Source organism: Scatophagus argus, chromosome 14, assembly GCF_020382885.2.
Source record: "Scatophagus argus isolate fScaArg1 chromosome 14, fScaArg1.pri, whole genome shotgun sequence".
NCBI lineage: Eukaryota > Metazoa > Chordata > Actinopteri > Scatophagidae > Scatophagus > Scatophagus argus.
The window spans coordinates 15,130,687-15,274,865 of NC_058506.1; the positions used below are offsets into that span (position 1 = coordinate 15,130,687).

The 144,179-nt window shown below is 39.9% G+C and overlaps 7 protein-coding genes across 14 annotated transcripts in view; 4 read left to right on the forward strand and 3 right to left on the reverse strand.

Annotated features, from left to right (window-relative positions):
• Positions 1–3,391, reverse strand: part of drd1b (dopamine receptor D1b) — a 9,272-nt gene extending 5,881 nt beyond the window's left edge. For 2 of the 5 annotated variants that reach the window (XM_046411281.1, XM_046411282.1), the window contains exons 1-2: positions 3,312–3,370; positions 1,860–1,906 (exon numbers count right to left, since the gene is read on the reverse strand). The gene's annotated coding sequence lies outside the window, so the exon portion shown is untranslated. Of the gene's footprint in view, positions 133–1,859; positions 1,907–3,311 lie in introns of those variants that run through there. The other 3 variants (XM_046411284.1, XM_046411283.1, XM_046411285.1) reach the window with 3 other exon arrangements.
• Positions 3,392–15,476: 12,085 nt separating this feature from the next.
• On the forward strand, positions 15,477–35,606 carry rad50 (RAD50 homolog, double strand break repair protein). Its single transcript, XM_046411034.1, has 28 exons — positions 15,477–15,567; positions 16,764–16,901; positions 17,073–17,156; positions 17,270–17,421; positions 17,540–17,725; positions 17,869–18,073; positions 18,587–18,715; positions 19,670–19,835; positions 20,059–20,117; positions 20,335–20,469; positions 20,848–21,054; positions 21,212–21,394; positions 21,645–21,802; positions 21,893–22,068; positions 22,745–22,982; positions 24,534–24,723; positions 24,885–25,011; positions 25,835–26,028; positions 26,271–26,381; positions 26,819–26,911; positions 27,116–27,229; positions 27,567–27,694; positions 27,812–27,913; positions 28,147–28,269; positions 33,522–33,607; positions 33,720–33,859; positions 33,998–34,131; positions 34,901–35,606. The coding sequence occupies exons 2-28, from the start codon at positions 16,773–16,775 to the stop codon at positions 35,085–35,087; spliced, it is 3,936 nt and encodes a 1,311-aa protein (XP_046266990.1). The 5' UTR covers positions 15,477–15,567; positions 16,764–16,772; the 3' UTR covers positions 35,088–35,606.
• Positions 35,607–50,090: 14,484 nt separating this feature from the next.
• Positions 50,091–51,521, reverse strand: pou4f3 (POU class 4 homeobox 3). Its single transcript, XM_046411288.1, has 2 exons — positions 51,402–51,521; positions 50,091–51,026 (listed from the first exon to the last, which is right to left on the reverse strand). The coding sequence occupies exons 1-2, from the start codon at positions 51,519–51,521 to the stop codon at positions 50,091–50,093; spliced, it is 1,056 nt and encodes a 351-aa protein (XP_046267244.1).
• A 3,176-nt stretch (positions 51,522–54,697) lies between these two features.
• rbm27 (RNA binding motif protein 27) lies at positions 54,698–72,882 on the reverse strand. Of its 3 annotated transcripts, none has more exons than XM_046410155.1 (21): positions 72,619–72,882; positions 70,978–71,096; positions 69,745–69,872; positions 69,541–69,620; positions 68,296–68,513; positions 67,551–67,865; positions 66,659–66,760; positions 65,444–65,623; positions 64,356–64,511; positions 64,065–64,218; positions 63,149–63,302; positions 62,552–62,785; positions 62,312–62,443; positions 61,783–61,908; positions 61,549–61,623; positions 61,260–61,442; positions 61,052–61,156; positions 59,239–59,466; positions 59,031–59,114; positions 58,803–58,922; positions 54,698–57,561 (listed from the first exon to the last, which is right to left on the reverse strand). In XM_046410155.1, exons 1-21 carry the CDS (start codon positions 72,675–72,677, stop codon positions 57,460–57,462), a joined length of 3,054 nt encoding a protein of 1,017 aa, XP_046266111.1. In that variant the 5' UTR covers positions 72,678–72,882; the 3' UTR covers positions 54,698–57,459. The 3 variants fall into 3 exon arrangements, with proteins under 3 accessions (XP_046266111.1, XP_046266110.1, XP_046266108.1); XM_046410154.1 differs by having other exon boundaries at positions 64,365–64,511; positions 66,659–66,886; XM_046410152.1 differs by having other exon boundaries at positions 66,659–66,886.
• A 146-nt stretch (positions 72,883–73,028) lies between these two features.
• On the forward strand, positions 73,029–92,857 carry LOC124070333 (leucine--tRNA ligase, cytoplasmic-like). The gene is made up of 32 exons (XM_046410151.1): positions 73,029–73,179; positions 73,489–73,610; positions 74,103–74,190; positions 74,344–74,424; positions 74,706–74,843; positions 75,014–75,175; positions 75,388–75,500; positions 75,855–75,918; positions 76,617–76,705; positions 76,832–77,057; positions 77,305–77,392; positions 78,226–78,302; positions 78,573–78,626; positions 78,715–78,855; positions 79,225–79,302; positions 79,424–79,509; positions 79,815–79,880; positions 80,121–80,203; positions 81,509–81,647; positions 82,128–82,340; positions 82,738–82,795; positions 83,177–83,240; positions 84,563–84,746; positions 85,282–85,372; positions 85,614–85,754; positions 86,519–86,659; positions 88,285–88,395; positions 88,520–88,630; positions 90,066–90,170; positions 91,017–91,112; positions 91,394–91,526; positions 91,779–92,857. The coding sequence occupies exons 1-32, from the start codon at positions 73,174–73,176 to the stop codon at positions 91,982–91,984; spliced, it is 3,555 nt and encodes a 1,184-aa protein (XP_046266107.1). The 5' UTR covers positions 73,029–73,173; the 3' UTR covers positions 91,985–92,857.
• Positions 92,858–95,593: 2,736 nt separating this feature from the next.
• LOC124071122 (cornifelin homolog B-like) lies at positions 95,594–98,956 on the forward strand. Of its 2 annotated transcripts, XR_006845289.1 has the most exons (6): positions 95,598–95,637; positions 96,074–96,271; positions 96,815–97,047; positions 97,186–97,322; positions 97,612–97,797; positions 98,811–98,956. XR_006845289.1 is itself a non-coding variant. In XM_046411570.1 (5 exons), the coding sequence occupies exons 2-5, from the start codon at positions 96,246–96,248 to the stop codon at positions 97,741–97,743; spliced, it is 528 nt and encodes a 175-aa protein (XP_046267526.1). In that variant the 5' UTR covers positions 95,594–95,637; positions 96,074–96,245; the 3' UTR covers positions 97,744–98,956. The 2 variants fall into 2 exon arrangements, 1 of the variants encoding a protein (XP_046267526.1); XM_046411570.1 differs by having other exon boundaries at positions 95,594–95,637; positions 97,612–98,956.
• Positions 98,957–125,201: 26,245 nt separating this feature from the next.
• Positions 125,202–133,811, forward strand: LOC124070740 (glutaredoxin domain-containing cysteine-rich protein 2). The gene is made up of 5 exons (XM_046410927.1): positions 125,202–125,273; positions 126,117–126,300; positions 127,158–127,267; positions 130,273–130,500; positions 132,593–133,811. The coding sequence occupies exons 1-5, from the start codon at positions 125,217–125,219 to the stop codon at positions 132,764–132,766; spliced, it is 753 nt and encodes a 250-aa protein (XP_046266883.1). The 5' UTR covers positions 125,202–125,216; the 3' UTR covers positions 132,767–133,811.
• Positions 133,812–144,179: the final 10,368 nt, after the last annotated feature.

Sequence of the window (144,179 nt, forward strand, 5' to 3'; positions counted from 1 at the left end):
TGCGAGAGTGGGCCCGGCGAGAGCGAGCTGCAGCGCTGTTGCATTAACGTCACCTCAATAAACATGACTTAACAACTCGGAATTAGATTAGAGTCCCATGAGCCACGCTGCAGCAGGGAGGAAGGCCCGTGAAGTAAGAGAGACCAGGAGTGAGTTGAGATATGTATGTGTGTGTGTGTGTGTGTGTGTGCGTGCGTGTTTATATGTGTACGTATTACAGAAGCTAATGTTATCATGCCTCTAGCTGCCTGGCAGGCCTGGCCAGTTTGCATATTAACTATTTAGTGAGATGAAATTCTCAATGGATTCTGTTCCCCTGCGTCTGTGTGTGTGCGCGTGCGCATGTGTGGCTTTGTGCATCTATGACTGTGCATGTCTGTGTGTGTCTTCGTGATAAGCATGTGTGTTTGGAGATATGTACACATGTATTTGTGTGTGTGTTAGAGAGAGAGAGAGAGAGAGGGTGTGTGTGCGCGCGTGCGTGTGTGTGTGTGAGTAATGCATGTAGACAAGCCAAGTGTAAGAGGCCTGGCAGACACAACGCCCACATTTCCCTGTAGCACAGAGCCAGGGTGTGCGTGCAGCCGACAAAGTTCAAACCAAGACCACGTCACACACACACACAAACACACAGACTCGCTTGCCCACACACATGCACACACAACCAGCCATGCAGGGTAATTTATGTCTGCTCCAAAAAGCAAACAAAAAAGAACAGAATACAATACGATAGAAAACAATAGAATAGGATAGAGAGAAAGGTCGTTTTTGGATGACTTTTTGCCACATACATACATGGGTCAGATGTTTCATTTGTCATTCAGTCTTTCCGGACATGACTATATATTTGTGCCACTATCCAGTTTGCTTTCTCTGTGCTTTCCCGAAAATAAAAATGAAATTGCACCCTTTTGTTGTTTTATAAAACAAGACTAAAATCTTTAGTCAGAATGAACTGAATGCCCTTCATTTTGAGATGCAATTGAAGTGAGTAGTGAGAATCCTCTGACTCATGTCTGCTGCTTTAATTGAAATTAATGCAGCAAGTTTGCTAATGAACCATTGTCAGGAAACTTTGAGTAACTTTTCATGATGCCCAGAGTGTGCAGCAACTTGTCTGCTGACAGGAAGTTAACCAAGTGACTTTATTTGCCATCCATCTGACCCTCAGTTATTCCTGCAGGCAATACGGGGAGAAGATAACCTGAAAACTCTCTGAGAAGGTTTCAGACGGTGCCTGTATGGTACATGCTGATCTCTTTGGGGAGGAGGATAGGGGTGGGGGTGCCATCCTTTAATTTTGAAGGACTCAGCCTAAACCCAGTCCAATTTTAAAATATCACCACAAGCGGAGATTCAGCTATTCAAGCCAAAGATTTAACGCTGTCAGGGGGCCAAAATTTGCAGGAGACAACTCAAAGATTCATTTTTGGCAACTCACCACAAGTTTCCTCACACACTTGAATACTGAATGAGGTTCTGACAGCAATTATCTACACTCATATACATTTATATTAGCGTCACTATAAAGGATATCTGCTGCCAGAAGGGATGGCTGAAGCCAAGCTGCATCATTCAGCACAGCACCGTTGAAAATGGAAATTGCCATTCATGTTCTTTAAAGTGAGTTCCTTAAATTAAAAACAAGCTTGTTATAGAAAAAGTTAAGAAACTAATTAAAATATATATTCATTTCTCATTAGCTGAAGCCTACTTATCTTCTTCTACAATAAGAGTGGCAGTTACCTCAAAACAACAGCAAATACTTCACTTTCCTGTGCTGCAGATCTGACTAGAAATTCTACATTGGTCTAAGTTAGCTGTAGCATGTTGATGATACAGTTATTTACAGGACTTACCAATGGATATTTCTGGGTAAGATGGCATATACAGGATGGCAAGGAATCTATAACCAAAGTCAAGAGACAGGAGAGATTGATATTTAAAGGGTTTTTTTCTGTGTAGAACAAAAAAATCTCATTTACAGTAACCAGCAATAACAAGATATGAGTTGAAATTGATGAGATTTCTATCCAGGTGATCGTCACAAGATGACACTCTTTTTCAAGCCTGTCTACAGAATTAGATTGTTCTCTGTGAAATGGCCCCATGGAAAGAGCATTAAAAACAAGAGCTGTCAGACGCCACTGAGTCCTGCTTTTCAAATATTTCACTAGCATGTTACAGGGCATGGAACAGCTTCTGCGTGCAAAAGAGAAAGGGCCAGGGATGAAGAGGAGACTAATCCATGGCAGAGATGCCCCTCTCTCTTTTCTCCTTCCTCTTCCAAATCCTCTTTGTCAGTGCAACATCCATCCATCCATCCATCCATTAGGTCCCAGGCTGTTGTTGTAGAGCCTCTCATCACCAAACACCCAGCATGAAGAAAATTTCCTTCACTAGTCCCACCGTGCTGAGCCCCCCCACCCCCCCCACGCTTTCATGACGTTCAACAATAACAAAGAAGTTAGCCTCATTGTATGAGTCATCACATGTATCTGCTCATCTTTGTGGTGTGTGAGGGCTGTTTATGTGATAGGAGCCTATTGTTGCTTACCAAAAGGACCTAAAACTGATGTTGTCAAGCCCCTTAATTGGTGCTATGCTTGAATTCCCACTAAGCTAAAAGGATATTTATTTGCACTGGGTAAGATAATGAGAACACACAGGGAAGCATATAAAAGCAAAGAGATGACAGGCAATGATCAGAATAAAAAGGCCCTTTATCCATCAGGTCACACCATCAGCAATTCAAGTCTAATTTAAATATATGTTCAAAAACAAATTTTTAAAGTTTCTGCAGAGAGCTCAAGGCACTGCAACCAGCAAATTAAGAAAAAAAATTCACCAATCTGACAACACATTTGCACCAGTTTTTTTTACTTTGCCTGAACCATCCATGATATGCTACCTTTGGAACATGTTAAATCTCTGCAGTGTGCATATTAATGCATATACACGCATATAATGCCAAGCCCTTACGGTTTTATCCACAGCCCTCCACTGCCTGTTAAAACCCATTGTACTCCATGGCAGTTCATCTTGGGGGCATTGCGAGATAGTCCTCAATGAACTTTAGTGAAGGGAGCTAAGTGGCTAATTATTATTTACACTTACTTCTAGACCAAAACACTCAGATTTTATTTTAGTTTTCGCAAATATAGTATTGATTATATAACAGAACTGAATGTCAGAGGACTGAACCTCGATGCAGAGTCTGACAGAGAGGCAGGAAGGCAGACAGACAGAGGTCCAAACTAAGCCACTCTAAACTCTTTGAATACTTTAAACAAACTCAAAAAATTACGCACCTTCTGTAGCATGAGATCATGAAAACTGTGGTGACAAAAAGCATAGCTACCTGACAAAAGAAAAAGCAATGAACTGACAAAGAGTGACGGGGAAGATGAGGACTAGATAGACAAGATTACAAGACACAGGTGAAACACATTTGGGAGGAGCAAGCAATCGATAAACCAAAGCAAAGCTACATGAACCAGACACACAGGGGAAGTGACACTTTCAAAATAAAACAAGACACGACAAAAACCTGGAACATAATACATGGAAACAAATGACAAGACACACATGAAACACGATATGTAGACCAAAATTCAAAAGACAAAACACAACCAAAACACAAAGGTGTGACACTGAAAAAGAAAAAATGCTAATACTCATTCATTTTTTCTTACAAGGCACACAGTTTTGCCCATAATGTGCTAGCATTCTGCTAATGTATGCTCATATTGAAATTTGAATCTAGTAGAACTGTATCTAAAATGTCTGCAGAAAAAAATCAGAAAAGTTAAATTTTGCAGCTACGACTCTATAAGAACAATTAATTTAGGAGCAGGGCCCCCTATATAACCGGAAAAGTAAGAGAGTGGGAGTTCTTCCTATATTAGAGTTTCTTTGGTTTTATCTCCTTTTCTTCTTCTAATTCTCCTTTGACTCCTTCATTTCATTTCAGAGGATAAAAGATTCAGTGCAGTTGATGATATTTGGACCATCTGTCGGCAGTTTCATTTGATAAAGTACGTTTATAAAGAAGCAACCAGTCACTCAAAAGGTCAATCTCCAAATGCACACACACACACACACAGAGAGAGAGAGAGAGAGAGAGAGAGAGAGAGTCGTGTTTCCATCACTTTTGGGGACATTGCATAGACTTACAATCATTTCCTATTCCTAACCCTCATTTTAACCAAAACCCTAACCTCAACCTAACCTTAAAGCAAGTCTTCACCTTAATATTTAATGATTTACTTGCATTTTGTACCCATAAGTAAGGCGGGTCCTCACAATTGGACTGTGTAAACAGATTTATAGGCGTTCATCACCTTCTGAGTGTATTATGCATATTTACATTCCAGTAACTCCAGTTAAGATTTTTAAAATGGTCATCACAGTGCAGTAGTAAATTTTGTATTCAAACAGGCCAGTATGTTTGTTTTCATTCCAATATTAAACATCAAAATCAACTTTTTCATCTTCTAATGCAGCAGCAGGTTTGACACACACATTTTCAGTCTTGCAGTGTGATTATTCACTGCAGTGAAATTTAGTGACTTTTTTTTTTGATTTTGAATATGTCGTTTGTTGCTGTGCCACATTACAAAGTCGATTTTTGATTTGTGATTACACTGTAGAACCGTAGGAACTCTAGTTCAACCCCCTAATAGGTTGTTCTCAGGAAAGAGCAGCAAGTCTTAACTTTCAAAAGTCTGATAATATTTGAACTATTGAACTATAAACCATTTTTCGGTAATAGTCTATTTTTCGGTAAGACCAGGGACACTCTCTTGATGGCACTGCTTTGTTCAGATATTAGATGGTTGTTTCACAAGCCCAACGAAATTTAATATGATCAGCCAACCTTGAATTAAATTTTTATGTCCTTTCACATGGTTGTCTACAGCTGAGCTTTCCTTTTTGGCTGAATTATATGATTTTATTGGAACATACCTTGACACTAAATTGTTTCAATATTTTAGTTTATCTTTAATAACACTCTTCAGTCAGTCTCAGAGAGGTCCTAAGGCATAACACATGCTGGTAGAGTTCACCAGAAGATCAGCTGGGAAAGAACTTTTCTCTCTTAATCTTGCTGTGACAGCCCTCAATTTCATGGCCTTCATGGCCTTCGTCATGACTTTTAATTGCTAAAGGGAGTTAATTAATTTCTGTTTGTCACATTTTATCTATCACTGCCTCTCTTGCAATTTCTCTCACATCCACCAACACTGTGCAGTCGGATTTCATCCCATCAGACCTCTCACGAAGTATTGCATCCTTTTAATGTTGAAGGTTTTGCTGCTGAGCTTAAGTATGCACGGCTTCAAATCCGAGCCGGTGCGGTTAATATCCTGCTGTAAAATGAACACAGAAAAGTCGAACCTCACTTAACTCCAAGCTAGAGATGTTCTCCTTTCAGTGGCGTGAACATGTGTGTGTTATTTGTTATATCAGAAATAATGAAGGAGACAAGCTTGCAGTGGCATGAAACAAGACATTACACGGAAAAGGATGATGAATGAAGCATATTAACTCCCTATTTTGCTGAAACCTTCTTGACAAGCATAATATGTTTTTTTTGTTTTTGTTTTTTTTTTCCTATTAAGGATCTTGCGATGTGCCCTCCAGCTGTACAAACTGAAATGTACAAAGTGCCCCTCGGGTGGGGAGAAGAAGCCACAGGGTATAATCAGCAGGGAGAAATGGAAGGAGAAAAGGCAACATTGGGCAGTCATTTTTAAAAAAACTGTATTGGAAATGGCACAGAGTGAGAATAACTCTTCCAGAGAAGATTACCCTGGATGATAGTTTATCACACTAACAAAACAGAAGTGGCTTGTGCCATGAGGAGCTGGAAGCATATCAGAGAGAGAATAATTGCTCCATTTGAGACTTAGGACTGGTAGCAAGATGAGCAAATTGGCCTTAAAAACAAACTGATCTGCTGTTGCAGGGCCACAGTATATATTTGTATGCTGTCAAACACACACAGAGGTGAGTATCAACACACACATGCACATGGATGTATCCCACACAAAGCTGCAGGTCCCCCACACAAAGCTGCAGGTCCTGATAACATCCAAGGACGGGTGCTGAGGGGCCGTGCACATCAACTCACAGAGGTGCTGACGGACATCTTCAATACCAACGAGTCTGACTACAGGCCGGAGGTGGAACATCTGGAGGGTTGGTGCAGAGAAAACAACCTCTGCATCAACGTGAAGAAGACCAAGGAGATGATCGTGGACTTCAGAAGGGGCAGACATCTCCCCCTTCCTCCCCTGTACATCGGAGGGACAGCAGTGGAAGTGGTCTCCAGCTTCAGGTACCTGGGTGTCCACATAATGGACGACCTCACCTGGAGCAACAACACGTCCTGCCTCATCAGGAAGGCACACCGGTGCCTCTACTTCCTCAGGGGGCTGAGGCGTGCCTGACTGTGGAGCTCAGTCCTGACATCTTCTTACAGATGTGTGGTGGAGAGCGTCCTGCGCTCCTGCAACACCGTGTGGCACGGCAGCTGCTCTGCGGCAGAGAAGAAGACTCTGCAGAGGGTGGTGAAAGCTGCACAGAAGAATGTGGGACGCAGCCTATCCACAACCATGGACATTTACACCTCCAGGTGCAGAAAAAGGGCCTCTTGCATCATGAAAGCCCCCACCCACCCCTCACACAAACTGTTTGCCCCTCTCCCCTCAGGCAGAAGGCTGCGGAGCATTAAGAGCAGGACCACCAGACTGACGAACATCTTCTTCCCAGAAGCTGTGAGACTTTTGAACTCTGGAGGATCTCTGTAGCCCCAGCTGCTACCCCATCCCCACCCCACCCCACACACACAGCACCCTCCCTCTCCCTTCTCTGACCACCAACAGAAATTTTCACTACTCTTTTCTATCTATCTATCTATATATATATATTATTCTGGTTGTTCTTATATTTATACATTGTTGTTTTATATTTATTAGTTATGTATTTTGTAAGTTATTGGGCTTATACCAGGACCAGGGAAACTAATTTCGTTCCACCTCATGTTCTACATGTGTGAAATGACAATAAAGCTCCTTGAATCCTTGAAGAAAGAAAATGTAAGACATGAAATGACTTCAAAATAAGCTGACAGCTTTCGACTCGTGGATTTTGTGTGCACAGGCGAAGCTTTGATCTCACATTCAAATTCAGGTGATAGTCAACATTTGGTGAAGAAATATTTAATCCAATACATTAGACTTCTCACAACTACTATGAAGCCAGACTGAATTTCATAATTTTAGTGTTAAATCCATCTCATCCATTTGTATCAGCAGTTGTTGAGACCTTACAATATTTAGGTGAGTTTGGCATGCATTCATCCATCACAGTTTCAATGATAGTATTGTTGTTGACTCGAGGGAAGGTGGCCGGGCTCTGAAGATCAAAACATCACTCAGAAAGACATCAATACAGTTGTTTTCACCCACTGGTGTGAAAACCAGACTTTCATCAATGTTGTTGCCACTCTGACACCTGCCATCACAGCTTATCCTGGAGTAGTCTTTAATAAAGCTGTCAGCACCTGTACGCACTGTAAGATTGATAGGAATAGCAAACAAATATCATTCAAAAACAGTTGAAAAAATGCCAATAATTTGAAACGTATGTGGGATGAACTAGTACAGAGACATCATACCGTGATGAATCACGCTGGATCTTAGCAGGCTGCCAGCTGTAATCATTGTAATTACTTGAATATGTGCTCAGTTCCTGAAATATGAGAGAAATAGATTTCTTGGCCATGAAATAATGAATACGAGAGAAACAGGTGTTCATTTTATGCTAGTCTGTTGCATTAAGCATGACAAAGGGAAACATGGCAAATCATGTAGATTATCTCCAACTCCACATAGTGAGAGTCACTACAGAAAAGGATGCATTACTTGTGTCTCAGAGACTACAGCTGTAAAAAATGGTTTAATACAATGTACATTGTATCAGCACTAAATCCCAAATAAATGTGTTTGGGTTTCTGTTTATGGAATTTTGTAGAAGTTTGTTCAAAAGAAGCTGTGGAGATTTTGATCTCTCTGGGCTCTAAGTGACCTCAAAGATATGAAATGTCCCTGCGTAGAAGAATAAAGAAAAAAATAAACAGATAAAAAAGTTTTTGGCAGAAAAAAAATTAGGAATATAGATACTGGCTTTTGTTTAGCCTATATAAGATACAGATTCACCAAAAGTGCATCCTGTGCAAATTATTATTGTATAATATTATTTCTACAAAAAAAGCAATGGGATGTGTGCAACCGTGTCTGCTACACACAGCATCAATATCACTTGTATGTGTTAAAATTTATTATTAATGCGATTGGATTCTGCACCCAACACACAGACATAGAAAACATATTACAGTGTTATCAGTTTCCGTTGTGATACTGATAATAAATTAAGAAACAACAAACATACAAACATATTACAAATCACAAAGAACACGCAAGAGCCAGATAGCGCCATCACTTCTCTTGTTCATAATAATTGCTCTCTTTCTAGCAGTCAGTCTTGGGTGAATTCACTTGGCAACTTCACCTCTGCTGATTTCATGCACCAGCTCATTTTCCATCAGTGCAGGTTCCATCAAAGTGCAGTATCAAGCTTTGCAGCTGAGATGGAAGATGGAAGGAACAAGCAATTCAACGTGAGATTCCAACAATGAGCCCTGAAGCACATGTTCAATACATCAGTATTTCTGTTTACCAACCTGCACGGGCTTTATTTTATTTACAACAACTTGAAATTCAGAACAATATTCACAGAAAGCTGGGTGGTGTAAGCTGGACTGTCATTCTGTGTCATGTCGTCCTTAGACAAGATGTTACCAGTACAAAAACTATGTACAAAAACACTGAAACATGAGTAAAATCACTGAAACATGAGTTCCAGTATTTCATACAAACATCTGTTAAATTATCATTTGATCTAAGTGGTCACATGATCACATGACACATGTGAAGCATGTATGATTAATAGCAGCAGAGTTAAAATAAATTTAATAGTTCAGTTTACCCATAATTGGCACAAGGTGTATCTACAGCACTCACATTAAATCACAGAGGTGACAAATTACTTTACACATTTCACTGTATGGAATGTAAAAACTGTTGATATTTCCAAACAGATTTTAAAAGCAGACATAATTAAAAGCAGATTCATAATCCCCCTCCCCATTTCCAATTTCCCTCCCTTCTTTTCTTTGCTGGGGGATCTGGTTGCTCACTGCCATTGATGCCGTGTATCTCCTGACACCATTACACCTCAGCAGAGGGAGGCTAATTTATCTCCTATTACCAGGTCCGACACGTCCGCCCCGTCACTGGATATGTGTGCTTGTTTCTGCTTCGCTTGCTCTGCCTCTGTATGAAGTGGTCTTTCTCTGCAGCATTTGATGCCATAAAGGCTGAGAGAGCAGTGTGTGTGTGTCTGCCTGTGTTACATGCCTGTAAATTTGTTATCCCCCATGTTTTTCATTTCATTCATTCAACAAGCAATGTGTGCATTTTCATAATTATACTGACCTTTTTGTTTACAGCACATCGTCACACACTGTTACACATTAATTTGACAGAACCGTAATTCAATAAGGCGCTGAGTGTTTGCAAAATCCCTTCAATAAACTTTTTTTTTTTTTTTGTGGAGGACATGTTAACTCAGGTGTGACTGATAAAATTAACAATGGCTGCATTCATTTGCATTTAGCCGTGCGTGCCACTTCCAGGCCAGTAAAAAGGCCTTTTTCACATCATAGGAAAAACACGGGTGTGAATAATAGCATTAATGATGGCTGCATTCCATTTAGCTGTTTCAGTTCAAGGTTCATGTTATTGTGCATGCTGTCTCACTGCCACACTGTCATAGCTTATTGGGACACTTGCATTGAATGGAGACATCATTAATGCTATTAGTAACGCCTGAGCTTTTGTGAAAAAGCACCTATTGTGTATGTTGTATGCAGCTGTGTTTGGTGATAGTGCGCTGAGGCTGTCATTCAATGTCATTTTCTTTCCCAGCAGTCACCCCCGTCACCTCCACCTTTCCTGTTGTTATTAGATGAGAAGTGGAGGAAGATATTTGTAACCCCTCTGCTCTGCAGTGGTTCTGCTCTGTCTGTCTGTGTTTGTCATGAATGCTTTCTTTTGCTCTCAGAGTTTTTTTTTTATTGAAGCTATTTCTTAGAATTGTACTTGTTCAGTACCTCAAGTCTAGTCTTCGGGTATAGGACAGTCTGATCACGTACACTCAAGTGAAAATAAAACCGTCCAGTGAGCTGTATAGAGTACCACTCATTCAAGATGCTCACCCTTCCCCTTCATCATCCGAAGTGGTGAGGCCTCTTGGATAAATGGTGAAGTGTCTTCAAATAACAAGACAGCTACTGTCCAGTGTCTTGAATGAAACAATGTATCAAGAAGCTTATTTTGCCTTAAGCTGTCCAAATTTAGACAGACTTTCGAGCGGTGATGGGCTGTTCTTTGAGTCATATTTGTATTCTGTGTTATTCTCATGAGAGGCTGGTCTGATTTTTGACTGCAAATTTACAAACTGATGACAACTGACAAAGATCTATTTAAAGTTTTCACAGGCTGAAAATAATGTAAATAAAAAAGTTTCAAACTAATTTACGTTACTTAGTTATTTGAGCAAATATTTCTTATTTTATAGCATCATCTTTGGCAGTTCCCTGTATAGCCCCACAAGCCAAATCCAGTTGAGGATGTAGTTTTACCTGATAATAAGTGGTGTGTTATTCTAAGTCAAGCAAACTGTATCCTGGCTTAAGTTTAAGTTTTATATTTAGCATACTATGTGGGATGGAGCTTCAAAGCCAATAAACATATTTAAATGCAAACATTAGCAATGAGATTTGAAAGTCTGTGCATGCAAAGCAAACAGTATTGTGGCCAGTAATGAGACAGTAATAGCTATCAAGCAGGGGTTATATTCAAAATGTACTGTATGACCACAGAATGGCTTATAGACAGGCCCCTTTCACACAGTGTCATAGTGGGATAAGCACAGCTGCAGCTAATAAGATAAATAATGGCTCCATGCGATTCAGATGTGCTAATATGCAAAAGCTGACAATAGTCAGGTGTATTGTTAAGCAAATATTGATAATTGCCTCTCCTAAATCGAGTTGCAGCTGCCTATTATACAGTTTATGTGGATTGTGGATTACATTGTTATTAATGTGAAGTAGCACACATGAATTTCCACAGAGAGTGAAAGCAAAACAGACTGGCAATTGGACATGTGCAGCCACAAACAGAGAGGACACTTTAGTGACCTCATTAGTGCCACTGACAACCAGAACCTGTACATTCGTTATTTCCCTTCACCTCTTTAACCATTTCACTTACTTATATCTGCCATACTCCCTTTCTCTCCACCTTCTCACAATTGCCTGGTTGAAAATCAATAACATCCACTTGTCTCCCTGATTACAAAGTCACCAGGAGCAGAAACACACCCAAGGGCACAGAAGTAAGCATGCTAGCTTTTCTCTCTGATAAGCAGTTGCTTAGTAAGAAGTGTGTAATTGCTTTTCAGTCCAAGACAAATGCTCTTGGTTGTTGAATTGTGGATTTAACTTCATTTGGAGCCAAAGGACATTCTTGAGTTACACACATATAATTTGGATATGCTGGATATGTCAAGTGGATAGAAATTGACATGTCTGACCTCATCTGGAATAACTGGATCCTTGGTATAAGTAAATACAGTCTGTCCAAGCGAACACATCTAAAGGCAACAACACATACAACAATGATAACAACATATGCTTTAAAACAACCTCTACTCAAAAGTATCCACAGCGTTTGACTTGTGTGAATAAAAAAAATCAAAGACTTTGAAAGAAAAGCTTAAACTCTGCCTACCGTCTCACCTCTGCACAGCTGGCCATTTGCTGCTTTTTGACTACAGAACTTGAAAAGGTATAAGGTGAAGGGGTTAGCCAGGCGTCCTGTACATGTCCTTGTTGATGAAGGCCTATTCAGCTATGGACAGTCTAGATGTATCCTGTCTTTATCTTACATAATATTTAATACTGTCATTGTCATCAGTCATGTCCTTGGCTGCTTGTTTTGACCTGAACTGAGTGAATAAATGTGTAGCCATGCATGAAGACAAAGAGTAGATTTTTTTATTGAAATGCACACTGAAAGTGGCTGAAAACTGCCTGGTGTAGGCCAAGGGAATATTTTTGTTCATATTAGATGATGGGAATCAAGTGAGGTCAAAAAAAGTGTCCAAAGAAGGGAAAGATGAGTTAGAAACTTCTATTGCAGTGTTTTTGTAAAAAGCTAAGAGTATTATTTGGTTTTGTTGTTACATAAATTTATTTGAACCCTTCAGGTTGCTTTAATGAAAATATAAAAGAGGTGATTTGATCAAAAGCAATTTGCTCCTGTTCTATTTTTGTATCTTATCCTCCTAAACTGAAACCCATCAAGTGCATTTTGGAGATGACAGCCTCTGAAAGTCAAACTCATTTTGACAAGTTCTGACTGTGTGAGAGGAGATTTGCTCGAGACGTACAAGCAGCAGGACTTCAAAATCTAAAAACAAAAGGAAAAAAAGATGCTTTAGACATTCAAGTGTTTATACCTTAAAGCTCTGAGCACATCATAAAAGTGAGATGCTAAGAGATGCTAAAAATCCCAAAGTAACCATTAGTATGCTGCTTACTGTGCAGATGCTTATTGAACAGGCTTTGCAACAGAGATGCTTAAGTGAAATGCTGTGATTCTTCTTCTTCCTCTTTTTCATTGAGTTTTTTGCGTAGTTGAAAGGATATCAGACTTACTGAGCTGCACTGTAACCTAGGAAATTGATGTGAAAAAAAAAGAAAAGCAGGGCTGAGGGAATGTAGGACTGAGGGTGGCAAGGAGAGGACAAGTCACTATTCATTGGATGCTGGGGAGATGAGGGGGAAATGCTGCTTTTCAGAACTCTGTCTGTCTCTATTTTTGGCTCAGAACCATCTTAAGGCCACTGACCAAAATGGGCCCTCCTCAGAGCACTCGGTGGGATAGAAACTAAGTCCAGCAATTCACTGAATAAGAAAGGACTGTTTTGAAAACTGGTTGCTTCTGAAAAAGAAAAAAAATAATAATCACCTTGAGGGTTTATGGTTGGTTTCTTTGCTGCTGAAATGTATAATTTGTCACGACATGTACAGTTTCAATCCATCACAGAGAGCACCACCACATCAATGAGCTCTTCTTCTCCTTTCATATCAAATTGCTCTTTCAAAATGTTTTCAGCGAGCAGGCAGCACAAGGCTGATTTGCCGTCCAAACAGACCCTCGGGATTTAATAAAATGCTGGTGCAGCAATTTTTGTGATAGGAGTTTAAATGTCAAAAAACAGACAGGTCAGCAAAAGGTAAGCTTGCTTCTCTGTCTACAACTGATGGCAGCTGGTCATCAGTCTAAAACATATAATATTATAATATTATTATGTATATATATAGAGAGAAACTATATATTATATAGTAGCTTTGTGTGCTGTTTTTTTGGGGGGGAGGTCCATCTTTTCTCTCCTCTGTCCTTGCTTACTCTCCCACCATTATTTGATGATAAGCAGGAGAAAACCAGCTGTTTTCTTGTTCATCTGTGTGATTATCAAACACGCCAAGTAAACCAATTCCATTAGCCATTTAGACAGGCAGGGTGTCCGTGAGCATGTGGGATTAGGCTTTCACACTCAAACACATACACATAATAATACCCATGTACACATATACCTCCAGTGGTCCAACACAAGACACAAGGTCAGGGCATTTTTATGTCAGGACAGGATGAAAATAGAAAGAGGGCCATGAGCTGGACAGACTGAGGCACAATGAGTCAGTGGGCTGATAACACAGACAGACTGAATCAGTGGGCTGAAAGCAAAAGATGGTTTGTGGGAGTGTGTGTGTGTGTGTGTGTGTATTCTTTCAAGAGGGAGAGAACAGGAGGGGATGTGAGAGAGACGATGTTCTCAGGTTTTTAGGGGGGGTTGCTGCAGGTGGTGAACACCAGTCCTGCAGGTCCCTGTGGATGTCCGCAAACTGTTCTTCAACCCCAAACACAGGCTCAAAATAACTCGTCCCTTTATCCCAATTAGATTTACTCTCTCTCTCCCTCTCTCTCTCCCTCTCTCTCTCTCTCTCTCTCTCTCACACACACACACACACACACACATACAGTTTCCCTGCTGTCTTGTAAGTTTTATGTTCTCACTCATACCACCTATGTTTCGTTCAGTTTTGCTGAAATGTGGGAGAAGAGCTCAGGAAAAATTAAATAAAATTAAAAAGAATTTTACTTTTCTTTAGAAATGTGTTACTTCAAGAAATGTTTGCTCTATTTATTATACAACTATGTGTACATAGTTGTAGGTCATACAGTTTGTGCATCTGGGCTCATTTTCTATATAGTAAATAGGTAATATGGAAATTATGGAAATGTGTGCTAAATATATTCTGCTTACTGCTGATGTAAACAGAAAAGACATTTAATCTGCATCTAACTGAAGTACTGCAACGGTCATTAGCCTTCTACAACTGCCACAGCAAAACTTAAACACACGGAGAAGAAGAGAGAGGCTGAGGTTTGATCTGAGAGCAGCATCAGCTTTTCCACAGGGAAACACTGTCCTCTTGTGGTAAATGTTTTGAGATGAGAGACTGTCAAGAACATATAAGAATCTGCCTACTTGGATGGTAACCACTGTTTAACAAGGAGGGCAGATCTGGATTCATGTTTTTTTCATCAAACTAAAAACAAAGACACTAACACTTTAAGTGACATTCAAAGCTACAAAAATGATGATGCTGACTTGCAAATATTTTTAATGCAGTAAAGGAAGAAGCACCCATGATGAGAAAAGATTAATCTATTGTGTAATCTTTAAAGGACGAGGCTGAAAACATTCTATTATAATACTGTCCAATGCCACAACAAGACCAAGACCAAGACCAAGGTGTTTCATTTGTGCAGTGTCTAATTATATTCTGCCAATGCAAAAGCTGAAAAGAAGCATTTTAAATGTCAGAGATGTGATGTTTTCAGGGATACCATACAAGTAGGCTATTACAAGGGGATGAAGAAAAGACGATCAGAAACAGTGAAGTCGGTTGATCAGAACTGGGTGCAGTTGGTCGGTCCATAACAGAAGACAGAGGATGAGCTGACCGTTGGTCAGAGAAATGAATAACTAGACACTCTCGCAACTGAATGTTGGTGATCTTATTCATTCTAAAGATACACTTAAGGTAAGATAAACTTCATTTTGCTAGCTGAAGTTACTGCGTAAGTGAACATTCATTTCAAGTGTGGACAGCGACCGAATAATAATAACAAAAGAGCAAGATAACGGGTCGACCGGGAATTACTGTTCTATATGTTGTTATTCTATGGCCACGATCCTACTCCCGGAAGTTAGAAGTCGCAGCTTTTTACGTCACTTCACAGTCCCAACCTAACAGCGCGAAAAATACCACTTTCACATCAGAACCAACAGCACTCTGAGGTGAGTCGAATTCAAAGCATAAAGTTGCATATAAAGCATAATTGCCACTAATGAAAAATCATTTTTGCTTTATTACATGGAAGATCCTCTCGGGCAGTGACTTGCTAACTGGAAAACACAGCTACGTTGCACTTAGCTAAACTTAACGTTGTAAGCTAGCGTCATCCTGCTGAGTTGACAGGTGACTTTGAAGTTACGTTAGCTATGCGTGTTGTTATCCTCCCAAACATCCTTCCTGGGTCAACGTTACACATCCAGCCCGCATGCTGTGTGGTAAACATCACATCACTTATAACCTTAACTCTGTGTCTTACTAGATTTATTCTTTAACTTAATTTACGTTGAAATTAAAATTTCTTTACACCTGATCTCTACTTTTTGCAGCTGTGCGGTTTACGAGAAAACTAAGATGATACATTTAGTAGAGGTGATATGATGTTTAGTAGAATTAAATCAAACTTAACGTCCTGCCCTGCTGAAGGGTGGAAATAATGACTGCTTGTTCGCAAAAACATTGCTGTGCAAGTAATATACTGAAGTCTTGGCTTTGTCAGGACAGCTGGACTGCTATTTGTATAGCACAGGTCAATGAGGCAATTCAATGTGCTTTACATGAGACATAGAGACATTATGACAATATGTAAAACACAAGACAATGGTAAACACCACGCATTTGATTTTTAAATGATGAAAACAAAGTAATATAGGCAGACAGACAGATTAAAAGACAAAATTAGAATTACAGTACATCTACATTGCATTGCAAGATATAAATAAGTGGTCCCAAATTTAACTTAATAAAATAAAGTGGCAAACAGAAGAGACTTAAGCTCAGTCCTAAATGAACTGAGAGTTGAAGCTGCTTTCATACTTTTGGGAATTAGTTTTGATTCTTTACAGTAAATACATCTGTCCCAGATGATTTCAGAGGTGTAGACAGTTTAGGGCGCCACAGATCAGAAATGTATTTGGCAGGCCTGACCTAAAGGCTTGAAAGCTTCTAAGCTATAGCAATCCATGTCCAGATCCATATTCAGTGTACGGAAAGGTTGTGTTGGCTGCACCGAAAAAGAGGCAAAAGACAGAGAGTAAGAAGTGGATCATAAAAATGCAAAGTGTAGCAAACTCTGAACTTTTAAAGATAAAGGTTTAAGTCATATGTGCTCTCTCTCTCTTTCTTTTCCATTTTCTTTCAGAAAGCAAAAATGTCAAGGATAGATAAGATGAGCATCCTCGGGGTGAGGAGCTTTGGGATTGAGGATAAAGACAAGCAAGTGATCTCTTTCTTCAGTCCTCTGACTGTGCTGGTTGGACCCAATGGAGCAGGGAAGACGGTATGAGAGCATGATATGACGAGGGCAAAAATTGACAGTGAACCATAAACTGCAGAGAATGAACAGAACTGTTGACAGTTGCAAGAGTTGACTAAAATATTTCAGCATTATAGCTGCAACTCACATATATGAATTCTTCCACAGTGTGACTCTTTTCTTTTGTGTTTCCAGACTATTATTGAGTGCCTTAAGTATTCAACATCAGGAGAACTTCCTCCTGGATCTAAAGGAGGTGCTTTTGTTCATGATCCAAAGGTGAGCTCCCCTTTTTTCTGTCAATTATCTGGGAAATTATCAGATGGCCCAATATTGTCATCCATATAGTGCACTTTTACTATCTTTCTACAAGTAAATTCGTGCTGTTCCAGGATGCCCATGAGACGGATGTGCGAGCACAGATTCGACTCTTGTTCACAGATGTCAACGGCGAGAAAGTGACCATCCAACGTTCCATGTCCTGCACTCAGAAAGCAAAGAGCTACTCTTTCAAAAGCTTGGAGCAGGTCATAACAAGACTGAAGTAAGACGCAGTGTCATGTTTCTTCACTCACCTTTGTTTGAAATTGAAAAAAAAAACCAAACTGTTACTGTTACATGATCCCTTACATTAAATATGACCTCTGTCATCATTCATCCAGAGATGGGGAGAAAGTGAGCTTGCCATCAAAGTGCGGTGAACTGGATCAGGAGATGATTTCTGCACTGGGTGTTTCGAAGCCTGTGTTGAATCATGTCATCTTCTGTCACCAAGAGGAGTCTAACTGGCCACTTAGTGAGGGCAAAGCACTCAAAGAAAAGTTTGACTCCATCTTTGCTGCAACCAAGTAAAGACAACTCATTCTTACATACCTGTCTATTTTACCTCTAAATCCACAGCAAACATACACCAAAGCGAAAAATTTCCTGCATATGCGATTCAGATATTTTCATTAAAAAAAGAAATTCATCAGCTTTGTGTTTCTGCCAGGTATATCAAAGCTCTGGAGACGATGCGTCAGCTGCGTCACAAAAAGAGTCAAACGGTCTCGGAGTGTCAGGTGGAGCTGCGCTACCTGAAGCAGAACAAAGATAAAGCCCAGCAGATTAGGGAGATGGTTGCGACCAAGGAGGCTCAGCTGATGGCCTCTAAAGATACTGTCCAGCAGATAGAGAACCAGATTGAGCCACTGGAGGTTGGTTGGTGATGTGTGTTTGTGTATAGGTTCATATGCATGTTTAGAGACAAAGCCAACAGACAGTTCTGTAAGCAGTAATTTGGTTTTCAAATGCAAATTTGATATAATAAGTTTTGCCTAAATGTCTGAAAATGGACGGGCATATCTGACAAAACGAACCTGATTTGAACCTTTGTTTTCACAATAAAAGATATCGATATGTACATTGAAAAAAAGATGATATAGATATAGCTGGAACTAACTGTCCTTCAACTTCTGCCTGTAGTGAGTGATAACAAAAATTGTGATCTGCAAAGTCAGTCATCTCATCTGTTTTTCAAGCACCAGTTACAGTCCATCTACAGTCATGTTGACAGCTCTGTATATCTGAAACGAAGAGATGAAGAGAGAGTACAGCTCAGCACCTGACACTACATGATTTAGGCTAAACATGAAGTTAACCTCAAGTGTAAGCGTGTTTGAACAGCAGCACTTCTGATGTTGTTAATTATCTTTTATTATAATTTTCAGGACCAACTGACAGATATTGACATGAAACTGGTGGACGTGATGAAGCTGGACAACGACATCAAGGCTTTAGACAGCAGGAAGAAGCAGATGGAGGAGGATAACAAGGAGCTGGAGGAAACAATGGAACAGGTGAAATAAAAGCACAGAATGTATACACATCTAAACAAACATTATCTGTATAATGGAAAATAGAAAGTTTTACAGAGATACTGAATGGGAATGAGAAACACAAATGATTTGTTTCACACAAATTAAACTATTTAAAGATGGAAGGAAACAGTGTCTCAAACACCAACATCACTGCTCACCCTCCACAGACACCACTGATTGCGGAAAAAACATGTTAAAATGACAAAGAGGGTTTAAAGATAATTGAGAATTGATAGAAAAAAAGAGATGGAAAATGAAGTACATGAACATGATGAGGTTTAAAAGAGGAAACCACAGGGAGACTCCCCAGTTGCCTCTCTGTCTGAGGGTTATATGGCTAAACATCTGCTTAATAATACTCCAGACTCCAATCTCTATGAAATATCATTAACCTAAATGGGAAACTAATAGAACAGTGCAGATGGTGAATGAGGTTGTTGTCATTTCTGGAATGACAAACCACTTCATCACTGGTTTGTAGTAATGTGAATGCATGTTATGGGTCTTCTCTTCCACCTTACAGAGGCCAAGAATGTCTTTCTTCCATCTGTCCGCTGCTTCTGAGTCGTGTTTGTGTCTGTTGTTTGTTGTACGTTTGAGAGAGTGAAATTATCAGTAACTTTATTGTCGCATGATTTTTGTGAGCGACACATGCCTGACATGTAAAGTAGCAGTGATGTATTATCCTTACTATATGCAGGCATTGTTCCACGTAATGTAGATATTTGCTGTGTCTTCCATTAGATCACTTTTAAGCCTCTATTGGTACATATATATATATATATATTTATATATATATATATCTTTATAATTTTTTCTTCTTTTTTTTTTTTGCTAAAGGCCCAGAGTTAAACCTCTGACCCTGATGGTTTGTTAAGTTGTACTGGTTCAGATTCAGAGACACACTAAAACAGTGACTTGTGTACACGACAGGTGTTCCAGGGTTCAGATGAGCAGCTGCAGGAGATTTACCAGAACCACCAGAGGACAGTGAGGGAGAAGGAGCGGAGGCTGACGGACTGCCAGAAGGATCTGGAGAAAGCTGGTCGGGAGTGCCAGAGACTCAATAGAGTCAAGGCCGATCTCCTGGTGGAACAAGGTATACACCACCTGTACTCATTCCAGTGTATGCATCAGGGTAACTAATCAACCACAAAATAGCATTTTGCAGGAATTTCAAAGCCAAGTGTCATATCCAAAAGCAGAATCTGCAGTTTGTTGTGTAAAAGTAAAAAAGCTTGGATAGGTAAAAGGAAGGATGGATAGACAGGTGGATAAAGTGAGAAATTTCCTGAAGACTGTTAGCCTCTCTCTTTTCCCAGGTCGTCTGCAGTTGGAGGCTGACCGCCACTCTCAAAACATCAAGAACCGCGACACTCAGGTGAAAGAGAAGGAAAAAAGAAAAAAAGACTATGTGCACTTACTGTGCCAAAGACTGAACATTAATATGTGTGTTGAAAATTAAAGTTGGAGTAGCTTGACTGTAAATTAAACAGTTAGCCATATATCACAAAATGAAGAATGTATATACACACATATATATGTACACATCTGAAACATGGTTGATATAAGTACTCACATGCAGTACCTTTTCTCAGGTTCGCTCTTTGTCATCCTATCTGGAGATGGAGGGTTACGACCGACCGCCCTTCACAACTCTGCAACTTCAGAGCTTTCATCGTCATGTCACAGAGAGACTGGAGCGGGACAAAGAGACCATCAATCAGGTCATGGTAAGAAATACTCTATTTGATTTCTGAAAGCCGCAAAAAAGACAGTTATGTTATATTATATACCGCAGACATGATGGTTATTAGTGTTAGGGCTGATTCACTTATATTTTTAAGATCATTTAGACTTAATTAAATGTCACAGTAGAGAGCATTTGTTGTGATTCCAAATAATCACAAAATCTTGATAGAGCTTTAAAACAAATTAAATGTAGCTGAATGTCACAAACTGAATTTGCCTATCAAGACGGATAGTCGCTACAAGATATCTCATTGTCTGAATGCTGTGAGTGATGTTTGCATCCAAATGTAATTTATTGGGATTTGATCAGGATCCAGTCACCCAGCCTTAATCTTCTTCTTATTATTCTGTCCACTCAGGCAGACCTGCAGGAAAAGGAACACCAGAAGCAGCAGTCCATTGATGAAATGAGGGATAAGAAGACAGGCCTGGAGAGAACTGTGGAGTTGAAGAGAGACCAGCAGGGAAAGAAGCAGCAGGAGCTGAGGAACGTCAGGGCAGAGCTGCAGAGACTTGAGGGCTCATCTAGTCGACTGCATGAACTAGAGAGTGAATTGGCTAAAGTGGTGAGCACATACATACACACCCACAATGGGTTTCTTCTTTATCTGTTTTTTACAGGAAGTTTTTCTCTTTCAAAACCAGACATCTTGATTCACTGTAGAATTATCTCATAACAGACACCCACCTTTTATCCTGTTTTGTGGGTGTGTTCACCTTCAGGAACGTGAGCTGCAGAGTGCAGTTCAGAGCTCCAACGTGGAGGACCTGAAGGCCGAGGTCGAGGAGCTCCAGAGAGAAAAAGCTGAACTTGACCGCACACAAAGACAGCTTGACAAAGAAATGGAGATGCTCAACACACACACCACTGCACGGACGCAGATGGACATGCTGAAAAGGGAGAAGGTGAGATGTAACCTAGTTTATTGGAAGTCAACTGGTGTTAAACAATCTCCCTCACTCTGGCCTCAGACGTGAGCCTCTCTGTCTTTAATAAAACTGAGTGACCCTTTTTGATGGTAATTTAACCCCGTGTGCTCATCTCCTCTCTCTGCTTTTACTCTTTCTTTCTTCATCTTTCCCCTCCTTCCTTACCTGCTCCTGTCTTCGTTCTCTGTTGGCTCTCCTCTTATCTTTCCTCTTTTCTTTCCTTCAGATGGAGAAGGAGGATCAGGTACGTAAGATCAAGTCTCGACACAGCGAGGATCTGGTGTCATTGCTTGGCCACTTTCCCAACAAGAGAGAGCTCACAGACTGGATCTATGCCAAGTCTAAAGAAGTCAATGGCACCAGGGACAGACTTGCCAAACTCAAGTTAGTACAATTTACGTAGCTCACATACAATAACATGTGACAAAAAAGTAGTGCCAACCAGTATAATGTCATAATTTTCATTGCGCTCAGTAAGGACCTGGCATCAAGTGAGCAGAATAAAAACCACATTGCTGCTGAGTTACGGAAGAAGGAGCAGCAGTTAGCCAACGACCAAGAGAAGTTCTTCAATGTGTGTGGCAGTCAGGAACTGGAGCAGGACTTGATCAAGCTGCAAGAAGATCTGGAGAAGGTCTCCAAACAAAGAGGTGAAATTAGAAGGAGCTTCTTGGCACAAATGGTAATAGGAGGAGGAGTAGCTGTAGGAGGAGGAGTAGCTGATTTGAGATGAAATAAATTTGGAGCATTTAAAAAAAAAAAAAAAAAAAATCTCCTAAGGCCAGGGACACCTAGAGTCACCACTTGATGATAAAACAAAGAAACAAATTAGAGGTACATAAATAATAAATAATAGTAAAGAGAAGGCAAGTATGAAAATGGTAAAAGATAATGAGAAAATGAGAGTAATATATATGAAGTTTAGAGTAGAACCAGTAACTAACATGATAAAACTAAAGTCAAAAATAACGCACATGTAAAAATGGGTCTATAAATTTGACTTAAAATTGTCAGTGGGGTAACAGGGCTTGTGTCAGGAGTCCTGGGAGCAGCAACAGAAAAAGCTGGGGGCATGAGTGAGGGTGACTCAAGTGATCTGAGGGAAGAATATTTAATTTGCAGATCATTAATATATGGATTAGCAAATCCATTTACGGCCGTAGAAAACAAATACTAAGATTTGAAAGTTTGTGTTGATCTGTGTTGAGCTTGGAGTAAGGTATTGTGCAACAGATACAGGTCAATTGGAAGATAAATTTGGGCCCATTTTAATCTCATGACAAACTCATAAATTTGTTGTTTCACCTACCGACTGTGTCTTCATAGCCATGCTAGCTGGAGCCACAGCAGTGTATACCCAGTTCATCAGCCAGCTGACGGAGGAGAGAGAGCCCTGCTGCCCTGTGTGCCAGAGGACGTTCCCCTCAGAGTCTGATCTGCAGGAAGTTATCAGTGACATGCAGTCCAAACTGCGCCTGGTGCCAGACAAGCTGAAAAACACAGAGCAGGACCTGAAAAGAAAGGAGAGAAAGAAAGATGACATGGTGGCTCTCAGACCTGTCAGGTATGGAAATACCTCAAAACCTGAATGCCGTTATGCTTCATACAAAGTGCTTGTCGGCTCATTGGTGAGAATGTAAGCGTGATTTGAACCCCTCTCTCAAGCCTTTTTTTCCCATTCCTCACACAACTATTTCTGTCACTTTCAGTGAATGCAAGAAATTTGATTTGCCCTGTGGAGAAACAGGCTGAAATGTATGCTGTTCTTATGTTTATCATGTCTCGCTCTGCTCTTTGACTGCAGGCTTTTTGTCCCATATTTAGATATAGCCATTCACATTTAATGATTTCATCATCAATTGCTCTGTATGTTATTTTCACATTTAATTGATTCATCGGTTAATCTGTCAAATGTCAGCAAATACAGCAAACCCGGAGGTGAAATTAATTTTCATTTGATATTTGGCCATGATATAAAACTGAGAAGAACAGGAAACTGAAATCGAGGAATGTGTGCCATTTGTCCTCAATAAATTAATTAAATGATTGCATCATTTGAAAAACTAAATTAGATTTGCTTGTAGCCTTTGTTCTGTAGTCAAAAGGTATTAGTATATAGCCTACAGACCAAAAAATGATAATCACGTTTGCACTACCAAGAGGAAGCAGTGGGATTATGTACGGCACAAGATAAATCCAGCACACTGTGAGGAAGGTTTAGACACAGGGTTTATGAATTATTCATGATCCATACAATTTTGACCAGTAAACTAAAAGAAATCACTGAACTGGGCCTTTTTACTGTTTGTTAAAGAATAGCAGAGTGGAGCACAGGTTTTCTCAATGTATTCCACTAGATGGAGCTAAATTGTCATATGATTGAGATTGTTTCTCCGGTTCTATCTACTGGTCTTTCATGACCTGAGCAGAACCCCACAGCTGAGATAGTAGTGACCCAGCAGCCATTCCCTTTATTTTTTAAATAAAGAAATCTGGAAACATGTCAGATGATATTTAGAGCAATAAAACCCTTTGAAATTGCAGAGATCAGCTCATTCAGAAGAAACAAATTTACAAAGCATATTTATTATTCATTTAACTGATGCAACCAAAGCATATTTTAAGGGTATTGTGTACTCAAGTTAAAGCCTACCTTGTTGTTTAGTAAGCTCAAGTTAAACATATACTTCACTTGAGTGCACGTCAAATCAGTTTTCTCAAAGACGCATTTTTCTGATAAATAGTTACTTGATGCTGTAAAATGGGTTGAAACGCGTATGGGTGGGAACTCTATCCCACAGCTCAATTGGCCAGTCACTACTGCACACTTTTTTTCTTTTTTTAGACTCTTGCTCTAAATGATGTCAGCAGTGAAAGGTGGTGGTGCTCGTACCCAGGAAATCGCGGCTTAATTTTTATACAGCTGGAGTAAGCGAATATGCATCGTCCATTTTTAAATATGTCAGTGGCTGAAACGTGTGGTGAATTTCTGAGAAACCTGTTCCCTGAATAACTGCGGAGAGCCAAAGAAGGCAAAATGTTTGATGACAGCATCCAATTAAACATAATTTAGACCTTTATTCTCCACTCAAAGTATATTTTTATCCCCTCTTAGGCAATCCATTGCACAACTTGAGGAAAAGGATTTACCTGAGTTGAGAAACCGCCTGCAGTCTGTGAACAGGGAAATCGAGAGGCTGAAGGGTGATGTGGAGGAGCAGGAGACTCTGCTTGCTACCCTAATGTCAGAGGAGGAAACAGCCAAGGCCTGCTTGCAGGACATATCTCTCATGGACAGATACTTGGTACCGTCCTCCTGCTTTCCTCCCACTTTCTGACCAAAACCTGAAAATCTGAGCTGTGACACTGGAAGAGCTTGGTTTGATTAAGAAACAGCACTGCAAGATATTTGAATTCCTGTGAACTGATACACACTACCTCTTTCTATATTTTTCTTTCTTACCAGATGGACCTTAAAGAAGTTGAGAGAAAAATAGCTCAACATGAAGCTAAACTCCAGGGAGTGGACCTGACCAGAACCATCCAGCAAGTCAGTCAGGAGAAACAAGAAACTCAGCACAAACTGGACACCAGTAAGTTAACATCATACATCTGCTTAGAGAAAAATTCCATTTTTAGTGTGTGGCTTACGCTGTGGTTTTGTCATTGTTGTTATTTTATTCATCTTTACTTAAATTGCTTAGGTATGAGAACAAAGGTATGAGGCAGCTTAATAATGCATTACGCAGGGCAACTGGTTTCAAACAAGTTCGCATAACCTTAGTTATCATAACCTCTAAATTTGAAATAAGAATGAAAGTGGACACACATGAAATATCCCTTCTAATCATCTTTTTCATTTGCTCTCTCTTCTCAAGTAAAAGATAATAAAAGGGGTTCAGACAATCAGGTTGAACTGATCAAAGCTAAACTTAACTAAGACAAACAAACAAACTTTAGGAAGCACACAAGCATAACACAACAATATAAAAATACTCAAGCAAAGCCAACTATTGTAAATGTTGATACTTTTTCTGCCTTCTAAACTGCCATCACTGTCTTCTTGCTATGTTGGCCCAGTAAAAAAACTCCATTTTTTTTATTTATGTTATTATTTTTCATCAGTGACTGTGTTAATGAAATTTGTTAGCAGTGACTGTTTTCTAAACTTTTGAGACGTTCAGGTGTTTCTATTGTTAAAGCCACAACTGATCTGCAACATTTTATGGTATACTTTTGAAAACATCGACGCTAAAGACCAGTTGTTAGTCCCCAGCTGTTTATGCACAGCTGCACGTTGTTGACTGCATGTCAGGACTCAGATTGAAGATACAATGAAGTTGAAGCAATTGTGAGATTTTTTTTTCTCTTTAGTCCTTGTATTTGCCTGTTTGTAACTTTTTTGTGTCCTTGCAGCCTCCAGCAAGATGGAGTTGGATCGTAAGCTGATCCAGGACCAGCAGGATCAGATTCAGATGCTGAAAGCTTCTGTGAATGAGACGAGAGCAGAGAAACTCCAGCTGAGCAGTGATATGCAGAAACAGCAGCAGCTGGAGGAGCAGTCTGTCGAGTTCACCACTGAAATACAGGCCTTAACAAGGGACATCCGGGTTGGTGTTATTGTTTTTGTTGACGTAATCTTTTACGATGCTGATGTAGAGGCACTTGTAAATTATTGTTCATACTCTAGACTTGTTAATGAGAATGCAGTGCACATTTTGCACATTATATTTGGTCTGTTTCATTATTTTTTGTGTGTGGGGGGGTGTTTCTGTATATGGTGAGAAAAGAAAGCCTGTGCTTTATTAAAATTCTGTGTTTTCCCTTTTCTTCTTGCTTCGTGAATAACCAGGAAGCAAAGGAACAGCTGTCCCCTTTGTCTGTTGCTCTGGAGAAGCTGCAGCAGGAGAAACAGGAGCTGGTGGAGCGCAAGAGGCAGAGACAGGAAGAGGGGCAGGAGAAGGTAGACACATTCTCAGCTTTATCATCCTTTCAAGCTGTCATTTTTTTCACATGGGAATCCTTGTTATGTTCTTCCTTATTTGGTGCTGGTCTCTTTATTTTTGTTTGGATGGCAACAGCTGAAGGTCAACCTTTTCTGTGCTTCCTGTTCCTTTACAAATGAACCACTGAATATATTTAAAGGTGATACATTAATATTCTTCAGTGAGTCAGCACTCAAAAAATACTCTTGACAGTTGGTGCAATAGTCAAAACACTGAACAACTAAATAAGTCCCAGTTCCTGAAATAACAGGAGTATATAATGTAAAGGTATATTGTCTCAAAAACACCCACAAAAAAGGTAAGGATCGCGCAAGGGAAGCTTTAAACTTCTTCTGCTACATATCTGCTACATAATCTTAATCTAGTCACTGTTCTAACATTTTGTCACTGACAGATCAATGCCATTAAAGAGAGAGCGAAGGGGATCACCAACTTGGAAAGAGAAATCACAAAATACATTGATGACGGCAAAGACGAATACAAAGAGGTAAGTTTGCCACGATCACACTTGATACACCTGTCTTCCACATTCCTCCATGGGTCATTTTGTGATTGACATTATATGCATGTGGTTATTGTAAAAGTTAAAACAATGTTGACTTCATTCAGTCTGAAACTCTAGCTTTCCTTTTGTTTTTCCATAACTCATCATTGGCTTGCAATTGTGTTTTTTTGTCTGTTGTTGCTGCAGCAAAAAGAGTCTGAGCTTCAAGAAACAAACACTCATCTCCATGAGGCTGAGAAGAATAAAGAGAAGATCAACAAGGAGATGGGAAACATCCGTCAGGACATAGACACTCAAAAGGTACAGTTCCCCGACTCATTATTGTCTTCTTCTTCTTAAAGAAAATTGTAACTTCAATCCACCATTGTATTAGTTATCTCAGTCATCTATTTTAACTGTTGATGGAGCATTTTACATACCAATATTTTGACCATTTACTTGTGGACTTTATCAGATTTTGTCCCTGAACTCCTATCCTCCACTATTATTCTTTGTATCTTGTTTTCATTTGCCATCACAGTATACATGTAAGCTGTGAGCTGCTGGATCCACTAGGGACAGAGCCCTCAAGTGGTAAAACTCTTTCTGTTAGTACTTAACAAGAAATTTTAAAAATTTTAACATTTTTACTTGTTAGGTCCAGGAGCGCTGGTTGCAGGACAACCTGACCTTGAGGAAACGTGTTGTGGAATTGAAGGAAGTGGTGGCTAAGCGTGAGGCTCTTCTGAGAGACATGGGCAGCATGCAAGTCTCACAGCTCCGCCAGTAAGAGCACGACATAGTTATCAATCGTGTGTATGATCAGTAAGTAATAAAAGGCAACCGAACTGCACCGAAGAAGTCGCCCCAATCTTTTCACCGCTGCTGTCTTTGATTGTCCAGAGAACAACGTAAAGTGGAACGCATGTTGGAAGACTTCAAGAAGAATCGCAGTATTGCACTGGGTCGTCAAACAGGCTTTGAAGATGAGATACTGCATCACAAGTGAGATATGCAAAGCTCTGTCTGAGGCTAACCTGTATAGTGCTGAACAAAATAAATATTTCCCTTTAACATTTTCCTCAGTTAATCATTGAAGAACAGAAACATGGTTAATGGTTTCGCTTGTTTGTGCACAGCCCTTTGGTTGTCTTAGTATTGATCACTACTGATGAATTCTGCTTTATATAATTTTGTTGGTTTGAATTTAACTTTCTCTTTGAATTGATTGCTTGTAGAAAAGAGCTGCGAGAAGATCAGTATGACAAAGCTGATGAGCGCTACAGAAACAAGATGATCACAATGAGGACCACAGAACTGGTCATTAAGGACCTGGATCTCTACTACAAGGCTCTTGATCAGTAAGTGCTGCCCTGACATGTACATACACTCATACTTATTGCAGGTGTTAACCTCAAACTATTTCTCAGTCCAGTTTAAGGTTCAGGGTTTCAGAAGTTGCATTGGACCATAGGTATTAAAGTTGTTGGGTTTTTTTTTTATTGTTTGTTTGTTTTAATGTTGTTTTCTTGGCTGAACTAACAAACACAAATAATTTACAATGTAGTCAATTAAGGCGGATTGAAATCAGTTCCCGCTGATATTCCTTATAATTATATCACAATAATATCTTCTGGTTATGGTGGCACTTGTAGAACCAAATGTCACAGATGCTTGCTCAGCCTGCCAGATACTCACCTGAAAGCTTTAAAATCAGTTCCTCCAATTGCAGACACGTATAAATAGGAAGAACACAACACAATAATTGTTTATAGAAAAAAATTAAAAGAAAACACAACAATACTTAACAAAAATACACTAATCCATTCAGCATTTGTTTATTATAATTTTATTTTATTTTTTTAAGAAAGAGGCTTAGTGCTTACAAGTAGATAGTAGCTTTGGTAAGACATAGTTTCAATTTTAGTGTTTCCTTTGTCTAACCGTTTATGGTAGTTTTCTTGACGTGAGACATCCGGCCAATTTGTACCTTATCGTGCCTTTTGAGGTTTATAGGTTATTAGTTAGTAGGTAACTGTGTCATGCTGTGAATTTGAATAGTCATGTCAGTTCTTGTAATTCTTCCAGGCGTTAGTAGCAAAAAGTTCTACACTCAAGTGTTTCACCCACTTATGGTGGTGGTGGTGGTGGTGGTGGAGCAACACTGTCACCTGCCAGTAAGCGATTCTGGGTCTGAACCTGTGGATCAGCTGGGGCCTTTCTGCTGGGGCCTTTCTGTGTGGAATTTGGATGTTCTTTTTGCTTGTTGATATATTTAAAAGACATCATATTACTGAAGCAGAGCTGTCAGAGTTAGTATCAAATCAGTGGTGACTTGTGTCAATCAGATGTCATCACATTTATTAAAAACAAAACAAAACAAAAAAAAACCTAGTGAGACATGTCTCACCAATGGTTTGTCATTATTGGCATAATTGGCCAAGTAGGCAGCCGGGATTAATAAATATAATAGCACTTTTGAATGTTGTGAATATTACCATTAGAATATCACTGCATGATGTCCGGTAACTTTTCTTTAACTTAGCCAGTATCTTGTTTAACACTACTGCATTAATGAGACTGTGTTGCAATGCTTTTATGTATAAATGAACACCATGCAATCAGCGGATTTCATCGTTCCTAACCTGTCAGATGGTTGTTACAGGAGCTCAGTTGAATGCAGTAGTTGAGTGTTGAATTAAATGAAGGCTATTGAAAGTGCAAGCGATGAAATGGAATCATTTAAGTATACAGTATTCATGTGATATCATATTCACTGATACAGCTCCTTCCTCATTAAAGAAACCCTGTAAAATAGCTGTTTTTAACTGCAACCAAAGGTCATTTTTGGTTTTGTTGACATTCTTTTCCCACTGTCTGTTGTAGTGCATTACTCATAAACAAATTCATTCACAGCAATCAAAGGAGAGCAGTGACGTCCTTTGTGGTAAAGGGACCACATGGGCAAAGTCTATGCAGTAAGACACGTCACCAGTTTGAAGTTTCCCTTATCATTTTCACCACAGCGTACTAGAATGTGTGTGATAGATAGATATATGATGCTAAGTGTGAAGCTGTAGTGTCTGGTATCCTTCCAGTAATGTTACATGTATTCAGTTTATTATTGCACTTTAGGGTAAGGGTGCTCTGATCGAGATGTCTAGGGCTGATTGGCCAGTGCCGATGTTGTAATTAATTTAAACTGACACTGGGATGTGGTATTTTTCTCTATATACTGACATTGATCAACAGTTAGTTGATTAATTGATGAAACTATCAGGAAGTTAACTTATTCTCAGTATCAAAAGTAAAGAAAATTTTTAACAATCATGTTGGCTGTACAGTAGAGGGTACATTTTGACATTATGTGCCTGTGGAAATGTTGCATGGAAATAATTCCACCCCACTGATATGCAAGTCATCAAGAACAAGACTTCATCTTTGTTTCCTAGAAACATGCCTATGCTACTGTCATTGCCATCATTGTAATGTGGCACCAGTTTGACAGTCGTAGTGCTGATTTTGGTGATAAAAATATGCAGATAATTGGAAAATTATCAGCAGAATAGCAAAGCACAATAATGCATATCTTAAAATGCTGCAAAACAGGGGTGTCAATTTCAAAACAACTTTAAACAGTTTGATTTAAAATAAAGACCCTTTGCATTGAGTCTGCACAGAGAAAACAAATCAAAGTCACTGTTTTTTTTTTTCTTTCTTTTATGGATGAGTCTGACAGTCTGACACTTACTGAGGATGAAAGGCCTAATTTCCTCAGTAAGGAAGTGTGAGCTCACCGTGACAGATACCATCTCAGAAGAAAGCAGAAGCATCATTTACCCATGTGCGTGGGTTAGGCATAAGGCATCAGTGTTCACTGTTATCAAGATTGAATGCAGGCCTCAGCAAGCTTTCAGCAGCTCATGCAGCCCGATCGCAGTTTCTATCTGAATAAACAGAAAAACATTTTAATGGTGAGATGTTTTGATTTTGGGTTGTATATGAAACCTTGTCACTCACTCTGCAACAAATTGTTGTGTGTGCATAACAGGTCCAAACCATGAAGACAAGGCTGTGACTGTCAAGTACCTATAACCTCTGTTTTGTTTTGTAATATAACTTTGAGTCTAGACAGATTCTGTGAGTGTGTCCATTGTTATTGTTTCGTTGTTTGTTTATTTTTAGTTGACAGTGCACATTAATCTCCACTGGAATTTTAAAAACATCAATAAATACTTTCAACCGTGACTCCAAAAACATATAAAAACAACATGCAGTGATTGGCAGATCCTTTTAAACCCATATTCAATTGAATACAGTAAAGCTGAAACTGATAACTTAATTATTTTTGTAAATATACACTTGTTCTGAATTTGATGTCTGCAGTACGTTCCAAAAACAGTTGGGACAGGAGCATGTTTACCTTTGCATTATATCACCTTTTACTTCACTTTCTAAGCAAACTGCTTAGAAAGTGAGATTCCTTCCCTTTCTTGCAATGGGAAAATGGAGGATGCTGGATCAGCCATGTCAAATTTCATCATTCAACTGAAAAAGCACCAGACGGTTAAATCACTTGGTAATAAGACCGTTTAATTAAGCGCCTATGCACTGTTAATACACATGTTTAGCTCCACGTGAGCTATCTGACGTTAGCTTGCTACTAGCTTTGTAGCTAAGGAGGTTAACTTGATTATATTGCCGGTTACTGAACATTTTGAAAAGATGAATGAGTGTTTGTTTGTTTGTTTGCTTGCCACACTAAAGTGCTGTCTGTGGTTTTCCCTCTTGGGCATCTTCTTGCTCTTTCATTCACTTTTGTTTCCCATTTTTCTATATGACTCACTCTTGTCAAATTGATGGATACCTGGCAATTCGGTTGTGAGCTCTTTCTCTTGCCTGCTGGCGCATGTAGAGCTACCTTTTCCCCTACTCTGCTACTTCCCGACAGTTCAGTGTATAACCTTTGTGTCTACTTTCTCTTTCTGTTAATGCTTCTCATCTTTCATAACTTTGAGGCAAATCATAAATATTCTGAAGTGCTGCTTAGCTGGTGCACATATGGAGTTCTGTGATAAGTCATTACACATGACACAGTGGCTGGGTGTAATTTCATACTGCATTGCAATAGCTAGGTTAAAGTAATCATTTATCAACAAATCGATCTGTTTTGATCTGAGCAGACCAGATTGCATGCAGCAGATTATAGAGCGCTCATTACAACCATAAGAGACTTGAAACTTTGACTTGTGCTGCAACTGTTTTTGTGCAGGATAAACAGTAGAAATAAAAATAATAAATATTCTTGTTACAAAGTCTAATATACTAGTGATTGTGATGCCAACAAGACTCTTTCTGTGGGAATTTTGGCCCATTCGTGCAGTAGAGCATTTGCGAGGTCAGGCACTAATGTTGCACAAAATAAGCCTGGCTTGCCATCTCCGTTAAAGTTCATCCCAAAGGTATTGGATGGGGTTGAGGTCAGGACTCTGTGAGGGCCAGTGAAGTTCTTCTGCGCCAAACTCATCCAACCATGTCTTTATGGAGCTTGTGTTGTGCACTGGGGCACAATCATGCTGGAATAGAAAAGGACAGTACCATGAAGAGTTGTGTCTGGATACTTTTTGTCTATATAGTGCATTTTAATTGGCCACCACAGTGTCTAAACTTTGTTTTACTATCCCTAAACAACTCTTTATCGGCCTCATTAGAAATATGCTGTGTCTCAAATATAAAAGCACTCTATTCTTCTAACTTGCAATAGGAAGGCATAAACCATAACTTTTCTCTGTTGCAGGAACAGTTATGATAAAGTTGGTCAGATGGATGGATAAGGGCCGCACTCGTCTCTCTGTCTTTTCTTCCTTTCTGTATGGTTTGTCAGTTCACACAGCACATATGGTCTTCGGAAGAAGCTCTGTTGGTAATACTGTGGAGTTTGCAAAACCACATCAGAGTTTCTCATTAGTTTGCGAGATCATAGACAAACATTTTCTTGGTATGCCGGAAAGCAACATCCAGTTGGCTGCCTTCATATCTTTTATAACACCGTGTATCTTTGTCATGTATCAATATTGCATGGATTTGGAAGCTTTTGCTATCATTTTACAGCCAAAGAAAATAATTTTAAAAATATTTTCTCGTTGAAAGTCAGTCAAACCATATGCACTTAAGCAAGAGTACACTTGTGGTACTTACATTTGTTTCAGTTTTTGGTCAGATAATATCCCTTTATGCACTTCTACTGTGCACAATGTGTTGCAGCCTACATTCGTTGACCTAGCCTAGAGTTAAATCTATATGTATCGGTATGCCCTAGTGTACCAGATATTTCACTGTATTGCACCAAAGACACAAAAGCCGGGTATGGTAGATATACATAAACAAGTATAGACAAAGGAGGCGCTTGCTAGCCATTTAGGACCCAATGTGGAATGACTCATAGAACATTTTATACGTTCAAAAATGTTTCTATCATTTAATTTACAATTTGACATTTATAATTCAAGCACTGTTTCAAGTTTCTCACCAGATTGTCAAGATGGAAATGTGACACTTTGGGATATAATGTATCTAGTCCATTATTGGGTTTATTGCTTTTTGTTTTCCTCAGAACCATCATGAAATTCCACAGCATGAAGATGGATGAGATCAACAAGATTATCAGAGACCTGTGGCGCAGCACCTACAGGGGTCAAGGTGCAGCTCACGTTTAAAAAAACAATATACATATATATATGTTATTTCTGTGTACATATTTTTTCTTCCATTATTTCCCCCTCACTCTGTATTTCATCCCCCCCCTCTTCAGATATTGAGTATGTGGAGATCAGATCTGATGTGGATGAAAACTTGTCTGCTGGAAGGCGGAGGGTTTACAACTACAGAGTAGTTATGGTGAAAGGAGACACAGCTTTGGATATGAGAGGACGCTGCAGTGCCGGTCAGAAGGTACCAGTATTAGCACATATATTACATGAAACTCTGGCTTGTGTGTTATTTTCCACCGAATCAGGATGCAGCCATACAAAATCCAGAAGTTTTTTTTTTTTTTTTTTTTTTTTTCCAAATGTACCCATGCACATGTAGGTATTGGCATCCCTGATCATCCGTCTGGCCCTGGCTGAGACCTTCTGTCTGAACTGTGGTATCCTGGCCCTGGATGAACCCACCACCAACCTGGACCGAGACAACATTGAGTCCCTTGCGCACGCCCTTGTAGAGTCAGTACACACACAAAATCTTTTTTTTTTTTTTTTACCTCTATACATGTTAGGACCTTTGTTTATGTGATGTATTACCCAACTCCTAACCTTGATTTACCATGATACCTGTATGACATAACCCAAACTCTATAATAATAAATGTAGCCTCAAACCACATCTTTAATCTCCAGACAAATGGACCTAAATGTGCTTATTCTAATAGTATCAGAATGTCTTAAGTAAGGTCAAAGTTACTCAGTAAGGTCCTCACAAGGATACAAGCATGTCTCTAATAAGCCTCTTCACACAAGTCTGTAGCCTCGCTTTCATTTTCAGGCCATGATTAGACTGACTAAAGCTCTGCACTAGAAAAATGCAAACGGCTGCTTTGATTTGCCGTAGATACCGATGAGGCAACTACTCGGTGAAAAGTTTTAAAACTCCAGCATTATCTATAAGCCACATTAAAGGTGCACGCAGGCCCAGTGCAGAGTGCTTCGACAAAAGCTGAGCTTTCTGCACAAGCCAGCATCTTCTGTAGCAGCCTTTGTGTCTTGTTGAAATGAATGAGGACCTAAAAGGTTTTGAGTGATGTTGTTAGTCTGAACCCAGATTACATGATATGCCAGACGCTAAACATATAAACTACATTCCCAGAACTGCTGGAGTTGGAGTGAATGCTTTCCCTGTTGCATTACTCAGCAAACATCATCTAACTTATCTTACTGCAGTCTGAACTCCATGAGTTTGATGCACTCCTTTATCTCTTCTCACTCGCTCTCCCCAGAATCATTAAGAGTCGCTCTCGCCAGCGTAACTTCCAGCTGCTGGTCATCACTCACGATGAGGACTTTGTGGAGCTGCTGGGACGGTCCAGCTACATCGAGCATTTCTACCGCATCCGTAAAAACCAGGACCAGAACTCTGAGATCACAAAGTGCAGCATAAGTTCCCTCTCCTCCTATCTCCACTGAGAAGACAAATGACTATTCAAACTCTTTTGGCTTCTTGTATTCATTCCAGTTGGTTGAAGTCAATGTTCAGTTGATTTAGTTTAAAAGCAGTAATAATACAATATTTCAGGGTGATGTTAATCCACTTTAAAGTCAATCCTTCTGTTAACCGGTTGGACAGTAAACTGACAAATATTCGTAATGCAACACAGCCTTATTTTATTTAGCACATCAACACAAACGTCAGTCAGTGTTCTGTTCTTTGATATGCTCAGACGCGTACTGTGTTGGTAATCTTCCTTAAAATAACCTCAACTTGATTTGTACTCTACACATCTTACATATTACACGTGCCTACAAAAATTCCATAAATCGAGTGCTTCCCAAATGTACCCTGGGATCTGTCTCTTGTTTAAAAGGTTCTTTGGATGAACTGGTTGGCCAAAAACATTGTAAGACAAAGAAATTTGGGGCAAAACTGCATTTTGCAATTAAATTTTCATGTTTTGAACATTTTGTCATTAAAGTTCTTGTGGCTGATATTTCTGTACTGCCCCTCTTTTCACTGAAGATTATTTTTTTCATTTGTATGACAACTATACAAGTATTGATAGGGTAGACATCAAGATTTGGTTCGAGGAAACAAAGCTCAGTTTTGGTGAAATTGCTCATCAACCACAAATCTTATCTCTCAAACACTGCACACATGCATTCTTTTTTTTCTTTTTTTTTTTTTTTTGCTAATCAGGGGAAAAACGTGGAAAGGGTGTGAGCAAAGCAGTATAAATCTTGTGTTCTCAGGCTGGAGTTCAGAGCAAGTCTCAGGCTGACAATTGAGCGATCAGTTCAAGGGTTTCTTCAGAATAGCCTCTTCCACAACCAATAAAAGCTTGTACCATGAAGATGAGCATGCTGGTATCCGGTGTGGTGCTGGTGCTGGTGCTGCTGGTTGGTCCAGATGCTGCCAGTCCTGTTCATCGTGAGTTTGACGGAAATCTGAACTCTGCATTTGATAACGCTGACAAATACAATAATTCTCTTGCTCAGGTAAGAACTCGTCTGATAAGCACAACTGTGCTTGTTAACTTTTGTCTATTGGTGCACCATCTTGATAAATTCTTGTATTTAATTTGTCTAATGTTCTGCAGGATTACTTTGTGGAAGATGTGTCACATCTGGCTCAGGGCATACACAAGTGTGAGGTGAGAAGAGTGTTATGTCTGAATCACTGCTTCGCTGATGTTTGGCTAATGCATTCATTTTGTAGTTGTACAATAAGGCTACTATTTACTATTTTTATTAGTCTTGTATTTTTCTCTCTTGTATTTTCTGCAATCTGTTTATTTTGAAAGATTAATATGGTCTTGCTTTTGGTCCATACAGGACAAATTCTTCTGCAAAGTGCATGATATCCTGAAAAATCACTTTGACAAAAGGAAGGAGGAAGTCCATATTGTGAGGAACTTGAAAATCTATCTTGATCACCAAAAGGTAAGTAGTCCCAAAGACATTGCACACTAACCAAGAATACCACACACACACACACTGTGTTTTTGCATGCAGAGCAATTTAGAGGATCTGTAATGAAAGGTACTGCTCTGAACCTATGTGATTTTTCATTGTTCAGGCAAACTGTACGGAGCTGATGAAGAACATGACAAATACAGGACTCAAAAAACCCATACCTGATCTTCTGGGATGCCTCAAGCACTGTATCCGAGTGAGGAACCTAAATATTACTGGTAGCAGCCACTGAATGCCTCCCAGATCTGCGACCCAACTCTCATTGGATCAATTGAGTCCTTGAGTATTTTTCTTTCCTAAAGAGTTTTAAATTTTCACATTTTCAGAAATATTCACAGTGACAAATAATTATTGGCTATGAGGGATTGTATTTTATGGTTTGTTGTGTAACAGGTGAAAAATTGTTTTTCTTTGTGTTATGTTGTTTTTATCTAGGAGTGATTACAAAGTTGATTTGTATTGAGCTATTTTCAGAGCAAATTAATATCAGCAGCCCCTTCGAATGATGCACAGCTGGCACAGGTCGATACTACAAACAACAACACATTGTTAGAAATAATCATTTAATTTAGTTGTTAATCAGTTCATCGGTCACTGCAGCAACTTGACACACAAGCTGGGCTCTGGTCTGGGCTCCGGTCTGGGCTCCGGTCTGGGCTCCAGTCTGGGCTCCAGTCTGGGCTCCGGTCTGAGCTCAGGCCTGTGCTCTTGTCTGGGCTCAAACAGCTTTTCAAGTAGAAAATAAAACAAAGTTGTGACCAGGTCTGTGCACTATTAAATACACCTGTTTATTTATTTTTTTTTTCATTGTACTTAACATAAGTTAATAAATTAAGGCTGTTACTTATTTGAATGACATATTTATTGTAATCCTGTAATACAGAATTGAGTTATGTGTTTACATAAATAAATAAGTCTTGTTATCCATGAGTAGAGCATGTATGGAGATGCTTTGTGATGTATTGCATGCTTATCACGACTTCATCAAGACACTTTTAATTCTTGTTTATTTAGTTCATTTTTATCTACTGGGTTGATTTTTGATGACATTATTCTTTCTGACAAGTCATGTTTTCCCATCCAGTCTTTCTAACATATTTACTACGCCTTAAGCTCTTGCAATATAAAAGACTTAAAATGTGTTGAGTCACATTAAAACTTCAAATTATTTTGTTTTGACCTGTATTTATAGTCCCAAAGTCAGTTTATTTTCATATTTTGTGTGTGCTGAGAATTAACATTTTTTATATTTCTTTCCTTTTCATTTCTTCACATACATCATACTTTACAGCAATGACCCCACTGTGTACTCAGATGCATTAAAACGTATTTGGTACTCTCAGTTTTACCTAGTTTTCTACTTATTTCAGTATGGACTGAAGTGTTTGTAAAACATTGCAAAAATGAAAATATGAATTTTTTTAACTACTACTACTACTACTACTACTACTATTTTCTTTAAACATGATTGCAAAGCAAAGAACTTTTCATTCAGAGGTTTTAGTGTTTTGAGTGGAAAGAGCTCCAGTATTTCAAATGTCTGTCTGATAATGCCATGGCCAAATTTAAGGAAGCAGTTCCGTCGATTCTTAGTACAATACCCAGGCTCAATGTGTCAGGGGACTCATGCACTACCCCTAGTTGCCATGACATTGATAACGTTGATAGCATTGCAGGCTCATTGCACAGCACGCTTAACCTAATTGCGCCTCTATCTAAAAAGAATATAACTAGAAGAAACTCTGCTCCATGGTATACCCAGGAAACACACGAGTTAAAGCAAAGGTCATGACACATGGAGAAGAAATGGCGTTCAACAAAAAAGGATGAATTCTATCATTCCTGGCAAGATAGTCTAAAAACATACAGGGCAGCACTCTGTACTGCCAGAGCCAGTTATTACTCATCACTCATAGAAGAAAATAAGAACAACCCCAGGTTTTTATTCAGCACTGTAGCCAGGCTGACCCAGTGTCATAACTCTATCGAGCAATCCATTCCTCCACATCTCAGTAGCAGTGATTTCAGGAACTTCTTTAATGAAAAAAATTGTAACCATTAGAGATAACGTTCAAGACCTTCTAGCATCACCTACCACAAATTTGTCTGTCAATGCAGCCGCATTGGCGATAACCACTAAGTCAGAAACGTACCTGGACTGATTTCTTCATATCAGCCCACAACAATTGGCTTCTATCGTTTCCTCCTCTAAATCCACAACCTGTCTCTTAGATCCAAGTCCTACTGGGTTACTTAAGGAAGTGTTCCCTTTACTTGGCACCTCCTAGCTAGACGTTTTTAATTTGTCCCTGACGTCAGGCTGTGTCCCACAGACTTTTAAAGTTGCTGTAGTCAAACCCTGCTATAAAAAGCCCACTCTTGATCTATAGGCCTATCTCCAACCTGGTCTTCATTTCAAAAATTTTGGAGAAAGTCATCACCAGTCAGCTGTGCAAGTATCTCCATAATAACAGTCTATTTGAAGTCTTTCAGTCAGGTTTTAGGGAGCATCACAGCACAGAGACCGCACTGGTAAAAGTCACCAACGACCTGTTAATGGCCTCTGATCAGGGCTGTGTTTCAGTACTCGTCCTTCTGGATCTAAGTGCTGCATTTGATACTGTTCAACACCAGATTCCTTTACAGAGACTAGAAAATCAATTTGGTATAAATGGTTGGTAATCAAATTGGTATAAATGGAACTGTTTTAAGCTGGTTCAAGTCCTACCTATCAGACAGACATCACTTTGTACATGTAAATCACAACTTGTCCATGCACACTAAGGTTAACCATGGTGTTCCACAAGGTTCTGTGCTTGGGCTGATCCTATTCACACTTCCGGAGCATGTTGCTGGATCCAGAATCTCCCACCCGGCCCTTCTGAGGCCTGGTACCGCTGCTGGATCCTGAGACCTCTATGGCCCTGCCTATTGCACTGATAGTGCCGCTGGATCCAGAACCATCTTCATGGCCCTGCCTGGATCCTGGTTCTCTCCATCCTCCCTGTTTCTCCTCTCTCCCTCTCCTTTTTCTCTCTTTCTCCCCCTCTCCTCTCCTACTCAGTGTGGGATTTTGCCCTGGGACCTGTTTCTCTGTGATTGTTTACAGACCTGTAAAGTGTCTTGAGATAACTCTGTTGTGAATTGGCACTTTAAATAAAATTGAATTGAACTGAATTAAATTACTGCATGAATGGGAAAACATTCCCACAGAAATACTACAAAATCTTGTGTAAAGCTTACCCAGGAGAGTGGAAGCTGTTGCAGCTGCAGTGGTGTCATTAAAGTCCCTGTTGGTGTAAAAGTGATGTGTCCCAATACTTTTGTCTATATAGTTTATGGAAACCCATGACCGAAAGAGTTATATACCAATCAGCCACAACAGTAAAACAGCTGACAGGAAGGTGAACTGAATAAAATTAATCATCTGTTGCAATACAATGTTCTGCGGGGAAACTTTGGGTTCCATAAACCCCATCACATTTCGATAACAGCTCAAGAATGACTCGGACCACAACAATGTCCTGCAGACTCCCCAGATTCCTACCTGATCGAGAATCTGTGGGAACCACCAGAATAATCCACTAATCCCCACTCATCCAAGAGGAAATCTACAGACTAGTGGTCAGTCCCACATATTGTAAAATGATGAACTATTAATTGCACTGTTTCCACAAACTTCTTTATATAACAATGTCTTCCATAACTCTCATAAACATTGCACTTTAGGGCCAATAATTGAGATAGAAAGGTGTTTTATGCCAAAAAATGGCAATTAATACTAAAATTTGTCAGATCAATTGTTCTGATATTATTGTTGGTCAAACCTGCCAGTTTCTTTGTAAACTCCCACTGTTACGTCACTAAATTACTCATAAAATACTGTGGCTGTCATCTCTGACTTTGTAGTTCCTCTGGAGATTGTCAGTAAGCGATTGCTCTTTAGATTGGTTTTGTAAGTCAGATCTTATCTTAAGCCATACTCTGACAGTATTGTGTTGGTAATGAATGGAAAAAGTGTAGCTTTTGCGTGGGCCAAGTGAATATAAATCAAGTTTTCTCGGCCAAGACCTCAGAACAAGCTGAGCAATCAATTCAAGGGCTTCTTGAAACAGCTTCTATGATGATGGTGAGGATGCTTCTGTTGTTATCTGCTGTGGCTGCGGTGCTGTTCTGTCCAGCTGTTGCCACTGCTCGTCATATTCCTGAGCCTGATGTTATTCGGCTAAGCCTAAACATGATATTTAACCTGACTGAAGAATGTAAGGCATTTCACACTAAGGTAAGAATCCATCTGATCATCTCAACTGTTTCTTTTGTTCATAATCTTTTAAAAACATACCCAAAACAGAACCTATTGGAAATGCTAATTGAACATATTATTCCATCATGTGCTGCAGGAATTCTTTGTAGAGGACCTATCGCATCTGGCTGAAGGAAGGAACAAATGTAAAGTAAGGAGACTGTTATGATTTTTGAAATGTTGGTTCAAGGAAATGTACCTGCTGCAGTTTTAAACTAACACTGGTCTTTCATACTTGGGATGCACAATTGTGAACATAGCCAGGGTTTGAATTCAGTTATTAATTATTGTTATTATCTTAAATTTTCTGATCTGCAGCTAAGTAAAACACCAAACAAGGTAACTGCAGGGTAATTACGGTATGATAACATTTTCTCCCACAGAAGGTACAGAAAAAAGGGTTATTTTACCCAATGACCTGCTTTGTGTAGTTTGTTTTAGTGATAAAATAAAATATGGCCATTTTGGTCAACTGCAATATAGTCATAATATTGATGTATCCTTAAACCTTGTGCTGGTAGGGGGGTTTAAATTATTATTAAAACACATATATAAGCAACATCACGTGGGTTGTCACCAACTTGGCTCTGAATAATAAGGCTGGCGCATTCTTCTGTAGTCATTTTGGGTTTTGCTGAGATTATGCAGAAGTAATACTGCCAATAAAGTTGATTCTTCTTCTGGAGGTTTCAGTTGTATGTGTTTTTGATATAGAGCCTTTGTCTGGTTTATTTTTTAAAAGCTAATATATTCTTGATTATGTTCCATGCAGGATCAGTTCTTCTGCAAAGTGCACAATATCTTGCAAAACCATGAAGGCTTCTGCAAAAAAGAGCACCAGGAGGAGCTCGTGAGAACCCTGCAGGTTTATAATCGGCGCAGAAATGTAAGAACTGGCTTCTTCTGACGAATGTGGCAGTAATCTGTGATAAAGTGTAGAGTCCCACGCTCTTTCATTTTAGACAGGCAAAAACAAAGTAATTGTGAAGGCAGAGTGAAGGTCTGACCTGATTTCTTGTCTTTCAGGTGCAGTGTGAAAGGACATTACAGGGAGTCACAGCTAGTGGTTACCAGACTGAATCATCCACATTTTTGGACTATGTGAAGCGCTGTGTCCGAAACAGGAACATGAACAAAAAATAGGAGCCCCTGAATACCACCAAGAATGTGACATTTGAGTTCTGACATGGATGTTGTTGTGGTCTGATCTGAATGATATCCAATAACACCTGCTTGTCTTTTTTACTTTTTTACTGTATTTAATATAATTTAATGAGATATGGTGTTAAATTTATTTGAATGACATTTACTCAAATCATATTATACAGCACTGATATGCAGCTTTAAGATGTTTACAGAAAAAATTAATATTATTGTTCATGGATGAAATTGCTTTGTGCCTTGTGTAATTCTAATAAAATTTTACAGAAATGTACCCGACTAAACCTTTATGTTTCTAGATTTCTAACAACAATTTGCTTTTGTGTGGTCATGCCGTGGTATACTTACTGAACACCAACGGGCAAAATGTCAAACGATTCTTAAGATTGTGTGTGCGCTAGCTTTGCGCTGTGTATGAGTTGATCATTTACTTTTCAATCGGACCAGAGGGAGCCACCCACCAACAGTATTTCATGATTTATGCGGTTGTAGAAATAGCAACGTAGAAACGTTTAGGTGCTCAAATGATTGGTCAAATATTAATGATTCTGTAAATCATTCAGCCCCCAAAGAACTTCTGAAGAACCCTGTTTTTGTGGAGTGCACTCAACCAATCGGTGCAACCCAGAAATGCATTTGTGTAGATGCTCTCTGCCTGGTTGTGGTGAGCTGCTTCCCTGACTGAGTGCAGGAGTTCTCTGAGAGAAACATTTTTCACCACTCTTTTCCCCCTTGCCTTGGACAATGTACCCGTCACTCAGTGACTTGATGCAATGTGAGAGCTTTGGGGAGGCTCGCTCTCGGTGGTGGTTGGGTCTCAATGTGGCGTTCAGCTGTGTGTGTGTGTCGCTACTGAACCGTGACTCTCTCATTACTAAATAAAGAGAATCACTCTCCTTTTCAACAGGGCTTTTTATAGAACTGCTGGAATATTCCTATACTTTGTATAACCAGCCCTCTCGTGCTTTTCTTGAAGGACTTCAAAGGACAAATAAACTCTCTGATCAGTTTAACATTGAGTAATGAGACCGTTAATTTATGCATATAAACTGATACACAGTGGGGGTTTTTTTAAAATAAAAGTCGCATTGCAGTGAAATAAAATAATAATAAAATAATTTCTATAACCCAATAAAAGTGATTTTTGAAAATATATGCTTAGTCTGAATTTGATGCCAGCAACATGTTTCAGACAAGTTGGTACAGGGTCAATTAAAGGTATCTGCATTACCAGTATTATCACAAGCGCTCAGTAAAACTTAAAATACAAATCAATTGGTTTAGATCTGTCACCATGGCTACCAATCCAAACTCCATGCAGGAAATGTTTGCAAGTATGCAGATGAGTTTGAATCACCCAAAGGCGACATAACCTGACCTGTTTTTCAACAGTATCACACCAGCTTTGTTCTCCTACCTGAGCTGATGGGATCCAGCAGTTATCACACTTCCAAAAGCAGAATGCTTGTTTACCAGCCACGTGTTAATATCTCTTTAAGTGTGTAAAAGGCAAAGCCTGATCAGGGTTATCATTCGTATTTAAAGTTGCTTGATAAATATCATTTTGTTATGTTCTTCCCCTTGATGAGTACGCACACAGACATACATGCTCAGCACTGGCTGCCTCTGCTCTCTGCTGCTTCTTTATTGTGTTCCTGGTCGATTAGCCTCGGGGCTGTCTTCAGGGCCTGGGGGCCTGTGGGAGCAGATAGGGTGGGGTGGGGTGAGTGGCTGCATCTGCCAGGGGACCTCCTTCAGGGGCCCCACTGTGGCCTGGCTCAGTTTTCACTTCTGTCTTCAAAAGCTCAGCCCCGTGGAGAGAGACGGGGAGAGAAGAGAGGACGGTGTTGCTGCCATTGTTATTTTCCTGTGAGCCTTCAGTTTGTATTCGGGTCTGAGGTGGTGGAGTGTGTCAACATCGAACTGCTTTTCATTTACTCGTTCACATGTTTTTCACCCTCAAAGTGGTCAGAAATTGCAATACTACACAGTACAATCCATAGATATGTTTCCAACCAATGTTGTGAGTATCCTTTTTTTCATCATATTAAGGGATGTTTTTGTTTTTTGGTTAGCAGCCGGATTATTCTAATAAGCAGGATTTTAATAAGTTGCCCCTATTGGTCAACAAAATACGCAACATGCCTTATGTTTTCACAACCTTTACCTAATCAAAGAGGGCCTGTAAATCTTCTACAACCCGCAGTCCATCACATTTTATAAATCCTTCACCCCTGATATTGTATTTACTTTGGTAATGCATTATAAAATAATTTGTTTCCTCTGCCAGCCCATACAGGGTGCGTACAGCTTTATTGCAGAGCAGAGACATGTAACAGTGGGTGGCAGCCATACGCCAAGGCTGCATCTTTATGAAACAAAAAGCGGAAGCAGAAGCATCTCTTGGTGTGCTTTTTATATTTTTGTAAAAATTTGATTCTAATTAACAGTCTGTGTAAATGGACATGACTTTGGATTGGTCGAGCTCCCTCCTGCGCAGGATTGGCGTAGCCTTTTCGTACCTCCTTTCTTTATAGCTGAGGGTCCTGTGGGTGCTGCTGCTGTCACAGTAGTTTAGGGTCAGACTGTTTGGGCCAGCAGGGATGCACTCACCTTGACAGGATCAAGTTGAAAATGAAAAGAACGAAATCCACACAGTCAGGATGACAGACAAGAGGGATTTCATCTGTTTATTTGTTTTTTTTTCTTTTTCTTTCACTCTCTCCCTTTATATGTCATTTCTTTCTGGCTTCTTCCTTTCCTTCCTTCCTTCCATCCATCTTTCCTGCCTTGTTTTATTCCTTATTTTGTTCTTCCAATTTTTCCTCTCATTTTCTTTTCTTACTTCAGTCCTTCTTTCCTTCTGCATGCCCTTTTTCTGTTGTGTGTGCCTTCGTCTTTCTTGATCTTTTCCTTTCATGTCCTGTTTCTGGCTGTAATCTCTTTCCCTCTACTGTTCTTCAACTCACGCCTCCCTCGAACAATCCTTTCCTTCTCTTCATCCCCATTTCCTCCATCTCCCTCCACTACAGCCATATTTTCTTGGAGAGGATTATAATGTTCAGCAGACTGTAGGGTGATTATATCTTCATATACTCCAATCTGAGTTTGTGTGCAGACCTGCACCCGACCAGCTAAGTGCTTTGTAGAAGTAAAAGAAAAAAAAAATCACGCCACAGTGAGTTATTTCTGGCTGGGTTAATCTTATTTCTCTGGGCACTTTGATAATGGAGAAGACTTGAATAATGAATGGGGTGTATAATACTGTTCTTCAGGCTCGCTGAATGAATTAAACAAGTGCCTATAAGTGAGTTTCTGTGAGCATCTCTAATATAGCACCCATCCTTTGTCCTCTCAACTCCACTCTCTTATTCTGTTTTTTTTTTATTATTATTATTATTACTATTTTAATTCAAGCAAAAATAAACATTTCAGCAGTGAGGAAAATACTGGAGTGAAATGATCGAACGCTATTAATATATGCTGAAACACGGACCACACAAGCTATCATGGCTGTAGGAAGGACTTTGCTCTCTCTCTCTCTCTTTCTCCCTGTACTCACATCTCTTTGTGTGTGTGTGTGTGTGTGCATATCTCAATAGTCTGCATAATGCATGCCGTGTTAGTTAGTCAGACAGCTTGACCTCACACACCGACTATGAGACTCCAAATGTGTCTCTGTCGCAGAAGTTCACTGGTCTCTTTGCAGAAATATCAATGTTCATGTCAAGAGGTATGACGTATATGACCAAGAAGTGTGTTTTTTTTAACTTGTGAATCATTCATAATGTTTATTTGATAATCCTTAAGTAAAAGCGACATGGGCCAAGGTTTTGCTTCAGAGTCACTTAATTCAGGAAGCAGTGAAGAACAGTCAAAAATCCTATAATTTATTGAAAGCAATCAGCAGTTGTAGGCCAGTTGCTTTTAATAGCCACGCTGTTTTCCTTATTTCCTTTTCATTCAATTATATGTATCAATTGTATATTTATTTGATTTAAATAATTTAGAAAATAGTGAGAAGTTCAGTTTTCTGTCCGTGGACCAAAATGAATAATTAACTGACTAATTGTTTCACTATGTTACCGCTATGTGACACCATTGTACCGATCTGTCCTGTTTGCCCAAATCCATCATAACATCCTCAGAAGAAGAACTCGAACTCATCACCTATGTAAAAATAATGCCACTTTAAAACCTCTCTGTTACAAATAGAAGTTTTGCATTCAGTTTTGTACTTAAGTTGAATGAAAAGGATTAGTGTCAGAGTTATTATACAGAGGAATGTTACTCATGCAGTAACTGTGAGCAGAGTTTTAACGTTGCAGCTGGCCCAGATGGAGCTTAACTTTTCATTTTTTGGAGATTAAGGTGGTTTAATTTAGTGTATGACAAAATATTTAGTTTTATATGCTTACTGGAAGATTTTAAGTCTTAATCTGATAAGTAACAAGTAAAATGGAGTGTTCCCTTTAAATTTTGCACAGCGGAATTATGCTTCATTATATAACACTAAAGTGAATGTGATTAGTGGTTTGCCACCACTTACATTGAGCCTCAATAAGCGTCCTGTTGGCCTGAGTAGAATAATGTGGATTCACACACTGAAAAGTGTAGAGAGCAGAGAAGGGAACAGGAGCTAAAGAAAGGCAGCATCTCCTGCTATTCTTTTTAAAAGACATCCATCACCCCCCCTGGCCTCAGGTTTCCAGAGAGTAACACAATCTCACCGTGTGTGACCGTGTGTGTGTGTGTGTGTGTGTGTGTGTGTGTGTGTGTGTGTGTGTGTGTGTGCAGACCTCTCCAGTGTGTCAGTGCTGAGCTGGTTTGGCTTCTGATCATAATAGAAGGTGACTAATAGAGAGCGCAGAGGTAGCTGCCTCCCTTCACTCTGGTCACATTTGTTGCTACTGGCGCTGGATGAATTATTGAGTTCAGGGTGTTTGGGGCTCCCACCCCTCCCTTTGCATTCCCTCACTCTGCTCCCAAGGATGACAGCCACCACCTTGTGTGTGTGTGTGTGTGTGAGAGAGAGAGAGAGAGAGAGAGAGAGAAAGAGAGGGAGGATGGAGGATGTGTATATCCTATGTATGTGCAGGAATACGTCAGCAATTAGACGGAGCCTCATTCTGTCAAAAATCGTCTTCCCCGCATGAAAACATCTCAAGCAAACACACACACCTCGATGTGTCTTGCATCCCTCCTCTCTTTATTTCAGTGGGTGGATTTTTACTATTCATCTCTTTATTTAACGCTTACTTTCAGCAACCCCAGTCTCACCTCTTTAGCTCTTAAACTCTGCCTATTCCCGTTTAAAAAAAAAAATACCAAATCTAAATGTATTTGCATAATTGCACTCCAAACGAGTTTTTCTTATCAAATATAACGCTCAAATTGGCCCAACGCACCTCTGTCATCGCATGAGAAAACGCAATATACCTTTGAGCTGCTGCTGAATAATTGAAGTGGCCTCAGTCGCCACATGCCGCCGACGCTCACCAGGCCTCAGCTCGGCTTACCACACGGCCGGTGCGTTATGATATCAGTTCGGGGTTTTACAAAGTTCAATTATTCACACGGCCACGCTCCGTTTGTAACCCTACATTTACGTCAGGAACACTTTATTCAACACAAACATGTGGGCCATTTGAGGGCCTGATCCTTATCGTTCTTAGCATGTAAAGATATTTCTAGATAAACGAGTTCTGATAATAATAATAATAATAATTTTAAAAATTGGGACACACTTTTCTGAAGGATCCTATCAATTAACAGTTGCATTTTCATCTTCCCTTCCCCCTTATAAACAAAAAAAAAAAAAACATATTTAACGCCATAAATTACAGACTGGCATTAATCACCTCTCAGCTTCAAAGAGAATATTAATAGGCCTAAGAGCCACAAACGTTTCCGTGTAATTGCAATGTATTGATCCTCTGGCTGACAACAACCCGCCGACAGTCTCACTGGGAAAATCACACACCCGCAGGCCATGTTGACTGTGGGAGGAATCCGGTGGAAGCTTATTATTATTATTATTATTATTGGGTCCATTATTTTTATATATTTTTTTAAAGAAATATTTGGTTAATATTGTGAGAAAGGGGGCATAAGCTGTGCGCGCATATTAAAGTGGACAATAAGAATTATGAGGAGTGTAATTTCAGCCACATGAATAAAAAAGGGCCCAGGGTGCACAGTTTAAAGCAATAAAGAGTAACATTTTAATTTCAACTATAATAATAATAACAGCATGACTTAACTTAAATAGCCTACATAATAAAAGAGATGTTAGTGAAATTGTGCCCAATATCCGTTGAAATAATAAAAAAAAATTCAAAATACTCACTTATTTAAACTTAAAAATGAACACACACTTTGACTTTCCCTCCTTTCCTCGGTTAACCTGTTGTGTCTCCAGTTCGTCTCTCCCCGGAGTTCCCAGTCAGACCTCTGCTCCCAGCTCCTCCACATTACTTCATTTTATACCAATATATATAATTAATATTGCATCTTCGTTACTTAATAATTTCGAGCCCCACGCACGACATAACCCAGCGACATGAGGGCATCCATAATTAAAAACCTGCACTAATTATAGAGAGGAAAGGGGCCATTAGCGGCGTGTAGAGGACGCGCATCCTGCGCTCCGCGGTGTGAAAATTACTGTGAAAATGGAGGCCCTTTTATTTTCCGCGGTGCTTATATCATGTACGACAATACATATTTAATCCCAGCAGAGCTTTGGGGGTTCATAAATAAAACACTCGAGCGCGTTCCTATAAAACAAACAAACAGGTTTTGTTTTGTTTTTTTTTATCGCCCATTGAATGGATAGGAAATCAAATTTGTTAATTCACAATCTCAAGTAAAAAAACTTCGTTTTTAAGTCTATACTTCCTTTTTTAGTCTATAGGTTTTTGTTAGTTAGTGTTAAATGTACAGGCCTTGATTACTAAAATAAGTCAAAATAAAGTCACTGCTTCAGAGACTTTTTTTTTTTTTTTTTTTTTTTTTTAGAAAATAACCAATAATTTATTAAGTTTAAACTTCACACATGTTTTTCAAGTGAAATCAAGAGTGAGGAAAAAAAAATGAACAGGTTACTTAAATTAGGTGATGTATGCCTATCTGGGCTATATAATAAATTAAATAAATATACAGGCCAGCACACCTGTAATGCTCCAAAACATGTTCACATCAAAATACTAAAATATAGCAGCAGCCAAAGCCACACGGATGTGCCTCATATATGACGGTGTCATTCTCATTTCTAAATAATGCAAGATAAACAGACTCGGTGTGTGTCATACCTTGTGAAAGTATTACGGTGTAACTGTTCATATTTGTGCGTTAAATGACTGTCACAAGGTTCACTAAGAGGGCAAGTTCGTTAGCAAAAGAAAGAAAGAAAGAAATTGTGATTTTTGGAAAGGTGATTTTCGACTCCCTCGTTACTGAACTCACATTAGTTCATAGATAACCTTAAAAAATCAAGAAGTGAAAACACATTTTAAGATATGATGGTGTACTTCAGCATGTGAGCCAGTGATGTGGAGGATAAACTCTGATCTCAACCGACAGTACAAAAAAAACCTAAAATCACTTATCTTTTCACTCATTTCTTTCACTTCAACAGTTCATAAATATCGTATCCAAGCTCCATTTTGTGCTTTCAAAAAAAAAAAAAAAAAAAAGTGAGTTAATATCCCTGAATGTGACAAGCTGTCAGGGCGGGAAAAGTTCATACTTAGTGTGTGCAAGATACACGATCAACAACATCAAAACCAACCTCCTCACAGATCTGTTAACAATCAGTAAAGTCCCATATTCATGACGAGATGGAACAAAAAAAAAAGAAAAGTGCAACAGCGAAGAGTGAGTGACACGAAATGAAAAATGCAAGTCTTTTTGGAGATAATCCCAGATGAGACGTGAAGACCTGCTGATAAATCCCTGTTAGTTAGGCTACTTAGGCTATTATTAATCACTCGATCAAAAATGTAGTAGGCTATTTTATTCATGATGTGTGAAACTCAGTGCACCGCAGAGTATTTCATTCGTTTCTGTTTTTGTCGCTGGTTGCAAAACCACACTCGAACCACATTCTTTTTCAGGTCCAGTTTTTCAGCGATTGCCGCGATTTTTTCCGAGGATGGCCGAGGCTGGATGGCAAAGTAAGCCTCCAAAGAGCGCTTCTCCGGCGCGGCGATGGAGGTGCGCTTTCTTTTCCTCTCGTTCCCGTTGAAAAGGTCCGGCTTGCTGCTTTTCTCCCGGTACGCAGCCTCTGCCTCCTCTAACCAGGCCTGGAGAACCGGCTTGAGCGCTATCATGTTGTTGTGGGACAAGGTGAGGGACTCGAACCTGCAAATGGTGCTTTGGCTCAAAGACCCCACTCCCGGGATCTTGAGGTTGGCCAGCGCAGACCCAACGTCTGCCTGGGTCACTCCGAGTTTGATCCTCCTTTGCTTGAAGCGCTCGGCGAAGGCTTCCAGCTCCCTGGGATCCGACTCCACGTCGTTGACGCACGCCATCCCGCCGTGCACTGACAGAGAATGAGGGTGGGCCATGGTGGCCATCGCCTGGTGCAGCTGCCCCATGGTCTGCAGATGGTGGTGAGGGTGCTGGTGGTGGTGCGCCGGCGTGTTCATCCCGGGAGGCTCCGGAGCACCCATCCCGGTCACGGCCAGGCTGGAGGAGAGGTGATCCAGGAGGTCCCCGGCCTCCAGGGTCTGTCCAAGGTGGTGATGGTGATGGTGGGAAGCGATGGTGGAGGGGACGTGGGAGATGGGCACGGTGGTGGAGGAAGAAGAGGAGGCTGAGGTGCAGGGGACACTGCTCATGGTATGATAAGTCACGTCTGGTTTGAACGGGTGACTCTTGCCGTGAGAAACAATGCTGTCAGCAGCCGCCAGAGCCTCTGCCCGTGCCAGCAGGCTCTCATCAAAGCCTCCGAATATATTGCCCTGCAGCTGCAAGCAAGAGTGCGCATACTGGAGTCAGTGGGGAATTCTGTCAGGCAGCTCTCAGGATCTAAAAAACATTTTCCAAAGGCAAGCTGCGCCGAGGAGAGGAGAGAACCCTCCTCAAAGCGCAGGTCATAAAAATTAATATGAAAGCAAGAGCATTGCTTGAATAGACATGTGGATGAGAGGGAGGAAGAGGAGGGAGAGGTGGGGGGCTGGGAGGGGGAGAGGGGAATACAGACAGAGGAGAGAGAGGGAGATAGCGGATAGAACAAAGTCCTGTCAAATCAACTTTACAGACATTTCCAGTGTGATATTTTTCCCCCTCCTCTCCCACAGTAATACTCCACAGCCATTCTCTCCCCCACGACCTGAACGTACCTGCGGGGCGGGCAGACAGACTCTGCGCATGCCCTCCGAGCCTGAGTGCAGGCCGGGATACTTGGGCTCGTGCAAAGCCGGGTGCATGGAGAAATGCTGCTTGCCGTTCATGGTCATCATCCTCCTCCCTGCAAGCACCTCGCAAGCAGTGTGGCCCCTGACATGAAAGCCGGGGAGCGGACAGCTACAGAGCTCCTCTGCTCTCCTTCAACAGAATGAGCTGTTAACGTTGGCAGCGCCTCCCGGCGTCCTCCCCCCCCAACCCCCACCACCCTTCTTCCTCCCCACCTCCTCCTCTTCTTTCAGCCTCCCTCCTCCTCCTCTTCTTCCCTCCCTCCCTCCCTCTCTCCCACCTGCTCCCCTGCTCAACTTACAAGTTGCAAAATGTAGTCCCGTGTGCGCAAGCGTCGAACAAAACCCAACCAAAATCACAACAATATTCCAATAAAACGTTTGTCACTGATGAGCTCGTTGTCGTTACTTCACGCTGTATTTATTTATTTTTTTTAATTTTGCTGACTCTCCTGTAGCATTCTTACATAAGTTTGTTTATTATCGCATCAGTCTCTGTGCTTGAAACGAGTGGAGCTGCAGGTTAACACTCAGGATGTGTTAAAAATGTCGACAATGGCCTACTACGTACAGAACGGGAAGGCTTTGTGCGACCAGCTGCATTTACACATTTATTAGACAGCACCAAAACATGAGCGTCATCCACCACACAGCGCGCCAGTCATTTCAGCACCATGGACAGCGGCTGCTCAACATCTGGACGGATGAGTTCAGTAAAACGTGAAAAGACCGACCCAGCAGCGGCTTCAGGAGGCCTGCGGGTTGCTGACCAGCTGACCCGAGGGGCCTGATTCTTCCTCCCCTCCCATGTGAACGCCCAATCCAGACTTCTCATGTGGCCGCGTGGTTTAAAGTCATGGCCGGGTCCTGGAAAGAGGAGCCAGGCGGGCAGAGGCGGACTGATGACACAGAGGGTCCATCCGATCCTGCTCTCTGGTTCCCCAGACCCTGAATAATTCAGCAACACGGTGGCAGGCATCCATTACCACGTTGGCATGTTCTTATTCATTACACAGATTAAAACAGCCAAGGTCTTCTTTTTTCTCGCCGTGGAAAACCTGTTGCAGGGCGAGTGAGCCAAACTTTAAGAGCTGCATGTAGCCTAAGTCCGGCTTCTTGCACGGGGAGAGAAAACACACACACACACACAGGCCTGGACTTAGCACGGATTTGCATTGACATTACCTAACAGATAAAATACATTAAAAATGATTGAGGTGATTAATTAGTGTGAATGTTTTGATTCCTATTTTTCACGAGTGTAGACAATAAACCGCATTGGCACCAATAAAGGCAAAGTCAGTTTTTGTGTTTGCCCACAAAGGTCTCTGTATGTTAGTATGATCTGCACTGGATCTGTTTGGAAAGTGTCATGACATATCCCTAACTTATGTTGTGATTTGGCTCTACATCAATATAAATGACTTGACTAGAAACAAAGCTACACATGAGAAGCCCCCTACTGGATTTGTGAGATGTTGGTCTGGAGTCCCTTTTCTCACCCTTACATCACCCTTAGTTTTTTTCTTGATAGCTGTTCTATTGCCAGGGACATTCATAATTTAATGCCCATTGTTTACAACTCTGTCTTCTCTGTGCTTTTCACATTCTGAAGATTGCATCTGAAATGTTGCATGGAGATTGTTGTCGCACTTGTGGCCAAATGTGACAGCAGCTCATCTTCCTTTCACCCTCCCATCTAGCCTGCAAACACGCCACCAGGATGACCTGTCACAGCATTCATTTCTTCACCTGCTGCGATGAGTCATTTCGGTAAAAAAAAAAAAAAAAATAAGCAGCTTTTTTGTTTTCTGTTTCCTCTACCAATCAGAGCTGAAAACACAGATCTGTTTTACTCATTCACACTTTTTATCAGCAGCAAAAAACAAAAATGTCTTGTAATTGTGTGATGAAGTCAAAATGTGACTTAATTATCTCTGTGAAAACTGAAAATAACCTCAAGGATTTTGTCCCATTGACAAAAAAATCTAATGTTTCTCATATTTAATATTTCATTATTAAGGTGATTTTGAAATGTCAAAAAAGTTGTTTTTTAAACTCTAAAATAATTAGAACGACTTATCTTTGTAATTTCCATCCAACAGTTTCTAGTAAATTTATTGTTGTTTTCATAACTAATTCTAAGGGCAGGAATTGGCTTCCATAGAGCCCACTCCCCTCAGTACTTGTTCATTCACTTTCCAGTCACCAGGTCGCCACGGGATCCGCCAGGACCAGAGCCCTGCCAGTCAGCCCCCATTTTGAAATCCCTTCCTCTGGGGAGAGCTGAAAAAAGTCCCTGCATTAAACCAAACAGACTCTGAGTGTTTTCACTTGGCTTCCTAAAGTAAGAAACGCTCATGCATTATTCAGTGATATTTTAATATGTCGTAGTCGCTGGGTGCTGTAATTAAACTGAGCATCAGAGGTCTTTTCCTGTGATGTGGTGGGATTTGGTTGGGGGGGTGAGGTGGGGGGGGGCATGGATGCCCCTGTGAGCATCTTTGAGTAGTGAAGGGCTTATTGTCCTTCATAAGATGAACACAATGAAAGGGACTGAACTGTATTGACTCTCCTTAGATTTATCACTGTCATTAAGGCTTATAATAGCGGCCAAAAGTAACAACAATCAGGTCACCATTACATAACATTTCAAATAAATGCACAACTGCTCTAATGACACCGTTACACCTTGTAAGTTTGCCGAGTGTCTCTGTTGAACTCTCACATCACTGTAGATTAAACTGACTCTTAATATAAACTTAAGAATGAATCGGAGCACATTCTCTTTTTGTCTGTGATAAGAGGCTGCGCTATAACAGCAATAACACACTCAAGTGTGTCCTGTTACATGAAAGGCTGTTATTTTTGTATAGCAGGGTACTTTTCCGCATACTCTCTGCTTTCAGTCTAATTCAGCTAATTTTACATCCCATTTGTGCAATTTAGGGATGAATTAAGTTGGTTGTAACTTTTGACAAACATCTATAATATAATAAACCGACTATAATTTAATTCTAATGCAATGTCATACTTCAATACTTTGAAGCTTAGACGTAGAATTCAGTTTTGCTGCTGTGGTTCAATCATATGTAACCAAACGATTCCAAAATATCTGGAAAGGTCACAGCACTGATACTGAATTGTAGTACTACTTCAACTCTGTAACATCACTAAAATGTGTATACTGTATAACATGCAAAATGAAGGAGGCCACACAAAAGTTTAAGGTAATATTTTCCGGAATGCTTTTGCTTGCATTTTTTCCCCCCGTTGCCAATGTTTAATTTTTTGGGTTAATTTTCTTTCTTCAACTCATTTTTTTTTGTTGTTGTTGTCCAAGATCCAATTGAAAAATTTCATTTTCTTTTTCTTTTTTTTTTTTTAATTGTTTTACAAGCACCAAATTCCTCCATCTTTATTGGCAAAAGCAAACATGCTAGTAAATTAGAAATCCATTTTTTTTTTTACAAACAAAATACATGAAGAAAATACATCCACATCCTGCAAATATAAACAGTAACAAATCCAAAACTATTATCCAATAAACATTTTACATTTTTTTACACTGTTGTGATAGTAGCATACAGAATATAGTACAAAAAGTGGGACAGACCTTCCCTTAATCCTCACTTGTACAAGCAAGAACCCTGCCAGTATACACGTATCCTTTTAAACTGCCAGTAACCTCGTCTAAAAAACAAAATCACATGAGAAAACCATATTAAAGTACTAAGTGCTAAAGTGAAAACCTTCAGCTTTCGATCTCACACCTGAACCTCATTCTGACTTAAACAGCGATGTTGAAAGAAAAACAAACAAACAAACAAACAAAAAAAACAAAACAAGTCCAAATCAAACCATGAATTCAGGTTTTGGCGGGACAATGAGGTCACTGGCAGAAGGACTCTGAGTTATCAGTCAACAGTGAGATATGTAATCCAAACAAGAGTGCTACGGACAATGAAGGTGGGAGGAAATCACACGGTGCGTTTCAGACATTTCTGCACACTTTTAAATGTGGTACCAGTGAACGTTAGGGGACCAAGGAGATCATTTCCGTTTTCAATCCTCCGTTACTGAGTGTATTTACATGCAGGCTGAAATCTGCGCTAATATTTACACACACAACCCATATAAATGCAGATTTATGCCTGCATGTTTCAGTAAAGTAGTGCAACTGCTACAGTTATGTAACAAGTTAATGTCTCTCCTTCCGCCTGACTGGTTTTGTTACTGGATATGATCAGTTTAGCTGATTTATGATAAGCGAACATCAAACAACACTTCATCAGGCCGCACGTAAACATAGTTATTCATTTCAGAGATGCAACAAAAGTAAAAACTTAAACTGTGAACACGGTCTTTTCTTGCATCGAGCACATTTCCATGTGAATCTTCAAGGACTGCTTTCCTCCCACCTTGAGGATTCTAAATTACAGTAAAGAAGGCAAAATGAAAAATAAAAATTTTGTCACGAAGGGTGCACATCGTGGTTTAGAGTGGGTTTAGAGCACTGGCTGACAATGTTCAGATGCAGGCCAAGCTGCACTAATGCACAAATAGTATTGTGTGGTGCAGTGTTTTCCACAGCTTTGAAAAGTGTTTATAAAAGAAATGTGCTACTCAGATGACAAATTTAGTGAAATAACAATGTGGACTGGTTTATCACATGCAAAATCCTTTGTGACTAAGCAGAGCTGCTAAGCACTCTTGCTAGATCTTTTCTACCCGACACAACCTCGTCATTCATTTAAAATGACAGAAAAAGAAACTCATGAGTACAACAGTAATTTCTCTTTAAAGCATTTACAAAATTTACAAAAGCAAATCACAAATCTTGTAAAAATTCAGCCATTCGCTGATTGTGTAAGGCAAAGAAATTATATATATATATTAAAATCAACTGTTTCGTCTTACATTCAAACCCCTGTCTATGGATCTCACTTATTTTTTTTATTTTTTGAGATGGGTGATCTGGCTCTTGTCCTGTTTGACTCTTTGGACAACCAGGAGGCAGAATTAAACAAGTGGAAAAACGTGATGCACTCTTCAAAAAATGTCGAACACTCGTGGATGTTTGTATTTACACAGAGTGGCATCAGACATTTAATGAGCAACAAAATAAACTTAAGTGGGAAAAATCAGAATATTTACCACAAGACTGTATGTGACATGCATGGAAACGGCAATCTGTAAACACAGTTTGGATTTTTCTATTGCACTGGTATCCTTCTGTACCTGCACTGACTCCCACCGTGGTAGAGAATCAGTGCCTTCGGGTGCTGGGCAGGAGTGGCCTCTGCTTACTGATGAATACAACATGCACAAACGAGCACGTATTCATGCCAGAAGAGAGAGCCACTGTCAAAAATATTTGGATCCTTGAAGATTTTGAGCAAACCCATACCAAAACGAGCTGTGGGCAAAGTGAAACAGGAAACTCCACCATACTGTGCCCACATAGGTACTGCACAGTGCATCTACGCTGTGGAAAAATAAATAAATATCTCTGTTAGCAACAGAGAATGTTCTATATGTGAAGGAATGGCTGTCCCTGAACTGAGGACAAGATCTTCTTAAAAAACTGGTGAGAAAAGAGCTTAAATACAGTATGTATAAAAATACCTATTCACAGTAGACACAAATGTTGTGCATTACTGATATTTATCATCTGGTAAGCACACTGAAACTTACATAGGCTTTTCTATCTATAAGAACAACTTAACATTTTTCTTTCTCAGCAAAAGTGAGATGTTTTAAATAATTGTTGAGTCGAGGGATACAAAAACCACTGGCCCTCTAAACTTCTTTTCACGTACAGTAAAGTAAAGAGTTTTTACTTTGACGAGAGTCTAAAATTACTTGAAAATACTGGGAAGGAAAAAAAAAAGTTCTGTTGTATTGATTTTGATCTGCAACTGGGTTGGGGGGGGATTAAGGACTGATTTCGCTGAAGAGCAGATAACGACGAATCACAATATCTTCACCGCCTCCAAGATCGGCTCTCGTACTCGTCATCTTCATCGTCATCTTCTTCCTCTTCCTCTTCCTCCTCCTCACCAGGCAAGTAAGAGCTGGCTTCCTTCTGTTCAAAAGGAAAAAAAAATATCCTCTTTAGCTTTGAACATTCAAATTTATGAGATTATATCATGGTTCTTCACATTGCGCTGCGCATTTACCTCACACAGCAAGGGCATTTTATTACTCATCTAGATCATTGTCTGTCGCACGTCATATGTGAGCGGATTTCCAAATTTGTACAGGTGCCGTGACTAGACACAGCTTTCGTGTGAAATAGACAGATAGATAGCCTGTCCCTGATGAGAAACAAGCCTATCTGTAGGCTGTCAAAAGAGAGCATGAACTAAATTCCTTCCTAGTTTTTCTGTTTGAGTAACGGCTGCAGACGCTGACATGCTAACGCCAGTTATCAATGGGTTCTGTGGATCCATTTTGATGTTTTGTTTTTGCTTTTTTAACTGCTACGTAAACTTACTATGGGCTCTAAACTCAATATGGACTGTCTTTGGACTAAGATTATTGTGCTGGTAACTCAAACATACAACACATGGCCGTCCAATTCTGCTGAAGTTGTCAGGACTCCGCAAATAAAATAAACCTTCGTATCATCTCCTTCTGATATTCTTTCTCATGTAAATGGCAGTAAACATAACATCTTTCAATCTGACACAGTGCCAACAAAAAGTGACCGGAAATGAAAACATTATGATTTTCACAAACCAAAAGGTTGCTGCTTTTTGGGTAATTTTCCAGCACAAAAAGAATGTGAAAACTGATGATGCTTCTCACACTACAGAAAATGTGTTTATTTCAATACTGGACTGAAATGACAGGGTTTTTTTTTTTTTTTTTTTTGAGTGGATCAGTTTTAAGTGGGAATGGCTGCACTGAGACATAACACAAAACGCTTATCAAAGACTTTTAAAAATAATACAAAGTGTATTGAAGTGACAGCACTGACCCGTAGGTCATGAAACATACTTCCCCACAAGCATGAACACATGAAAATACAGTATGAGGATTTCACCTGACACTAATGCAGTTTTACTCAAAAGGATAAGATGCTCTAAGTACTGAGAAGCTTGCCCTGATTTTCCATTGGGAGAAGAGGTGAAAAATTTAGCAGCACTGAAGAGAAATGCGCAAGTAAAATCTGTGAATATAACTAAAACTTCCCAAAAGTTTTCCCACCTAGGATTTCAAGTTGTCCTGTACATGGACTTCCTTCCTTGGTTTGTGGATGACTATACGTTGGTGATGTTAACACATGAAGCCATGTAAGATATTGAGTGTGATGTATCATACCGCATTGTCATCATCTTTTGCCTCCTCCTCCTCTGGTTCTGTTGTAACAGAGGGCGTTTTGGGCTTGTACCAAGAAATCTGAAGCACACGACCTTTAAACTTAGCTCCTTGGTTAGCTGCCTAGAAATCAAAGCAAGAGGACAAATGTAAGTTATGCTCACATCAATTAATCAGTTTTCACTGATGAAAACTGGTCAGTTTGGTCTGATTTAGGGCCACGTGACTTACATTTTCGGCTTCGCTTCGTGTCTTAAAGGTCATGACAACACTGTTGGCGTCTTGGTCACGCACATCCTCAATCTCACCAAATTTCTAAGGTTGTAAAGGGAAAAAAAAAAGACTGGTATGAATTTCAGTGTAACTGTTCAATAATCAAATTCAGTGTTAACTCCTTGATATTTAATCTTCATCTAAACAACACCAAAAAGATCCCCACCACAAAGTGTGGCCTTAGCTCTTCTTTCTCCTCCTGAGTGACCCCCAAAATAGCCAGAGCTCTGGGCCTGTGGTCAACCACCATGCGATTCATGGCCCCGCTGCGAGCCATCAACTCCCGGCTTCGGCCACGGCCGCGGCCCCCATGCATAGACCCGGGCTCCAGTGTCGCCTTCCCTCGGCCCCGACCTCGACCCGCTGGAGGCCTGATCAGACCCAAGCGAGTCGCCTAAAGGAGGACAGATCAGGAGGCTTAATATTATGAAATCACTGACTGGCTGGCTGCTGCTGCTTTACTATCAGTACACACAGAAGAATATATGAGCGCCACCTGGCTATGTTAAAAAAATCATTACGAACAGATGTGGAAAACAGATTGTGCCTTGGCGCAGCGCCATTGTGCTTTTCAAAGTGAAAACATACAAAAAATGTTATGTTAGCAAACTACAGTATTTATCATGTGTTTACAAAAAAATCTAGCACCACCAAAATTATGCAATCTTAATTTATACATTAAACAATAGGGCTCAGGAAATATATTACACTTTCCTTATCCTCAGAGCTTAAACAACCTCTACGTACTGGACTCAGCTCTTCCTCCATCACTCTCTGCCCTTCACCATTAGTTCATCACTCCTCCATTTTTAAAGTGACATCTCCTTCCATCTTAACCACTCCACAACCTTACAACCACTCTCTCCTCCATTTGTCCCTCCCTCACTTCTCCCTCTAATTGTCATCCCGCGATTTTCTTACAAGGACCGGCGGCTCAAACTTTAATGAGACGGGGCTCCATCAGTGTAGGACCCATGTCTGATTTGGCTTCGTTAGCGGCTGCTCCTCTGGGCTTGCTTAAGTGGCTGCAGCTTAATGTGCAGAAGAATAGTTCGGTTTGGACGGAAGGGAGAGGTGGTTATGCATTTTTAACAACTAAACTAATTTAGGACCCACGGGGGAGAGGGGGGAAAAACATGCCAGACAGGGTGTTGCTAACAAAAGCTATGTTCTTGTTAGGCTGATCTTGTGACACAGCCAACCTCGTCTGTGCACTGTTAGCTTTGAGGCGAGAGGAGATGTGGGCCAAGTCTGAGCTGACTAATAGACTTCTGTTGTTCTGATGAATAGTCTTAGCAAACAGACTCAGATTTCTGTACTTTTTCAGGTATCAACTCAGTTCTTGCAGAATCAGTACGATGATGTGTTGGTTAACATCCATACATTTCCAAATACATATTATCATAACATAATGAGTGTGGCAAACAACACATCTGGTGATTTTTCATCCTGCGTGATAGATTAGATTATTCATTCACAAACTGTGCATGCTTCTTTTAAAAACAATCTTATGGACATACACTGTATCTGAATCACTGTATGCAACACTACCAAGTCAAGTGAGCCCCAATGCACTGTAACACACCTGTATGCAGCACAAACTCTATTCAAACTAATGAACTAAAACTTCTGTAGTCTAGAAGACTGAATGAGACTTCTTGTAAGCAGTTGTTCTTACCAACTAGGATTGATACAACATGAGTTTGATTGGTGATGAAAATGTTGTTACGCATATACGAGGAAGTGCTGAGTAATTATATGTGGCTACAATCTTATCTGTTGACTTCCTCAAAGATATTTCTTGGTATCACATCCTCAAATTCAACCCTCAAGAAAAATGCTGATGATCCAAGTTTCTTTGTGTGTGATGTGTCTTTATAGATCCGTGTGTGGCCGTGCTAGTCATCTTCTCAGATTGTTGCTCTGTGGTTATGTACTCCATGAGTGTGTGTGTCTTTTAATGCGTGCATGCTTTTTACCTCCACTTGTAGCTGCCCCAGTTTTCTCTTGAGGTCTGTTGTATCCTCACCAGAGTTCATCTTTTTGTGTATTTCCAGCTCAGCATCCAGCAATTCTTTCTGCGCCTGGTCACATACCATGTAAAACGAGAAAACATTTTGTTGATTAAATACAGCAAGGTCCACCAGTGGCAGGGCTGTCTGCAAAAACTGAAAATCAGAAACTTACATCAGTCTTGGTCTTGGGCTGGCTGTGGTTGGATTTGGTGCTGGGCACCTGGGACACAGGGTTAGGGTTCATTTCGTTCTGCAGCTGTTCAATTTTCTCCGTGAGCTCCTTTAGAGTCTTCATGATGTTGGCCCTCTCCTCAGGTTTCATCCCCCGGTTCTTCTCCAGGCGGTTTATCAAGGCCTGGTACAGAAAGGACAAGCAGTGAGAGAGAAAAAAGTGGAAAAGGCAGTATAAACAAAGAGCTAAGATGAGAGAAAAGATGGGCTTTCTGGAAGGCCAGTCTTACCTTCTGACACTCAATCTGTGTTTTTAACATCTCCTGCTTCTTCTTTCTCATGTCCTGTTGGAGTTTTAAAGCCTCCTAAATGAAAAACAGACATTTAATAAAATACATTCAATCAGGTAGAAGAAACATTATATGCTGTTAACGAACATTTGATTTCACAATGGTGGACCCTGAGAGAAACAAATTGTTAAGCATAAGCGCTGCTCGCTGGCATGGCAGCATGAAACAACATGCCTGTTTCTTCTTGAGAACTTCTTGCGCTTCAAGGGCTTTTCCCGTTTTCCCAAGGCTTTTTGAGGACATCTTCGGGGCTGTCGAGGAGTAGGGGCTCTTCTGAGTGTTCGTCAGTGCAGGCGTCACCTAAGGCAAAGAAGACACATTTCGGTAACCGGTAACAGTTTTGGTAACAGCTGTGGACAGCTGCAACAAACCCAAGCAAGGGTACACTGAAATAATTGCCCAACTACTGGAGGGATTGTCCTGTACTGTAAAGACATTCATGGTCCTCAGAGAATAAATCTTAAATACTTTGGTGATCCTATGACTTCCTCTTCCGTGAGGTTGATGTTTTTGTGTTTCAGTAAAACACTTTGACAGCTGTTGAAATTGACTGCCATGGTATTTGGTACAGACATTCATGTTCTCCTGAAGATATTATTAATTACTTAATATTCTAATAACATGAGCTTTCGCCATTTACTTGAAAATAATATTTCAGTCAGGTCTGGCACCACCTGACACATGCGTATAAACTAAAACATACAGGAACTGTGTCTGTGTTTGGGTTCAGGTTGTCCAGCTTGGTTGTAGCTGCAGTCCCAGTTACTGCTGGCAGGCGATGCTTGGGTACAGTCTTGTTCAAAACGTAGGCGGCTGGACTGTGCTGCTTGATCCCCTGCAAAAATGAAAAAAGCAGGGGGGTAAATCTAATGAAAAGTTTCAGCAATGGGTAACAGAGATCACTACGAAAAGACAAACAACTTCAGGTTTACAACATAATAACCTTATGCATGTTGCCGTGCTGTGGCCCTGGGCTGGGTGCTGACCCAGCCACCTGGCTCCCTGAGCTCTGCTCCTGCGGCTGGAGCCCTGTGGCATTGGTGCCCGGCTCACGGTGCCAGTACACACGAATGAAGCGGTTGTTGAGGACCGCCTCTGTGCTGGATATGGCCCGTCTGGCCTCTTCATTCTTTGTGTACTGGATCAATGCCGCCTCTGGATCGCCGCCAAACACGACCTGGAGAGCATGCAGGTTACATATGTATATGATGAAACTAACTCTTCAGCAGAGCTGAACTAAAAATGAAAAGCACACTGAAAGTAGCATGACCCTTAGTCAAACAGACATATATTTATTAACATATTGTATTCTAGCAATCAGATTATATGAGATTTAAACAGGCTAAATTTACTCTGGGATGTTCTATGTGGCTTACAGCCCTGCTAGTCATTTTCCAAGTTGTGTTGAGAGCATAAAGGCTTTTTGACAAATCAAAATTCTCTAATTCTCACAATTCCAACATGTCTACTACTACCAATCTTGCCTGCATTTGTCCTTTGCAGGCCTCTTAAGTGAAAAGCACCAAATGATTCACTTTACCTGGATATTGACAATGGTTCCAAACTTGCTGAAGTGCTCGTTGAGCTTGGTGATGTTGTTCAGCTCACGTGGGACCTTGCGCACCTCCAACTTAGTGTTCACATAGTGATGCCTCTTGGGAAAGCCGCTCTTATGTTGGTTGTTAAAGTTTGACCTAAAACAAGCAGAAGACTGAAATGTTAACATCTTAAGTATTACACAGCATTTGCTTCAAAGACAAATTAACGGAAAAAGCAGAAAGGTTCATCAACAATTTGGGCAAGGTCACCCGCAATGAAGGCTGATGACCTGGGGTTCAAGTTTCTGCCTTCATACTGAAATGCCATCAAGCCACAACAGTGGGCATGTCAACCTGCTTGATACCCAAGATGGATTACAAGCAGACCCTTTGCAAAGTGCATTTTCATGAGCACCTGCTTCCCACAGCTGAGACAAAAGACAGGCTCCTCCAGACCTATGAGTCACCTTGGCCTGAAACAAGGCTCTCTTAGGGATACGTGGGGAAGGAACCAATTTGTTTGATCAAATTTCAACTGGCAAGCTAGCTTCCTCAAATGTCTTCACAGAACAAGAACCTGTTCATTAAGTGCCTATGAACACTTTGAGGCAGTGCAATTTTCAAAGCCCCAAGCTTTACTACAAACAAAACAATCAGAAACTGCTTCTGTATGTAAAAATGTTTTTGCTGTGAAAAGATTTGTCAAGACAACCTCCAATTTTCTTTTCGCGCCATGTTAACTAAGCAGAGCTTCTTTGGTTTGGAGAGCAGAGATTCAGTTAATGTCAGTCTCTGCGATGGGATCCTTGTACATAAGTCTGTAGTACAGATTACACGAGATTTAAGTTTCAGAATTTTCATAATAGGTCAAATTTCAAATTCCAACAGCTTATTTTTGGAGTGGATTTGAATCCTTACTTCTCCATCCAAGGTTTTTTAGCTGCTGGTCCCTCAGCTGTACTGGCTCCCATAGTTCTCTTCCTGTTGTCCTGATCAGTGTTAAAACGGGAGACATTACTTCCAGGACTGCTGGTTGCAGGGGCAGGCTCTGTCTGGATCACTATGTTGGCAGCTGGAAGACACACACACCATAACACAGAGCAACAATAATAAACATTAGTTGTTGTAATAATAAACACTGACACTAACATCCACATATCACTGGTCATAATGAGTTTGGGGAATAGTTTGAGTATTAAGAAGGCTAACATTTGCTACCTCTGGAGCCTTGTCCTTCACTGGAGGTGAGGCCAATGAGGTTGGAGCGCTGCGACTGGACACGGGGAATGAACTGACGATACGGGTTACGACCTGCTGCAGTCAGGCCTGGGGATTCTGGGTTATAACCCTCCGGATCATAGTTATCTAATGTGTAAAAATGAAGATACACACAAACACAAGATTAGATAGAATATTAAATATTTTTAACGGTCATAGAAACAAATGTGAAAAAATAATCTAAATTCAAAGAATGAGGAATAAAGACTAAGTGAAATTACACAGTGAAGTCAGGCAGTCCTTCATATAAAAATTAGATAAAAGCACAAACAAAAGCAACTTATCTAACACACATCAATTCTGTATAGATTTTGCATGAAATTTAAATATACGCAGTGGAGTGATAGCAACCAGTGACACTCTTTGATAATACAGTTCTGAGTAGTAATTAAAATATGTACTATTGGACAAAATATAAAGAAGATCTGATAAACAAGGTGAACCACCACTGAACGATAATTCTTATCCGGATACAATTAACTGAAACACTCGTAACAGCTGTGATTTTGACAGTGGAAAGTGGTATTAAGGTCAAAAGCCTGAATTTGTAATTAGCTAAAAATAGTCCACCTAAAGTCGTAGCATTTCTGCTTAACTGTATAATTATTCATGAGGTGAATTACGGGGAAAGCATTCAACACAATAAAGATGCTGCAGAGTGAATGTTAACCGCTCGTAGCTACTTTGTCTGGTAGGTTAATAAACAGCGCTTCTCTCTGGTCAACATCTGTTACTGCAGCTCAAAGAAAAACATGAACATCACACACAAAACGTAACTTAAAAGAACAAAATACAAAAACGGGGTACTTTAAAGTCCAGAAAAAGCAACTTAAACTTCAGTAGCTTAGTCATTATAGTTCAATTTTAACTTCGTGAAATCCTATCTTCAATATGTCTACAACTATAATTAACTGGAAATAATTTAAGAAAACTCAAAGCAGGAAATAGAACCACAGCCACAGCAATGTCTCCACCAATCACATAGTGCCAATCTGAACAGGAAAGGCATTGCTGCTTACATTCAGACTGGGCATACTGGGGACGAAGAGACACAGTTGAGGACGAGGAAGGAGGAGGTGGAGGAGGAGGAGGAAGAGTAGGTGGCAGCCCCACACCAGGCGGTCCAATAGGAGGAGAAGACGTGATTGCCGATTGGTGGTTGGGGGTATCAATTCCACTGGTTGCTATCAGTGGGGGTCCTGAGGGAGATACAAGCCCATGCTGATGTCTCAGGCATATTGCAGATATGACAGTGAACTAAAACTTATTTCCACACTGCATTGTTTGCTTTAATATGGCAGTAAAAGTGAAAGAAAGTAATATAATCTGTTCAATGCAATGGAATAGAATTAGCATCTGATTTATGACAAATAGGACAAAAACACACAATAAGAACATTTCAAGAACAAGGGTATTCAAAGCAAAAGGGTGGAACAGGTCAGTCAGACTGCAGGGCTTTAACCACAATCAGCATTTTTTAAAAATGTATATGGGATCCAAATATCTGTTTGCTAGTTTACTCATAGTCCTGCAGCAAGGGCCTCAGTAATTAGTAATATTACTAGTATGCAAAAAGTTAAAAGTTTTAGGACAGGGGGTGGCTGTCCTGCTGAAAGAGGCCACTGCTAAAAAGGGGTCTACCCTGTCTGCTACAATGTTTAGGTCAGCAGCACATGTCAAAGTATCACTTGCATGAATGCCATGGTTTTCTGACAGAAAAGCTTGCTTTTTCTCCTGAATGCATCATGGTGTGACGCACATCACACTCCTTGGCGAGTGTCATTGTAACAAGATGATCAATGTAATTCACTTCATCTGTAAGTGGCTGATCGGTGTATAGACACAGTGTCACATTAAATAAAAAAGTGCCACACCACGAGATCTGTGAAATGTTATCTGTGCAAAACACAGTATAATCACAGTGTGATTATCCACTGGTGGTGGAGGCCAGGAAAGTGGCAGTCACTGAGAGATGACCCTCAGTAACAGGAAATACAGTTTTCTAAACATAACAAAAAGTATTCATGTTAAGAAATTCATAAGTGAGCAAATTACCAGAAAAGGAAGGAAAAAAAATGTCTTGTGCAAACAAGCACTTAAGAATAACAGGCTGCAGTGGTTTGCGCAAAACAAAAAATCACTTTCACAGTTGTGAAAAAGCTACTTGAATTATTACTCAAATAGCACAACGTGAGAAGTTTGTAAGAGGTGGCATCTGTGTACTAGTTACTTACCAGTCATGGGGAAGACGCCCGGTGGTGGTGGCTGGCCATAGGGTGGCATCGAAGGCATCCTAAGGGGAGGGGGTGGTTCAGTGATCGGGGGTATGGGCAGGCCTGCGGGGGGCATAACAGGTGGGGGTGGGAACGGAATCATACTTGGTAGATTGACATCATCAACAATGAGAGGGTCGTTGCCGTGGTCGAATGGACAAAGGTCTCCACGGACGCAAAATCCCTTTTCTGTGACAATGAGAGAAACAAGACGTCAAAATTTAGCTTTTTCGTCTATATGTGGTTTAGAAGTTTAAGGCAGCATTAACATACATTCTCTAAGTAAGAACTACAAAGCTTCCAGGTACGTTCTCTTCAGGTACTCTGCAGTATTTATTTGTAACAAATTGCAATCTTTCAAAGGGGAAGTTGGCCTGTGGAAGTCAAGTTCATTCACAAAAGAGTGAAAGAGCAACAGAAATAAATAAACAAGTTGAAAAGACTGCTGTAGTTCTAAGCTAAGACCTACAGTACATGTATTTACCCCACTGTCTCATTAAAGCACTAGGTCCCTTGTGGCTGTGTTTCAGCACTGTGACAGATAGCAGTGTGCTTCAGGGACAGTGGGTAATTTTAAACCCTCTTGTGTCTCTGGAAAAGGGAGGAGAGCTAAACAGTGGTCATTAGTGATGGCACTAAACAAGGCAATCAATAACCCTCATGGGGAGATAATGGCAGAGTTTACATAATAGCAGAACATCAAACTTTTTAAGTGACCACAACGTATGCTGGACAAATCAAGCTTCTAAGATCGAAGAAGGAACTGTTCAGCAAAAAAAAATAAATAAATAAGAATTGATAAAAAGCAGAAATCACATGAAAGGAGGGGACGATGATTCCCCTCCATTCCTACCATCGTAATCCCTGCAGCGCTGTTTGAGTGAAGCACCCTTGCCGCTGAAGGGCTTGCCGACACCATCTTGTCTCTGAGAGCCATAGTAGCTGGACCAGCTATCTGTGGTGCTATCAGGCAGGTGAGCTGGTGTTGCTATGGGAACGCCTCCAGCTCCCGAGACCCCAGTGGATGACGAGGAAGAAGAGGAAAAGGGGTGTGGCGGGGTGGGCAAGGGCAGGAGAGGCGACGGGTGCTGCTGCTGGGAACTCGACGTGGTGGAAGAGTTGTAGCAGTCGGAGTCCTTCCTTTCCAACTCAAACTTTGACTTGAAGTCTGTTAAAGAAGAGCAGAATTAGAGCAACTTTAGTGTAACACAAGTAGAGCAGAGTAATGGCACAAGTTTAAACGTTAAATGTTTTAAGATTTTCGAAAACACAAATTAACCTCGACAGTAATAAGGCCAGTTCCAGCCCTTGTTGCTGAATTCCCACTGATATGATAGCAAAGCTGTCCACATTGTTCTTTATCGTGAACAATTCCCAGCAACACTGGCCAACAATCCAACAGAAAATAATACAAACTGCAACATCCAGAACTCCTTTCAGTTTCTTCTCAACTAGGCACCCAGGATGTCTCCATCACCGCTTCTGCATCACGAATGCACAGTTCAACAGTGCTGACAGGAGCTTCTGCACTCCTGGGTCTGGTCCTCTGTGCTGTTGTTATTGGCTGTGGGAAGATGGGGTGTGAGTAACTTTCTTACCTCTGCCTCCTCTGTGCTCTCTGTCCCTGCTCTTTCCTTGGCTGCCACTCCTGCTCCGGCTGCGGCTCCTGCTTCGGCTGCGGCTGTAGCTCCTCCCGCGGGGGCTGCCCCTGCGACGCTCGTGGCGCTCTCGCTCACGGTGGGAATCGCTGCTGCTTTTCCCGTGGCGATCGAAGTCGCGGCGCTTGCGCTCATCTCTCCGCCTGTCATCGCGGCTCCTGCGTGGTAGATAAGTTATAAGTTAAATCTGAATTACTACTCAGTCCAACAGACATGTCAAAGAGGTGTCACATCTCGTCTGTGAGAGTTAGTTATTTCCCACGGTGTTTGGGTAAAAACATCCAATTTGCACCAACTACATGACAACAACAGGTGAATTCTGCAAGTAGGTAAAGGCAGGGGAAAGGAAGAGTGCAGCCTTACTCAAAATATAGATAGTAGAAGAGAGTGTTGGGAGGAGCAGCAGCCCTGGAGAGACTGGAGACCAGGTGTGCCGTCGCTTGTTTTCTGGCCTTACAGGTAAACACGCTACTGTTCATAACCGAGTTTGATGGTCAAGTATAAGCTGCAAGTAAACCAATTTCTCTTCAGTCTTCTGTGCATCTACTCTAGACATACAGGGAGGCTCTTGCCTGAAAGTGATAATTAATCATTTGGAATAAGATACATGGACAGATATTGTGCCAACGTATTTAATTGTTCTTCAATCTCACCTAACTAGATGTAACATGTTTTCCATTTGAAGCAGTAGAGGTTTATAGCTACATGGAATCTTAAACCTGAGGAGATAAATGTGGTATGTAAAATAAGAACACATGGATCATATTTTCATCTAAATCTATCAATACGCACATTGAAATCGGTTTTAGTGGCATTTATCAACCGTACTGAAGAGACAAAATAGTATAACAGTTATTGTACTATCCTCTTTGTTATTGACTAGATGTGGTATAGACAAGGGACAGACTACTGGACACCTGGGCCCCCCATCAAGCTAAAAGCAGAACTCATGGGATTTCAAAATAACCACGCAAATGTACCTCAGTTAGAGTCTCTACCCAAGTACGCAATGCAAAATGAAGAGTTTGGTCAGCAGTAATGAGCTGAGGCACAGTGTATTGGAAATTTCAGTATGAGACTGGGGTTCAGGTGTTTTGTGTCTCCCATGTCAATAGAGTATGTGCAGACGCTCTGTGCTCAGTCATTAACCTGAGATGAAACATATCCCTGAAGCCACAGCCATACCTGGACTCATTGAAGTCAGAACGGTTTCTCAGAGGACTTCTCCTCCGCCTGTTTTCTCTCTCCTCCTCTGGAGTCTCGGCCTAGAGGGAAAAAACAGTTAGGAAGAGGAAAATGGTTTTGAGTCAATATCCCTGAAAAAATACAGTGTCCAGTAACACACAATGAGATATTTCTCAAATTCTTCAATCCACTAGCTCTTCTTACCTCCACAACATCAGATTTAACTGCAGGTGGTTTGACCTCCTCTTTAGGAGCTTCCGTGGCAGCAGGAATTCCCAGGTAGTTCTTGGTTGTCAGACTTTCAAAAAGTTTATCAACAAATCCCATTGTCTCTGCAATGATAAAATTAATCTTGTGAACAGATTCACTTGATTTATGTGCAGCTTTGCCCGTTCTCTCTCAAAGAGCAACCTGTCCTTCAGGCAAAAAATGTACCAGCATTCTGAACCTTCTGAATCACACACACACATACAGAAAGTGCAGAGAGATCAAACATTGAAAGGTGCTTCATAAAAATGTAACATGATATATAAAAGAGAATATTCAACACATGCAGACACACAAAGAATTTGAAAGTAAATTTCAAAGACGTAATTAGAACAATTTACTTCACGGTAATCTTTAAGTGTGTTATTCCAAAGGTGTTAGATGAAGTAACTTTCTTTGCAGCCTCAGGCTGTGCTTTTATACAGGGATGGCTTAAGTGTCTGTGAATTTTAACTTCAATAAGCAGCTGTTTCTCAACATGGGATAAAGTAAATAGCTAAGACAAGTGTAACTGTCACCAGTCCATTCAAGCTCCTGTAGCTGATTGTTCTTCTTGTAAAGTAAAACCAAATTTCAATCATGCATGGAAAGAGAGCATAACTCGACTCAAGCTAACCAGGATGATGCTTCGTTCATAACAGCCTGGAAACATTACAGAGGTCAAAGCATTTGCAAATGATGTCAACACACCCTCTAGTGGTCATGTCGGGAACTATAAGTGGTGCTAATGAACAGCTGATCACATTTATATATACGTATGTGTGTATATATGTATATACACGACACTATTAGATGATGTCTGTGCACTTGGGCAGTTTCACCTATTAGAAATCTGATGCTGTATTGTGGAATCTGCTTGCAAAATGCAAACTATGTAATGAATGAAATCTAAACACATATACCCATTTGTAGTTGTCAGTTACCTAAAAGAGAAAGCCAGTAGACCCACTCTACCAGACTACATTTTTAGGTCTCTAAATCAACCTATCAACCTTGTAACATAACTGCAAGTCTCGATTATCTCTGAATTATATGAAAGGAGTAAATTAAATGCTTTTCTGTCAAGGATGGGAAAAAGCACAACTTTCTTGACCAGCATGATGCAGGGTCAATAGCAAAACAGCATGTTGCTTTCAATCACAGAAGCACAGAAGTTTTTGAAGTTCATACCTTTTTGTAAGAAGACATCAAGTTGATCAGCACAAAGTGCTTTCAACTCTTTCTCCGGTTTGTCCTTCTTCACAAGAGCCACCACATAGTTGGCTAATGCAGAGGGGTCAGCATCACATCTGCAGGTTAAAATATATGTATTTTAGAATTTCAGTTACTCGTTGTTTTGACAATACCAAAAGCAATGACATGTTTGCCAAACTATCTGATGACTGAAAAGAGAGGGGAGACAAAACTGAGTGAGCAAACTGAAACTAAAGTTTCAAATAAATTTTGATTAAACCAACTTCAGCTGCAAGTTGTGCTGTCTACTGGTGTCCAACAATCCATGTGCATTAAAACTCTGAAACATAATCACTACCTAGTGAGACCAATAGTATTACCTGCAGCACAGACCATTAGAAACATTAAAAAAGAAAAGTTCCCAAAATTTTAAACCAAAACAATTCCCACTGCATCTTTCATTTTTCAAAACCCTGACAGGCTAAGAGATCACGTCAGAAATGCTCTCCACCAGCAAGTGGTGGGATGATTATAACATTGTAAAGGCAAAAGGCCCCAGGAAAGCACTCTTGACAACTACAAGCTAATATGTAACCACTGCAGAGCTAAATGCCTAAGAGCGGATAAAACTCTAACCCTAACCCTATAAATATTCAAAACCGCTTTCACTTCCATTCGATCTTAAAAAAACAAGGTCGGGGCACTTGATAAAATAACATACAAAACCACTGACGAGAAAAAACAAGCATTGCAAATAAGGGTTTTTTTAGAAACATGAAATTAATGTGAAACTATAGTTACTTATGCTGATTACAGGCTCATTTTGTAACAAAGCCAGCACAGGACCAAGCCACTTAAACAAGTTGTAACAAGGTTCCATATGGAGCAAAAATGTTTCCCTTTTCTTGAGAGAATTTGAGTGCAGCACACCAGAAGCACTTTCATAAGCATGCATTAATATACGGAGACACTTATGTGTCTGTAGTGACTGCATAATCGGTGTGCACAGCAACTCCTCTTGTATCACGTTGTTACCCATTCAAATATATCAGTGTGTTTAAGCGTTTTATTTAGCAACATATGCATTGCAATAACAAAGAAACTGGCTGAAATTACATTTGAAACAGAGGGAGAAAGAAAAGGTGTGTGTAACTATGGTAACTCAGAGAGCAAACGAGTCTATTTTTAAAATGTGGCTATAACTTAGTAATGCAGCGTTAGGTATAGTAAGTGCAACAGACTCAACACTTGACTTAACTCTATTTTTATCACACGTAACAACATACACGTTATGCTATATGTTGCTCCATGACTTGATACAGAGATGTGATAAAGTCACGCTAACTTGTCGTGGGCCAACTGCGTGCCTAAAGTAACTACCCTAAATTAACAATGCAACAAACATACTATATCGTACACAATTAAGGCTTATTTAGCCCTACCTAGTTATAGAGAAGTCATACGGTCTCTCTTTGCTATAAAAAGTCCGCTAACGGCAATAATAGTTAGCTAACTCGTGCAAGAATTTGCCACTAGATTCTAGCAAGACCCCCATTGATGCCTGGCTAGCCCACTGGCTAGCTAGCTAACGTAGCTACGTAGCATGCAAGCTAAATGTCATTTCAATTCAATACTCACATTGGCTCCAGGAGTTTTGCCAGCCACGACTTCAAGGCTTCAACATTCTCTATGATCATCGTGAGAAGGACTATAATACTGTCTATAAAATGAAAGTGTGTTTTGATAATCCTACTTTCATCGTCCACAAATTTATAAGCTTTAAGGCCGTATGTCTCTCTTCACAGGCAGGTCGGACAAAATGTTTTACGGCATGGCAACACAAATTGAATTGTCGTAACACAGGCCAGGCGACGTACGTTATAACCACATCATGCCCTTATTCAACCACAATTTATTAAATTCTTGTCAGCGGCCTCACAGTTGTGTATTAAACATGTACAATTAATCAAATCGTTACAACACAAATCAAGCTCCTATTTCGCTCGATATTTAAAGAAAGGGCTCAAATAAAGTTCTACAAGACTACATTTCCCAGAAAACCATGCGGGAAGTTGGGTGTCATCAGCCAGACACCGGTGGCGTGGGTTTCCCTTGTCAAACTGGAAACTATTTCAAGTGTTTCTTCTGTCTAAACAACTGTATAGTAAAAAAAAGCTGGTAGATCGTGTCAAAATGGCGGTAGGTCCAGTGCTCTTATTACTTGCAGTTTAGAATAGCGCATACATTATATCTCATTAATTCACTGTAGCTATTGGCTAAGTTAGCTAACGTAAGCTAGTCGCCGAGCTGGCCAATGAAATAGATTAGAAAGAAATCTGACTCAGTTGGAACAGCGATTTTCACCGTTTTCTTGTTAAACACATGCTGAACAGCGTTTGTGTCGTTAGTCTTATACATTCTAGTATATTGCACTCTCTGGTGTTTAACACTTTACTGTGTTATAATCTATACAGTTCACTTATTGTCTTGCTCGTCAATTTATTCCAGGAGCGGAAGGGAACAGCAAAGTTGGACTTCTTGAAAAAGATTGAACTTGAGATCCAGGAGAAATGGGAGAAAGAGAAAGCGTTTGAACGTGATGCACCAACAACAGTTGGGGAAAGTACAAAGTGAGTCTCTGCTATCATGAGGAGGGACCATATGGTCTATGCCCAGGTGTTACTCTCTGTCACAGACGTGACCCAGGAATAGTTCAATATCCACTTCTAAGACCATCTCTGAAGAAAGCTGTTCACATAATTTTCTATACTCAAGGTTGTCAGAGCAGTTTCTGCAGGTGTATTTCCTCCAACTGATATCTTCCTGATGCAACAATGAACAGCCAGTGCTCTTAATAGGTATATTAGTGCATAGATATACAACTGTAGGTATGTAAGGTAGAATTTATTGTGTTGCTGTTGAGAATAAATAACATGTAAGCATAGATGAGGCTTTGAGCTTAAGGCATGTGGAGCAGTTTAAATAATCAGGAGTGAGCTTCACTAATGTTTGTCCCTTGTATTCTCCCTGTTCACTGCACTATTCTTGGAAAAATATACCAGATGTGAAATCCTTCTGGGCTCAAATACATATTTTGATTAACTGTTTTGTTTTCCTTCCAGCAAAAACAAGTACTTTGTCACCTTCCCCTATCCATACATGAATGGCCGATTGCACCTGGGCCATACGTTCAGTTTGTCAAAGTGTGAGGTAGGTTTGCAGACAGAGATGAGCAAAGAAATTAGCATTCGTAATTATTTCTTTAGTAGAAATTAGTTTTTAGTAGATAACTTGTGATGCAGATATTAATCATCTGTTTTCTCTGCTATCTGAGTTGCTGCTGTTAACTTCTTTTTCTTGCAGTTTGCAGTTGGCTACCAGTCTCTGAAAGGGAAGAAATGCCTCTTCCCATTTGGGTTGCACTGCACAGGAATGCCAATCAAAGTGAGTGTTTTTTTCTTTTTCAGTCTATCACAAAAGGTATGTGTGCGTTAATACACTGACATACAGAGGCAGGAGTCAACCTTAGGCATGGCAAATGTTGGTATTGCCTTGTAACTAAAGCCGCTCACCGAATACAATAATCGTGTTCTCACCAGGTACATTTTTCTTCATTTTCACTGACTTCTACTTTATCAGCATTTAGTAATTCATCCATGTCTTCAACCACCTCACATGCTGCCTCCGCCTTTCTGGTATTCATACATCCATGCTGTGTCTACTAGGCCTGTGCAGACAAGCTGAAGAGAGAGATGGAGCTGTATGGAAACCCTCCACAGTTTCCTGATGAAGAGGAAGAGGAGAAGGAGAAACCAAAGACATCTGATGAAATCATCATCAAGGACAAAGCAAAGGGCAAGAAGGTACAAGGGACTAGATCAATGCCATTTTCAAAATATGGATGAAAAATAATACATTTAAGCTATGGTTTTATCATTACAGCATTAACAGAGCTTATTATGGTCAGTTTTTCTTGTGATTTAGAATTCGCAAGGGGTGTTTCAATTTACTTAAATCTCTTTTCGTCTGTTAGAGTAAAGCAGTGGCCAAATCCGGAACATCTACTTTCCAGTGGGACATCATGAGGTCTTTGGGCCTGAATGACCGGGAGATTGCTGAGTTTGCCAGTGCTGAACACTGGCTGGAGTACTTCCCTCCTCTGGCTGTGAAAGACCTCAAACAGATGGGAGTCAAGGTGACTAATTATGATTATGTATCTCTGCCATATTGAGCCCTGTAGCGATGTCCTGGTGCTAAATTATCGAAACATTTGTGTCAAGAGTTACACACCAAATAACAGTGACAAGTCATCTTTTTATTTGACCAGAATAACTGGCCCTGAGGATAATGAAATTAGGAAATTCATTTGGTTGCATCATTTTGTGTCATGTAATTATCACTTTACAGGTGGACTGGAGACGTTCATTCATCACCACAGATGTGAACCCCTTTTATGACTCCTTCGTCAGGTGGCAGTTCATCACTCTGAAAGAGAGAAAAAAGATCAAATTTGGCAAAAGGTGAGACCGTTTAGAGGTTTCTATATAACTTGTTCTATAGTGCTGTCCTTGCAGTAATGCAGACAAAGTAAAGAAAAAATGATGTGCCTCATAGCGTGTAATATGATTTAAAAAAAAAAAAAAATAAAAAATTGTCTTTGTTGGTATCACAATCAATTGAACTGTCTCATATGAAACAGTGTCCTGCACCAATGTCAGGTCTTTCTGCAGGGTAAAAGAAAAGTGGATATTTGAAACTAAGACGCTGGTAGATAAGTGACATTTAAGTTTTGTATTCAGTCTCAGGCAGTTTAGTTTAATGTTGTGGCATTTGGTGTTATTAATATAATGGGGCTGTCCCTGACTCCTCTGCAGGTATACAATCTACTCCCCCAAGGATGGACAGCCATGCATGGACCATGACAGGCAGACAGGAGAGGTACTCTGACATGGCTCAATAAGATGCACTACTTGTGAAAAAGATTTTTAGATAATTATACAGTATGTGCTCAGCTTTGTGCCCTACATCAAATATTAAAAACAGATATTGAGTCACCAACTACATTAGAAATTGTTGTACATTTAACACACTACTTCACACTTTGCATTTAAAACACTTGACTTTGGAGTCACGATCAAGTTATTTGACTTACAGTTGTTGTCTATGCCTTAACTTTTGTAAGCATGAAGAAAATTCCACATATTGAATCTGGCAAATGTTTGTTTTACTGATGTTGGCACAAAATCTTACTACATATATTTAAAGAAGAACACTGAATCCTTTAGAACCATGTATTATAAATAGATATACTTTATTAATCCCAGGCTGGGAAATTACAGTGCAGCAGGAGTGACAATACTGTGAAAGAAAAAGGATAACCTATACAAAAGAATAACTTTTTTTACTGTAAAAATAGCAAATATACAAAGCAGTACAAAAATATCTACACAACAAATAAGCAGTATTGAATGTTGTGCAGAATAAAATGAAATGTAAGGTGCATTGAACCGAGTGTGCAAAAAACATATAAAGTGCAGTGACCATAGTCTAGCTGTTATTATTTTGAACTGAGAGCTGTGTTATATTGTATGTATGTGTATTGTAATAAATGTTTTTTTTTTTTTTTTCACCTGCAGGGAGTTGGACCTCAGGAGTACACGCTCATCAAGATGAAAATTGTTGAACCGTACACAGCAAAATTCAAGTCCAAAGTCTTTTACAGCAGGTAATGAATTACAACACTGTACATCAAACAGTTCTTATTAGGAAGGACGCTGCACCACAGACAAGTTCTACATGCGCTTAAGTATAATTTTCATCCTGATAAATGCTTATACCATCTTTCCCACAGTGGCATGAAAGGCAAAAACATCTTCCTGGTGGCAGCCACTCTGAGACCAGAGACCATGTTCGGTCAGACCAACTGCTGGGTGAGGCCCGACATGAAGTATGCTGCCTTTGAGACAAGCAGCGGAGACATCTTCATCTGCACCAGTAGGTCTGCCAGGAACATGTCTTACCAGGGCTTCACCAAAGAGAATGGAGTGGTGCCAGTGGTCATGGAAATACTGGGACAGGTACTAACTTCCAGCTGCAAATGAATTTAAATTCATTTCATTCAGTTATTTTATTATTACAGTCAAACAGCTTTCATTTGCGCATTATTAAGACATGCTGTAATATCAGTCATTAAAGACTTTAAATGTAAGAGGCAAAAGACATTTGATGGGGACAAAGTTTCATGACTATGGCACAAACAACCTGCAAAACTGATTCCATTAAATGCTCTATGTTGTGGTTTGCGTCATGTTTGCCTTTTTCCAGGATATCCTTGGTTGTGCCCTGAGTGCTCCTCTGACCTCCTATAAGATCATCTATGCTCTGCCCATGCTCACCATCAAGGAGGACAAAGGTATGAGTCAAAAAGTCAGGAAAAGTGGTAGAAAAATGTATTTATTCAGAGAGGTTCCACTGTTAGATTTTTGTTTCAAAGTGGGTTTTCAGTGCAAAAAAAAATTGGTTGGTAAAAGCATCATAGTTGTTGCCTATGGCAGTTAGAGTACTGCTGAGTGGGGGGCACCTTACTCAAACTTTTCTGTGCTTGAACTTGAGTGAAGTGCATCTGACAGTTGGTGAATAGTGCAGCACAAGTCACTTGAAAAATGTTTATATCTGTCTGCATTTCAAATAACGTTAATTTATTCCAGCTCATGTTGCTTTAGGTATTACTTTCTGCAGAAAATCTGCACTGAGCTCAATTCCTTATTCTTCCTTGGCTTATATGTTCTTGGAGGAGCTTATGGAAAATGCTAGGGAGTCTCAAAATAACAGGCCAAGGTCACCTTATAACTTAAAAAGTGCTGTACTGTGATGTCAAAGGGTGGAAGCACTGGTTGCATCTGGTTGTTTTTGTTGCCCTGACAGAGGCTGTTTATAAAGATATAAAAATGATCTAATTGCACTCAGAGTGCTTCTCTTCCGTTAGGAGCCGGTGCTGTTTTTCGGTGTGTGGTTCTCCAGGGGTGCAGTTTCTCTGTTTATCGATTTCCAGATCATACTTGTTGCTCTTCTTCACCTCTTCACAGTTAGTGTGTAGCTGCTGGGCAATTGAAGACACGTGGTGTCAATTGACATGTAATAGCTTTGAATGTGCGTAGTGTAAATTGCAGTATCACTGAGAAACATGATGTGACTTGCATAAATACATTTTGCGGGTTGTTCTTGACTTGTCTGCGTTTTCCTCAGGCACGGGGGTGGTTACCAGCGTGCCTTCCGACGCTCCTGATGACATCGCCGCTCTCAGAGACATCAAGAAAAAACAGGTGACTTTTACATTTCTATTATGCCACCATGAAAGGAGCCTTTATGCCTCAGGTGAAGTCTGTTGCAGAGAGACATAGAATGACACTTCAAATGCTATTTGGAAATTAAGCTTTTCACACTTTAACATATTATACTCTTAAATTCAGGTAGACAATTAACACTTTTTCTTGAGGAAGAAATGAGAACATTTAAATACACCACCATTATTTAAGTTTACACCGCATTTTGCACTTCATTAATATTCCTGTCAATGCTTGCATTTCCAAAAGGCACTTCGGGAGAAGTATGGAATCGAGGACAAGATGGTGTTGCCTTTTGAGCCAGTAAGCTGATCTGCTCCATTTGATTTCAGTCAGGTTGCAGTGAAACCACCAATTCTAATCGCAGCCTTAATGTGTGTGCACATGTCAGGTCCCGATCATAGAGATACCAGGCTACGGGAACCTGTCTGCTCCTTTGGTGTGCGATGAGCTGAAGATCCAGAGCCAGAATGACAAGGAGAAGTTGGCTGAGGCCAAAGAGAAAGTGTACCTGAAGGGATTTTATGAAGGGGTGAGTTGACTTAATGCTCACTGAGTTAAAAAACAGGATTTTACTTCAAGTTTGAAGCTTGTATCATTTATCTCCCAGACACAAACAAGGTGATTTCCAGTGTGTTTCCAATAGCCAGTTACAACAGTGTGGTTTTGTCTGCTACTGAAAAGCTGCGATTTTTCGTTTACGTTTTTCAATTTTTGCAAAGTCCTTTTTACCTCTCACATTATAATATTTGTGATGTGTAGTGATGATTCATAAATTCATCTGCCTTCATTGTCAGCAGACTGCACATTTGAGTTTGTTATGCCCTGCTTGTTGCCAGACTTGATAGAACAGTGAAAGAAAAATGCCTCAGTATGAATGAAATGTTTCTTCATTTGTCAGATCATGCTGGTCGATGGCTACAAAGGGCAGAAAGTCCAGGATGTCAAAAAACCCATCCAGAAGTTGATGGTTGAGAGGGTAAAACATTGCTTGTTTCTAATGCAAAAAAAGTTATGGAAGCCTGTGTGTCCAATAGTTCATGTTGTGAAAGTTCGATATTCACCTGTTGTGATGCTAGCTCTGAACTGCTTTATGACAGGGCGAAGCCATGATCTACATGGAGCCAGAAAAACAGGTTATGTCACGTTCAGCTGATGAGTGTGTGGTGGCTCTCTGTGACCAGTGGTGAGTGTCATGTGAATTCTGACCATGACAATCTTTGTACTTTGAAGCCTGAAGAATGTTTATTAGTAGTGGGGAATGTTTGCTGAAAGTTGTGTTGTAGGGGAATAGAAGTGAGTTTACTTGTGCAGGATCTTGTTTTTTTTTTAGTTAAACTGGGTCTTGCTGGTTGCAAAATTTTACATAAATAATGACAAAATATGGCCAAGAGTATCGGAGATGGTGTGTCCTTTTAAGTGTGAAGTATCTTGTGTCATTTGGGCTTTCTTTGCTTAACTGTATGCTAATGTGTTACATATGTCTATCAGGTATTTGGACTATGGGGATGCAGAGTGGAAGCAGCAGGCCAACGAAGTCCTCAAGCCTTTGGAGACGTAAGACACTGACTTCTGACATGGCAAATTCCCATCCTGTCTCATTTGGCTTGCAGTGTGTCTGTTTTTGGTGGACTTCCTGTAAAGGTCAAGTCCAGTGTTTAGTGGAGAAAATATATTTAATAATTTTACTGCCTGTAAACATCATGCTGAAAAATCTCATCAATCAGTCTAAAAAGATAAATAACAGCATCTACTTCCTGTGATTTCATTTCCCCTGTTTAACACAACACTGCACAGATTTTGTGAGGAGACCAGGAGAAACTTTGAAGCAACTTTGGCTTGGCTACAGGAACATGCCTGCTCTCGTACCTACGGACTCGGTGAGCGTTTGCTTCTGTAGTGTGAGATGAGTGATTGTCGGGAGTGCCAGTTACTGTTAATGTGGATGGAATTTACAATTACAGCCACTGCCCACATTTCATTTTTCAAAAGTAATGTTTCTTGTATTAGGGTCAAATGTGCCACACTGCAGCAGTTGGAGATTTTCTAGCTGGTGCTTGACTGATGGTTTTGGTCTATAGATGGAGACAGAGGACTGCTGGTAAAGCACCTAGCAACAGTCTGCCTTTATGTTTATACAGGAATAGATGCAGACTGAGGGCCAGTTGGCATACAGTACAGTACAGACCAGTGCAGTACAGTCCAAACCTGCTGTAGACTCCTACTGTAGAAATCTCCCCACACATTTTCAGAACATGAGGCACAAAGTTTTTACTGTAAACGATGCATGCTGTACAAATTCCTTTAACTTCTGTCTCACTTATGGAAGCATAACATCACTCAAATGTAAAAATGCAAATGCAGTTTGTATTTTGATTAGTATGATCGCCCAGAAAACAGATTTTGAAGAGTTTGGGGGTTTTTTTCATACAGAAAAACCTCTAAACTAATAGCATTTCATTAGGTTTAAGGTAATTGAGAAATGTTTTAAATTAATTATGTGATATTTTATGTCATTTGGTTAATTATTGTTACAGCAATTCAAATTAAGGAAATAAAATGGTGTGCAAGACTAGGTGCATTTATTTTTTATCTGATTATGTCAACACTTCATAATTAATGTTGCTCAGATCTCATTAATGTAGCTGTTGCTTGTGAGAATTAATCACCCTTCCAGCTTGCTGCAGTTTTGTGTTTTTAGCCATTGAAAGCTGGTGTAAGATCTCAATCGCTGCTCACAGGAAACCCAAATACACAAGCTTAGTGGCTGATCAAGTAGTATGCCTTTCATATCTTTCCCACCACACTCTTTGCCCTGAAAAGGAAAAATAAGTTGTTTTCATTGCCGGTTAAAGCAGCATATAAACCACTTGTGGTTTGTTCGAGTTAAGTTTATTTAACGAAAAAGTTTCACATCTCGGCTTGTTTGCCAAGGATTACATAATAAAACCCAGGACTTATTCCATTGTGTTACTTTTTTGTCTTGGCACCAGAACATTACCAGCTTGACAAGATGGCAAATGCAACAAAAGACTGTGTCAGCACAGAGCAGACAACAGTTTTCTTCCTTCATAATTTTGTGTCTCTTTCACTTTCTTTTCCTATGGCTGTGTGCTTGTCCATATCCGTCTCTGGACACGTGTGTGGGTCTACATGTGTGCGTGCACGCCTCCGGGTTACCATAGGAACGCGGCTGCCTTGGGATGAGCAGTGGCTGATTGAGTCGCTATCGGACTCCACCATCTACATGGCTTACTACACTGTAGCCCACCTCCTCCAGGGAGGTGTGCTCAACGGACAGGGAGCCTCACCACTGGGCATCAAGTATGGACACAATGCACACACTTGCACACTAAACAAGGATAAAGTCCTAACTGATTCACACCTTCTCTGTTGCTACCTGTTCTCTCATCTTTCTCTTTTTGCCTTCAAACAGCTATAGATGTGGTTCACCTGAGGGGAAAAAATTTAATTACTGAATTTAATCATTTCAAATGACTGGTGTTGGTCATTTTGTTCACCCATGAAATAAAATAAATAAAATTATTGTCCACTCAGTGAAATGTCTTTCATTTTTTTAAATCAATTCATAGCTCAATGCTTATTTAAGTAACATTTTTTTTTCTTCAGCACTAATATGAAAAGACACAGAGACCTGAAATGCACTGTCACACACATTTAACAGCTCCAACCCAGTTCATCCCTCATTCTACTTTGACCAGTCTTCTCTCTCTCTCTCTCTCTCTCTCTCTCTCTCTCTCTCTCTCTCTCTCTCTCCTCCCCCCCACCCCGCTTCCCCCACAGGCCCGAGCAGATGACCAGAGAGGTGTGGGACTTTATCTTCTTTAAGACTTCTCCTTTCCCCAAGACAGCCATCCCTAAGGAGCATCTACAGAGACTGAGGAGGGAGTTTGAGTACTGGTACCCTGTTGACGTCCGTGTGTCCGGCAAAGACCTGGTGCCCAACCACCTGTCTTACTACCTGTACAACCATGTGGCTATGTGGCCTAATGACAAGTGAGTTTACCCACTTGATTGACCAGTACAGAGAATAGAGATTGGGGAGAGTATTGATGTTTTTTTTTTTTACTAGGTCAACTTAGATGGCATTTTCTGCCATTTTATTTTCCATAAGTTTTGAAAATTCGGATTTTATGTTAGTTTATGAGGGGAATCACTCAACTCGGCACAGAAGAACTTCAAAAGTTGTGTTGTGATAGCTTATAGTTTTGGAACAGTTTAATTTGCACATCAGTATGAGGTGAATGTAACGGCTGTGGCACCAAATTAATCAGTTAATTGTTTACAAAAGCATTCTTTACCAAATTATGTTTTTTTTATGTAGCATTACTTTGATTATATTGATGATGGTGGTGAAGATGACACTAATGAGAATGGTCTCTCTCATCCTCAGGAGGAAGTGGCCACAAGCTGTGCGAGCCAACGGACATCTGCTTCTCAACTCTGAAAAGGTGTGTAAAATATTAATGACGGGAAATACTAATCTTTATACCTATTAATATTTAACTCTTAATTTGTTAAGGTCTATTCCTGTCTGATGGGATCTGGGGTTTCTTGATTACTGACAGAATCTAAACATCATGTAGCACTATTAAGATTGTTCTATTTTTCGGCACAGCTTTTATATTTTAGAACAACTCGTCTGATGTGCCAGTAATTAACTAGTGTTTGATGTTGTAAAGAATTTTAATTACTGTGCGTGCTGCTGATTTGCACTGCAAACGCAGCCTGTGACACGATGGATTTTATTCCACTCAGTTTTTTAAGGAACGAGTGTGGGTGGGCATACTTGAAAGATTCTGTCTGCTAACATCTGTTTTTATATTCACCAGATGTCCAAATCAACTGGAAACTTCCTCACTCTCACCCAAGCAATTGACAAGTTCTCAGCAGACGGTACACTCCGTTTCCTCTAGATTTATCATGCCCCTGTGCCCTGTTTGTCTTTTACTTTTCTTTGCTGTTGTGATTCCCTCCCCACCACACACACACACACACACACACATCAGGTGGTGCATGTAGAACAGATTACATTGTGCTATCAGTGCATGGACCATTACACTTGATTACACTATACGTGTCTGTGGTCTCGTGGTGAAGATAATTAGAAAACCCCCCATCTTAATAAGATAGTTGAGGCGTTGATATTGGTGGTTATGTGCTATTGTGTATATATATCAGATACCTGCAGATGCGCTGCACTTTAAGTAAAGATTTTCACTCTGTGTAAAAATTTATAATGTATACTTTACTCACAGTGAAAGCAGTAAGGCAATGCATATCCTACATGGTCCCTGCGCCAGAAGCAGCTAATTAATACCCAGAAGCTTTGCTATGCCTTTGAAATGTTCAAATCAGTCATAAATGATCATGTAGTAACCTGATCGTCATACCGAATAAGCAATACCTACTGTAGATTTCCTCGCACGACAACAAGATACAGAGGAAATGGGAAAAAGTACTCTAATGTAGAAAGTTTATAGGAACATGAGAGGAGGATATTTTGAGACTTGATATACAGTGGCAGAATTTGTTTCTGAAAATGAAATTTAAAAGAAAAGCCTTATGTTTGGGTAGTCCTGTTTGGCATCATAGGAATCAGTATCGGGGAATTTGAAACTACCTTTGTTTGGTTTTCAGTCTTTATTTCCTATCAAAGGTTCTCATCTGTACCTCGTAGGGTCTCAGATTAACCCTGATATCCCTCCAGCCCTCAGTATACCACATAAGTTGATCCATCCCTTTTTATTGTTTGTTTGTTTTTCACTATTGTTTTGACCGGATTTGTGTGTTTGAACAAGATGAATAATAGATAGACGTGTCTGTTGTGTCTGTAGAAGCTGTCCTGCCGTGAAAACAAAGAACTTCATGGCCTGACAGCAGATAGACGTATTAAGTTGACATCCTGTCTAAGAGCTCGGAGTGATGTCTGCTAGGTTTTTGAAGTTTTCTCAGACTGTGGAATTTTCCACAAAGCCTCTGAGCAACGTCTGGTTGCCAAGAATAAAAGTGCTGTGTGCAAGTTTTTCCTGTGTACCAACCGCTTTAGTTAACCTTATAGCTGGATATTTGAAAGAGGAAATTACAAAGGCATTGGTGAGAATGAAGGCCTCGTCCAACTTCAAACACATGTTGTTATTATACATGTTATATTGTACCTGCTCTGTTAGTCCCTGTGCTTCCTGCTATGTTAACACACCTCTTATTTCCTGTCTCAGGAATGCGTCTGGCTCTGGCAGACGCTGGGGACACGGTGGAGGACGCCAACTTTGTGGAGACCATGGCTGACGCTGGTATCCTGCGCCTCTACACATGGGTGGAGTGGGTGAAGGAGATGATTGCCAACCAGAACAATCTGAGGACAGGACCTGCTGACACGTTCAACGATCGGGTCTTTGCCAGGTAGATCAAAGAGTTCATTAAGAGAGGACGGTACATGTTGGCAGGTGGATTTCACACCCAAGCATGATGCCATCACCTGTTTGCAGTTCAGCTGTTTATCTGTGCAAGGATCCGAATAGGTGTTCTTGAACAATCCACAGCTTTCCAAGTCTTTAGATGCTGCTGTCCCAACTTGTTCAGATACAGAAGAAGTATATATTTACAAAAAGTTATTTTCATTCTATTTAGTTTGTTATTAGATATGTTGTTGCTTAATTTTCTGTCATCTACTTGATTGATTGATAAATCGTTTCAGCTCTCACTGATATCGTGTTTTGCAGTGGTCATACACATTAGTTTACATAAAGGTTGTAATGATTGTTTTTCTGAAACTATTTAATTTAGATATACTATGATCACTCAGCTCTCAAAAAGATAGAACAGGCAGCTAGAAGTTCGGAATTAAGGATGGTTCCCTCCAAATATCCTGACTTTTCTGAAGTGAATGGGAAACTGACTTTGCAGACTGATTGAAAGGATTTTGTATCCTGTATAGCGAGATGAATGCAGGCATCTTGAAGACAGAGCAGCACTACGACAGGATGATGTACAAGGAGGCTCTGAAGAGTGGCTTCTTTGAGTTCCAGGTAAATAAAATGTCATTTTCTTACTTTTCTCTCCTTCCTCAGTGTTTAATGAAATGATATTATGGATACTGCAGTGACAGATTAAACAGCAAATGGAGCACAACATGACCGAGGATTCAAATGTCATCGTGAGCATGCAGTGAATTCACTGGATTGAAGATAGTGTCTGGGATAGTTTGGGCATCACACAAGAACAGTTGATGATGATGACCTTTTAAATTGTTTTTGTGTCTGTATGCAGGCAGCCAAAGATAAGTATCGTGAGCTGGCTATCGAGGGCATGCACAGAGACCTTGTCTTCCAGTTCATAGAGAGACAAACTCTGCTGCTGGCGCCCATCTGCCCACACCTTTGTGAGTACACCTGGGGTCTGCTGGGCAAGGTAAGAGACTATGGATTTGGCATCATAATGTGGGTTTCATGGTCTGAGTTGCTGGCGTGCTCTGATTATGGGCAACTTTCATCCTCTTGTCTCCTTCATCTTTCGTGTTTATCTCCCCTGTTAAACACAAAGCATAAAAGAAATATTTAAACTTCCTGTGTTAATTTACATGCCTGAATACATTTTGGAGCAACAAGCTAAGAGACATACATCATGCAGGTACACACACACACACATGCACACACATGCATTCCTTCTGCTGGTGTACATGTCCGCCAGGAGCTTGTCTCCACACTACGAGCTTCTTTTTTTTTCTCATTGGAATGAAAGGGATGCTCACACTGTTGTGCACCCCCAATAGCAAAGGGAGCCGAGAATATTTTTAACACTTGAATTTATGAATATGAAAGAGTGCTGCTGCACTGGAGATGTTTTTTTTTTTTTTTTGGTTGTCGCTTAGCAACAACAAAAGCCCCACAACTCCAATCATCTGTTCAGTGCCACCAGCTAAAGCGCTAAGAGGCAGTCAGTGGACACAGAGATACACACATCAGTGTGAGATTTTCACACATGCCCAGTTAATATGGTGTGTGTCTGATTTTGTTATGAGGGTGGCGTGACCTCTGGCTGTGTAGTTATTGGAGTTCTAAATATCCAGTGCCCACACAAAACATTTCTTGATACCAAAATGCATTAACAACAGTCTTTCCTGTCACTCATCTGCCATTTCTTCTTTCCTCTTTCTCTCTCTCTTTCCATAATAGACCGGTTCTCTGATGAAGGCATCGTGGCCCGTGGCAGGTCCGGTGGACGAAATTCTGATTCGTTCCTCTCAGTACCTGATGGAGACGGCCCACGACCTCCGGCTGAGACTCAAAGCATACATGCAGCCGCCCAAAAACAAAGTAAGAAGTGTTTCTGTGTCCTTTTGCTCGCTTCGCTGCCTCTTCCATGCACTGCTGTCATTGCTTTTTTTAAGTAATTGTGAAAATGAATATCAACCTCAAAATTGATTGCTTTCTTTTTAATAATTTGTCATGACTTCCAACACTTGTCTCAAAGTGCATTAAGTGTGGTAATTAAATTGAAGGCAGCATTGTGTCAGTGTCTCTTCACCCTCAGGGGTTGTTTAACAGTTTTGTGATTGTTTGATGGGGAGCACAATGAGGCAGAAAATAATAAAAACAGCACAATAAGAAGCTGAAAATGTCTGGCGGCATATTTTAAGTAGAGTTTGGGTTCAATACAATTTTATCCTGTCTGGTTTCAGTATACAATCTTTTCTTTTTTTTTTATTAGAGCTGAAATTCAAATCACTTATTGAATCTGCTGAGGTTTATAAATAAAACCACACCAAGGAATAAAATTCAGTGCCTTGTTGAATATTTTGTTTTCTGTTCAGAGAAACAACCCGAAACAAAATTCTCATTATTATTATTTTTATTATTTTACTTTGCTCCTTGCTAAATAAAAAGTGAAAAGATGTATTTGATTGAAGTTCAACACTGACAGTTTGTAGATTATCGATGTTGTCTCCCTTTTTCTCTACCATGACGTCCTGTTCGTTGAGGACGTATGGATAAATGGCGCTGTACTCTGTCCAGAAGTCCTTTGAGGCTAATTAGTTATTCTCCACGTTGAGCTATATGACATGGCAATCCCTTTAGATACATTTCAAGATATGAGTCTGTTGTGTTCACAGCAGGAAAGTTGGCCTATTGTTCGTTAACAGTTCGTCACTTTGATAAGTGGCTGTAACTGAATGGTGGTATTGACAAGACTTGAGACAGCGGATATCTCAGGCTTGCAGACTGCTGTCGTGGATCTGCTGTAATGATGTTGTTTTTATGGAGGCAAAATGGAGGCATGATGGGGAAAAAGAGGAGAAAAATGTAAACTATCATGTTCTCAGCATTCAAGTTCCTAGTGCTAAGTCAGGATGATGATTGATTTTCAAAAGTGGTATCATGCGCTTTATACGACCCGTGGACAACCATCTCCAACGTGATACGATGTACGTCTTCAGTTTGAGTAACATTATTATGCAAATTTTCTTTCTGCAATAGCACTGATACAGTCAGGCTGCATGACTTACCACTGCAAAGGTAATAATGATTTCGCCTTTGCACATTATGTCTCTTAAGGAGCTTTATCTACATTGCATCATTTTTAATTTATAGTGGTAATATACTGTCACATCAAGACTCATTTGTGGAAACACACACACACACACACAGGGAGACCTACAGTAAAGAACTAGAGTAGACTTGACAGCTGTCACATGAAATAAGTTCACAGATGCCCATCTTCATTGCAGAAGATCACACACACACATACACTAAACCAGCTTGCCTCCTGAATTATCCAAACACACTGTTTGCTTCAATTGAGGCCACCACCCACACTTGAAATATGCTGTCACTACACTGAATGAAGCAATACCAAAAGCCTTATTCACCTGACTTTATAGATAAATGAATCCAAAATGCTTCTTTTGTGCTGTTTTTTTTTTTATTTTTTCATTCAACAGAAAGGTGACTCAAAAGCTCCAGGCAAACCCTCCCACTGCACCATCTATGTCGCCAAGAGCTACCCTCCATGGCAGCACAGTGCCTTATCCCTGCTTGGCAAGCATTACAAGGTGACATTTACTTTAACCATTTTTACACCAAAATGACTGCTTATATGAAGGTTTTTTTTAAAACACAGGTAATCCCACTAAAAATAGGTGATTGACTTTTTTTTTTTTTTTTTTTATTTCCCAGAGCAACAATGGTGTCCTTCCAGACAACAAAGTGATAGCAAGCGAGTTGGGAGCCCTGCCCGAACTGAAGAAATACATGAAGAGAGTCATGCCTTTTGTAGCCATGATCAAGGTAAGTCTGGAGGAAATAGGGGTGTCGGTGTCGTAACGTTTGTGTCGATTCACAATTCTTGTGAACGCAATACGTCAGGAACTTCTTGAGGGAATTTCTTCAAATTCAAAAACACTTTTCATATTTTACACTCAGTGCTGATTGCACAGGTCTCCTGTACTGCTGGGTTGAAAATGCGAGTGATGCATTCACATTTTAAAATTGGTGGCTTCTTTGCAGCAACATTCATATTTGGCGATTTAAAAAACTTCAGGTGATTGACGTTCCATGTGACGAAGTTTCCTCAGTCACTGTGAATATTATGTACTGTAAATCTAGACAGACATGTATGTAAACGTGACTGGTGTGCAGAAGCATACAACCGCATTCTGTAGTGTGTACCCCATATATAAACTTGCCTTGTTGGAAGACAATCAATTTTTTTTATTCCTCTTTGTGTTGAACAGAGACAAAACTGTAGCCAATATGGAAGTCCAGATTGAACGACCGTGTTATATTGAAATTCAAAAGACATTTCTGGAATAATTTGTCTGCAGAGTCTGAATTGTTCATTGATTGTAAGAGTACAAAGACACACTTTTGACAGGCTCAGCTTGTCGAAGTGTCTCAGCTTGTTCCTGTTTGTGTTTGCTGCATTCATAAAAATTTTAAAATGTTATGCTGTTAGATTTTTATGAACAACTTAGCTGTAGGTCTGTATGTCTTTGTCCACAGCTCCTATTCCCACCTTTCATATTTTGGCTGCCCTGCACTCAGATTATATTCTGCTTAAAGTGTAATAGCAGCATTCACTAAATGCATCTGAGCTTGAGAAGATGATAAAAATCATAACTATAGAAGTGTCGCCGCAGATATTGTTTCTTCTATATCGAGTTGTATATGGTCTTAAGGTCAGGCTGCTAATAAATGATCAGAAGCACAACGCTTATTAAAATTTCAGTTGTCAGATCTCTGAGTGCCCACAGCTTTGTTCAGGTGTCGCTGTTCACTGCAGGGATCAAACAGAATGAAACTAATAAATAGTCATGATGAGCTTTATGTCTGTCCACGGTTCAGCTCTCAAGCTGGTCTTTCAGCTTTCAAGTTGTTTTCTCTCTCTCTCAGCTGTCCTTGTTTGATGGTTTGTTTTGGCATCTTTTGTTCACAAAGGGTTTTTTTTCCCTCTTAATAATCTCATGGTGGCAGCATCAGCATAACAATGAACTCTTCTGCTTAATGCTGAGAACGCTGATTTCTTCAGTAGGTGGACGGAATATTGCATTTGCAAGTGCTGGCCTTTTGAGAAAACATAGCAAGTTCAAAATGAACGTGTTATCGTCTTGTTAATTTCTGAGGGAAGTTTAGATTTTTTTTTTTTTTTGGTAAGTCATGTCTGTCAGTCATCCTTGTATTGGATGCTTGATTCTGATTATTTGGGCTCTGATGTCTTTTGTAGGAGAACCTGGAGAAGAATGGGCCAAGGGTCTTGAATCTCGAGCTGGAGTTTGATGAGCGGTCAGTTCTGATGGAGAACCTCGTCTACTTAACCAATTCTCTCGAGGTATATTTGGTGATCCAACGCTTCTAAAATCAGACATGACATTTAAGACTGATCCCAATGAAAATATGTCTGTTCTGTCTGATCGGACAGCACCCCCAGGCAGCAAAAAAAACATCTCAGCTCTAGCAGTATTTTTATATCCCAAGATCCTCTCAAATATGAGCAATCAAGTTCACTTGATTAAGTTCTGTTTGTCTTTTGATAAATGTTGAGCTGTAACGTGCAGCGGCAGCATTTCGGAGCTTTAAAGCCGAGTTTCACCACTTCTGCAAAAGTCAGCTGAGACAATCCTAAGCTCAGTTGTCAGTCATGGAAGCCTTTAATACTTTTGTCTGCACAGAGGTTTAGCATAGTGAAAAAGTAAAACCCAAATTTCTCAGATTCTTTTGTGAACTCAGCATCGGTTTCACTGTAGAAGACGAACGTTGAGATGATATTCGTCTTGCTGAAGATAAGCTGCCCTATAAAAGACAAAATGATACAGAAATATGCTGTATCTTGCAGGACTAAGAAAGGTGATGTCTTAAATGTTTCACAAACTAACAGTATGATTTGAAAGTGATGCTCCATTTTAAATCTGTCGCTTGAGGAAAGAATCACTGCAGATGTGTGCTTTATAAAGATGGTCAGTGTAGAAGTGGTTCATGCTGCAGGGATGGTTTTTACAGAACTAATTTACAATCCTGTTACTTGCAGTCTCATACTCGGTCTCCGATCGCTGTTGGAGCCTGGCTAACGCTGCCCACATTTGCCAGTGTGCATACCAAGCACACCTGTGTACACACCGTCTGATGGTGGACCGATCACCTGATAATCGCTCCTTTTCAAATCTCTCCTCCTCTACAGTTGGAACAGATAGACGTCTTGTTTGCATGTGAGGCTGATGACAAAGTGAAGGAGGACTGTTGCCCAGGGAAACCGTTCAGCATTTTCAGATCAGAGGTAAAAGCTTTTGGCTGCTCTCAAAGCAGGCTGTGTGTGTGTGTGTGTGAGTGTTAGGGGACAAATGTAAGCTTCTTTTTCAGTTCCGTATTCATCAGCTTCTGTTTGCATATTCGCAGTGTGTTTGTATCTGTTTGTCTCTGTAGGTGCTTGTTTAAGCCTGTGCATCCCTTCTGCGGGAGCGTTTGTGTGTCCCTGATGAACAAAGTGTTTGTTGCACACTCAAACTGACAGTTGAATTTTGTGTTTGCACATTTTGTGCCATGCCTCTCTCCCCCCAGCCTGGAGTGTGTGTTTCTCTGGTCAACCCTCAGCCATGCAACGGGCTGTTTTCTACAAAGGTTGATATCCGACAGGGGGACAGTGGAGACAACATCATCCGTAGGCTAGCCAAGGTCAATAGACTCATCAAAGGTTAGTAAGATAGATGGGTTTACAGCAGACATTCATTATGGTTAGGAAGGGGCCTGTTAATGTGCAGAAATGATCTGAATCTAATTAAGATAAAAAATGTACCTGAATTATTGGGTCAATGTTTGTAAGGGTGTCTGCAGATTATTTATCTCGCCTCCAGCACCTTCCCTCTTATTTTGCATTTCCTCCATTCCTTATTCTCTCCCTGCCTCATATGCCCCTGTCTGACTCTGGCACTCTCCCGTCCACCAGATCTGTCCAGGGTGAAGCTGATGCGGTATGAGGACCCTGTGCTCGGGCCTCGCCGGGTGCCCATCCTGGGACACGAGGAACAGGGCAAGCTGCCCATCTCCAACAAATCTTTGTTCAACATCAATCTGGAGGAGAAGAAGGTCACTCTGGCCGACAATGGCCTTACTGTGGACATCGGGGACACTCTGGTTTATCTGGTTGAATAGAGATAAACATTCACTCTCTGTCACACATGCAGGCACATGGGGGGAGGGGCATTCAGCAGTGAATCATTTGCAAAAGGTTCAAATGCATCATGACATGTTACAGTAAAATGGGACATTTTGACTCAAAGCCATAAAACACTGAGTCAAACTATATGTATGTTTTATAATGTGTTTCTGTACTGCACCATTTCCTACTGCACATGGTGTTTGATGTGACAGGTTCTCAATGTTTTTCACCGCTGAATGCAACCACATGAAATATTTGAAACTAATGGGACCTGAAAAGTTTGCCTCCGTCTCCTTTTTCAAATAATAAAAACAAAAGGAACGCTGATACACTATTGGGTCTTTGCCACCTAAATGAGGTTTTTTGATGGTGTGAGGGGAAAAAAATATTTCTTTGAAAATATTGCAAACTTTCCTTCAAGGATTTGGTATGGAATTATCTCACCAGAAGTCTGTTCTGTCTTTTCATTGTCTGTTTGATTCAAGTTAAGTCTCACAGTATTTTTCCTGTCTGAAATAACAATAAATAAGCAACCATCTTAGTCATGAACCTGTTAAAGAGGGTTTTTTGTTTTGTTTTTTTTTTTTTCTGAAAGCATCAAACATCTACCATCATGTCCAATCTTGTTACTCGCCAACCGCTTATTTTATGTGTACATTGTCAGACTGCGTGTGCACCCTCTGGAATGTCTGTTGTTTTCATATAGATGGTAATGTACCTGCTGTGGTGTTTTATACACTGAGGGTGAGGCTTATTGTTCCCTCACGTTTTGTCTGCCTGTCAGACAGCTTTCCTATTTTCTAGCTGAGGATGGTGCTTGTCTGGCTTTTTCAGAGAAATAATAAAACCTATGAGATATTCAGCTTTCTTGTTTCTCTCTGTGCAGTTTTATTTCTTCTAAGGACATAAATAAGACGACTGTTCCCCGCAAGAACAAGGCTCTTGACACAAGAGTGTGTCATAGTTTTGCCGAAGTTGTCGAATCTTTGTCCTATTAGCGTAGATGAGGAGGATAATCCTGCGGTGTGAGCGGTCTTCTGATGAGGACGACATGCACAAAGTGTAGTTGTTGAGGGGGGCAGGTTGTAAGAATTCATTGTACAGACACCTGCAGGCAATTACTGGTGACTTGGATAGGGGAAATGCAAAGGAGATGAAGTAACTTGTTCTGGAAACTGAAGAAAAAAAAAAAATCTTAGTAAAACTAAAGATTAAGCTCTTGCAGAGTTAGGTAGGCAGATTGAAACCACTCACATGTTCGTATGCTAAATTTGAAACTTAAGTTATCACCTGCAGCTGGTATACACTTCATCCAGAAAGTATTCACACCGTTCACTTTTTGCACATTTTGTTATGTTACAGTCTCATTCCAAAATGGATTAAATTCACCCCCCCAGAATTCTACACAAGATACCCCATAATGACAAACAAGTTTCATTGAATTTTTTGCAAATTTACTAAAAATAAATGAACAAAAATATAACATGTACATAAGTGTTCACACCCTGTGATCAATACTTTGTTGAAGCCCCTTTGGCAGCAATTACAATTACATAAGCTTGACACAATTATTTTTGAACAGTTTCTCCTACTCTTCAATGCAGAACCTCTCAAGCTCCATCAGGTTGGATGGGGAGCATCAATGCAAAGCCATTTTCAGATCTCTCCAGAGATGCTCAATAGGGTTCAAGTCTGGGCCACTCAAGGACATTCACAGAGTTGTCCTGAAGCCACTCCTTTGTGATGTTGGTTGTATGCTTAGGGTTGTTGGTCCTGTTGGAAGATAAACCTTCATCCCAGTCTGAGGGCCAGTGCACTCTGGAGCAAGTTGTCAGCAAGGATGTCTCTGTACTATCATCTTTTCCTCAACCCTTACTAGTCTCCCAGTTCCTGCCGCCGCAAAACATCCCCACAGCATGATGCTACCCCCACCATGCTTCACAGTAGGAATGGTATTGGCCAGGTGATGAGCAGTGCCTGGTTTCCTCCAGACATGAAGCTTGTCATTTAAGCCAAAGAGTTCAATCTTTGTTTCATCAGACCAGAGAATTTTCTTTTTGTTCCCCAGATCTGTGCTTCAAAACAATCCTGTCTCAGCAGTCTACAGGAAATTCCTTTGACTTCATGGCTTAGTTTGTGCTCTCACATGCACTGTCAACTGTGAGGGCTTATATAGACTGGTGTGTGCCTTTCCAAATCATGCCCAATCAACTGAATTTACCACAGGTGGACTCAACTCAAGTTGTAGGAACCTCTGAAGGATGATCAATGGAAACAGGATGCACCTGAGCTCAGTTCTGAGTGTCATGGCAAAGGGTGTGAATATTTATGTACATGTTTTTTGTTTTTCATTTTTAAGAAATTTGCAAAAAAATCAAGCAAACTTGTTTCACTTTGTCATTATGAGGTATTTTACGTAGAATTTTGAGGGGAAAAAACTGAATTTAATCCGTTTTGGAATGAGACTGTAACATAACAAAATGTGCAAAAAGTGAAGCGGTGTGAATACTTTCCGGATGCACTGTCCAAAAGTAATAAAATCTGTCTGTGAGCACCACTAAAGCTCACAAATAAACACTCATTTCACTATAAGTTCACAATATATCTGTATAAAATAACTACACTGGCATGTATGATTCCAGTGAATAATTTCAATTCAGAAGGATTCTTATGACTATATGACTGTTAGAGAGCTTCGTCACCTGAAGCTCGGTTTCAGCTCCAGAATGTGAAATACTGTCACTATCTTCCCTTCTGCTCCTGAGTTATGGTGTTAAATAATGGCCAAAAAGCATTTTTTGCCGAAAATTATGATATTACACTGAGGTTGACCTTTGATCTTTTGGATACAAATGCCATCATTTCATCCTTTTATTCTATTAGACATTTGTGGGGAATTTTGTCATGATAAGCATATGAATTCCTGAGGACAAAAAAAGTGATTTGTGAGCTCACAATGACCTTTGACTACCAAAATCCAATCATTTTTTTGGAGAATATCCTCAATAATATCCTTCTAAAAGTGATGATTCGTGACTGAATTACAGATGTGCAATTTTTTAAAACATTTTTTTTACTGTAGCACAAAATACACAAAATACAACAATCATGTCTTTCAGTTTCAGGGGTTTGGCTCTGTTTGATTCACTGCTTCAAAAGATTTTGGAGGAATGCCTCATCATGAAGGATCTGTAGCAGTCAAATGACCGCTAGTAATCAAATGTAAATCATGTTCAGAAAAGCACTCCTTTTACTGTTAAAGACCCCATACAACTGGAGGCATTTTTGATGCTACTTTCTGGCCACTATAGATGCCACTATAGAACACCTTTGCCATGAGCTAAACCAAGCATCCACTTTCACACACGAAAAAGTGTGAAATCTGTCACTCTAAATGTTGTGTTAAGACCATGTGTGCACTTGTGTGAACTGTGAGAGCCTCCAAATCCACAATAGTTTCACTATGTGTCCTTCCACCATGTAAAGCTTCCCCCCACACACATCACAATCTAAATTTTAAGGTCAATGTCAGAGCACAGGAAATGCACAAATGCAGAAAAACGTCAGCCACGGTAGTTTCTAGTTGTACAATGCGTCTTTCACTTCCCAGCTCTTCACTGTGTGAGACTGTGCTTCTGCCTTAAGGGTAAGCTCACCTCTACATCTTTTTAAATACTCCATATTCAAAAAACCACTTTGAATATTAAGCAGACTGTTTTATTGAGGTTTTAATTATTTCTTGAGTTGAGCTGTTTGACATCAATCATTTTGCAAAGGGAATTAATTTCTTTATTTATTTCTTAGCATTTGTGAACATGTCTTAGAAGTGCAGTGTATCTCTGTTATTTTTCTTTTTGTATGTAATCATGTGAATATTTCAGCCTGTTAATGACCTAATGGTGTGTTTTTGTTTAGTTTATGCTTACATTCACATCTGATTATTTTATGCCAGACATTCATGTTCATGCACCCTCGGTGTGTATCTGTCCTCTCTGAATTTGCTGTATTAGCAGGCTGTATTAGCAGGGGTGGTAGTGGCTCACAGACGAAAGACAACTACAAGACTTATCTCTATCACACAGCTTCTCGTCGAACCATCCGACTGCTGGTTTATCTGCTGCGACACACACCCTCTCACTGGGGACGTGTCACTCCACACACCCCCATCCTCCCCCTTCATCTCCTCATTCCTGCTGACTCCTTCCTCACCCTCTCCTATTCCACCTCCTCACCTCACCCCACTCACTTCTGGTCATGGAGCAGACAACAGTCACACACCAGTAAGTGTTTTTTTATACGTTGTAGTCACCATTGAACACAATGGAATTACAGAAAACAACTCACTTATCTTATTCTGCCTTTTTATGCTTCTGTGTTTTCTCGAACTGTTTTCATAATCTTCTAAACATCTTTTTCTTCTTTTATGTCTCTGTGATAAATGATACTACAAATTAAACAGGAACATTTCTTAAACCATTTCAGTTCCTCCTCAGCACTTCTTCTAATTTTTAAACATATTTTTGTAATTTTCTTGTGTTCCTCAGGGCCTAAAATTGCATTGGCTTGCTTCTAAAATTACACTGAGAAGGCCAGCTGAGTACAAAAAATGCTGCTCTAAGAAAATGAAAATAGCTGAATGAATGAAATTAATTACATTTCTGCACACAGGAAAGCAAAAGAGTGACTAATTTGTTCATTTGAGAATATTTCTTTTAACATTAAGCCTGCAGCTGAGTATCAGTGGCATGTTACAGGCTTGACAAGCCACGGTGAATTCAGCAACCATCTATATAAAGACAGATTAATTAAAAATCTAATTTCAGACCAGGACTGTCAGTCACTGAAGCCTCAGCATCAGCAATTCAAGAGGAGGAAGTGGGGGACTTCACCACAGGGAGTGACGATAACTGGAGGTCAAGCAATGTCCCTGCAGTGACAGACCCAATAGTCACACAGCCTGGCCTCGGTGTCACCACAACAACCATCACCACCATCACGCAAACGGGGGGAGACTGGAGCACGGGCCTGTTTGATGTCTGTGGAGACAAGACAACATGTAACATGAAAACAGCACACATCATCAGATCTTTATTACTTTATTAATGTTTCTACAAACAACAAATCATCATGAATTCATTCTTTGCTTAGTCTGGCATCTGATAGACACATTTACATTGGATTTTTATTCTTGCAGGTATTCTAGGGGCTCTGGTGCCGTGCTGTTTGGACCTGAGTTTAGCCCACCAGTATGGCGAGTGTCTTTGCATGCCTCTGCTCCCAGGATCCACTTTTGCCATGCGAGTTGGGATCAGGGAACGGTACAAAATACGAGTGAGTGTGCGTGCATTTACATATTGGTGGTCAGGAATTGAGGATTTGTGCTGCTTCTTATGAACACACCACCAGGTAGATTTAACAAACGGGCAAGTCAATAAAATGTCCATTGTGGTGACTTATATTCACTTCAAAAATGTTGTGCAGTATGTTACTAAATGTTTCCCTTGGTTGCATTTGAATTACTCATAGTTCTTGATGTGTTCCTGCTGCACTGTTGTGTCTGCATGTGTGCTTCTTGCATGTATGTGTGTGTGTGTGTGTCTTCCTGCATGTTTATCCACAGGGCAGTGTGTGTGAGGACTGGACCACAGTGTTCTGCTGTTACCCTCTGGCTGTATGTCAGATGATAAGAGAGATGAAGCTGAGGACGAAGACACAAACCTATCATGTGTCCACTGCTCTCAAATGCTCCTGAAGGAACTCTAGACAGTAAATGAGGCCTGTCATTTTCACAATGCAGCAGAGACTGGTGAGGGTCAGCTGAGATTTCTGCTAAGAGTAGCACAAAGAATCAATGCTATAAGGTTTGGACTTGCTTTTGAATGTCCCCAAGGATGCCTTGACCAATAAATCAAGCCTATCCTGCTACATTCAAAGAAGACTGGAAAGGGCATACTTTGATTAATAGCATAAAAAGCAAAAAGAATCCGAGCTGTAAGGTCTGAGCAAGTGTGTAGTGCTTAAAACCGCCTTGGAGGATGTTAGGTTGCTAGAATCAAACTGAAGCCAAACCTTCTTTTAAAATGCTTTTGAACCTCTGTTTAGAGAGGATATTATGAATAACCTTTCTGGCATGAATAATATAATCTCACAGAGAGAGAGTTGGGTGAAGAGCAGGTGGCAAGACACGCTGATTTGGTTTCAGTAGCCACTACTGTCAGCAAACAGCACTAAACAGCTATCAGACTGGAAAGACTGGATAGCTGGACCAACTGAAATCTCTTTTTGGAAATCAAGATACTACCATTATTGAAGTCATAAAAACTGTACATATAGGATATTGTTGTAGATTTTAATTCCTTTGAATAATGCATGACAACATCAAGGTCTTGTGATATCTAGACATGCACTTGGTTTTGGTTTTACTTAAAACTTTTGCATATTCGGCGTAACTCACTGACAACAACTCACAGGGACAACTTCTGCAATAGAAAAGATACCAATGAAGTGAGAAAAATGATTTGTGTGAACCAAACCTTTAACTTTGTCTGGCATGCCAAAGGTCACCTAACACATTATCCTGTTCAGTTCCTCTCAGACATGAAGGGAAGATGAAGTGAGGCAACATAAAGCCTTTCTAGACCTTGAGGCAAGTGTGCGATGGGGACATAACTCAACATCACAGATATTATCTCCAAAAAAAAAAGTCAAATCTTATTTTCTACATCTCATCAAAACTAAATCAGTTCAGTTTTATCTATGCAGTCATTTGCATTATTAATTAGGCATCAGTACTTTTGAGAATTGTTTTGTTTATTTCAGATTGTGGGTTGGAACGACTATGCGAATGCAGTATGCAGAACTACTTGTCTGATTACCCAGCAAGCTGGCCACGGTGTAACTCCAATCACAGTCAACAGTTCAAGTACAGTCTGATGATAATAAAGCCTATTTCCATATTTCCGATATTCTTTTATCCTTCTGTTCCTTCATTCACCTCAGGCATTCAGTCATGTTATTAAACCAATCCTGATTGCTGTGGTTCCCTGAACTCGAAATGCCAACCAGCCAGAATGGTTATGGAAAATGTTATTCATACACAAAGCAGATGGGTCCTCAAAGGGCAAATATGTAATTTGTTAACTCTTACGAATGTGGTCCCCTACCTGGCTGCTGCTTCAGACGACATGTAGAAAAGGAGAAAATGGTTTTGTTGAAGCTTAGGGATGTGAATAATAAAACTGAGTCATATGTTACACACAGTTCTTCATAAAGGTACTTGTTCCTCTGATCGGCGTCAACAGCGTTACAGACAGAAAAAGTATCAGACTGACCGAATCAGGTCTTATCCACGTGTGTCAGTGAAAACAAATTATACCAGAGTATAGTCCCTCCAGTCATGCAGTATGAATGGTCAGAGCTTTAGAGAGAAAATACCACTTTGGTTTGCATTATGGGGGATTTCATCTACCAATTTAACTTGCTGCTGTGCACATCAGAGAAACATCAGCAAACTGTCAGACATTTTGCAATTGACAATTTTTCAAATAATATGTTCATATTTTTGTAGATTAAAATATCACAAACTGGCAAAGAACGTCACAATAGTAATCAGACTATCTATTGATATCATCCTTTGATGTTGTTTAAAAGACTGTAAAGTTCTGTTGTTTTATTTTCGGTCTTCATTTATGCATCAAGTTTTCATGTAACATAAGTTCCAGATGGCCAAGTGGTTATAAGGTCAGGTGAGAGCCAGTAGTGGAATGTAGTTAAGTATGTTTACTCAAGTGTTGTGCAGGAGTTGAACAGATAAATAAATAAGATACATCCAAACCCCTTGCCAAGTGATTCCACACAATGGTGATTAAGCTTAGCAGCCACCAATAAGAGTATGGTGGGTCCTGTGACATCATAAGCATATTGACAGTGTTCGAGTAAATACTTTCACTGCCAGAAGGCGGGGACAAAAGTTATGCAATGCAGGTTTAAGTAGAAGGTCTGAATTCTTCTTCAAACACTGGAGATATCTGACTTAGGTCTGCATGAGGCTTCAGTGTTTCCTGAGCTGCCCTGGATGGATCTTCCTGCACCTCCACTCTTCTCTGCCTACTGGGGGTTGTTAGGGAGCAGAATGTGCCTGAAGCATAGCTGCCCTCAGGCTCTGTGGTAACATCTCTCCTTGCCTGTGCAATGTTATTGCCTCAGCATCAATAGCTCTAAATTGGGTTGGTAAATTGGAAGTCTATTTGCTTTGCAAACCAAATACACCTTTGCAATGTTCTACACACTTATTCACACTTTATATTGAAATATACTTTTTTAACTTACCTACATATGAAGCTGCAGTTCTGGACTGCTCCCCCCCACAGTCGTGTCTTTACAAGAGACATTTAGCTTCTGTCCAAAAACTTTCTCAAGCCCTCATAAAAATCGGTAGTCAGCACTATATTTCTGCTTTTAAATGTACAGTATGCTCAAATCTCTCCTACGTTGGGGTGAAATGAACCTTTAATTATTTCACTCATCTAATTTACCACCGTTTCATGGAACATCCATCATCTATTCCATCCATTATCTGTTGTCGGTAATCCTTTGCGCGGTCACAGGGGACTGGAGGCGATCCAAGCTGACACTGGGTGAGGGGCGGTGGGGTCCATCCTGGGCAGGTTGCCGGTTCATCACAGGACTGACACATAGAGACAAACAGCCAGTCACGCTCACATTCTCACTAATGGGCAACTGAATTGCCAGTTAACCTAACTTGCACGCATGTAGATGGGGTGGGGGATGGGCACTACTGTGCTGCCTTGTTTCATGGAATAAAACTCAGAAGATCAAATACTGCAGCCTTCACATGTGCTTACAGTTAAATGGCAGACACATGCTTGCACTTCATGCATTTACTATCACCACAAACACACATATACACATAGCCTGGCCTTACGTCATCTCTGCTAAATACACTTCCATGCCTGAGCCATTAGGGGGCAGTGTTGCCCCAGATCTGGCCTATCTACTGTTGTCAACTGCTGCTCAGTGGCATGAAATCAGTCTTAAGTGCTGATCTAGGGTCAGATTTGGGATTTCAACAGCAGCAGTAGAAGAGGTCAAGATCTGGAACAGTGAAGCCCATCCTAAGTCAGCGGTCGGAGAGGGACCATAAAACGTCTCTGCTGATGTTCTTTTCCCGCTGCTTCAGCATGAAGACAGCTATCCCCGCAGACGCATCAGGTGTGCACAGGCTGTTATCGACAACGGCCCCACAGGGAGGCATGTTTGTGTGTGTGGGTGAGTGTGGAAATGTGTGCAATATATGCAGATATAGCAAGAAAAGACTCTTCCCATGACTGTGCCTGTTGCAAACTGGCACACAGAGAGAAAAAAAACAGTCAACAGATAAAAAAACAAAACACAGCACAGGGAAAAATAGATCATAGCCTCCCAAGTTGCACACATGATGGAAAAACAACAACCAAAAGGCTGAGCTTTTGGCGCTTTCCCAAACTACGTGCTGATGTTTTCATATAATTCACATCATTCTTCCTTCCCTTCTCCATCTCTCCATCCAGCTTATCTGGAGTGTTTTTCCTGCATCCCTCGTTTCCCTTCAATAATCTCATCTCATTCACCTTTCCTTCATTGCCTTCTTTTATTTAATTCTTTTCTTCTTGTCTTCCTGGCTCATACTGGTGGTGTGTTTGTGATAAAGGAGAGGAAAGAGAGCTGTGTGGAGAGACCTGCTAAGCTGGAGCAGTTGTCCCCGTGGTGATACCTCTATCCAGGACAACAAGCACCACCTGGGGTTTACATAACACAGACACTTCCTCACACTCTCTTCATATCACTTTCTCTCTGATACTCTTTTGCTTCGTCCTTGCCCTTCCTATCTCTCTCTCGTTTTTTTTTTATTCTGTCTTTCTCTCACCCACATCATCATCACCGGAGGGGGTGGGGGCATTTGGCTGCTGGTTAGCCTGCAGCTACAAGCTTTGGCAGTTTGTACAGCAGCCTGTGTGCTCTGCTACTGAGTGGAGCTTTATGTGTGTGTGTGAGGGTGTGCGAGTGTGTGTGTGTGTGTGTGTGTGTGTGTGTGTGTGTGAGAGAGAGTGATGATGGAAGCTTGGAATTTGCTGGCACCCCTCTGCTCCTCAGACGAAGCAGGCGGTTTTATAGATTTTTATTTTTTTTTCTGAGGACAGACAGGAGGAGAATTTCATTGTAGGAATGATTTGACTTGAAGAAACATTGCCGTATGCTAGAATTATAATACCAGAGATTTGTTTGCTTTTGTAGTTTTTTTTTTATGTTCCTCAGCAAGACTATATTCTTGTGTGCTCAGGAATTTATCCTCAAACTCCTTGGTTGACAAGAAAAAGGAGGATCTTTTTTTTCCACAATGTAAGCTGTGTGTCCTCCATGTCCTTTCTGGCTGTTGCCAGAACTAGAAAAGATGGCAGATGCCTTTTCCCCCCCTCCTCTAGGTTTAATCAAAATAAACAAATATGGGCCATGTTTATATTTTGGTCATAGCTTATGTTGAATTATATAGTTGTATTTTTGAAAAACAGAAGGTAACATTGAAAACATTAAATCAATCTCTTACCAGCATTTCCAGATAGTATTGATCACATGTTACATTTGAACATCCTATCCAGAGGTGAAGAATGGATTTGTACATCATATTTAAATATTGAAAGAGTTTAAGAGTATAACTAAGCAGGATGGAATAGAAACAGAATTTAACTTCAAAGTTAAATTTCAATTAAAGGTACATGTCAGCTTCAAAGGAGGTCTGATGTGACTCCATTTATAAGCTCAACTGAAGCAATGTGAGGCAAGACGTGGAGGTCAACAGAGGTCAAAGAGTTCATGAGGCTTGTTGCAGAAAAAAAAAATTCTGCAACAAACCTCAATAACCACAGACTGTATGCCACAGTCTGAAAAAAGAAAGAAGACTCAGGACATGCAAGTCACAAATAATCCATAAGGCTAAAATATCATCAGGATAATTTCTAATTTTTAATGATAATTTCAGATTCTCTGGAAACAAAATGTAGAGTGGCAAGACAACCCAGAGCCTCCGAACACAACACTGCCTTTATTCAAAAAAGTGTGCGACATCCTTTGTAAATAGAAAAAAAACCCCAGATATTATTTAAGGTATTCAGACAGAAATTCCTGCCTGTTGAATTTCAAGAATGTCATTCACTCTTGTTTGAATGCCACAAAGAGGACAGATCAGCAGTTCTCTTGATTTATTCTTGCCCTCCTGCATAGATCCTTTTAACTCTCACAGCTGTGCTAGGATGCTGATTTACACATTTCTTGCGCTTTTTTGTCGATGTGTAATTTTCCACCATTTCCCCACTTTTCTCCGAGCTCCTGTGGAGTTCCAATACAGACACCCAAACGCTCACAGCGCCGCTGAGTTTTGAATCTTCCACTCGCAAAATGCATATTTTGATGTGAGCATGGATTACGAAATGATGGGTCTTTGGGCAGGGATGCCGAAAAATGGTTCTGCAGCAGTGTGATCACTTTTTTTTTTTAATTTTATTTCTGCCTGCAGACTTGAAGGGTCCATATTGCATGGAGCACTAGTCCTAAATGTCCAACAGAAAACCTGAGGGGATAAACACTCCCTTTGAAGGTGGCATGATGGCTTCTTACTTGTGACAACTTCAAAGTGAATGTTTAGGTCATTCCTTCAATTTGCCAGAAGGACTTTTTGCCATTTCACTGTGCCATGAGAAAATCTTTAAAGCAGTCACCTCACACACAGGGCCTTGTGTTTCTAGGATCCCCTTGACCCCCCTGGGTCTCTGGTGGGCGTGTCAGGAATTGCTATTATTATTTATAAAGGTACAAACGTGTGAAGACTTTTCATGTGTATATAAACACTTGTATCTCTGTATCTTTATAATCGTGATCAAGAATTTGATTGTTAATACTTATTTCGCAGTTAGTAACTCTAAAACACTATTTCAGAGAGTTGCAAAATGTTGCTGCCATCATGATGAAGTTAATGTAAATGAATGTTGTAAATTCACAAGTGATTATACTTGCATGGCAGCGCTGTTTAATTTATTTTCATAATTATTTTCAGATTTGATCTATTTTTCATATTTGGAAACAGTATCCATCCAGAACACCCATTCCTCTGCATCCCAGGGGATTCACTACTCATTATCCACTCTATTTACTCCTGGCTGATGAGACACAAGGGGGTAGATGGCATGCAGCTCTGACAGAATGATGCTTCACTTTAAGCTCTGGGGCCTCAATCGTGTAATATCTCCTTACAGTCAGTGGGTAACACTAGAAGACTACTTTTAAAAAAAGTCAAGTGTGCTGCATTTGATAAATAAAGGTAAAAAACAAAAAAATCTCAAAAACTCTTTGAGTCAACATACACACCAGGAGCTATATGCTGTGGAGAGTGGCATCTTTGGGCAAGGAAGTCCACATATGGTCTTTGGGAGTAACATGATTCAACAGGATATTGAAGGATTTTATAGACTGTGCAGTTTGTATAAAAGTAACCCGATTATAAAAAACCCTAAACCTTCTTGAATTTTGTGATTGATTTCCTTGATAAAGACAGTAATAATCTATATTACTTCCCACCTGCCTCCCTGTCAATCTCACACTTTGTTTTGCATGGAAAACGACTATGCTAATATTCTGTCCACATTAGCCATTAGTTACATCATGATGCAGTCAAGTTGTTTCTGTTTTGGACCGTATACTGATACATAAATCTCTTGCATGAGACACAACAACGTGCATCCGCTGAGCTGTCGCTCATCATCATCCTTTGGGCTGAAGAAACTCCTACAGGCCATTTTCAATCTGTCAGTCCTGTCACATTAGTTTTCCTTTAGTGTATGTCTTCCATATGTTGTTCTACACAAATATAACCAAATATCATGTGACCTGTAAGTGTGCATACTGTATAAATGCGTGTGTGAGTGTATGTGTGTGTGTGTGTGTGTAGGCTGCCTCATAACTGACATGACATGAAGGGCTGTTGTTGGCTGGCATTTGTTGCATAATGCTTTTATCTCTACAACACACGCTTCCACAGTCCTGCCATTGATGTAGGTGTTCTTTCATCTGGCACCTCAAACGTGTGTGTGTGTGTGTGTGTGTGTGTGTGTATGACTACTACATGTCAAAAGGCTGCAGTGCCTCAGTAAGTGTGGAAAAATGCGTAGGTGTGTGTTGCGAAGGCAGCTGCAATGGTGCAGAGAGGAAAAGAGAGGGAGTGTGAGAATGAATGATGCAAAGTCTTTGGGATTCATCTTCTCCTTCCACTATATTTCTCTGCACTCCCTCTGCACTTCCTTCTCTCCCTCATTCTTCACATGCTAGACTCGTAGCAGCTTCCAATGTGGTCCAGAGACATTTCTCATCTTAACTACAAACACGTCAGCTGCAGAACTCTGATGATTAAACTATAAAAGCCTCACGTATGTCTCTAAATGTTGGCATAATAATTAGATCAGAGTAATGGAAAATTTGTACTACAAGACACATTTTTATTCAATTCATGACACACATGATGTCTAACGCATATACGTATACATGTTATACGACATAAACTGGTCATTGCCATTCAGCCATTCACATTGCATGTCACTCTGAATTAAAGCATCAGCAAAAACATTTATCAAAGAAAGCCAATTCATCATCAAAATATGTGCAGTTTTATGTGATCAGCCATTAAGGAACGGTTGAGCATTTTGGGAAATACTGTTACTCACTGTCTTGCCATGAAAACCAGTTAGCCTGGCTTGAAAACACATCTATCAGCATCTTAAAAGTTGTTATTAATTAGTTATTAATTTATTCCATCCAACAGTAATTTATTTCTTGCCAAAAACAGAATTTCCATTATTTCTTTCTTTATTTCTTTTTTTCTTTTGACCAAAGCAGCAATTTAACATTTTGGAAAATACTCAATTCACTTTCTGGTGGAAAGATAGATGAGACAATTAACACCATTCTCATAATCGTCCTTTAAATTTGACAGGCAACAGTTGGCTTAGCACAAAGACTGGAAACGGGGAAACAACTAGTTTGATGATTCTAATGTGAAATTCTTCTGGTGGCCATCAGGGGACCTGCTTTCTAAGGCATTTCTACATTAACTCCTGCTTGTGCCTCGCACTTGTCTGTGTATTTGGGCTTCATTTCAAGCCAGTTTAAAGAATCTAATTACTGGGCACGCAATGCAAGAGGAATGAGGGGAAATGGAACTAGACAATGGCTATGTTTACATGCACATAATAATAATCAGATCGTAGCCAATAATCACAACAAGGCATCACTCCAATTAGGGTGTTAACATAGGTTGGCTGTTAGATTAACAGTCCTGCTTCACATGCTGTGGTTAATTGCTGAGTTCATGTCGTCTTAAAATGTTAAAGTCTTGAAAGTATTGAAAGTTGAACCTATGTTTCTCTCATGATTCCACAGTGTTGTAACTTTGTGGTTACATTCATGAATATTGGAATCAATCAACCAATCAATCCGTCAGATATCACTGTATAACACATGTCACACAAACAAAATGCTTTACAGAGTAAAAATGATGATGATGATCCTCCATCCATATATAAAGGAATACCTTAAAAACAGGAACTAAGCAAACACTATCATAAATGAAATACATAAATAAATATTCAAATAAATAATTGAACTTCATTTAAAAAACAGACTAAGCAGGCAGGTTAATATGGCAACACTTAAGTCAGTGGCACATAAGTCCACTGGAAGGCTCAAGGAGACAAGATGTGGTTGAAAATCCAGTAAAAGCCAGAAGATCCCTTTATTATTAACACATTCAAGTACATTTCGAATTTCCTTTTCTTTGTTCTATTTACCTTCAGTGTTGACAGTCAGTGCTCGAGTAGCCTTTTCAAGCATTGCTTTGTATTTGCCATTTTTTTTCCAATCAAATATTCATACAGAGCAATGAAACCAGATTTATTTCTTCTTCAAGGTTTTACTAAGAATTACAATGAGATCAAGCTGCAGGCTGTCTTTTCTGTGTTTTTCACAATAAGGTCCTGGTTTGTTGATTTGAATTTCCTTTGGGACTATAACTGGTACATTAGTCAACCGGCTTCCATGTCCAAAACATTAAAAATAATAATAATAATAATTAGCTTTGAATGTAGTGCCTCTGCGTGTTTATCATATCATACACAGAGAGAAAAATCACAAAACAGAAGAAGAAATGCGCATCTTGCCAAATGCACTAGATTTCAATAGAATAAACAATAGAATAAAACATCAAAACTGCAAGTAGCTCAGTGGAGCTCATTAAAACTCTCTCACACACACAATGACAGATGGACCATGTAATTCAAAGACTTTCAACAAAAAAACTAAACGTTAGAAGCCCCTTTTCTGTAACGTGTGTGTGTGTGCGCACAGGTGTTATGGTTACCTATTAGGGACCTCTTCCAGTATAAACACAGACCTTGCCGGGACCAGTAAGCCCTGCTCTAATGAGGCAAAACACCATTTCTAAGGTTTCTGAGTTCACATTTTCAAAACTCTTCATGTGGACTAAATTGTGGGTCACTTTTCATTGTTTTGACTCAAAAACAATAAATAGAATAGAATATCCGTAGCTGTTTTTCATTTTTTACTGAGCATCTACCCAACTGACTATGCAGTTTCATCCATATAAAAGAGAAATTCTTTGGAATTTGTTTTTCTAAGCAGTACCCCATATATTCATTTGTGTGGACAAGGATGGTTATACATAGCCAAAAAGTGCCAGTGAAGAGGAAATCAGGGTGGAAAACAGACTAACAGGGGATCCCAGGAAGGGGACGCTTTTCCATCACCTTTTCTCCCTCCATTGCTCAACCCAGTAGAGGAATTTTTACTCTCTTGGAGGTAAAAGGTTTACGATTGCCAGCCACATGATCAGATGTCCCTCTTGAATGAAATGAAAGCTGGATGTCTGGACATGTCTGCAGGAAATTGCCAGAGACGAATCAGGCATGTAAAAAGATTCTTTCCCAGGTGTGTTGTAAGAGAGGACATGAGCTATGCTGTGGGTGAAAACTTGTAGTGTGAAACGTTTTGGTTGCATCGATGATTTGGGGATGTAAGAGAACCTGTTGTGCATGTTCAGTTAAGAGAACTGTCTGAACAGCTATGAAAAACTGAAAAATGTAAACTAGAACAGGGTATCTCAAGAACTTTCTTGAGAATCTGTGTTTGAATTACATTATATCTGCCCACTGGCTCAAGGGAAAACAATAACTGTTTATCTTTGTGGGGTTAACTTCTTCTAGCCACCTACGTATGAGCTGATCAGTGTGTGTGTGTGTGTGTGTATGTGTGTGAGTGACACAGAGAGACAGAGTATTACACAGAACGAGTTGAAAGATGAAAGCTGGTTTCCATCATTCAGCATGATAGCAGGATACTATCCCCCACCAGTAAAAGGATTACCTTATCACAGACCTCTACATGGGTGCCCGCTTGTCACAGTTGTCACTTGGAGATATGACCTGCTCTTGTTCACTTGTCCACATCCTCTCTCTCCCTCAATCAACCCACATGCCTCAAACTGCTCATAAATGATTTACTGTGTTCTTTAGGAGGTAGTCATGAGGACATTTTCTAAAAGGTTGGTTTACAGGTTCAAAAAGCATTTTCAATGAAAACTATGCACAATAAGGTCTGCCGATTATCCCGAGAGAAAGATGTTGCTAGTGACTTTTTTAAATGTCATTTTTAAATGCTGGGAGCACCACAAATGAGATTCCATTCACCTTTGTTGTATTAGGATGGAAGCAGGAAGCTCAGGGAACAGACATCTCAAAATTTTGCCAAATGCATCCAAAATCTGTATAGCTAGAAAGCAGATACTTTTTAGTCTATTTATGGAAAGTTTAACCATATACATTAAATTGTGTTCAATTTTAGACTGTTTTCTGAGTATTTTCTTACTTTCAGACTAGTAGACTATTGGAAGGCTAAATTTCTGTTTTAAACATAAGGTCGGAATTGGTTGCTAGGAAATGTTCCTACGACAAAGGGGGTCAGTTTCTTGTAATTAATGTAAACATACCCTTTAACATAATTTCTTTTTAAACTTTGAGCCAGTCTTGTTACAAAGTTTGAGCTTATTAACTTTTAAATTTAAAATTTAAACATCGTAGGAAAAAAAAGGTAGTCATAGCTATGAATGGGGAGCTATCAAGTTGTACAACATTATGTAAAATTGTTCATATCAGTCTGTTTGCTTTGCATGAACACCATACTTTGATTGCAGACACTAAGAGACGTGTGACAAGAAGAGGTTTCTGACTCGGGACAAGCTCATCACATGTCTGAAGTGATTTTGCTGCCTTGCCTCCACCTACATAATGAAAATAAAGCTTACTGGGTCTTACAATTGGGACTTCGTATTCGAAGGGGAGCAACCTGTATTTTCTTGTTGTGAAATGAATAAATGTGTGCATATATTAATACATAAATGACCACAATTGGTTTCTTATTTACTTTGGTTCAACATCCTAATCACTGTATCCGTATTAAAGTTCCAAGTGTGTACATTTACAATATGTCACTTTGTTGTATTTCTTTGATTTGGTCATTTGTTTGTTGTTTGTTGTTTTGGACTGTGTTACCACTTCACTGCCCACCTTTTAGCTATGAAGTGCCTGCGTTGAAGAGTGAAGAGTGGGCTGGTCACAAAGCCTGAAGAGGCCTTTAAATTTCTCTTTGCAGGGTAATGTTTCATTCTTTATAGCAATCATAGCGATGATGAGTGCAGGTTACAAATCCCCTCAGCACTTTGAATGATCGTCCATCAGTGTTCATTTCACGCTGACATGTCTATTCACATGACTAAAAATCTCCAGCAATGCCAGCAGCTGTGCAAGGCTTGTACCAGTGGGAATGTAATTATTATTTTTTTTTTTACAGGTATTTAGTCATAAACTAAAGTACTGGACAAATTAAACTTTTGACTAATAAGTTAAGGGATCACAACTCATCTTGAGGAGGACACCTAATGTGAATATCATGGGGACAGTAGAGGAAAAGTCAGGGGATCATCACACTCATTGGGATTTATCGACTGGGGACCATGAATGTGTGTCAGAACTTTCATTTTAATTTGTCCAATCTTATTGGATCTTTCAGCCTGGAGCAAAGTGGTCCACGCCCAAAACTGTGCTGCTAGAGTGGCTAAAATTTCCTATGGATGTAGCTCTACATGAGCCAAGACCCCTAATTAGCAATATGACACAGTGATCTTGATTATCTCTTTGGTTGCTTAAAAATCCCTTAAGTGAAGTAGCAGTAGTAGTGCAAACCAAGATGTCCTATCTGTGCAATCTATGTCAGTTTACTGTGGCCTACTTACATATTATATATTATACATAACGTACATATATTTACTATTTTCAAAGACAACTGATTTAATTGGGCATATTCTACCCCAGTGCAATGTGTTGTGCTCTGTGTGCCTTTCAGACAAACACAAACATTACGTTCTAGCAAGTTTTAAACTTTCTCTCTATGAAGGACAACTTTCCAGAAATGATCTGACTTGTCCTGATTTGACACACCTCACCAATCTGTGAACATTAAAACAATTACTACAGATAATGTGCGACTCCTGAGACCCCGATCACGCCGTGTGAGATGTCTAATCAAAACATCGTCTCCAAAGTGTGAACAAGCATGGGGGTCTATAAATAAACCAGAACCAAACTGCCTGTCTTTCTTCAAACGCAGCTCAGGCTGGGATCACGCAAGCGTGTCCAATCTAGAATGCCTCGGCGATGCAGACATCTTTTGAGGATGACATGTCAGTCAAACAAACAGGAAAACAATGAAGAGCGATGAGGCATGGAGGAGGCCGACTGGTTGAGGTGTCATTCAGCACACAGAGCACACGCACACATACATACAAGACACAAACATGCGTGCATGGAGGTGTGTATATTTACACCCACAAATATATTTGCACAAGTGTTGTACATACCCACACACAGAGAAATGGAAGCCAAGATCGAAATAATTTTAAGTAATAATAATTTTAAGAAGAGATACCCATACATGAGGGCCATACCATTCACACCACGCAAATAATGAAAGGAATAGTGATGCACCACAGGGATGCTGACATAAGTAGTCTCTGGAAGAACAACAAATCTGAAAGAAACAGAGAAGTAGGGGAAAAGTGCAGGGACAGGTGAAGAGACATACAGCAGAAAGAATATTTAGACAGACAAGCAAAAGCAGCACAGAAGCAAACACCCTTCAAGAGAGAGAGACTGACTGCGAGAAATTATTGCCACACTGAGAGAGCGGGAGTGACATACACAGAGGCAACGGGGATTCAATTACAGAGTATTGTTTTGACTCCCACTCCCTAGGACACAGCAAACATCAGTCTGTCAGTGGCAGCAGGGCAGTGAGTGTGTGTATGTGTATGTGTATGTGTATGTGCATGTTTAGTCCGTGTGCGCCTATGTATGGATGCAGTACAATGTGTTGTCCGTGTGCGCAGGCCGCCTCAGCGTGAACTAAAAGCTCTTGTAGTAACATCGTCTGTGGTCGAGGTGAGTCTGGCCTCAGGCAAGCCCCGCAGAAGACTGGAAAATAAATGACAGGCTCCATCTCCCAGCCAACACCTACATCAGTCATACTTTCATTAGCACAGCTGAGAGCTGTACAAAGATAGGAAGAGACAAAGTAAAGGACAGAAAACAGGCAGGGGAGACCAAAAGAGGAAGACAGGAAGAAAGACTGTGATAAAAATAGCAAGACAGAAACAGACAGAGACAAAGACAGCCAAACGAATATTCATGTAGATGAGAGGGGAAAGGAAAATGAAGCCAACAGCCTGCTCTGTTTCCTCTCCTCTGAGTTTCATTGACGGTCTGAACAGGAGAAAAAGATGAAGTTGACTCCTGGTGCAATATTATGTAAAAAGATGTAGGGATTATTACATGTGTAAATTAATGTTAAGCTCTTGTCACTTTATGGGGCACCACCTCCATTTATTAATGAATTTGCAGATTAATGAATTAGGAGGATAATTAAGGGATAAAGATGAATAAGGACAGCTCAAAAAGTTTTAAAAGTCAAAAATTTTGCCACAATTTTATTGATTATCCACTAGGTAAAGGGCCTGCTTGGCTTGTGGCTTTCAGGCATATTTGCAGCCTTTTGATTCAGTTCATTCAGGAATCTTGAATTCAGCTTTCAGCAAAAATTAAAAAGGTTAAAAAGGACAATGCCTGAAAAGTTCATGAAGGGCCCATGGCTGGCAAAGCCAAGAAAAACACACCAGAATAATGACAGAGAGTAAAACAAAAGTGAGAGCAGAGAAGAGAGTGCAAGCAAAAACAGCCAAAGTCACCACATGTTACAATTTTTTTCCCATAGGAGGTGCACTTTGAAGGAACCACGTTGAAAAACCTTGAGCCTGTCCTCAAAATCTGTGGTTGTGGATGAATTTATGTTTGTTTTTGCACCATTTTCACCAGGTGTTGCACTGCCCTACATCAATATTCATATGTTTGCTAAACCTCACACACACATTATAATACTTTTCATTATAAAGCCTTTCAAGACTGCACTACCTGCTGCATTATCCATGACAAATGCGGCTAAATGGAGAGAATGTGGAGGGTTTGACGTCTATTTTCTAGTGGGGACAACCATGCCAGAAATATGGATTTTGCACTGTTACTGCTGGGCATTTTACACTAATGCTTCCATGAAATGCCCTATGCTGTGATTTATTGCAATGAAACCACCTTTTCCCCTCACTATGCTATAGTAATGGCAAGCTGAGAGAGAAACATCCACAGAAGGCGGGTGGAGGAAAAAGAAATGGGGGTGAAAAAAGGTCAAAGAATTAGATAAAGATGAGAGAAAGGGATAGAAAAAGGAAAGCAATAAAGGGAATAAAAAGGAACAGAACAAAATATTTCATTGCCACTATTTAACATCTAATGTTTACATTTATGTGGTGGTGGGTCGCCGAACTTTTAAATGGTAGCAGCAGAAATACAAGGTCATTCGTCCATAGTATTTATGCTATTTTTAGAAAGCAAAAACAGCATTAACACGTTAACATTTGTTTTTTGATCACTAATTAAAACAGGCCTGCATGCGAAGCTTCAAGTTGATGATTTTATTAAAAGCAACACAACAAGGTCATTCACATGAGCACTAATACCTGCGAATGAAAAAAAATCAATATCTCCAAATAGTGCCTTTCCAAACAACTGTCCTTGAGCATCGTTATCTGCTCTCTTTTCTGCCTGAACATGATCACATCCCTGCAGCAGTTTAACCCTGATTAGCCCATTGAGAAGAAATCTAAGCAGGTACAGCAGCCCCGGCAAAAATTAGGCTGCATGGTGTGTAAAAGGGCAAGTCAGACGGCAAAGTATTTTTGCTCTCTGGGGTGTGCGGTGCATATAGAGTATTTTATCAAACAAAATGCAAACCACAGTGCATAAATATAGCTGTAATATCCAGGATAGATATAATGTGAGAATGAACAAAAGTCATCCCTTAGGGACTGATTCAAAACATGAAGTCTTGAAGAGTATGCAACAGTGATTTTCTGCAAGTCAATTTTCTTTTATTCAGTCCATTATCTTGATCCCACCGGGCTTCACTGCAATATTCTGTACTGCATCCAGTACTACATACTGATTCATTTAACTGAAACTCAAATGTTACACGACAGGGATTGTCATTCATGTGAGGTATTTTCTGTTTGTAGCAGCACGGGTGGAACAAGAGTAGGAAAATCGTGCAGAAGATAGAAAAGTTTTGGTGACATTGCAAAGTGAGGGTGCCATTCATTTCAGCAGTCAAGGTCAGGAATATGACAAATTTTGGTGCGGAAACCTGTTTGTGGATAATGGCATAATCCATCACCTTTGGTCTCTTTCTGTGATATACGGGACCTTATCTTGGGAATAGTTTGGATGAAATGAGCATCCAGACACCATCAGAATGTAAACATGAGCCACTTTTCTCAAGGTGCTGAAAAGAAACGTAGAAAATGTATTTATTTTTTACCTATAATTGACATCGTACAATATATTCACAACGTAATGGTAAAGGAGAGCTACTGTTTGTGAAGCGCACTAATTTGAGTAATTTTGCTGAATAGCATTCATTAATATCTACATAAAGGTCAATACAAGTAAAAAAGACAAGATGTTAGTGAAGCAAATACACTAAATTATACTGTAAGTACTTTTATACTATGCAGTAGCTTTTGAATAATTTCAGAGACCGTCATTAGGCAACAAAACATGTAAAACGTGGTAACATTAAGGACAAAGTTGTTTTGTAATATTTCAACAAATAAAACAGTGTTGTCCTGCACGGTCCATGTGCTCTGTCTGGCTTCTTTTGTACTCAGAACTGGTGGCCTGTAATTGACAGAAGCAATATTATTAATCCAAATTAGATAATTTGGTTAAGGTGATATTTGACAACTACAAAATTGGAATATTGCCTCCGTCTGATTAGAGTGCATGTCAACATAGTTTCAGAGACAGATCTCATCAACTTGAAAAAGTAACTATCTGCTGATTTCCCCTTCAAACTTTTATAAGGAGCCCAATGGACAAATATTTTTCTCTTGGTCCATCCTGCATTACTTTCGGCCTCATTACCTACCCTCCCCTACCTTAGTTTCTCCTCAGTGACACTTCAGTCCCCCCCTCCCTCTGTGTTCTGTCACTGTGACTTTGTGTCATACTGTGTCTGTGCTCGGTAATCATGCAGACAAGCATGTGTAATTGAAGCTACTTGCGTAGGAGAGGGATTGGTGCAATGCTCAACCAGGGCACAAGAAGCCCCAGCTTTGTAAGTGAAATCTCAGAGTATCAAATAAATCGGATGTCTAAGTCAGAAGACGGCAACGCAGTTGTGTGTTACCGAGAGCCTAAAAAGAGACAGAACAGACTGAGGAAGGAAGGAGGGAAGGAAAAAGAGGAGACCCGGCGATGTGACAGTGTGACAGGCAAATCCGGTTTAGAGGGAGGAGAGGAGAGAAAGTTCGGGGACTGAAGGGAGGAAGACAGCGCAAACGGAGGTGTGGGGAGGAAAAGAGTTAAGAGACAGCATTATCCGCCATTGTGTTACATGAACGTGTTCAGCTCTGTTCTGTCAAAAGTTATCAGCTGACTGGAAAGATGATAAATGGAAGCTCTTTGCTAGAGGTTGTACTAATATATCCAAGGAGAATGTCAAGAAGTCTATAGAGAAGAGCAGGTATCAGTTCCAAATTACATCCTGTGCAGCCTGGCTTCCAAAAAAACAAGTAAATTCTCATTAAAATGATAAGCTTTTGCTTTGTTGGTTTTTACTAACATGAAACCACATTAATTCCTGAATTATTTTTTTAGATATATTTAATCAGTTTTTTCAAGTTTTTGTCAACTAGTTTTCCATTTCCTGATAATGAATCTTGATAGAATAGAAGAACAGAATGCCTTTATTGTCACTATACACATGTACAATGAGAATAAAAGCCAACTCCACAGTGCAAACAGTATAATCATAGAATAAAGTAAGAATAAACTTTATTCCATGATGGATGCATTGCTGATACAAAGGAGGTCCATTATTCCCTCCCACACTGTTTATAGCTGATGTTTTGAGGTGCATTTCTCTTTCACCTTTTTCTTTCACCTTCACCCATGTTTTGGTATTTTATGTTTCTGTATCTGTTGTCTCTGCTTGTGCTTTGTGTATTTCTTTGATCATTCATGTGGTACTGGACCTTACAACGTGTATGTTAGCAACAGCGTCGTTAAAATGTACGTTTATAGCCATGAGTTTGTGACATCATTTTTCATTATTTTGTTTTTCCGACATGCTTTCGGCAGACAAACACCAGCTTTCAATTGTTCCTGCACTATTTTCTAATTTGGCACACCGAAGCTCGCTTTGTTTACTCAGAGATTCATCTCTGTGTGTGTGCATTTGTACATGTGTGGTGATATCTCTGGTTTTGGGCTTGGAGACAGGATTCAGGAGGAGATGGACAGGCTAAGTAGACAGAATGTACAAGCAGACAAAAGAGCCAACCAAAAGATGGTAAGCTGCTTTTTGTTTTGCAGAACCCCCACCCCCCCACCCCCCATTATCTACAAGGACAGGAAAAACACACACACGAACACCCACATGCATGCACACATACACACACACACCAAAAGACTTAGTTAGACGAAAAAAAAAAAAAGAAGCAAACTGCTTTCCTCACTGCTTTGTCGCTCTTCTAACCAGTCAAGCATTGTGGTTCAGAGGCTTACCAGCTCCAGTGGTGTTTCTCCTCTTCACTCCTTTTTCTCTGACATGTCAAGGATTGAGAAACGTGTCTCATATATATGGATTTTAATTAACAGACAAGTCACAAAACGGTTAATATGATCATTATGAGGTAAAAAATGTTATATCGATGATGTAGCATTCTGCTCCTTGTTGTATGTCTGTTTTATTTATTTATTTATTTTTGGCATTCTTTGGCATTTTGTATTAAAGGTTGGTTTCCTGAGAATGTGGAACGTGAAATAACCTGCAGCAATAAGATTCCCTAACTTCTGCCATAATAAATATGAGGTGATGCTTGTTATCGTGTCATTTCTCTCATGTAATCCCATTGTGCATGATCACATTATTATAAATTAACAGTGATATCCCTCTAAAGGTCATCAGAGGTTTTGTTTGGATCCTGTATTAGCCAATGGGATGTAAACACAGCCGAGAGTATCCAGACAACATTTTCTTCTCAGAATATTTTTGGTTCTGCTATGATTTCATAAGGTGGAGTAAACTTGCTTTAAATATAGCAATTGTAGTAACAAAAACACTAAACCTTGTGTCCAGATGCAGAAATTTTCAGTTTGAAAAAATGACGCCTCTTAAGCACTCATCCCTTTTGTTTTCCTGAAAATGAAAAACAAAAAAACAAAAAACAGAATTGTGGGTGGTGCTCTTGTGACAGAGAACAAACAGAGAGAAAGGTGATCTCTGAACAGGGGGCCTGCAGAGACAGCACTATGAGCCATACCTAAGATGAATAATGGAAATCTGTGACAGGTTGAAGCACTGCGTTAGACTGAGTACACTGAGCACACAGCCCCAGCCACAGGCTGTCATCTACACCATTATTAGACCAATTATAATGTTGGATGGGAAAAGGGAAGAGAGAGAGAGATTGGGAAAGACAGAGAGGCTGAAAAACAAACGTGACACCTCAGGGAATTCATTTGCAAAAATTGCATAATCATGAAGTACATTTTGAGAACTTTGCAGACTTGTTATGGTAGGTAATGTACTATTGCAATAGAGGAACAGGAACTGTGAAAGGTATGAGGAGTTCATTATTTAAGCTAATTAATTTCTGACATTTAAGTTCCCATTCATCGTGTAACACTTCCTCTTACATGGATCTCTTCGCTGGAAACCAGCTGCTCCAGGTTTTGTACAAAATGTCCTTCTTTTTTGTCCATGTATTCTTACTGAGTTCTGGCAGATGAATAGTAACAAGTAATGATAGAAATGAATGCTGTACTAAGAACAAAGAAGTAAGTATTAGTAAGAGTAGTGATTTATGAATGGCTGGTGCAGCTTAATTCCGATGCAAGATAGACAAACATAAATTTGCCTTTGATAGCTAAATTAAATCCTTACATATTAATAGTTTAGTGGAAGCTATGGGTTTTCTCACCAGCTGTCATAATGGAAAATTATGAATATACAACTACTAATACAAAATAGCATCCATATGGTCTAATGCAACTTGTATTTATTGACCCCATGATACCAAAACATGTACAAATGCAGATATCTGTTCTTTCAATATGCATTTGGTGCATTCTAATCCTAAATGTTTTGTGGGCTGCCATTGTGTTTGTATTGGATTAAGGACTGTCTGTTTACTTGATTTCACTCCAGAGTAAACCCTCTCTTCTCGAGTGACATCTGCCATGGCCAGTTCTCCCTTTGCAGTGCAGCCAGACCATCTTGAAATGAGGGCCTCCTCTAAAGCCAAGAAAACCATTAGTTGGAGGGTGAGGCAGCCAAATGCTGCTTCAATTCCCTTTGCTTTGTAGTTATTTGTGGAAACTTTTTTTTTTTTAATTTTTGGTCTTTAGAACAGATTAAAATAAATAAATAAATAAAAAAATACTGACATTCCAGTTTCTGATTGTGACTGCACCTCTATCATTTTGTCATCACCTTGCCTGGTGATGTCTTCCCCTACTGCAGACATATCAGGACTTGTATGTAGCATTTTCCCCCATTTGCTATCAGATTCCTCCCTGTACACAGCTAGTCTGACTCATTTCCAAAGTGATGGGTAGCTTTTGAACCAAGTAATCTGATTATCCAGGGACACATTTGGGGCATCTTGTCAGTTCCCATAGTGCTTGCATTTTATTGCTTAAAGGCAGGTGATAAATCATTGGTGTTCATGCCATTTTTTTTATCATGTTGTCAGACTGTAAAACTGATACAAAGATTGCAGTGTAAGAAACAGTATTAACTGCTGGAGCATTTCATGGGGCAGAGCACTGAAGTTGTTTATGGCATCAGTTTCATCAGCCAGTCAGCTAATCAACCAATGACAGATCACTCTCAAACAAGTAGATAAGATAAGTCTAGTTGTTATCTCCTATCACCAGTATTCAGTCTTTTTACTAGTACTTTCTAACCTTCCCTAAAACTAAAAATTGCTGTATAAATGAAGTTTTACCTACGTACAACCTTAACGTACCCTTTAACGTCTTATGTGTCTGTGGGGGTCAGTTGTGAAGATACCTGTAGGTTTTATTGTGATCTTAAAAAATAGTCAATATATATATATATTAATTTGTAGTTCACAGTGTCAAGGGATGGCCTCTACACTGTTCTTTCACTCAGTAATGGTATTTTAAATGTTTAAATAGATTTTTGACTAAATTTACCGCCTGATTAAATTTAAACTTTCTTGGGATGTGTCAGATCAGAGACACTTCACTGCACATTGCGTCCTAAACTTGTCCAGACTATCACAACCCAAGTCTGTGGCCTACAGAAATAGTGTGACACTTCAATACCCAGTTTCAACAGTGATGAATTATGCATTGGTCTGTGACATCCTTCATTATGCTAACAAGACAGGTTTGCCTATCTCAAGTTTGCCTGATACATTTTAACATGACAACTGAACAGTGGTTTGGAATAAGAACATTGTATGCTAGTCAGAATGGTTGTTTTAAAAGTATAGCTTGCTCCGTTTGCCACAGCTTGCTCCTAAAAACTATCTATTTATCTGCGCCTCCGTCTGCTGTAGGGCCACAGTCTTTGTAGGTGGTTCTCACATTGTGTCTGATCAGCGTTGAAGCTCAGACTGGTTCTGCCTCAGCTCTACAATCTATGGCTGTTCTGGGTCATATGATGTGACATTCACTTCTTCTCATTCCAGACAAGTGAGCTCTTCCCCACCTGGCTAGCTGTGCACCTGACCTGTATGTCAAGTTACTGAGAGGCAGCTAAGCCCTAAGCTTATTAGCAATGACTCCCGGGTTTTAAGGATATAATCACATACACATGGATAACATCTGCAGTTTTAAACAACAGTTTGACTCACTAATTCTTCTTTTTCTTCAGCAACAGAGCATGGGTGTGGCCTGTGGTGTAATTCTTTGAGTATTTCAACATTAAAAAATGCATCAGGAATACGTTCTGTCATCATTTCCATTCACTCTCTAGGTCTCTCTTTATTGGTGTCTACAATGTGGGAACATTTAACACAAATGTGTCTGTTGACTAATAATTGTAATGTTAGTTGTGCATTAGCCCAATGCCTGACTGATTTGGTGAAAAACTTCACCATTTGTTTAACTCTTATATCTTATTTGTGACTCACCATGCATACTAGAGCGCTGGTGGCAAGAATATGTGCCCACCTGTCTGTCCAGAGCAGATTGACTTTTGTTCTATAATATTTTGATAATTTTATTTGGTGAAGGCGCACCCATATAAATGGTGGGGGGAATTTTTTCTGAAGGTGATGGTGGACAGTGGCTTAAGAGGTCAGGCTTGTGAAGCATCAAGTAGCTGCAAATTTCTGTATAGGCTTCAGGATTCATGGGAGTTGAACACCATCACTATCCCCATACAGCTAATTAAAACGAGAGAGAAAATTCGGTCCCAGTGAAATATTAAATATTAACTTGACTGTGACTTGAAACATCTATCATTTGGTAGACACTGTAATTAAGATAATAAAGCTTAAATGCATTAGTAGTTCTATTTAAAACATTGCTGCTGTTGAACAGATTCAGTGAGAGAGAGAGAGATTTTACCTGGTCTGGATGGGTAGATTTCACAGTGAAACCACCTAAAAATTGCAGTCTCATCTGTGTTTAGTATTGCAGATTCGTTTTATGAGTTAAAAGGAAATATCTTGTTGAAGTCTGGAATGCTTGTTTAATAATGTTAAAGGTCTCATTCTAGGGGAATGGACAAACAAAGCATTTTGTCTGTCATCATCTCAGCATGTCCTCAAACCTAAACAACTGAGTTGGTCATTTACCAATGACTTTCAAAATGACAAATATGATCTCCGTATAGTTCCAGTTTTCATTGGGCCAGATCTTTGCCTTCACAAGGTTAACATTGTTAACAATGTTAAACGATCGCAGTCTGGTAAGGTTTGGTCTGATAAAGCTACTTGGTTAGTAAAACAACTATTATAGCTACCCTAACAATAAATGTAAATATAGTTCATATTAAGCTTCCTGCACAACCGATCAATGGGACCATTTTTCTAGTGAGGACGGTTTGCGTCATCTGTGAATGTGTGCCCTTTCCCTGAAGAACAGCTGCATGATTATATTCCATTCAGTTGTAACAGAGGTGATAAAACTATAGAGAAACTAAAGAGAAAGACACTTGTACATTATGAACCACAACCCCAGTCTATTGCCCGAAGTGCCGATCTTTTCACTGCAACCTTCAGGGATGATGTGACATTCGTATCTTCGGACGTGATTTAAGACAAGTATGGCCTTTCACGTTCATCTGTAGCTCCTGTCTGATCTCTCCTTGGTTCTCTCTCATTGTTTTGTCCTCCATCTGTAATTCTAGTGTTTTACTTCCTCTCTGTATACTCCTCTGTCTTCTCCTCTTCCGCTCATACTCTTCCTCCTTCCTGCCTGTCTGCCACCCAAGGGCAAAGCAAGAGAGTCCAAAAAGTACAATCTGAGTTTTGTGCAGCACAATATTAGTGGTTTTCATTCAAAATGGCAAAGCTCTTGTCTTGATCACTGTGGATAGTTTATCCTCATAAACTCATTGTGTGACATATTGAGCAATTCCAGCTTTGCCAAGAAATTTGGCTTCCATGTACCTTCAAGATAATGACCGCTATGGAGAAATTTAAGCCAGTGTTTCTGACTGATCTCTGTTCCACTGGTGCCTGAAAATAGATGCTGCTGATATGAGAGTCAGTCAATAACATTCCCCTCGGGAGGTTGTCAGAAATAGTACAGACAAAATAATGAGTAGGTGTCTTTTAAAAGTAAGAGTTTCACCCTTTTTTTGTCTTTCTGTGCTTCACCTACACAGGGCAAACATTCAGAGGGAAAGGAAGACAGCAGAGGGAGAGTACAACAGAGAATACATTACAGGAATGGGTGGCAATGGATGCTGCCACCAGGGCATCACAATGAGACCTGCCAATTCTGATACACACACTTCCTTAGGATACAGTTGGGTCCTTGGGGGTAAATAATCAAACTTAAAACACACATGCTCCTATAAACACATAATGACTGTTATAATGAACCTCTATTGATGCCAGCCTAAGGTGTTATGGTACAGTGGCTGAGGAGGGTTTGAGGCATAAACATCTCAGAGCATAACTGTTGTTCACAGGGCAAGACAAGCAGAAGTAAACTAAAAAGATTTAGGGAGGAGCAGCCTGTGCTCATTATGCTTGTACCTGACTCATAAATGCAGCATAAAGATAAAGAATCAATTCAAATTTAGACATCTACAACAGTTAGCATGTACATGTTGCATCAGGCCATCTGGCAAATGACTCCCATTTTAGTTTAAATTTGTGGCTCAGTGAGGCTTGTCCTGCAAACTCGGGTCCAAATGCAGTAACGTCAGCACAGGAAAACCATAACTATTATTTTGAAGTTTCGATCTATGCCATCAGAGCACTGAAAGTGGATTAGATGAAGATCTATAGCTTACCAGAGAGCATGTACTGTACCTGAGCAATGAAGCTCATTTTGCACATTGCATTTAGGGGAGATGATGGGGATAATAGAATATACATAAATTGTTAATGCGGAGACAAAGAGAGACAGATTTGCAGCAGCAATCATTTACACCGAAACCAGCAAGAATCCTGGCACATTAAATGATTCCTTCACAGTGATGCACCCAAAACAATTTCTCGCTTGAGTGACCGTACTTGCTTGTTCTGCAATCTGATTAAGCCGACTCTCGGTCAGGAAGGAGACAAGAGGGGGCTTATGTCTTCTCACAGTTCTCTCTCTCTCTCTCTCTCTCTCTCTTTCACCCTCTCTATCTAACCATCCATTCACTCTCAGCTTAAGGATAATTGTCAGATTGATCTCGACATGCACGGGGTTAATGGCATCCATTTGTTAGATTAGTGTTTGTGCTATAAAATGGCAGCTTGAAGATTCAAGTTGCCACTTCCTTCAGCAGTTTGGAGCATGGATAGTAACATTTCAGTAACAATAGTTGAAATGCTATGCATATATAGTTTGGACATTATACTGACACAGACACACAAATACAAAACAGATGCACATGCTAACTGACACACACTCACACACACACGCACACAGCTCCAACACATGAAGCCTCAGCGTGACCTCATACCGACCCAGGAGGAAGTGATGCAGACTTTAATTTCAGCTCTGAGACTGGTGGATGCGATGGAGATCTTAAATTAGTCTCTGAAATGGTGATAAAATGATGCTTAAAAATATACTGACAGCATGAATGATACGATATTAGTCATTAGACAGGCCAATCTGGAAATGAGCAAAATTAGACATGTGAGTGATACTTTTATATGATGAGAACATTAAGAAAACAACTGCTAACCAGCGTCCTATGATTAGACTATAATTGCTTTATTTCGAATGTAGATAACTAATCTGGCCCACTATTAGGTACTGAAGTGAAGTGAAATTCTGCTTTTCTAGAAGCTTTATTTGCATCTCCCTGCTTTCACAGTGCGCATATAGAACACTGCCAAGTCAAGGAGCTGGTCAATAAAACATAGCAAAAGGTCATAAATTGAGGCTGACGTCTGGTCATGCTGAGTTGAATCCACTGACAGCAGTTCACCAGCATTTAGTGTTTTAGTGTTCAGCCAAAGCTACTGAGAAGCCCTTAGCAATTACAGTTAGACACATGAAATGTATATCTCTCCAAGTTACAGTCTCCCTGTGTGTCATAAGCTGCAGTGGAGGGATAATTACAAAAAGAAGTACGGGAAAGACTAACTTCAGAAGACTGACTTGAAGAAGAAGCAGCTGACTTGTCTAATTCAAACAGTTGAAGATTCATATTGACCTCAGCTGAACTTTACAATTAATTGTTTGGATAGAAACACACAGCTTGTACATACAATGGGACCAGTGGTGGTTTTGTATGGATATGTGTACATTCTTTAAAACCATACTCAGGAAAAAAAATATGAACATATGCTATAAGATTACTGTACTACACCATGAATCTTTGTATTGTGCCTTATACGTAGTAATCCTTCCTATTCTTCACACTAAGTAGAACATAATTGGAAGTTAAATACAAAATAAGGATGCATAATTTCCCAGCTAATTAAAGCCGTTACACTAGACAGGAAAGCACTTAGCACATGGTAGTTTAGTGAAAACACTTAATGTGTTCGAGTAATTAGGATGGGGAAAAAAAAGTTTAATTGTATAATTTTCAGGATTTCATTAAATGGAAAACATTTTTCTCTAAATTAAAAAACAAAAAAAATGTACCTCAGTAAAATTGTTTTCTATCTGCTTTTCCACCAATGTTGAAATATTTTTCATTTATTTCCTATTATTTGCTCACCTTGTGCTTTGAGCTGTAAAAGGAAAGTGATACACATATCACTCTTGCTGAATTTTACTTGGGAAGGGCTGGATCCACATAATATTTTAAGTTTTTGGTATTTTTTCATGTTGTCTTAATGTATGAACTGAAATAACCTTATGATTTTCTGTGTTGTCTAAAGAACTAGATTTTGTTATAGGTCTTGGTTGATTTGTCTTTGAATCTTGGATTCTAGATGACATCTCAGAGCATCATCGGCTGGAGAAAACTTCTCAGTCATTCTCATGTGTGTGAGAACCTCATCTTTTAAAATATTTTACAGATGCTATGACAGGTACTCTGTAGATTCAACTTTAAAAGCGACTGACTCAGACTCTGCTGAACCATGAAGTAGGACTGAAGTTTTACCGTTCAAATAAGATCTCAACTTGACTCACAGACATATTCAGTACACACAGAAACACACATCCAACCACACACACGAACGACTGTATTAACAACACAAAGAAACACATTGAACACAAGGTGCGATCATAAATATACATTTGATAAAAGGTAAAGGTTTTCAGCGTGACAGCAGCAAACATCAAATGTCATGTTTTCTTCTCAACGTGGATGCACTTGGCTCTAGTCCAATGACAGTCCTACAACTACCACACACACACACACACACACACACACACACACACACACACACACAGTCCTCCACAAAGGCTCCAACTACCTTCTATTTTGGTGATCATAATTATTTGATGACAGAGCCTCTGGTTTCTCAACCACGCTTTTGTACACACGATCTGGCTGTGAATAATTTAGTGCAGGGAGCTAGAAAGGTGGTCCCATAAAACAGCAGGTGCAGTCAAACTGAGGAGGCAGGACACACACTCAGAGAGCTTTATCTCTATCTTTATCTAGTCATCCACCCACACCTAACACGCAGCTCTTCAGTCAGGCTCTCCGTTGCTTCCATCAAGCTGTATATCAGTCCATTCCTTCATCAAGGTGTCCAGCTGATGTCAATTCACTCCAGGTAAGGAGCTTCTTGGAGGGACTGACGCTCTCAGCGTCCCTACTCAATCATCCACGATGGAGGAAATCCAGAGAAAACTGGACCAACGCTATGAAAGCACCAAGCCCAGAAAGGTGAGCTATTTATAGAACCACTTTCTTTCAAATTTATAGGTTTTAAGTGTACTGCACTGAATAAAATACATGTTGAGGTCATTAGTTTATGATCTAAATTATTTTTTATGCTTTAATATCAGTGGCTGTGTCACTCTTGTGCATATGGAGAAGCAAGGAACAAGAAGAGCTGAACTCATGCATGTGCAGATACTTGAGGCAGAGCTGGTGCAGTTCAGTATTATTTATTCAAAATCAAAAAGGCTTACAGGATAGTGAGACAGGCAAGGATTAAAACCAGGAGAGCAGTCCAACACAGCCAAACAAATCGGTCAGGGAGCAGGCGAGGATCAGTCAAAGTCCAGGGAAAAGCAAAGCAAAGATCCAAAAAACACGAGGATTAAACATAGGAAAAAGAGCTGGAACTTTAGACGGAGTAGGTACAGGGATGAAGTGGTTAAGAATGAGGGAAACACACACAGACTAAATACACCAGGGAGGGAATGCTAATAAGGGACGAGTCAAACTAGTCAACAATCACAAAAATAACAATGACAGGAAGTGGAAAGCAAAACACAACAAATATGGAAATGAACATTCAAAATAAAACAGGAAACAGCTAACTAATTCCAAAACAATGACAGGCATATCGTTTTACATTATTGCACAAAAGTAGTTGAAGCTGGTGTGCTTGAAGATACCCTCAGTTCCCAGCTTGACACTACATGTAAATCTAAATGAAATGAGATCTCATCTATGCAAGCAGTGCAAATTTCTAGTACATTTGTTGACAAATCAGCGTATATTTTAAAAACTTGTCCAGAGTGAAGTAAAAACATGTCAACTCCAACTGGAAAACAACAGGTGAGGTTCAAGCTGGCTTCGTCCTACAGTGGTCGGGTGCTGAAGCATGTATATGAGGACGGTCAGGAGCTGGAGAGTCCAGAAGAGAAATACCCTCACAGTTTTGTGCACCGCAAGATCCCTCCCAGCCACCTCGAGATGGAGCAGCTCCTTGGGTTTGAGGATACTCATGGGGACCAACAGGGTGGGTTTTTATTATTGTGTAACAGTGTAAAACTGTGCCATTATATGCAGCATGTAAGCTGCCAGACAGAGCTGTGTTTTCTGTGAAATTATTGTTTTCCCACTAATATAATAGCTGTGTATGACTGAGACTGTTTTTGTGCCTGTGTGCAAATGAAAACTGCCAGAAAATCATCTCAAATACTAGGTTAAGTGTTGTAGCAATCATTGTGATGACAATGAGGAACATCTCATTGCTGTACCATTCTGTGCCAGAATGTGCTCAGCTGAAACATGTTGTTAGCAATCTGGATAAAATGAAATATATCTAATTCTAGAGTATAAATGTTATGCATGCTTATTTATTTTTCCATGTTTCTACTATAGTAAAAATGCATTACTTATTCAAAATATTGTTAGAATTAGTACAGTGGGTGCATGTGGGTGCAGTGAGTACATAATGGAATAGTCCGACATTTTGGAAAACACACTCACTGGATTTGCTGCAGAGCTTTCGCTTTAAAGATTGATACCATCAATGTAGCTGTACTATAAAACTGAACCTGCCATGCTGTGACTAAGACAGCAAAATGACACTCAGCAGAGTTTATATGTAGACTTATATTCTTAAAACCGAGGAGTTGGTGAGGCTAGGATGCTATGCTGGCACAGCTAATCTGGGTGATCATAATTAGATAGGTGGAAATTTATGATAAGTCAACACAATCTACCGTGACTTCAAAATAAAAAGTCAGAAAAGCATGTGAGTCTGTAAGTAACACATGCAGTTTGATGATGAAACCGGAACTAGAGACTCAAATCTATAACAGCCAAGAAGTTCTCACTCTATCCTGACAACATGTTTTGTTCTGTGCCCAGGTGTCTACCCTCCAACAGGACTTATTGCCCAGAGAATAAATGTGTACAGAGGAATGGGCAGCTACAAGCATGCTGCAGATCAGACTGAGGAAGCAGAGGGAGATGCCACAGTAAGTAGTGCTGCTCACAGGTTCTTATTTTTTGATATTAATCAAGATAAGCTTTGATTAAATTTCCAATTAGTGTGTCAGGTTTGTCTGTCTGAATGGCAAGTACCAAAACCTGTCTTAATTCATTCTCCAGCGCAGCTTAAATGAAGTGGAATCAAAAATCAAAAAGATTTTGCTGAATCTTGATTAAAATATAAGTAACAGTTTAATGCGGTCAAAAGCACCAGCTTGGTAAACATTCCATCTCAATGATTATTTATGAGGGTGTAAACATCCTGGGAGAAAGAGAAAGAGGTTATGGCGAGAATGTAATAAAGCATGACTGATAGCCTCTGTCTGGTCTCTTTGTTGTCGACAAATTGCACTTTTTCAAATGGCAAATACACAACATAGACAAAAGTATTGGTATGGGGCTGTTTCAGGAGTTGGTCCCTGACTTCCAGTGAAGGGAAAATTTAATGCTTCAGCATACCGAGACATTTTGGACAATGCTGTGCTTCCAACTTTGTGGCAACAGGCTGCAGAAGGTCCTTTTCTATTCCAGCATGACTGTGTCCCAGTGCGCAAATCAAGGTCCATAAAGACATGGTTGGATGAGTTTGGTGTGGAAGAACTTGACTGGCCCACTCAGAGTCCTGACCTCAACCCCATCCAACACCTTTGGGATGAACTGGAACGGAGAGTCGGGCCTTTTGGTCCAACATCAGTGTCCTCACTATTGCTCTACTGAATGGGCAAAAAAAATCTCACAGAAACACTCAAGAATTTTGTGGAAAGCCTTCCCAGAAAAGTGGAAGCTGTTAGAGCTGCAAAGCTGTCTATGTGTTTAGAATGTGATGTCATTAAAGCCCCTGTTGGTGTAACGGTCAGTTGTCCCAATACTTTTGTCTATATAGTGTACATAGAAACATGTTGTTTCCTATTTCAAACAACACCTGCAGAGAGAAGTCAGTTAACACCTTAAGAATGTGCATCTGACACCTTTTTAATGTCAAACTGCTAATTTTTGAGCATGATCATTATGCAATGTCTCTGGATATGTTTTCATAATTATTACAATAAGAAAGTATCACAGCTCCTTTGGAGAGTTGGTGTTTCTTCTTTGTACTCCACAGAGCATAGCATAGTCTATATATGCTGGAAAGCAAACAGACATCACCAAAACAAACACACAATAAACACAATTACCAGCCAACTCAAAGTGATTTAATAATTAATTCATACATCTTTAGAAAAGAACAAGCGATCAGGACTTAAAATAGAAAATGGGAAGAATCCTTGGATAATTAAAGCATCAACTGCATGCTGCTCAGTGGAAATTGTACAACAATTGAAGTGGAACAATAACAGCAACAAAATTGTTCATCTAACAGGAAAAAGCCACTGTTACTGAGCTGCTGTGGCAGCAGCTTCATTAGTGCAGCAGGCTGAGGGGGAGGTCAGCTACATCGCCTGCTGGCTTAGTGTCATTTTCATTTTTTTATCCTCTAAACAAAGGCACGCTTGGCCCTGGTGACCAAGGCCAGCATTTATAACATTTATCAGCTGAAAACAGCAATCTGGATTTAGTTGAACTTTTTAGGGCATTACTGAAGGGATGGCACTGGGGTCCTGGAGGAGCACACCTCCTGTGCAAAGACTAATGTAATTCTCCCTGTATGACTTCAATGTTTTTCCTCTGTTTCATCTGATTTTTCATGCAGCTTATGGTTGTATTCACACCTGGCTCATTTGGAGCTGTTTTCAAACCAGGAGTTTTTTTGCCCAAAGGTCTGTTCTTTCTAGCATACGTGAGCACAGGAATCACCTATATTTTGTGATGGTACATATGTGATTTCAGCACGATTTCAAAAGTGAAACTACTAGTAAATCCAACTCCTTAGTGTGAAATCTTTTCAGGAAGGACCATATAATTGATCTGTATAAGCCAAGTGCATTCTTATGCAAATCATTTGGTAATCATGGTAACAAGTATGCACATCAGCATGGGGATTTTCCCTGATTAACAGGTCAAAAGCTGTTAAAAATGCTGTGCTTGTATCCTACTCTGTGTACTTTGACAGTTCATTAAGTCCATTAAAACGTGTGTGACAGCGATCCCACAGTAATAAGCCCTGAAATGTTACTGCACAAGACGTCTCATTTTCTTCCTGTCTCTACCTGTTAGTCATTATTCACAACATGTGGGTGATTTACAATCTAATAACACCAGTAATGCTCATAATCAGATATTTCTTTGTGTGTTCTTTGTAACATCAAAGAATATTGATGTAAACATTAGAAGTACTGAAGTGCTGCATAAACTTATTCCAGTCACCGGAGTTTGATTTCCCACCTGAGTCCTGAAGATGTGTTGATGATGTTGATGTGTCCCCAAACTGTTGTCACAAAGTTGGAAGCATAGCATTGTCCAAAATGTCTTGGTATGCTGAAGCATTAAGAATTCCCTTCATTATAAGTGAGGGGCTAAGACCAACCCTTGAAAAGCAGCCATAAAGAGGTCTGTCTGGATACTTTTGTCTCTTTATTGTATGATTCATCTCTAGAACAACTTGGTGTTTGTTTTGTATGTTTTTTGGCCCACAGACGCCAAACATAGATTGTGTTAAATGCAATAAATTAATGAACAAACACTTTAAAATATCAATGGGCCATTTTTGTTAGTATGAAAGATTAAGGGTCCGTGTTTGAAGAGGAATTACTTTAGCTTCCAGTTTCTCCATCACCAGAATTCTCAATAGATCAGAACTCAGCTACAAAGCATGTTGTGTTTTGCACAAGGGGTATGACTCTTCAGCTGCATTCAGCTAGAAAACCTCTTCTCACCCACGCATAAAGCCCACAGCTAAATGTGGGCACGACCTCTCAGAGCTGCACAGGACAAATCTGATAAATGTAGGAAATATCAAAAACAAGTAGAGGGCAAATAATAATAGTTAATATTAGGATGTTAGATGTTGTTCATTTTAGCTTATGGGTTATCCAGCATTTTCTGTGTCCTTCAGTCCTCAGTGTTGGACTTTGGCAAAATCATCATCTATACCAGCAATCTGCGCATCATCAGAGCACCGCAGAGGAAGCCTGAAGTGCTGCGGCACCACACAGTGCCTCCAGTGGACATGGAGGGATACCCAAAGGTCAGGGAGAGGGGGAGCAGGAGGAGGGCTAAAGCTCTTTGCACACAAGACGGGGAGGAGAACAAGGAGAAACAGATCAGCGACACAGAGACCAGGGTAATGGTCCTTGGTCAAATTATTCTCAGTGGTGTGGTAAAGCTTTATCATCCTGCTTCGGTTTCTTGGTATTCTCACTTTCACCATGTCCTTGTCCTCCTCCTTCTCCCTCTCTCTCTGTTTCACACAGCCGTCCTTTCTTCATATTGTCTTTTCTTTGAAGAGAATGACCGCAGGATCGTCTGTGCAGCTGTATTGCTGTAATTTGCAGCTGCTCACAGAGGGGTATTTGTTCTCGCCCCACAATCTCCTCTGTTTCCTTGTAACTGCCACCTTATTTGTGTCCTCTTCTTTTTTCGTTTGCTGCTGGCCCCTCCCGCTGTAACAACTCCCGAAGCATTGTCCTCGTGTTATCTGTCACCTGTGAACAGATACTGATGAGTCCACAGTTTTACTCTGCCCTTGCAGCATTTGCCTGCCACTTGCAAGCTTGCAAGGATACCCAGCTTGCTATTATTTCCTCCCTCTCACCTCCTTGGCTGATTACTGTTCTCTTCTTCTCACTCCCTCAATTCTTTTCTCACCTCTCTCGTTATTTTCTCATTTTCTCTGCTACGAGAAAAAAAAGTTCATTCTCACTTTTTTTTCATTATTTGGCAATCTCACTCCTCTTTGTTACTTTCTTTTCTTTATCATCCATGCCTTTGTTACCCAAACTCCAAGGTAGTTAATTTTTCACTGTCTTATTTTCCAACACAGGATTAGATTTATGCTTTCCATGGGCACACAATGTGCAACCTTTGCAGCAATCTGGACCTAGATTTCACCATCAATACAAGAGCCAACCATCACAGTGTAGAAGGGAATGAATCATGAACCCTACATGCAGCTTAGACTGATGTAGCTTTAGAAGCAACAACGAACATTAGCTGACATTAACTGACACTTCACAGCAGCTGCAGCGGTGCCAGTCAGCCAATAATGAACTATGCATTTCAGTTGCAAAGGGTAAGCATGTTTGGGTGAGTTGTTATTGCAATGGTGGTTTGATTGTTTCTGTTGACTGATTATCCGATTCAAACCAGTAAGCAGTAATAACCAATAGTCTTAGATGAAAATAATGAAAAAGATGAAAATGTTTTATTGAGACTGTGCACACTTTTTTTTTTTTTAAAGATTTATTAGTTTGGAAGTCTTAAAATAGGAACAAACTGGAAAAAATTTCAACCGTGCTACAAAATTACTGGTGCTGCTCTTAATGACCTTCAGCTTCTATATGAAGTGATGGTCATTTCAAAGGCGCAGACTAATGACTAATGACCCTCAAAATCCTTCACATGTTGAGTTCCAGATGCTTCAACAGGCTGGAGGTTTAATCTTCCAAAAGGTAGCCGTAATAGATACAGATTGAACTGAATGTCATTGAACCTCTCTCTCTCTCTCTTCCTTTTATCATGATTCATGATGACAGTGTGGGAGATATGGATGTAGGCCTGTGTTTGTGTATGCTATTATGTGAATCTGTGATAAACTACAATCCATAAAGCAAATTGCCCCTTGAGGACATTAAAGTTTTACCCTATTCTGTGCAAAATTTCCACTATTTATTGCTGATTTACAACATCCAGTAGTCTGTAAAGATTTAAACACAATCTCACTGCACGTCTTCTGTTACCACTCGTGCCGTCGACAATCTACAGGCAGCTGCTTGTTATTGTAAATTTTGCAGTAATGACCAGCTGGCTGTGAAAATGACCGCTTGGCTATACATTATCCTGCAACACAGCTACTTACCAAATGCATGAAATTATAAATAAATTATAAAAAAATCCTCAATGTCGTTAAGGATGGTTAGTGTTTGCCAGCAGGCAGGCCAGTTAAAATAGACAGTTGTGTTAATGTTCGCTGTAAAGGAACTGGTTAGAGGTGCTGCAAATCAATCAGTTTAAAAGAGCTGCAGATTATTGATACATTTGACTACAACTTTAAATATGTTATGTACAGCAACTGTTAAGAAACAGCTGATTTTTCCCTCTCTGTCCAGTCTTTATCCAACATCTTTTGTTCCCCTTTGCCTAACCTTACAGTTCCTCTCTTTCACATCATCCTCCTGCTCCTCTTCTCCCCTCTAATGTGTTTCTTGTTCCTCCAGGAGGCCGACAGCTGCCAGCATTGTGGCGGTTCAGGCTGCGCTCCCTGCTCTCTGTGTCACGGCAGCAAGCTGTCCATGCTGGCGAACCGCTTCAATGAGTCCATCAGTGATCTGCGTTGCCAAGCCTGCTACCCCCATGGTCTGGAGAAGTGCCAGTCCTGCTCCAGCAAATAGCACTGTTTGGCTGACACCCATGTCTGGCAGGGAGAGAGTGAGTGAATGAGAGTGTGTAGCTGTGTGTCTGGAGTGTAAGCCTGATGCGCTATCAGTTCGTCAGGATTGTCTAAGCTGCAATATTGCTCTAATCCAAAATGTTCTTGGTGGGGTGTTTCGAAGCACAAGTAGGAAACCTAAGCCATCACTGGAAAAGGGAATTGTGACAGCGGGCACAAAATCATAAAATGCAATTACCGTGTGCAGTGAACATGGCTTGCGATAACACAAACACATAATCACTTTTTTGTTGTCACATTATTTTGCATCTGTGCACTTCTCCCTGATAAAACCGGGTTCAGCATCAGAGTTATCATTTTAATTAAAATGATGCAAACATTTTGCTTTTTATTTCATCTACTGGGAAGGCCGCCCTGTTCCAGTCTCATCTCTCTATTTACCAGAAAGAATAAACCTTTTATGCCCCAACATGAGTTACCGTATGAGGGTAATTGATGTTTTCATTTTTTTTTTTCAAAACAGAGGGAGAAGAAGGAGTTTGAGATCGAAAGAGAAAATAGTGAGAAATGAGAGTGAAAGAGTCAAAAGAGGACAGTTTCATGAATTTTTACAACAGAAATTCAATTTAACTATGAATAAAAGTGCCCAACGATGGCAAAATGCACCAGGATGATACAGAAGCATTGTTGAGCATTATGATTTTATCATTTTGAATCTTTTTTTTGTTTGAAAGCATTAGAGATGAGATAGAGATAAATAGGAAAGCATATTAGGTAAATAACTGACAATCGAAGTCAGCTCAGGAGGTTAAATGATGGTGATTATGAAGATGTTTTTTTTATTAATAACTGCTTTCTCAGGTTTTTGCCATTCTAAATTGTTTCAAAGCTTTATCCACACAGATCTGGTATATGAATGAAATAAAATACCTAATCAATTTTTAACATCTTATCTTTTCATTGTGTCCAACATCTGCTCTTTGAATGTATTGTATTGTAGTAGTAATATTAATAATTATTTTTTTTTGGATAATCATATAAAAACAGCAAAATGTCCCCAATAACTGATATGACTGAATTCTAATATATCATTATAGACAATCATTTTACTTTTTCTTTCAGTATGCACAGGTTAATGATTCATTCTGTGACTTCTTCAACAGTTCAGACCAGTCAGAAGTGTCACTATCAGATCAAACATGTTTGATTTTTATTGCTGTAATCTGGATAAATCTAAATGTAACAGACTGCTGTTGGAAGTGCATAATAATTCCAAAGGCAACGTGTGCGACTGCAGTGTGAAAGTCATTCCTTGAATGTGTTTTCACAGTGGGTTAAGAATGTTTGCTGGTGTGTTCCCAGCTTGAAAACAGACTGAAACATAACAATAAAGATGAAAGCTACACACTGCATAATTCCCAGTCATTACATCTCAGTCATTAAACCTCAAGTCATCTGCAATCACCCGCGATGTTTTGTATTTTGCCTTTTCGGGGTGGTTTAACAGAAAAGGAAAAACAAAATTAAAAAATATCGCCTCAGTAGCGAATGGGTGTGTCGTTGGAGTTTTCACACTGCTGCTGAGTAATCACCTCCGTGCAATTATGTATTTACCGTATGGCAATATCTGTATCAGGATTACATTAACTCATTACAAGCTAACACAAATTCCCCCTGTAAGGTCTAAACATGAGATACTAATGATAAGTGCATTTACAGATGGGTTTATGTGTTACCAGTTTTCCTTTTTCAAGACAATAGAGGAACAAAGCCCTTCCAATATGCCTAAAGAAGCCCCATAGATATCAAATATGAACTACACTGAGCCATAGGATATTTTGCAGTGGCTGGCTGCTGAAATTGCATTTTTCATCACTATTCTTACTCTTTAGGTCAGAGATGATCAATCAGAATCAATATTCGCAGTGGAAAACACTGACAACATCCTCTAAGGTGTCAGTGGCCCAAAGTCACACCAGAACAAGCACCCCAGACCATTACAGCCCGCTATCCCTGCCTCTGTAACTATCTTTGTGCTGGCATTCCCATTATTTTGTCTTATTATGTTAGATAGCCTCACACTCAGTTAAAGGGCAGACTATCTGGCTTATCACCATGCTGGCTAAAAGCCCTATCAACAATCAAATGCCTGCTATTTCTGGGATGAGAGGTGGAACCTGAATCTCCAGTCTCCCTCATTTTCTATTCTTCTTTCTCTCTAACTGGCCTGCCAAAAAAAAAAAAAAAAAAAAAAAAAATCTGCCGTGTTGGGGAAACTACTTTGAAAGCATAAGTTTGCAAGGTACCAATCACTTCATACTGTTGCGCTACAGCAAAGGCAGCATTATGGAGAAATCCAGTCTGTTTAAGTTAGAAATTTATGACAAAACACACTTTTTATTATAATCTTCTCATATGTTTTGTGTTCAGTTCAGTGAAGTAAAAAGTACAATATTTCCTTCTGAAATGTAGTCGACTAGAAGTAGAAAGTGGCATGAGGTATCTCAAATTTGCATTGGAATACAGCACTTTAGTAAATGTATTTCATTACATTGCAGCACTGGCTGGCCAGTAAAATAGCATGCAACAACATCTCTGAATATTTGTTAATACATAGCATTAATCAATACTTAATTTAACTACATGAATTGGTAAGCAACTATCAGTGCAGTTGAGCTACCAGCACAGCAAAGTAAAGTTAAACTTTAAGTAGTTCACTACTCCTCAGCACTGAAAATCTTCCATCCATACTGGAGTTCAAGCTGAGCTTTTTAACTTTGTCATTTCAGCTTCCATTCTCACTCAATATTCCACAAGGGAGCCAAAGTGATGGAAAATCACAGAACTGTTTTTGGCCTGCTTGGTCCCACAGGAGCTGAAGTGATAAGGGAGCAGGTAAAACGTGTTACACTAAATACTGCGGACTCAGGAAAGGGGAATTCAGACAAATATAAAGCAATAATTGCTGGAGCATGAAGATCACACACTTTGTAGCTGGAGAAGGGTATCTGTGTGCACAACCATTCCTGTATTTAGGCCAGGAGCTGTAAAGTGGATTCAGTAAAGAAAAGAGGCAGAGAGCATCTGCAAACTGGATTATACCTCCAGAACTTTATTTGTAATTCATTCGAAACATTCTGTAAATGGCCAATGTGACCAACTGCAAGGTCTATGTTGGAACAAAACTGATTTCACTGTCATGGCAAATCAACTAAACAGTTATCGAAGAAATCACAAATAATAATAATAATAATAAAAAATTAAATACTTAAAAAATGTTTTTTTTTCTGAAGAAGAATATATCTTAAAATGACACTGTGCAATATTGAACAGTGAAGGGAGGAAAAATCCCACACTCCCACCACTCAACTCTTAATGTGTCTACAGTTTTATAATTCTTCAAAGCAATTCATCAAAGATTTTGCAGGCTTTTACAAACTAATTCACTGAGTTGACTTTTGTTTACTGTACCACAGCGGGTGGACAGTCACAGTATATGTGCTAGCCTTGTGACAGACTGTGTAGTATGGCATAAAATGGTCTTTTTTTTCCCCGAGATTTCCATTATCAAATAATGCCCTGTTTAATCACAGCAGCTACTAAACAATGGCTTATGAATATAGAGCGAAACACTTTCCCTGGTGGCAGGATCATCATTTATGATGCTTTATAGATATATCTGTGATCTCTTATAGCCCATTTGTAATATGCGACAGAGGAAGCAGACTGTGAGCAGACTGTGTACATTAATCATAAACTCTCATGCGAGAATATTTTGCACCATATAGGGAAGTGGGCTGCATTTAATCTGCAAACGCTTTAACTTTCTTTACTGGATCGATTCTGTCCTCCTGTCTATGTCTACAATAAATAAATACAGTTATTGTACTGCATTTTAATTGCTTGAAAATAATCTCTTGTTAATTTTTCACATGAATGGCATGTGATTTTCAGAACATTTAATTTGTGATGCAGGGAAATTATGGCAATTCACGTATGAAATTTATATAATACCTCAAACATCACCTTCATGCATGCATCATTACAGTACAAACATTCAACACCAACCTATTAACATTTTGCACATGATAAATCAAGAATTCCCCCTCGGGGAAAAATAAAGGAATTCTGATTTTGATTCTGATAAATACTCATGAGAGCATGTATGTTTCAGATTTTATACCTGAAAACACAAATTTGACAGGATGTTTTTTTAAAGGTGATATTGATCACCTAATGCTGTGAGCAAAGAGAAAACACTTCCACAATGTAAGAGCACATGAGAGTTTTTTTTTTCTTGTTGTTTTCTTCCTCTGGTTTGCTGTATTCTCTAATTTGTGGTATAATTTTGCTTCAAGGAATCAAGGAACTTTATTGTCATACCAGCTCACATTCACATGTTTATGGCACAAAATTAGGAGTTTATGTTTATGATGCATTATGGATGCTATGAGGTCACACCTTGTTTTAGTAAATAAAACTACACTATCGAATCTCACTGTCTCTGTATGACACTGTCCGCTTGACTTCCTGTGTCCTGATGTAATGTAAGCAGTGTCAAACACCTGGTCGCTCACTCGGGATGAGAGTGTCATCCTAAAACTGAATTTATAAAGCATTCCCACGCAGTTTGTGTTATGTCAAATTAACCTCCCTTATCACAGCATGCTGGGGCTATTGCCTTCAAGAGAAGTCTATATCAAAACTTCCAGAATACTAAGAGCATATTTAGTATGTCGCATCCAAAACACGGTAAAAGTGTGACGGATCTTTCGAATTACATCCCTAGTTTCCACCTCCAAGTTTGCAGAAACTTCTAATGAATCTTTCCTTTCCCAGTCTGCACACTTCCTCTTGCTGAGGGAAGGAGATAGAGAGATATATTCAGAAAGTTAGGAAACAAATTAAAGTCTCCCCCTTGCTTTTTAACCAAACTCAAAGGTAGCTCCTTTCACTGAATCTAATTCTCACCCTGGTGGCTCGACAAGGAAAGTCAGTGTTCATTTGCATGAAGGAAGAGAGAAAAAGTCCAAACTACTACAAAGACACAAAGAATGTAATAATGTTGGAATTTATGGATATGATTTTTAAATTTTTAGTTTATCACTCTGATGTCCGGCATTGCAAATGATTGGCCTTTTACAAGACCAGTGTGCATGCTATAAACCTCTCTGGGAGTTTACATTTCACTGGCAGGTTGACATGACAGGTTCATTCAAAGGGAAATATTTGTTATTCGTTATAGCTAAAAGATGCTTAAATTAAAGTGATATCTGTGAACTAGAACATAGTAGTTTTTAATAGTGTGTCATTTCTTGGGGAGTTGGGGAGTCCAGGTGGCAGGACCAAAGGCAGAAGCAACGTGATGATTGGGTGGATGGTTGGGTAAAGTAAGGTCATTTTGGCACAGGAGATGTGTGTTCCCGTCTTGTTTCCTACCAGCAGTTGGTGTTGGTTTCTTTTAACCATGGCTGTGATCTTTTCCATTATGAAGGCAGTAACAAACAAACCAACGCTGGTATTCACAAATGATAACACAGTATGTTGTAGCATGACAGTGGCAGACACTGCCTGCCATGGGTCCCAGCTCGTACCGTGGGGTTCTGTGAATGGTGAGATAAATGGATTAAAAGCAAAACAAAAACAGAGCCAGTTCACACCAGGATCAGCTTATTGTTTTTGAAAACAGAAACCACAATATCCTGAGACATGCAATAGTCAAAAATAAATAAACAAATTAATAATAATAATAATAAAAAAATAGACATGAGTGGCATTAAGTGTGACCATGCTGCCATGTGTGTTGTCTGGAAATGCATGATGATGTTACCTAGCACACTATGGTGAGAGCAGTTTAAATAATCTGCATATTTTTCTCAACTAAATTGTACTCAAATAAATTTTCATTACCAGTACATTTCACATTCTGCTACTGTTGTTGTGAATCTCGCTGCTAAAAGGATTTTTCCCCCCCTCCAAAACTGTATCAGTGGAAAGCATGAAGCACATCCTCAAGGCTGCTGCCCTGAACATCAATACATTCTTATATTAGCATTTGCATATGTTTCCGACTAATTTCACAGCCTTTATTTGATTAAAATATTCTAGAGACAGTATATTTCATGGTGCAGGTGCAAAGAGGGTAAAAGACCAACTAAAACATTCAGAATGTCTTGAATCCAAAGGGCGAGTTTAATCATTTAAAAGGCCAGACAGCAAAATGTCTCCTCCATAAGCAAACACAGACCAGTGTAATCACACTGCTGCAGCAGGAAGCAAATGCAAAAAAAAAAAATTATCACACGGTGAATATTTATCAGTCAAAAAGGGGCGTCTAAGCAAAATCGATCTCGGGACAAAGCAACTCCCAACTGGCTGGTGAAATTGGGGAACTTACAAGTTTGTCTAACAGGAAACTGAAATTAATTTCTCTCAGTGTGTAAACAACGTTAAAGGTTAAAATATAACTGCACTGGAACGCACAGAACTCTGCTTTAATTCTGTGTATTTTTCTTCTGTTTATAAACAGTAAATACCACTGACTCAAACCCACAAATGTCAAGACTTTTGACTCTGTAATTAAGAAGCTTTGAAAAATGTGGACAGCTGTGCTAATAATAACTTGTAGCATGACATTTTGTATACCGTCTGAATTAACTTCTGCTTTAAAGCAAGCCAGCATGGTATTTTCTTGCATATTTGGTGGCCTGTCAGAGATGTATCAAAGGGAAGACGCCTATTTACACTTTTACTTTGCGAAATAGGCTCTGCTCCTGTGAAGGGGTTCCCAGTGGGTCTGAGCAGCAGTGAATGATTCACTAGAGAGCACAAAAACCAGAGGGCTGCACAGAACAGTACCCAAAAGACACATAACACTGAGATATGGGAAATACAAAATGCACAATGTGAGAGATACAGTCACTAAAGGTGGTAATAAGAACTGGAGGAGGGAGAAATCAGTCATCCCAGTCAGTGTGCAGCAGGTAGCAGCAAAGCATTACCAGCAGGGTGGTATTGTGTGAGAGAGAGCCAGAGCTGGTCAGATTATAAAGACAGGCTCATCATCTTCAATGACTGTAACTGGTGATTTGTTTTAATTATGATAACTGCAGGTGAGCATGTGGCTGCAGCTCTCTTACGGAGTTACTGAGTTACATCTCCTTCACTGAGCGGATTTTACGTTTTTGTTTAATAAACTCTCTGCTGATTATTTGAGCTCTCACCACCATCTGTCTCACATGATGTAAATATGACGGCAGCTTAATAAATTGTTTTTCTTTTGTATTGTTCACCTCTATGATGCTGTATTTCTCCCTGTTTGATACTTTTACGATTGGAGATGTCTGTTGCCTGTTTCTGCTGACTGCAATCCATCTTCCATTTACAGCACACAATATATAGACAAAGGTATTGGGACAAACTTTATTATTGAAATCAGTTGTGGTATGGGGCCGTTTTTCAGGGGTTGGGCTCGGCCCCTGACTTCCAGCGAAGGGAAACCTTAATGCTTCAGCATACCAAGACATTTTGGACGATGCTATGCTTCCAACTTTGTGGTTTGGGGAAGGCCCTTTTCTATTCCAGCATGACTGTGTCCCAGTGCACAAAGCAAAGCTCCATAAAGACATGGTTGGATGAGTTTGGTGTGAAAGAACTTGACTGGCCCTGGAACCGAGATTGTGAGCCAGGCCTTTTGGTCCAACATCAGTTCCTGACCTCACTAATGCTCTACTGCATGAATGGGCAAAAATCCCAGCAGAAACACTCCAAAATCTTGTGGAAAGCCTTCTCAGAAGAGTCAAGGTTGTTATAGCTGCTGTCGGTGTATTTAGAATGTGATGTCAATAAAGTTCACGTTGGTGTAATGGTCAGGGTGCACAATGATTTTGTATATATAGTGTATGCTTGTGCCTTCAAGCACGATTCTACAGTAATGAATAAATAACAACTTGCTTCTTAAAGGAGGGAAAAAAAACATCAACTAGCACAGTGTTCCTCATAAGACAGTGCAGTGGGTATTTGTGCTCCTCCTGTTTGTGTTGATGTGACAGGAAGACACCAGGAGAGTGGAGAGAGTGAGTGCACACACTGAAAAAGAGCAGCGTGGCCTGATTAAAATGTAGGCAAAACACAGCACACTGCTTTGCTACCATGACGAGATGCAGACGCAGCAGAGCTTTTTTGACTGGGAGGAGATCTGACGAGTGTTCACTCGTTAGCCCTGTAACTGTCAATATTTACTCGTTGGTTGGCTCCACACTTAGCATTCAGTTTTTGACCACTCATTTGCTATCCCGTTTGCTGGATTTGGAGAAGGAAATGAGGGGAAGATGCAGGCTGCTGAGCCTACCTGTAGTGCTCCTTGAACCATAAAAACACAGGTGCTATCTGGCAGCATTTCGCACACCCCTAGTCCACCCTGCTGTGTTCTGCTTAACCTTCGCTTTGCATGCATCTTTGTGTTGCTCTCAATGTATTTTTTCACTTACTCTAGTTAGAAACGTGTAACACTCGAGGAATGAAATCCATTGGCTCACTACTGTGATGAAAGATGCAATCAGTGGCTCCATCTCGGGCGGAAGACACACAACTCAAAAGGTTTTAATGCATATTATAGAGGTTGCTGTAGTTCAGCCTGCAACACATTTATTCTTGTAGATAGAGTAATGCTTCCATCACAACCATGAATATCCCTCACATTAAGAATTTAACTGTTGTGAATCAAATCACCAACAAAGGATATGGATATCAAGAGCATGCCACTTAAATGTATTTATACAATCATAATGTACTGTATGTTCTCAAACGGAAGAGCTTTATAAATGGATAAACACATCCATCTTTAACTGGGTGCAATTCAGGATTCTTACTAGAATATTATGCTCCAATAAATGTCTTATTTTCTTTCATGCTCATAAATTCCTGACAGATTTATTCATATCTCTTTGAACCCCCGTGCTACATCAACAGTTTGATCCCCTGACCTCTAAAAAACAGACACAATAGGCGAAAAAACCCGTTCCCTACTCTGTTAATCAAGCTACTTCATCGAAAAAGCAGATTGACAGGGTCAGAGTAAATAATGGTGCAGTCATAAATTATATGTGGCAGGTGAGATTAAAGACAGTGATAATGAGAGTGTACTAATACAGGGAGTGACAGGTCAGGTAAAAACAATGTTACTGTCATTTATTTTTATGTTTCTATGCAAAAATCCTGTGATATGCTATATAATGCCCTTTCCTATCAATATATGTTTGTGTAGAAATCTGATGCCACTTAATAACCTGTATACCGAAAGACTGAAACCACATATGACTGAAAAGCCCAAGTCACATTCAACAAATTGTGAATTCAGAAAGACAAGTACGTTGTAAATAATGTGTTGAAATCATACAACCCGAGACAATGTAAGAACAGATGTAGGAGTGTCTATTCAAGACTAAAAGCAGTAAAATGTGGAATTATGACAAATAATGTGACATTCTAGATTACTTTTGTCTCTTCCCAGTAAAAACAATTGTAAAATTTTACCCGTAAGAAACTCCCTAAAGGTGGCCTAAACGTGTCTAATTGTGAGGCAGTGAGTCAAGGAGGCGATCATTTGCCACCGGCTGGCAGTCCCGTAGAATAATCACCATAATCCCACCACACCAGCTTTGAAAGCCCCAGCCAAGCTGCCGGGAAGGTGCTCATCTTTGAAGAGCTTGAGTCCAATCAGCAGAGGAGATGGGGGTAAGGCATCAATTTGCAACCTGTTGGGATGCTCTCCAACCTATCTTGGATTGAGACAGACTGATGGAAACACACACACACACACACACACACAGAGAGAGAGAGAAAGAGAGAGTAGAAGGAGCTGCAGCAGTAGATTACTTCATGAGAGAAAGGCTGATTGATACAAAAGGATGGTCGGTTTGGATGACAATGGGTGTTGTGTGGTGTGAATGAGTGTGTGGGTCAGTGTTATTCAGAATGTGAACATTTGATGGTATTGGGACAGTCATGATTTTTACAACAGGTTTCTTATTGCTCATAAAGATTTTTTTAAAGAGCCCCACACCTTCCATCAGTCCTCTTTCCTAGCATTTTTTGTGTTATCATGTATTGAAACAAAGAAATATTGTCTATTGTATTCTCCATTTAATTAGCTGCATGTAATGTAACTTCCCCTTTCAAGCAGATATTCATTTTAGACACACCAGTGATGTTATCCGACAGTTCGAGCAGCTGTTAGCAGGGAAATATTTAACCCGAACTGCAGTCTGTTTGCTGACAGTCCAACGTGGTGCATCTGTAAACAATTAGATGTGAAGTTGGAGCCTGGTCTCGTTCCCTATTTGGCACGTCTCTAACTGTCTCATCCAAAAGCAGAAGGTACCCATGTCAGTACTGGACAATCAGACAAACTGCACAACGAAACACAGTTCACAGAACAACCTAGTCCCACAAGGGTTTGATGTTGGTCACACACACGACCTTCACCGAGGAGACCAGAGTTCATGTCCCCAGTAAACACAAACACACATCACCAATCTTTTCCTAAACTTAACCACTTAGTTTTTGTGCTTAAACATATCCAAGGTGGTGTTTCATGTCAAGCATGTGTTAGGACATTGCACTAAAGGAATAGTTTTGTGTGTCTCGATGAAGCAGAAAAGTTTTTGACAAACCGTTGGTATGTGATGAGCTGGGTAGAGTTGAAAGTTCTCAGTGAATGTTGCTCTGCCAGTGCAGAGACAACCAGATGAAACAAGTGAAGGCTCAGTGTCAGTTAAAATCTCTTCCAGTCTTTCCTAACCTCTGTGTGCCTGCCAGTTCCTTTTTATCCCTTGGCCCAATTCTTTCTCTGCTGGCTCCTTCATTGCCATTTCTAACTGATTTATCTGCTGCTAAATTGTTGGCTTGTTAGTAGCAGATGGAGGCGGTGAGTCCTCTGTTCATTCCTAGTTGCCTTCCGGTTTTGCCTCATATCCAGTAATTGCAAAGGAGGGAGATAACTGACAGGAAGTCCCAGTCACCAGAATAAATGTTGGCATTATGCTTTCTGCAAACCACAGACATGCCAAAACTTTATGTGTGCTATATTGAAACTTGAAACTTTAGGTTTCCGTTTTTTTAGTTTTATGCTGCTGCAAGGCTGTGTTTAAAGTTTGATAAGGCACGAAACCACTTGGTTAGGTTTAGGACAACACAAGATGGCTGCAGAATGTCTAAAAGCTTGCTAAAATTACCCTCACTTGGCAGTTGGCTCACCAGGGTCTTACACTTCTTCTGCAGCTTGTAAACATGTAATCTAGATGTGACACACATTGTGGAAATGTAAATATATGTATGATGTACAAATTTAGTTTATTCGTTGTTTGCAGAAACATATGCAATGTTCCTTGGACGGCTGTAGGAGACACTAGATT

Excerpts from the sequence above, each read along its gene's own strand:
- rad50 (XM_046411034.1), top strand. The coding sequence starts at position 16,773 with ATGTCAAGGATAGATAAGATGAGCATCCTCGGGGTGAGGAGCTTTGGG. Across the intron at positions 33,608-33,719 it reads CAGCACCTACAGGGGTCAAG|ATATTGAGTATGTGGAGATC; the intron begins GTGCAGCTCACG and ends CCCCCTCTTCAG. Across the intron at positions 34,132-34,900 it reads CTTGCGCACGCCCTTGTAGA|AATCATTAAGAGTCGCTCTC; the intron begins GTCAGTACACAC and ends CGCTCTCCCCAG.
- pou4f3 (XM_046411288.1), bottom strand. The coding sequence starts at position 51,521 with ATGATGACCATGAACGGCAAGCAGCATTTCTCCATGCACCCGGCTTTG. Across the intron at positions 51,027-51,401 it reads TCTGTCTGCCCGCCCCGCAG|CTGCAGGGCAATATATTCGG; the intron begins GTACGTTCAGGT and ends TCTTGCTTGCAG.
- rbm27 (XM_046410152.1), bottom strand. The coding sequence starts at position 72,677 with ATGATCATAGAGAATGTTGAAGCCTTGAAGTCGTGGCTGGCAAAACTC. Across the intron at positions 69,873-70,977 it reads TGATGTCTTCTTACAAAAAG|AGACAATGGGATTTGTTGAT; the intron begins GTATGAACTTCA and ends TTATCATTGCAG. Across the intron at positions 63,303-64,064 it reads AAAAAACCTTGGATGGAGAA|GTCAAACTTTAACAACCAAC; the intron begins GTAAGGATTCAA and ends TGCTTGTTTTAG.
- LOC124070333 (XM_046410151.1), top strand. Across the intron at positions 74,425-74,705 it reads GCACAGGAATGCCAATCAAA|GCCTGTGCAGACAAGCTGAA; the intron begins GTGAGTGTTTTT and ends TGTGTCTACTAG. Across the intron at positions 77,058-77,304 it reads TCATGGAAATACTGGGACAG|GATATCCTTGGTTGTGCCCT; the intron begins GTACTAACTTCC and ends GCCTTTTTCCAG.
- LOC124071122 (XM_046411570.1), top strand. The coding sequence starts at position 96,246 with ATGGAGCAGACAACAGTCACACACCA. Across the intron at positions 96,272-96,814 it reads CAGACAACAGTCACACACCA|ACCAGGACTGTCAGTCACTG; the intron begins GTAAGTGTTTTT and ends ATCTAATTTCAG. Across the intron at positions 97,048-97,185 it reads CTGTGGAGACAAGACAACAT|GTATTCTAGGGGCTCTGGTG; the intron begins GTAACATGAAAA and ends TTATTCTTGCAG.
- LOC124070740 (XM_046410927.1), top strand. The coding sequence starts at position 125,217 with ATGGAGGAAATCCAGAGAAAACTGGACCAACGCTATGAAAGCACCAAG. Across the intron at positions 125,274-126,116 it reads AAAGCACCAAGCCCAGAAAG|GTGAGGTTCAAGCTGGCTTC; the intron begins GTGAGCTATTTA and ends GGAAAACAACAG. Across the intron at positions 130,501-132,592 it reads TCAGCGACACAGAGACCAGG|GAGGCCGACAGCTGCCAGCA; the intron begins GTAATGGTCCTT and ends TTGTTCCTCCAG.